Here is a 123,882-nt window from a genome sequence, read left to right on the forward strand (position 1 = left end):
TATGACAAGTGCCTTCTTTCCCTTCTTCACAAGCACCTTCCAAGATGATATTTTTATGCTTTCCAGAGTTCTTTCCCTGGACATGGCCATACACCTGGTTGGCTAACTTATCTTCTTCTTCTTCTGGCAAATCAAATTATTGTTCGACAGCCTTTAAGATATTTTTCACTGCCCACATTTTTCACACTAAAATGGAAAACCACATACAGGCATCGTTGTAGACAATGTTCAATCATCTGTCAGACAGCACATTGTCAACTACAAACGGATGTCTTGTGTCCAGTCAACCCAACCATCACCTCCATTCTTGCACATGCTCCACCTTGACAATGTGTTGGATTCCCTACCACTCACAAATTCTCAGGAGGAAGACATGCAAAGCTGTTACAAAAACACATTCATAGCAAGTGTCCTTTCCCTTGGCAAACTGCATACTGCCCAGTTTACACTGGCGGTCCCACATCCTGAGGAGGCAACTAACTGTCCGCTCTATCTGATGAGAATTTGCACCCCTCCAACACTTCTCACTGATTGTTTCCTCAACTTTGTGAAGATTCCAAAGATTTCATTTTTATGCATGACAGCACCCCCACTTCACTTTCACCTTGAAGTGAGACATTATACTAACACCACCATCCAACAACATTGAATTGGAAGAGGTGAACAGCAAGATCTTGTTCACTGTTTTTTTTTTGGCTCCCAGTTCGTCAGATCTCACACCTTGTAATTTTTTTCTGTAGGGGTGCACAAAAGACAGAATCATTTTCCCCACATATGACAGCTACATTTCTCAAAATCTGAGAAATCTAACTCTTGAAGCTGTCAATTCAATAAACAGGGACCTGTTGATTCATGTCTGGAACGAAATGGAACAGCGTTTCGATGTTTCTTGATCAACACATGTTGAGTGTATGGTATATGGCTGTGCAAACATAAAACTTTGAACCTTAACATGCTACTGGAAGGGTAATTTGTGTGTGGATATTTCACAATTGGTCAGTAATAAAGAAATGAAATCTGTTCTTTCTCTTTGATTCACCCTGAATGTAGGGGAAATTCCAGAAACATGACCATAATTTCATGTACAGAAGGGAACCATTGGGTTATATAATTACATAGAAATGGGGAATGTAGTTTGCAATACTGGTCATTAATGTAAAGTAACAACATTAAAGAGGGAGGAATTACAGCATACAACAGCGATGATATACCGGTAAAGTAAACATAAAATCATAAATTCTGCCAGGGATCATCCACATGAGAGAAGCTGAAGCTGGAGAGTGGGCAGAGGGGGGCAGACTGTGGGATCTGCCAGTAAGTTGACAAATGGGCAGATGTTTTAGATAGTAACATACGTACGTAGAATTCCACAAACAAGATCATGATTCCTTGTACAGAAAGTAGCCTTGTAAGATAAAGACCAATGGGTTAAATAATTACACAAGAATAGTATAACATTGGCTTCGTATACGTAGCTGGTTATTGTGATGGAAGGAGTGACAGTACACAATTGTAACAACATACTGGTCTTTATTCTATTAGGTTATTTTCAACACACGGAATTATGGTCACATTTCTGGAATTCTCCCCATATGTTACTATCTCTAGAATTTACATTAAATTTATCATTTGTCAGCTTTCTTTTCAACAGACCCCACTGTTCCCCTCTCCACCCTTAGCTTACTCACCTGAATGATCCTTGACTGATTAACAATTCTATGTTCATTATATGTCATTGCTTGAGAATGCTGTAATGCCTTCCATCCTAATGTTCTTTTACACTAACGACCAATGTCAACTATGATGCCAACATTGTTCTATAGTTATTTAACTGCTTAACCTAATAGTTTTTATACTATGGAGTTACTTTGTGGACATGAAAGTATGGTCAGACTATGGAATTATACATACACGTTACTATCTTTTCTTTATATATATATCTGTCATTTTTCAACTTCCTTTCCAACAGATCTCACTGCCTCCCCTCTGCCCACTGTCCAGCCTGTTTTCCTTGTCTGGATGGTCGCTGGCAGATTCATGATTACATCGTTGCCATTGTGTGGTTTAATTCCTTCCACTTAATGCTGTTAGTTTACGTTAATGACCAGTGTTACAAACTATATCTATATACTTATTTAACCTAACAGTTTTTTTTCCTGCAGGGCTACCTTCCGTACAGGAAATCGTAATTTCTGGAATTTTACTACATATATTACTAGCTTTGGGATTTATTTTGTATCTATTCTTTGTCAACTTCCTTCCCAACAACCCCCCCCCCTCCCCTCCTCCCTATCCAGCATCCGAGTGGTCTGGGTTTTTTTTACAGTTGTGTGTTGATTGATGTCATTGCTATTGTATGCTGTTATTCCTTCCATTTAACATTATTTTTGCACCAATGACTAGTTTAGTAATTAAAAGCTTATTCACTTGGCCAACCCATATATTGGCCACTCAAACCTTTACATGGCGATCTTATTGGCTTACCTTCCCTGCAACATGAAATTGATTTTGCATTTAATAGGTTTGTTATTTTATGGTTTTTAACCAATTAAGCACGGGGCCCCATCATATGATGGACCAAACAGAACATGCCCTTGCTACGAGGCCCGTCATATGATGTGCCAACGGCAATGTGTGTTGTCTACAAGGTTCGTCATAAGACGGATGAATGCCAGTGTGCCCCACTACGAGGCCAGTCACGTGACTCCCACCAACAGCAGTTGTTTGTAAACAGACGGTGTAGCGTTGTCTCATCACTTCCTGCTGTTCATGCTAACTGTCCATCCTGTGGATGACTTATAGACAATAACTGAGCATTTATCGATCTGTGCGAATACTCTGTGCGTTACGCACAATTAACAACATTCAACTGTTTAGGATGTCAAAACGACCTCGCATGTCCGAGCGGGAGTTGCTGAACATACTTACCAAAAGTGATACTGAGAATTTGTCACATCATTGTCAGATGAAGATGCTTGCTCTTAATGAAGACCCACATCACCTCAACTGTCAACCTCAACAGGTATTACACGCGAAACCCCAAGGCGTGTCATTTTGGAATCTTCCTTCAACGACGATGAAAGTAATAGTGAATGTGAACTTTCAACGAATATGGTGAAGCATCCATGCACTGAAAATTGGTCACAAAACAAATTCCACCCAGAAGTGCATCCTTTCAATGGCGCGAATACAGGACTGAGTTGTGATTCAGACGCAGGAGTTCAACCCTGAATTGTTTTCAGTTACTTCACCGTCATTTGTGGAATTTATTGTACGAGAAAGCAATAAGTTTTTCTATTACTTTATGGAAAAACCTCCCGTTCTTTCTCGTATGACTACGTGGGAAGATATAGATGTGATGAATTTTATTGTTTCCTTGTAAAGAAGCTGTCACAAGACTATTGGTCAAGAGATTCTTTGTTACCAATGCCTATTTTCGGAGAAGTGATGTCGAGAGACAGATTTCATTTGATTCTTAGTGTACTTCATTTTGCCAACAACACAACGGATACTGGTAATCAACTTTTCAAAGAAAGACCCCTTTGTTCAGAGGTTCCCAAACTGGTGGGGGGGGGGGGGGCATGATATTGCAAGGGGGACGCGGGTGGAGTTAGTGGTATAAACCTAATATTTCTTTTTAATATCGATATTTTAATAAAAGTGAATGTGCAGGTATTAATGATAGATTATGGTGCTAAATGCAATAGTTTGGCGTCCCACTTCCCGCAATCCTATCTCAATAACCTATCCTAGAACATACAGCTTTTGAAGACCACGTTTAGAATGTCACACACAGAAACTCTCAAAATTACGAAGGCGATATGCGTTAATTCTAAAATATCAGATTTGTAAACAACTTACTTCTGACAATTGGAAAACAGAAAAGTCAGGTATTAACTATTCCGTACATTTGTACACACGAACTGAACGTAATCATGTTATAACTTTTAGCCGTAGTAGGCTATGTTCATCAGAGTAATAATCACTTATACCGCGTAACTGCAAAAATGCCGTTTTATTACCCTGTCAGCCCGCGGATCCCCATGTGATGCGATTACAGTGACTTTAATAGACTGTATATGCTTCAAATGAACTGGCAGGTTCGTAATTTGGACGCCAGGGTTATGCCCTTTGTCATCAGAAAAATGTGCACGACGTGAATGCGAAACTAGTACAAGTGTTCGTTCTGAGCAGAGTACTTCATACAGAAGTACGCTGGCTCTCAAAAGGAAATATGCTAGGAAGATTATTTGAACTTCGAGACGAAGTGATGCAGTTTTTGGAAAATGACAAACAAACTGAATTGTATGTGGAATTTAGAAAGTCCGGTGTTCATGTTGCATCGGCATATCTGTCAGATATTTTCGAATCTTTAAACACATTGAATTTGAAATTACAAGGTGGAGAGTCAAACATAATTTTTCATCGAGATGCCATCAAAGTGTTTACTGATAAGTTGCAACTATGGAAACATAAAATTTTAGCCTGCAATTATTCCTGCTCTCCCAGATTGTTTGGAATCCCGGAAGAAGCCCGATTTCAAAACGATTTTTAGGATACTGATACTAAGAGTAAAATATCAAACCATTTGCAGCACCTCACTGATGAATTCGAACGATACTTCCCTAACAGTTGTGATGATAAAATTTATTACAGGTTAGCGACGGATCCATTTCACGTTGACGTGGATGTGTTGAAAGACAGACTACAAGAGGAAGTCTTAGAAATTAAAAACGATTCTGCAGTGAAGGATGACTTTGAGAAGATGGATAAGCCTTTATTTTGGGTGAAATACCTCACGGCGTATCCCAGCAGAGCAGCACAAGCACTGAAACTGTATTTACCATTTTGAAGCACTTATTTCTGCGAAAGAGCATTTTCAGCGGTGTTGTTGTTGTGGTCTTCAGTCCTGAGACTGGTTTGATGCAGCTCTCCATGCTACTCTATCCTGTGCAAGCCCCTTCATCTCCCAGTACCTACTGCAACCTACATCCTTCTGAATCTGCTTAGTGTATTCATCTCTTGGTCTCCCTCTACGATTTTTACCCTCCACTGCTAAATTTGTGATCCCTTGATGCCTTAAAACATGTCCTACCAACCGATCCCTTCTTCTAGTCAAGTTGTGCCACAAACTTCTCTTCTCCCCAATCCTATTCAATACCTCCTCATTAGTTACGTGATCTACCCACCTTATCTTCAGCATTCTTCTGTAGCACCACATTTCGAAAGCTTCTATTCTCTTCTTGTCCATATTAGTTATCGTCCATGTTTCACTTCCATACATGGCTACACTCCATACAAATACTTTCAGAAACGACTTCCTGACACTTAAATCTATACTCGATGTTAACAAATTTCTCTTCTTCAGAAACAATTTCCTTGCCATTGCCAGTCTACATTTTATATCCTCTCTACTTCGACCATCATCAGTTATTTTACTCCCTAAATAGCAAAACTCCTTTTGGCGATAAAAAATAAGCTTAGAAGCAAACTCAGTATTGCCAATGATTTACGTTGCGCAGTTTCTACTATTCAGCCAAGAATTCAAAATCTTGTAAAAAAATATGCAAGCTCATCCTTCACATTGATTAATTTGTTTGTTTCTTGCCACGTGTGTGGAAATAATATTTTTATAATAAATACGTCACATTATAAGATAACTTGTTATTTTCCTCGTAACTAACCTTACATGTAGGTAAAACTGTAAAATTATAAAAAACTATTTTGAAGAAACAAAATAAAATAAACATCGTGAATCTGATTTAAATATAAATACTGCGTGTGATCCTTATGGATTCTGATGTTACGTGTGGTATGCTATTTCAACTAATAATAGTATTTCTTCTGGATGAAGAGACAGTGAAAGTTTATCCTAGATATGGCAAGCGAAGAGTAGTCCTAAAATCGTATACGGGTGAAGAAATGGTGTGCAGCAAGGGAATGTATTCCTTAACAGCCCACCACGTTACATGACGTCACCATAGCAAATTTGTCAATAGTTTCTTGATAATTAATAAAAATCTATTTTTTTAGGGGGGGGGGGGCACGGAAGTTTCCTTTTCGGCAGAAGGGGGGCGTGACAAACAAAAGTTTGGGAACCTCTGCCTTTGTTGATAAAATATATCAGGCTATCGGAAGTGTGTTTTCCCCACATGAAAAATTATGTACACAAAAGTTTGCTTGTGTTCAAAGGAAGATTATTCAAGTAATACATTCCTTCCAAGAAAAGTAGATTTGTAATAAAGTTGTTTGTATTATGTGATTCCAACACAAGCTACGTTCTGGATTTCACTGCTTATACGGGAGCCACCATTGACATTAAAGAATACAGTCTGGGGAAATCAGGGGATGGGGAAATCAGGGGATATAGTGGCCATGCTTGTACAACTGTATCTTCAGAAAGGGCATACCATGTTGTGGATAATTGGTACTCTAGTCCTGCATTCTTTACGTGGTTGCATGACAGAGGTACAAATGCTTGTGGCACTGTCCGCAAGAACAGGCATGATATGCTGAAAATGGACGCACACTTGAAGAAAAGAGAGATGCAGTGCAGGTCATCTGACATTTTATTGGCAGTGAAGTGGTGTGATAAGAGCGAAGTGTGGATGCTAACCACCTGCAACACAGCAGAGTGAGTTGATAGCAAAAAAATGGACAACAAAACCAGGAACCAAGTCCAGAAACCGAAATGTATTCTCGACTACACTGAGTGAATGGGAGCTGTGGACAGAGCAGGTATGATACTAAGTTTGATAGAATCTATGTGAAAAACCATTAAATGGTACAAGTTTTTTTCTCATATTTTGGACGTCTGTCTTAAATGTGTACATAATACACAAAGTTAAAACTGCAACAAATTGTTCAATGGGTCAATTCCACCTTTGCCTCTTAAGAGAAATTTTGGAAATGTATTGCAAAGAAAAGACTAAACCTGCCATCAACAAACCATCAGTTAAGTGCGTCATCTCTTCGGTAACTGCAACACCGTTTCCCACGTTCAAACTTTAATCCTAAAAAGAGGGCAAAAACAACAATGCAGCTGCACTGTGTGCACAAAGCAAAAAAATATTAGGAAAGATACTAGTTTCATTGTGATGTGCGATTGTGTATTGAGTCCTGCTTCGAAATATACCACACGAAACAAAATTATTAGACTCTGAAGTACAATCAACCCCGCCAATCTACCTCATTTTCTTCAGTCTCGTATTTCATCTATTGAAATGCACAGTTTAGCTCATCTTCCATTAACTTTCTCTTCTGCTTCTACACAGTCGATGGATGATGAAACCATAGCTAGTTTAGATAAACCAACAGGGTAATACCATATAGATGACAAAACACAAGAACCACCCCCCCCCCCCCAAAAAAAATAGTATCTGAACCACCCATCACGTACTATGGAAAAAAAACAAAGAGATTAGTCAAATCAAAAAGTATTTTTATAGATGAGCATAGCTGGATGTTCGTTTTCAGAAATTATTAACTCTATATTTCACCTAAACCGTGATATGTAATAATTTACAATTAAACAATGGAACTGGGTATAAACAATGTGTGTTTCTAACTTAGCAGTGCCAGTCCAAAGCCTGGACCAAAAGGAGGGTGGGAAACATTTGTTTTTCCTGTCTACTCTCATTTCGCACGTCCATTCCGTGTACAGTGCAGCTCGCCCACGTGGACAACTCCGTACCACGCAAGGCCGTGCCATGCGGCTATCTTCGGGGTTAAAGGGTTAATTTGGTGAACATTTTGTTTTGTAATTATATGTAATCTCCAACTTTTATCTGTTTTTTTATGGGAATAGAATAATCGCATACAAGTATTAATACTCATCAGTACTTCTGCCAGGTGGCCAAGTTGTCTCCTTGAACAGTGCAACTGCCATTATGATTGTTTCACTTTGTCTTATGGATAAGATACAGGACTCCATAGTAGTTAATTACTATTACGCACTATGTATTATTTGTAGATCTTTACAGAATTTTTCAGATTAATTTAATGATGTATAAATCAAAATGAGCCATTAAAATAGTCATCACACAACCTACGACTTACATGTATTTTTTATTGTGTACGTTATAGGACATATGCAACTTTCAAAATGATCTGCTGAAGCCACTTCAATGAGTTCAGTTTAACACGCTGACTGCTGTATAAACCATTTGTAAATGACCTTGTAGGCTGACTAATAATTTTACAACAAAATTTTGGACACCCATTTTTTCACTTCCCAGCATTTAACACAAAACTTTATCAAGAACATCCATTCTAAATTATGCTTTGGCCATTAGTGAACTTTATCATTCCTACTCTATTAAGTCCGACAACAACGTCTGAATCTATATCTACACGCTGCAGAGGGCACATCCCATTGTACCAGTTATTAGCGTTTCTTCCTGTTCCATTCAAGTACGGAGCCCAGCAAGAATAATTGATTGAATGCCTCTGTTCATGCAATAATTATTCAAATCTTATAACATCCGAGATAGCAGTACATAGGGGGCTGTAGTATATCCCTAGAGTAACTCATTTAAAGCCAGCTCTTGAAACTTTAACAGACTTTCTCAGGATAGTTTACATCATCTTCAAGAATCTTCCAGTTAAGTTCATTCAGTATCTCTGACACATACTCATGGATTAAGCTAACCTGTGACCTGTGCCACGGTTCTCTGAATAAGTTCAATATCCCTTTAGTCCTATCTGATACACTTGAGCAATATTCCATGATGGGTCACATTGGACTTATAAGCTCTCTCTTTTGTAGACTGATTGCACTCCCCAGTATTCTACCAATAAGTCAAAGTCCCCCACGACTGATCCTACGTTATCGCTCCAATTCATATCCCCACAAAATGTTACACCCAGGTATTTGTATGAGTTGGCCGATTCCAACAGTGTCTCATTGATATTGTTATAGGATACTACATTTTTTCATTTTGTGAAGTGCACAATTTTACATTTCGAGCAAATTGCCAATAGCTATACCATGTTGAAAACTTATCAAGATCTAACAGAATTTTGATGTATATCTAAGGTAGTACATTGCAGATAGCTGCATCCACAGCAAAACAGCCTGATTTTACTATTAATAGTTTCTGCAAGGTCCTTAATAGACAACATGAACAGCAAGGGTCTCAACACACTTCCTTTGGGTACACCTGAAGTTACACTACTGTCCATTAAAATTGATACACCAAGAAGAAATGCAGATGAAAACGGGTATTCATTAGACAAATATATTATACTAGAACTGACATGTGATTACATTTTCACACAATTTGGGTGCATAGATCCTGAGAAATCAGTACCCAGAACAACCACCTCTGGCTGTATAATAGTCTTGATACACCTGGGCATTCACTCAAAGCTAGCTTGGATGGCGTGTACAGATACAGCTGCTCATGCAGCTTCAACACCATACCACAGTTCATCAAAAGTAGTGACGCGTATTGTTACGAGCCATTTGCTCGGCCACCATTGACCAGACATTTTCAATTGGTGAGAGATCTGGAGAATGTGCTGACCATGACAGCAGTCTAACATTTTCTGCATCCAGAAAAGCCCACACAGGACCTGCAACATGCAGTTGTGCATTATCCTACTGAAATGTAGGTTTTCGCAGGGATCGAATGAAGGTTAGAGCCATGGGTCGTAACACATCTGAAATGTAATGTCCACTGTTCAAAGTGCTGTCAATGCCAACAAGAGGTGACCGAGACGTGTAACCAATGGCACCACATACCATCACACCGGGTGATATGCCAGTATGGCGATGACGAATACACGCTTCCAATTTGCATTCACTGCGATGTCGCCAAACACTGATGCGACCATCATGATGCTGTAAACAGAACCTGGATTCATCCGAAAAAATGATGTTTTGCCATTCGTGCACCCAGGTTCGTCATCTAGTACACCCTCGCAAGCGCTCCTGTCTGTGATGCAGCATCAAGAGTAACCGCAGCCATGGTCTCCGAGCTAATAGTCCATACTGCTGCAAACGTAGTCTAACTGTTCGTACAGATGTTGGTTGTCTTGCAAAGGTCCCCATCTCAACTCAGGGGTCGAGACGTGGCTGCACGATCCATTACAGCCATGCGGATAAGACGCCTGTCATCTTGACTGCTAGTGATACGAGGCTGTTGGGATCCAGCACAGTGTTCCATATTACCCTCCTGAACCCACCGATGCCATACTCGGCTAACAGTCATTGGATCTCGACCAACGCGAGCAGGAATGTCACGATACGATAAACTGCAATCTTGATAGGCTACAATCCGACCTTTATCAAAGTCTGAAACGTGATGGTACACATTTCTCCTCCTTATACGAGGCATCACAACAACGTTTCACCAGGCAACGCCTGTCAACTGCTGTTTGTGTATGAGAAATTGGTTGGAAACTTTCCTCATGTTGGAACATTGTAGGTGTCGCCACTGGTGCCAACCTTGTGTGAATGCTCTGAAAAGCTTATTTGCATATCACACAGCATCTTCTTCCTGTTGGTTAAATTTCATGTCTGTAGCACATCAACTTCCTGGTGTAGCAATTTTAATGGCCAGTAGTGTACTTCAACATCTGACTATGATTATCCATCCAAGATAACATGCGGTGTCCTCCATACAAGTCCTCAATCTCGTCACAAATTTCACTTGATTCCCATGTGATCATGCTTTTAACGATGAGCACAGGTGCATTACTGCGTTGAATGTTTTTCAGAATTCAAGAAACACAGGATCTACCTGGTTGCCTTGATCCAAAGCTTTCAGGACATCATGTGAGAAAAGGGTGAGATTTCGAAAACCATGCTGGTTGGCATTGAGTGCATTTTGTTCAAGATACCTCCTAATGTTTAAACTCAGAATATGTTCTAAGATTCTACAACAAATCTATTTCAAGGATATTGGATGGTAGTTTTGTGGATCACTTCTACTACCATTCTTGTAGACGGGTGTGATGTGCCTTTTTCCAGGAACTGAGCATGGATTTTTTGTTAGAGAGATCTACGATAGATTGTAATGACAAGGTGCTAACTCTTGTCACAAATTCAGTATAGAATCTCTCAGGGATTCCATAGGGGCATGGAGCTTTGTTCAGTTTTTATGATTTCAGCTGTTTCTCAACACTATTGACACTAATACTAATTTCATTCATCTTTTCAGTGGTATGAGGATTACATTTGGGCAATTTCCTGGGTTTTACATCACAGATGGATTCTGTAACCTCACTTCCACTGTTCGGTACTGAAATCCCATTTAGACAACACACCATCATCTGACAGTGATTTCACGTACCATTCTGTTGACGTTTTGTGTGAATTGGCCTTTATGAAGTCTGACTCTAGCAACTTGTATCAGTGCCTTGCATGAAAAGCATGTTAGAACTCAAATTGACAAACAGCAATTGTTCATGTTTGTATTACACTTTTGTTGTTTATATTAGCTGTTGCCCCCCTCCAAAAAACTAATTTACTGGTTCTTGCCTCCCCGCCCCCCCGAACAACTAATGTAAACAGCAGCAATGATAACAACAAAAATAATAATAGTAAAATCTAATACAAATGGACAACCATCTGGACGAACTTTTTGCTTTGAAAGAGGTAACGGCACTATTTGTGTAAATAAATTTAATAATTTACACTGGTAGCTGATTTCTTCTTTGCACGAGCATGAATATTTTGTACATGGACACAGTTTAAAAAATCAGAAAAATACTGAGGTACTACATTTTATATAGAATAATACAAGTACAGAAATAACAGAAATACGGCACTGAGTTTTTAATTTGTAGAACTGAATTCAACAAAAACAAGTAGTATATTTTAAATTTTTGAACTCCAACAACGGGAAGGACAGCTTTGCACAAACGCCATGTCCCATCTACTAATTCATTTGAAAGACTCATGGTTTGGCGCCTGTACCAAATCTAGGGACATGGAACACAGTACTGCGAGCACAATGGCACTTGAAACGTGTTTTGTGAAAAAATGGCACTCAGAATATTTTCCATTTCCACTCTTCAAATGATCGCATTAGCTTTCGGAGGAAGTTCACATTACTTCAAAAAATACTGTCTGTGGTCCACATTACAATGTAAAAGATGTTTGTCAAATATTCTTATAAATGCCAACCATTCACCTGTAGCGGACTGATGTGTAAGGCACAGTCACAAGTAAAAGAAAACGGTATTCACAATAGCTTCCAAACTCTTACTTTTTATAAAACTCCCCATGTTCACACATCCACCCAAATCCACACACCCTGTTGCCGCTGTAGTAATTCTGCACAGGCTATAGATAGATTTTTGGGTACTGAAGGCATCCTACATATAACACTAGAATAAAGTTAACACTACTACCAAAACCTACCACTAGCACAGAACTGAGCAAATTAGTAATGACCCCAGTAAAAGAAAGGGTCCAATAATAGAAATGAAATATTTATGTCTCTCACATAAAATGTCAAAAGACATTTAATGTCAGCATTATGTAGTATCAGTAAAGTCTCCACTATAAATGTAATTAAGAGAATTTTTAACGTTAAATCATAAAAACCAGGCCACATTGGGTCAGTTGCAATCTTATTAATCATAAATAAGTTATGTTTAATGTGTTTATTTCAATCATATATTTTCATAATACAAATTTAGAACTGAAGCCTGTGTGGGTACTGGCTGCTTCGTAGGCCAAACATAGCAGACAGGTATGCGAACAGATGTCTCTTATCTGGATGTTTCCGAATAGCACCATTGACCAATTTATCAACCAACTTCTGGTCAGTCTTCCGCTGTTCCGATGGTTTGTATTGCTGAAACATAAAAAGGATGATGATTAGCTACTGGCATCTTTTAAACATTTATTGTCCTTTCAATGGTAGTGTACACTGAACACTTTGCTATTTTAACATGCAACATCTGTAGACAAACTCCTGTATTGCAAACTGATATTTTTGTAAGATACTTTACTTACATAATTTAAAATATGGCCAAACAGTCTTCACATTCTGATTAATGTATATTCGGATGTACCGAAACCGTGGTCAATGATTTCAATAAATCTTTATTCTGCAACTGTTTAGCTGTTATATACCGTGGAATTGTTTTTATCCCTTTAGTGACTGTCGTTTATCCTCAGGAGATTATGTATACAACAGAAACATTGTTCTAACATTCAACCAATATTGAGACACAAAATACTTAAAATTATCCCTTGTAATGCTCGCCAGTAAACAACAAGCTCAATATCACCACCTAGATATTATGGCCTGCGCATTCCCAGAGGAGAATTAAAACAGTATTAAATGCTTTGTTTCCAAACTGAAGGTATAGCTGGGATACATCAACTTAGTACAGAACCACTCTCACACCAACAATTTGGCCTCTAGGTATCCATTAAAGCAATAGTGCAACACCCCCCCCCCCCCCCCAAACAACTATGTGGTGTGTGAAGAAAGTGGGTAACAGAACACTTAAGTGGAACTTTATCACTGGTGTGCTAGAAAATTTTAACACAACAGTGTTGTTGTAGCCATGTACCAAGACATTAATCAGTAGTGAGGTATGTCAAGTTACGTTTCAGGCCAGTATTGTGTATGCATGTCTGACACATCCCGTAACTATAAATGGTACTGAGAGGTGTGCAGTATTGGCTTTGAGCTGCCAACCTAAGTTCAAGACATAATGCAACATTTTGGTAATGGGTTCACCTTTCAAGATAAAACAACTGTACATAGCATTCATTTCATAAACACATTCCTCCAAATGGTAGGAACTGACCAAAGGTATATGCTGACATTAACGCAACAAAAACTGCTCTAGACCTGTTAAAATTAGCAAACGCATCATCACAGAAACAATCTTCACACAATCTCATGAAGACGATCTAAGAGTAGGGCAGACTAGAGTGGCAAACATGTCTAACACCTTGTGGACACATGGCAGGTAGGAAGCAAATTCTTATAACGTAAAGAAATGAAAGTTTTCAGCAACCAATTTTAATCCCACTGATTTGCATTCCCGAACAGACTAATTATTTTGTCTGTTTTATTTTTTATTTGAAACTAGTTACTATTATGTTTCATAATGATTATTCTTTAATTCATCACTCTCCTTGTACCAGAGTTCTAACATGTCCAGAGAGACACAGGGATATACAGCTTTTTGAGCAGTTTACAAAGCACACCACACAGATTAAAACAGTGCATTTGGACGAAAGAATTTGGTGTTTGATCAAGTAATTAAGTAATTAATTTGGTAAATGTAATACTTTTGTGTCTGATCAGTTTAGAATAATAGAGAACAACATATGGAAGATTATTACCTGACACACAAAAATGCAAAAAAACTTGTTGAGAGAATAACAAATGCTAACTACATAGGAACTATGATACTCACAGGCTTCTTAGTAGCAAAAAGGTCACCTTCTTCTTTCTTTGCTCTTTTCTGTCGGTTACGCTTGAAGTATTCATCGTTTATATGTTCAGGCAACTGCACACCAGAAAAGTCAAGCTTTGTGCTGGTAGCAATAACATAGTTCTGGCTTACTCGTCTCAACGGACAGCCATTAATTTTAAAAGGCCCTGAAATTTTCACACATGTATCTTAAATGTTATTTGGCATAAAAATCTAATAAAAACAACAACTTTAAGTTAGAATGCCTATTATTACACAAGTTCAATAGTCACTTAAATATTTCAAAAACCACCAATAATTTGTTTCACTGGACATTGCAGTTCACAGCATCGTTAACATGGCTGCCCGTCTTTACCACACTTTTAAGTGGGCAAGATGTGAAGAACTGAAAACTTTTTGTAATTATGGGGTTCCACAAAACCTCAATTTTATCACAAACCAATATTTCAATGCTCAAATACTTTTAACATATAAAGGATGTTTAGTGGCATAATTTACCATTGACAAGCAGCAGGCCGCTCTTCAAGACCTTCAACAACACCACACGTTTTCCCTTGTGAGGCCCAGCCAAAAGAATGCAAATGGTCCCTGGTGTTAGGGATTTGCGTGTATAGCGCTTATGCTGCTTGAACAGTTTTTTGCTTGGTCGCTTCTTAATCCTGCAAATCGAGAGGATAAAAATCAATTAGAAAGGCCCTTTAAAACTAAAAGGTTTTTCCTACGTTTTTGTGGTCTCAGTGGTAGTGACGAACATATAATATCATGGAAATTCAAACGCAATGTATACATCATTGATTTACACTATCAACATAATTCAAAAGCATTTTAAGACATCTGTAAAAAATAAACAGTTACAGCAAATCATCACAATATTTTAATGTTACCTGTCTGCTGTTGGGTAGAAATTCCTCCTCTTCTTGATTAACACAATACGCTTACCACCATTCTTCTCACCACCTATCGGCTTCTCAACATGCGTTGGCTTCTTGGGTTTAACCTGAAATGCGAAGTAATCATGATAAAAGGAATGGAAGGAATGGAAGTTTAAGCCCATATGAAAAATGTGACTTATGACCTACAGATCATACTTACTACCCATCTCAATCATGTTTGTTTATTTTCTAGTAATAAAATACATATTTTGTTAAGTGTTTTGAATAAAGATCTGCAAATTAGTTTTAGGCCGTAAATTATTCTGTGGGATTTGTTGTTACCAAATTTATTCAGAAACAATTTGTGCTAAATATTCAAATAATATTTGGATGTTTGGTTAACAACCCTCATCTTCATTTATCCATATAAATATAATATTATTGGTGCACTATTAAAAAACTGAATTCCTTTTAGAGCACAAAAGTACCACTTTCGAATCTGAAGTCTGCATCCACACATTATGCATAAAACAGTTTTAAACAAAACAATCATGTATAGGCCTGGCTTGGTGATTTGAGTTGAATTTCTGCTGGAACATGCATCACTCTTCACACTACCCTCCCCCATTTCTGAATACTCCATTACAACAGCTGTGACCTGTGCTTTTATATCATTTCTTTACAAAACACTGCTAAACAAGTAAGCTTTCAGCTACACACACACACACACACACACACACACACACACACACACACACACACACACACACACACACACACCTCCCATACGACCACTGTCTGGCTGCCAAGGCCAGACTTCACATTATTCCTTCCTGGATTTTCCATAGTTTGATTCCTCTAGGAAAGAAAGAGAATTCACAGAGTCTGCAGTATTTTCTCTGGTGTAAACATAAAGACAATGTTTCGTCTGCAATAAATTGCACCAGTTCTTGAGAAATATCACAAAAAAGGAAAGAATGCTTTGGTCAGTAACATTTGGTCCTGAACTCGAGCCATCGAAGTAATAGTTTAATGGCTGGAAATTTGTTCTTTCCAGTCAAATGTGTCACTTAAGCGCACTCTTTTCCAAACCGTTACACTGTCACTTTCTGATTCCCCAGAGTCAGAGGAATTGCTGATTGTAATTCTGGCTCTGCCCTCTGATGTAAAGGGCCGAGGACTACAGCTTCGAGATTCTGTTGAAGACTCATCACTGCTAGCAACGTCAGATATTTCACACTCACTGTCGCTCTTAGGGAGCATATCCAGCATCTCTATCTGTGCAACCACGGTGATGTGACATTTCTCACGTAGAAAATAAGAAAACTGACGAACACACAGAAATCTGAGTCGAATTCTGCAAAGAGGGAAAACAGCAACAAACACATATGTACTCTCGAACTATACAGTCCGACCACTGAACATCTACTGGAACAGCAGGGCAGAAAAACCACTCCGCGTGTTTACACATCTGAAGCGCTCAGGCAGCGCTGACTCAGCGCGCCTAAACTCGTCCCTAGCAGTGGAAAGGGCGGTGGCACAGCTAGCGTCAATACGTCCTTAGCGCTGTATGGAAGACCCAAGGAGCCATGCTTATACATGTCAGGTGCATCAGAGGAATGGCGAGGCATGCTGTGTTAACAGGTCCCAGCACTCAATGGGTTAATTATTAGTATGTATGTGAAGCAGACCTTTCCAAAAGAAAACTGTTGCCATTCATTATGAAAAAAGAAAAACTAAAATTACAAGGAAGTGCCGAGAAAAGTATGTTTTACTTCTTCTGCAGACACACAGCATCACTAACATATTTGGACTGAAGAGAAAAACAAATGTATTTCACACTAACAAAATTAAATAAATGTGAAATAGTTTCACCTGGGCAACCAAACATATCACTTATGAATGAGATTTATTTGTAAGATGTCCCACGTGTGAGGACTTCCACACCGTCACCATGAGTTTAGTTCCGACCGCTTGTCTTAACACGACCGAACACATTCCCTACAGCCTGAAGGGATTCTATTTGCAGCTCTTACTGACTCACTACAATCATACACAAAACATTGATGTATGCTATACAAAAGTGTCTGTAGATAATTTTGACCCACCCCCTGGAGTTGTGCCAAATATAATTGTATGGTTTTCTGGATCCATAGTTTTCTCCAGATAAATCACACGACTACTGTCCCCTGTAACTCTTTACATGGCAATACAGCTTCACTCCACAGAAAATGAAAAATAAGAAAGTACATTACATAAGAGTTCTCACTATTAAATTTTCTACTGCCGTTGGGCAGTACATTCATACCTGTATGTAAAGCAGAATGAGTAGATGGAACAAAGCAAAAACAAACACACAGAAGTAGTAGATTGAGACGACAGACTAACCAGTACTTGACAGCAACACTGCAGGATGAGACTAAAGCAGCAACCTTGAGCAGTATCATTTGTGACGGCAACTTAAGTTCCATTACTTTTACCATAGGTTACCTACGGACACCAACTGGTTTTGTACCTTCTTTTATTGGACATCTAACATGAACAAGTGAAATGAGTTTTTTCTGACTGTTTTAGCTGATTGTGATTTCAATCACACACTTTGCAACAGCTTATATTTTTTATGAATCTTATCACGCTTGCTGCTGGTAACTAAGCTGACACAAATAATTGTTTCAAGCTGCTCTTTTGTAACAGGAACTGTCTGTTGCAACTTTCTCATAGGAAATTTTCTGTTGTGCCCTGAATCTTCAGAGATGATACACCAACTTTAGAAAAATGACCAAACTTCTGTAATTTCATTCTCAGGAGAGAAGATAGAATTCTGTTTCTCTTTGATTCTGAGGGATTTTGGTGTCATCTCACACACACAATGAGCATAAAGAATGTCCTCAGCTGTGTGCAACATGTTCCATTTCTAGGACAAAATCTAAAGGAAGTGTCCCAAAATATTTTCTTATCTTTGCTTCGTTTAACTGGTATGTATCTTAAATTCTTCCAAATACGAGGGGGGGGGGGTTGGTGGTTTGAAAAGTTCTAAATCACGAAAGGTCAGTGCTAGCGCAACGAGTTGCTCATGTGATATTCATTGGACTGTTGCCTGTGAATACGTGCCACGTCAGTGCTCTTGGAAGAGAGCTGTAGCGATGACGTGGCTCTGTTGTTGTCCCCGCGCAGTGATATGCGAAGATTTGGGGGGGGGAGGGGGGGGGGGGGGTTCGAGTAGTGATTAAGTACTTCGTAAAGAAAGGTATGAAAGCAAAGGACATTCATGGCGATTTCCGTAACACATCGGGGAACTCTCCTCCTTCATATTCAACTGTTGCCAAGTGGACAAATGAATTTAAATTTGGTCATGAGAGCTTAGATGATCTGCGCAGCAGTTGGCTAAGGTGTGTCACTATTCCAGAAATCATTTTTTAAGCGTGCAAAATGGTCATGGAGAATCGCCGATTGGAAGTGTATGACATTTCAAAAGATATGCGAAAAAAGGCCAGGTTTATCAAGGAAGAAAGTCATCTTCCATCAAGACAACGCACACACGCACACATGTGCCATCACCATCGCAAAATTACACGAACTAAGATATGAATTGTTCCCACACCAGCCTTGCTCACCTGATATGGCTCCGACAGACTTTCATACCTTCCCAAAACTGAAATGAAGGATTGATAGTCTGAGTTGACAACTGTTTTGCAGGCCTGGAGCAACTCATTTTCAAGATGGAATCAAGACACTGCAACATCGTTGGATCAAGTGCATTAAACTACAAGTAGACTACATTGGAAAATAAAAGTTTCAGTAATGTAAGAACTTTTTTCTATTCCATTCCGAGAACTTTTCAAACCACCTTTGTATATTGCAATACAAAGATTTATCACAATGCATTTCTTCTGTGGTTGATGGAAAATCCTGAACATATCGGCTTCTGTAATGTTTACATACAGAATAATCCATTAATTTGTCAAATAACTCATTTGACAACTCTTCATGCTACTATATCCTGTGCTACCTGTTTTATCTCTGCATAGCTTCTTAAATGCACCTCCATTTGAACATGCTCACCATATTCAAACCTTCGCCTTTCTCTCCAATTTTTAGTTGCCACACTGCCCTCCATTAACAAACTAATAATTCCCTGATGCCTAAGGCGTGTCCTACCAACCAATCCCTCCTTTAGTCAAGCTGTGCCATAAATTTCATTTCCCCAATCGTCTTTGTCCAACCCTTGATTACTAAACCCTTGTAATATTTACAATAGCAGTTGGTACCAATTCACAGATCCCGACAAACTTGTCTTGTCAGTATAGGGTTTAAAACAGGACACTTAGTACTTATTTTGTGTGTCATACTCTGGAGCTTATTATTGTAATTAACCAGTACACAAACTATAAATTATTACTTCTTTTCAAGAAAATATGTAGTAGTAAATTTACAATGGTTTAGTAACAATTTAACATTTCACCCCTTCAGTGTTCCAAGGTTAAAGAACATAGCACATATTCTTAAAGTATTTTGTTTCTTACCAACAGAAATTATTTTGTGCTTTAGTAAGCACTCTAACAAAATGTCCAGTTATGTATTTATATACATACAACAGTGCTTAGCCTTTCTTCCAGCTTTCAAACTTGAGCACTGCCAATGTTTTTTATAACCTGAGGAAATGGTTCAGATGCCTCCGAGCACTATGGGACTTAACACCTGAGGCCATCAGTCCCCTAGAAAATTGAACTACTTAAACCTAACTAACCTAAGGACAAAACACACACACACACACACACACACACACACACACACACACACACACACACACACACACACACACACACACAACTGATACACTGAATACAGTACAATGCCCTCAAATATAGCTACCAACTTCCCTTCATTTGAACCAATACCCAAGTTCAGTTTTCTGAATGTACTGGTTGTTAGTTCACGACTATCCAGATTAAGACACCAAAACAGTGAAAACCGAGTAATTTATTTGCATCTTTCTGAAAATTTTTTGAAGTTTTAAGTTCACGACTAGTCTGCGGTAGTAAACTCCATCATTACCATTCTACCATTTTGTGGCATGCTAGGTCAGTACATGGCAGCCGTTTGGTTGACAAACAGGAACCGATTTCAAACTCCATTTTATGTAACCACTGATATCAAGAAAATGAAAATGTTTCATCATGCTGGTTCTTTACACTATAGGCACTGCTTGCTTTGAGCATAACCATGTTGTAAATACAGCAGAGTAATTTCAATTGACACATTAAAAAGAGCACATGATGCACAGCTATGTAGCAAATCCTGATACGTATCTCTGAACGACTGTGGAATGTAAAATGGTAATGGAAGCCAGACAACCATCAACAGCCAAAATAATCTTTTACACGAAGCAGCCAGGGGCAACATATATATAAAACCTACACTGAAACCCCACTTTTACACTTTTCACGGGACTTTAAAAAAATGGTGAAAAATATCGAAAATGTGAGAAATGACGTTTAAAGCTGTGAAAATTATACATTTATTATTTGCTCCCTTGTATTTTTGCACTTTATGTATGTGCCCATAATAGGCATCAAAATACTCATGTCAGGGACTTGTTTATTATCTAGTAAAGGTTTATCATCTAATAAAAACTACTGATGTAATGGGAATTGATGAGTGGGAAGCAGAAACGTATGACTCAATTTCATACGTCAGTATCGATGTTTTTGGAATGCCTGCAACTCTCATTCATTATTTAAATAATAAAACACTGCAGCAGTTACATATTTTTCGTGCTTCGCACACTGCGTTTCGAGATTTTTTCTCAATATCAAATGAAAATATTTACATAAGTATTGTGTGTGTTGCACTCATGTTGTCCCGCGTCTCAAACTGTAGTCTGATTTTTGAAGTTATCAAGTACTGTGCTTCCTCATTTATTCAGAAAACTGCACACACACATGCGAGCACAAAATATCACACTTTTTTGTATCATCACAAAAAATACATACGTCAATATTGCACTTAATGACAAGAATAAATCCTTGAAACAAGTTTTGCTCAGCATGAGACTATACATAATTCATGCTGTGTTTAAACACAAAACATCTGAGCAACACAAACTGAATGAAGGTGTCAACTACCACAAAAAGTGGCCCAAAGACGAAACACGGTACGTTAGAAGTGTGATGATAATTACAACAATCACAAAACTGCACATGTGCTGTAGAGACAGTTCGGAAATGATTCTGATTGGTCATGATACCTTTATTCATACAAACCTAGTTACTTCTATCAGCCACCATGCAGAGCAGTTTGGCAGCAGCAGGAGATACAGCACAAATTGTTCCAACTTTTACACGTTTACTGGTTTGAATCCACTAACTAGAGCACCCTGGTGGCAAGAAACTTAGCCACAATGTTTGTAAACACTACTTGATGGCAAACATCATACCAGCATCATTTTACATCAGTTTCTTTCCACAAACATTTTTTCATAAAGCGTACATCATGGGAAAATTATAGATATGTCGACACAAAATCAGATATGAATTAACATTGTGGACGAAGAAATTTGACAGGGGTGATAAAAAAATGTTCTAAATAGCAGGAAAACATTAATTCTGGGAACGTTAAAGTGGGGTTATGCTGTAATTTCACCACCATCCGTTACGCACTGACTCTTCAACCAACTGTTCTCCAAAACATAACACTTTCAAATCTCCACAAACTACACCAAAATTCCTGCTAAATTACTGTTTTCATTACAAACTGAAACACTTAACTAGTTTATATGCCACAAAGCCACATCTGTGCTCTATATGTTTATGTTAAATGTGTTAATTGGCCATGTGGACTTCATCCTAGCTAAATCATCTTGGAGTTTCTCTCACAACTTACTACTTCTGTGTCTCCCTTTCACCCCATCTACTTTTCCAGTGAACAGTATTGTAGGTAGTTCATTCTCAGACCTTAGTGCTACGTGACTAGCACCGCTCAGCCCTATCTTCTTTAGTACTTTAACATTATTGTCGCTGTTTGTACAACTTCCGTATTTCTATTGTTTTCCTCTGCTGCTAGCTGGACATTTATTTCTATATCCATTCTGTTGTCTTTTTACTTAAGAATTAAGTCACATCCACATTGTCACTGGAAACATTGTTTCCTGCAGTGTTTTGCATCTGCTTCTGACAGACTGTTTCTATCCACACGGTCAGCAAACATATCTCAGTGTATTCACACTGTCCGCAACACTGTGTCTTGTACCATTTTTGTATTATCTGCCACACCACGTCTAGGGTAGGGACAAGGATACTTTAGTCTGTACTGTTGCATTATTAATACTCAAAGGTTCACACACACACACACACACACACAAAACGAAAGGTGACATCATTTGGTTCTTTGTTTATTTATCACGACTTTTGGCTTGAGGGCCATCACTCAGCGTTTTGGAGTTTTACAAAGAAGGTTGTGTTTATAAAAGAATTTCATAATTCATTTTAAAACTACATTATTATTTTGATAGAGGAGAGTTTGTATAATAGTTTCCAATGCTTGATAACATCAAATTAGTTGTATGAAATTGACTTTAGTCACTCCGTGCCATATCAACACAGGTGGCGAACTGATCCTCTTGATTTTTGTAACATTTGGTGTTTTCATTGCACATGACAAGAGAATGAAATCTACCCAATTACAGAATTTTAGCCCAAGTAAGACAAGAATAACGGCCACAAACTTCTAAAGGTAGGCGGAAAGTACGACAAACACTGCTGACAAAAATTGCTGTAGCTTCTGTTCTAACGAAGATAGAACAGTGAACCAGGTAATTTTGGGAAGGTCTGGAAAAATACTTTTCAATGATATGCAATTTTCCCATATTCAAAAAATGTATACAATTAAAGTCAGTGACCTTGACCTCTGACTGACGATATCTCAAAACACGTCACCTTAAAAAAAAAAAAAAAAGCCACACAGATTTGCTTCTTCAGGTCATACAATACAACATAGTACAAAATGAAGTTGGGATGACAATAGGATTAGGAGATATAAATTGATATGCACAGAATGTGTCACATTAATGCAAAATAAATTACATTCAGACTCCAACAATAAGACAGAAATCACTGAAAAATCTGTTTATTGTTAAACAAGTGGTTATAACAATGCACTATTTAGTAACCATTAAAGGAGACCAATATCAAGATATCAATTATCGGCTGGCAGTGTGGTTGCTACACGTAAACAGATAGTTGCTGCAAGACTTGTATGTTGAAATTATACAAATCTGCCTTGAAGATGGAGTTTAAGAAGACCATGTATTGGTTGGTTGGTTAATGCGGAGGAGGGTGACCAAACAGCACGGTCATCGGTCCCATCGGGTTAGGAAAGGATGGGGAAGGAAGTTGGCCAAGCCCTTTCAAAGGAACCATCCCAGCATTTACCTGAAACACTTTAGAGAAATCACGGAAAACCTATATCAGGATGGCCAGACACTGGTTTGAACAGACGTCCTCCCAAATGAGAGTCCAGTGTGTTAACCACTGTGTCACCTTGCTTGAAAAGATCATGTATTGCTGTAATAAATTCAGTGAAGATGAACACAAAAGATACACAAAAAGCAATGCAAAGTGTATATGTGGATGGTTGATAATGATTGATGTCAAAGACAGACTACAAAATATGTGATAAATGTAGGAAAAAACTAACTTAGGGACAAGGGTCTGTGGCTGACCCAACAACACAACACTGAAACCAGTGAAAACCACAAACCTGCATAGATTTGCAGATACCGTATTTACTCGAATCTAAGCCGCACTTTTTTCCGGTTTTTGTAATCCAAAAAACCGCCTGCGGCTTAGAATCGAATGCAAAGCAAGCGGAAGTTCTAAAAAATGTTGGTGGGTGCCGCCACAACTAACTTCTGCCATCGAATGTGTGTAGCGCTACACAGGCATGCTTTGTAGGCACAGAGATAAATACTGGCACCAAATCCTCTGCGTCAGTATATAATAAATAAATAAAAAAAAGGTGGAAGACGAGCTTTTTTCTCTGCCCAGAGTTTCGACCACTGCATTTTCATACATTATCCCACGAAGTAAATACAAATTGCGTATCTTTCATCTTTGAATGAAGCAGCATTTCAATGTACTACAAAAATCCGACTGGCAAGACTGTTTGGGATGTTTGTCAATACGGCCAACTCTACGTTCTGAATTTTTTCCTACCTGTGAGAAGAGATGGTTGCTAACAGGAACTTTTATGAATTGTGAATTACATGCAGTATTCTCTTCACCGTAAGAATAATACGAATATAAACATTTTGCCATGTATTGTTTCGCGTTTGCTGCTATCTCATTTAAATCCTGTCTGCCTAATAAACTACGAAACTAGAGTGAGACAACAGCAAACGCGGAAGAATATACATGTCATGTTTATATTCGTATTTTTCTTATGCCTAATAGTGATACAGTCAGAAATGAAGCACAGCAATTGACTAGATTTTTAAATCTAAGATGACTAATTTCTGTGCGGAATGTAATGTACTCAAGAGGCGCCTGCAAAGATTTTCAAACAGAGAAAATTTTTCGCTAAACTCTCGTTCAGAACATCATCTATCATACGCAGTCTGTTATTTGGTTCTTGTTGATCATTATCAAAGAAAGCTGTAGTGTAAGTAACAACAAATGGCAGTCTCTTGCCATTGTTTTGCTAATGAGACGATTCCTCTCTCTCTCTCTCTTTAAGCGGCCGTAGCGCGCACGAAAGCAAGCCATGCCACGAGCGACGACAGGCCGTAAACACGCACTATCAGAATGCGACAAACAATGCATGACAGTTCATTAATGAATTTTCAGCTTAGAGTGACGTAAACACCAATAACAAAGAAAACGGAACTTATCAGATCAAAGAAAAATAAGCAATGAATTCAAACCAGACGAAGCAAGTGAAAAAGGAAGGGTACCCGCATAAATACGGACGGAGCACCTGACACATAGCAATGGCTACCTGGTAAAGCTTAACTGCTAAGCTTACGACTCGAACCAAACTGCTGTACCGTCATTCATTCGACCTAAATTGTGTCTCGTATTACAATGGACCAACTTTGTTTCGATTTGGAGATGCGGCCTAAAACTTTTCTCTCCCCTTGAATTTTGAGTCTCAAATTTCAGGCGCAGCTTAGATTCGGGAAAATTTTTTTCCCTTGATTTCGAGTCTCATTTTTCATGTGCGGCTTAGGTTCAAGTGCGGCTTAGATTCGAGTAAATACGGTACAACTGGGTCTGTAGCCCCAATAATTGCTTTAGATGCATTAAATGATTGTTCCGTATCTCTTGGTGAGACCCCAATGAAAAAGAGGGGTTGGAGGGAAGCGGGCAGTGAGTGAGTGAGTGTGTGAAAGGGTGGGGGAGCACACATGCATGTGCAGCATTCACCAAAGCATTCACCAACATATGGAGCTCAAGTTGGAAGTTTCCAGATTGAAAGAGTTTACAAGTAATGCAGACTTAAATTAACACCTATAAACACTGTCTAGCTCAGGCAATTTGCAATCCTGCATAGTGAAAATGCTGGATGTCCATGTGTGAAAACTGCCCAGGCACACATTCTATCATGACAACTGCAAGAGTTGCTTTATGAAAATGGATTTGATGAAATAAGAAACTGTAAATGCGTACAGATATAGCAAATATCCAAACATGTGTATCCTCTGTGGATGACTTCTTGGAAAACACAAGTTAAAAAAGCTCCTGTTGCATTCCTTCGGTCACTCAACCACCTGAATTTCTATATCTGGAAGAGAGGCTTCATGACAATGAAGACACTGTAATATCCGATGCTGCAGAATTATGTATTTGCCCTGCAAGATGAGCCACAGGTGTTACTTTCGAACTATGCTCAGGTCACCATTCATCCATTCGTTGTTTATTATAGTCATTAAAAATACTACACAATTTATCACATTTCCTTTGTTATATCAGAATGCCTTAAACATGATACAGTGTGAGTGTTCATCTTTTTCAGTGTCACTTGGTTAGCTTCATGAGATCCCATTTCCATAGACCTCTCCATGTACTACTACTTAGATGGTGCTGCAGCCCAGCATAATAATCGCAAGAATTTTGCCAACATAACTTTTCATCAGGCTGATTTCAATGTCTCTGCAGAGCGGCATTTCTTTGCACCATTACATGGTGAAGGATCATGTGATGGTACTGCTGTTTTAATCAAAATACTTGGTGCCCATGTCAGTCTGCAATGCATCTACAGCTCTTCACATAAGAACAATTTGCACAAATTCACACATCGCAAATACCCCGAAGTCACATTGTGTTGTTTCCACTGGACATCACAATACCCTCATACCTTGGTGGTATCAGTGTTTGCTGCATGTACGTACGAAGGCCACTGGTGGTTTGGGAATGTTTTGAATGATAATGAAGATACCAATAATGATTCAATTAGCTTCCTAAATCCCCATGGGTCTTCACCTTCATATGTATGTGCTGAGAAACCTGACATCATCTAACTTTGGACAAGGACATTCTTACAAATGTTGACGTGAAAACTTTTTTTTTTTTAAATTAAGTTTTCCAGTGCTTTGTGCAACTGTTTGAATTTGAATACAATTTTCCATTAATGCAATACATCGCTGTACACATTAATTTGTGTGTCCTAATCCCATTGTAATCTCAACATTTTTTACTGTGTTGTATAGTGTAACATGAAGAAGCAAATAAATTGTTTTTCCATCAGTGCCGAAGGTAACATGTTTTAAGAGATCCAAGAGCAAAGGTGAAGTTGACAAAACTGCATTCATTAAAAACCCTGTCGAGATCTTTTCAAAGTAGCCTGGTTCACCATTATATCTTTATGAGAACAAAAGTCACAGACGTTTGTCAGCATTGTTTGTCAAATTTTCCACACATTTTTAGAACTTCAAGTGGCCATTACTCTTTTCTTATTTGTGCTAAAATTCTGCAATTTGGTAATTTTCATTCTCTTGTCATGAGCAATGAACACACTAAACTTTATGAAAATCAAACAGGGTCAAGTTAGCACCTGTGTTGATTTGACATGGAATGACTTGTCAATTTTAATATAGTCAATGTTTGAGAGTGAAAACATTACACAAGAACTGATGGGAAAAACTTGTTACATATGGGAATCTAGTACGAAAAAGCTTTAGTTTCTGTTATTTCACCACAATATCAACTAATGACACTGAATTTCTGGCAAATATGGTATCACAACTTCTTTAAAAACGACAAATGTTGTTAGTCTTAGTGTTTTGGTAGAGGGAGTCATTCCAGTGCCATGAGTATTTATCACATTTCAAATCAAACTACAACAAAGGACCTTATTTTCTTTTCTACACAGTCAGTATTCTACCAAATGTAGCAGCAGTTCTCTGCAGATAGACTTGTTTTATAGGTATTCTTGCACTTCTTGCTTCATGTATTCCTCTGAAGCAGCTTTTTTTGCCTGGAAAAACTACACACAGCAAGGAAAAACAAAAACCTAACAACTCTATACAACAGACAACATAATGCACTATATAAACATACACTCGTGTCAAGGAGTGGTGACATTAGTAGCTGACCCGGAACACTTTCCTTCAATCTGCACCAACACTACCACACAATTTCAACATTAAGGAGACAGGAACATGTTTAAGCTCAATGTGCACACGGCTTAAGTACTTTAAGTAGTCAACTGCCTTAAAAGCGATGCCCCTTTAAAATCAAAGGTATCATTACGGATTTTTTTCCACTTATAACGGTTTTTTGTGGATGGTGTGTGTGTTGGGTTTTCAATGTATTTTGTGGTTGTCATGTTTACATAATGACGTCATAGTGGATGGTTGTTTCTGCCACATTTGTGACGTCATGGGCCAAAGCAGACATGTGGAATCTGACGCTTCCATATTTTCCTATAGGTCAAACAAACAACCAATACCACACTATAAAGCTCAAAACTTTCACCATACCACACTTCACCCTTCCACCAAAAAGACTCTAAAAATCAAAACTGCAATTGAACATTTCCCTTGACCTGTTATCCTTATGACATCTCCACATATAGCCGTCCCATGCCAGAAACACCTGAACTTAAGCAAACCTTATTTCCTCATGACACACTGAACACTTCATGACTGCATCCAACAGGCCGAATAGCTGAAGAAATTTTATTAGAGACAACGCACTGTCTCCCATCATCGCCGATAACCGAAAACTGTTGACCTTGTCAGTCATACCCATGCCTACCAAGGAAATAAAGCAATTGACCAAAATTCAGACACGAACAGAAAAAAACTACAACAGACATAACAAAACCAAAACCGTTAACCCACTGAAAAATATTCTGCTGAAAGCAGTCACCACCGATACCACACACGTGCAATGCTACCATGCAAGTGAGCCCCATATGCCACATAACACGCTACCCACAACACGCCACCAGAGAGAACCACCGACCGCAACAATACGCCACCTATAAACACACCACACATGCAAACTAAACCAAAAACATCACCACTAACACAGAACACACCACCAGAGAGCACCATCGACCCCATCAAAATGACATCTACAAACACACCACTCTCACAAACTAAACTCTGCGCCATCACGACCCCACACGCCACAATAGCCTCGTCATGTGTCAAAGCCGACGGGTGGGACCGGACACTTCTGTCGACATAGTCTTTTCACCAATACATAACCCACTAAAAGCTATGTGGTGGATTCATTCTTTGTAGTTAATGTACAATTTGTGAACATTACATGTATTAAAATACTCACTAGATACGTGTCCACTATCTGATATACATTTTTCTGAACTTAGATTGCAGTTTCAGTTTCTATGAAGAAATGGCGTGAACACAAAATTATACTGCACTGCAAATCAATCTGATACCACAACTTTTACTTGCCATTCATGTTCACTGACTGTCACCTCGCAACCAAATTATAAGCTTTCAATGTAACCTCTGGCTATGCTACAGATCAGTGTCATCACAACAAAAACTAGAAGGGTGCACATAATCCTATTTTCTCAACCTTTTGTAAGTTTCGTATCATTCTAATTTTGTTCTGAAACAACTTAATAATGTAAATCATTACTGTATGAAAACTTCCTTCGGCAGCAAACCTCTCAAGGCACACACAATAGTGAACACTGATTGCATTACAACTAAAACTGAAATGTTACAAAAGTTAGTGAAAACACACAGATAAAGTCCATAAAACCATTTGGGTGGATGCTACAAACATTGATGTATATCACTGGCTTCCAAACATCGTTCAAAACTAATAATTCAAACTCTATGAAATACACAATTTTTTCCCTACACATCTGGACTCTCTGATACTCCTGTGATCTGTTAACATTGTGTAATATGTGCATGGGGGAGACGTAGTGTCAACAGGAATAAAACAGGTTTGGCACTGCACTAGAACACATTTACATATGTACACCCCACAAAAAAGCTACATACGTCCATACTGGTTAAACTAAAATTGTGGGCAACACGTCGGCAACAAACAGTACAAATCAACAATTACAGATCAACAACAGAATGACTTTATCCCAATCACTGCAATGAAAAACATTTTAAACTTGTTCCGCAACTGCCAGTTAAAACACGTGAACAACTTTCAGATTACATCAACCACATTCTATTTCGTTACCTTCTTCTCGTTCTTCTTTCCAACAAACTTGTAAAGAGCTTTCTTATGGTACATTCTCGCCCTGCTGAAGCGGTAAACGCCGTTTCCTAGGTCATAATTCCTGGGTTTCCCCCTCTTCTTCTCGTCTTTACTAGCAGTTGCAGCAGATTTCGCTGGTCGCGAAGGCTTCGCAGCCGACGATGGTGATTTGGGTTTGGTATCTGCCATTTGAACGGCGCTTCACTAAAACATGAAAATTGATATTCCTATGAATACTCAAACTTAATTTCCAATGTATGTATTCTACCATACCTAGTCTTTAACATAATACTGGCAAAGTCTTATAACCATAGCAAACACCAGCAGCGAGACAGCAGTTGCCTAGGTGACTCACGCAAACTACTCACTATATTCAAGGCAGTTACAGAAATCTCAGGCTGCGTACATATATTTAACAGAAACAGCTAGTTCAATTATTCACAAGGGGTATTCAAAATGGGCAACTACGGCTAATACACGGGCACCATGCTGCCTACGATCGGCTTTATAATATCTACTGATAGCAACCAATCACACGTAAAACTGCGGAATGCGTATAGTTTTACACATGTGGAACAATCACTTTCCCAAACAAAAATCTCTTAGACTACTTCAACTTCTGCTCACACCATAACCATGCTTGGAAGAAATATGGAGACGCTAATAAAAGTAGCGCGAAACTACTGCCAAGAAACCATAAATCACTCCTTGAGGATTACTGTTTAACACTTACAATAACTACCTGCACTCCAATAAACAAAGATTGCTTGGATTTCAATAACCTATTACTAATTGTAAGAAACTCACGCCGCAGCCACGAACAACAAGAACACTTGCGCCCTCTATCATCTACCTCCTGGCTACAAAGATCTTGTATGAAAGATATTACACATCTCGAATATTTTCGGCAATTACTTTAACACATTGATAAACCAAAAATATATGTTTTGAATTTTATCAGTTACGGATTACACTATTAACTAAACGGCTTTACAACAGCATAAAGATTTAATCAATTAAAATTATAGTACGAAAAGCGTTTTCGCTCGGATAGGTTGGTGACATGCAACACCACTCTTACCACTATAAATGGCTTCCGGTAAGGGTGTGAGTCCAACAGCTGATGGATATACAAAATTTGACAATGACAACGAAAATGTTCGGGATACGTACTCGACCGAAAACATCAGTAAGAAAATAATAATTGTTCTTTTTGAAGTATTCAACTTTATAGAGTGTATAACTGAATCTGCCGTAAAGGATGACAGAACTACTTGTCAATAGACATACAATTATAATATTTTCTTAATTTTTTGCTCCGTATCGTTGATTTACTCGTACTCTTCACGGCAAAAATTTTTTTGAAAGGAAATTGTAAGAGGCGAATACGAAATGAGATTAGGACCCAGGAAATGTTATATTGATATGTCTTAATTAATTTTCGCTCTATATTTGCAGAAAATGGATTTTCCCAAGCAATTGAAGATTTTCCCAACGAGATAGGAAGCACATCAAGCCTAAACAGGGACGTCTCGGAAAGCTCTGTTGAGATAAGCAACCGATCAGTTGAATCAGCATTAGGTATAGAACAGCACTGGGAAATGAATTTCCACGAAGCTGCAATATTTTTGGAGGTATCAAAAGGTCAATAGACTTACTTCACATCATTTTTTTACAGTGTAGTGTGTGATATCAATTCCTGTTACAGGAAGGTGAAAATAATGAAAAATTCGATTCTCATCCATGTAATCCTGAAGCTTTACCGGCATATCTTTTAGTTCACAACCGATGGTATTACGGACTTGATATGATAATGTCTCTAGTACTATTAGCTCTTGCATTTGTTGAAGAGCCAGCGGCATCAGTATTTAGGGTGAGCATCGACTGTCTCTCAGTTTGAGCTCCTTAGGAATAATCATGAATGCAATCTTTCCCAAAACTGTAATATTCTTATTAGCTTCCAGTTGGAGTTCATGGATCTATTGAGTTACTTGCTTTAATAATCATTGGGGTGGAGCTCCTGCTGAAACTCCGGTGGATTGGATGGAGAACAATACTTAAACACAAAAGAACCATGATAAAGGTAAATATTGTGGCCTTGTGAGAAGTGTCATTGACTTGTAACTGCATTCTTTGTTTCGCTACTCATCATATTAATTATTTGGTTCCTTGTGACAACATTTAAGGTAAACTGGGCACTTGATTACTAAGCCACGGCAGTAATATACTGGTATTAAGAAGGGAACATGCCCGTTAGCACTGGTCAAGAAATGGATGTTGTATTTGAGATTTCAACAACTTCTAAATTTTAAGTCTTGGCGTATTTTCTACTTTTTATGTTACATCAGTCCTTGGCATTTATAATTTATTTTCCAAGTTTTCAAATCGTATCCTTTGTTGCCACCTCCTTGGTTAATTTCCTTACCACTGATACAGAAAATTGTTTTTAAATGCAAACTGGATCACCGTTTTCCCCATAGAACTACTAATTTGACCTGTAGAAATAAATATCATTTAACTGTTACTTGAGGCTTTAAATCCATTAAATAACAGAAAAGAAATCATTTCTGCATCCTACTTGGTTTGTGAATGGTATAATTGTACAAATCAGTAACCCAAACTTGACTGTTCAAGGCATAAGCATTAGCTGAATGTGCCAGTAATTTGCACACAGCAAAGGGTTTGTGTCTTAAATTTGCAGAGAAGTACCAACAGGATGAATGCTGATGTACCGTTATCTTAAGCAATTGTACCAGAGGTTGAAAATACTGCTTGAGTTCTTAATTTATTTTATTATCACAAACTGTTTCCGAAGTTCTTCCTGTTCTGCACTCATAAGTAGCACACCGCGGCGCTCGGGGGGGCCCACAGCACAGTTGCGACACCTGAGGATGGGATTATGAGAGCCCGAAACCGGTCGTGATAATAAAAGAAATTAACAACTGAACCGGTATTTTCAACCTCTGGTATAATGCTCAGCTGTGGATGTTCTTCCAACAGGATTGTTTAAGCAATTGTATTTGGTGGTAATGGAACTATACCAAAGAAAGTATTTATTTACTGAAGATGGTGGACATCAGAATGTGACAAATTCCATGAAGATACACCAGGCATGGTTAAAGTTTCAAACACACAAAACTGAAGAAAATGCCATCAACCTAAAAAATGAAAGAAAAAATTCACACAAAATATTAGAAGAATGAAGAGAGGATTCAATAAAGATGATATAAACTCTATAGAAGGTAATTATCATAAAACCAACTCCAGGAACTACTATAAAACCTTTAGGAAACAGCAACAACAATATGAGGCCCCTACACTAATACTGAAAGATGAAGATGGAAGAATGACACACAGTAACAAGGAAAATGCAGAAATCATGGCAAAAGCATTTAACAAACTTCTGAATTGCGAGGAACCCAAAGAACCCTTACAAATCAACATAAATACCCCAATAAAAACCAAACCTAGCAAACTAGACCCCCCAACTTTCCAAGAAGTAGAAAAAGTTCTTAAAGAACAAAACAATTATAAGGCATGTGGAGAAGATCAGGTTTTTGTTGAAATGTGGAAATATGCAAGTGACACAGCCAAGACCTCCTTGCACACGGCTCTAACAAAAATTTGGGTAACAGAACGGTTCCCCAAACATTGGACCACAGCTATCATCCACCCACTACACAAAAAGGGAGATAAGAGCAACCCAGACAACTACAGAGGAATCTCTCTCCTAGATTGCACATACAAAATTCTATCCAAGATCCTATATGAATGAATCAAGGGGCAATTAGAACAGGAGTTAGGGGAATATCAGGGAGGTTTCAGACCATTGAGAAGCTGTGCAGAGCAGATAATTAGTTTAAAATTGATTATGGCATACTACAAGAAATGGAACAAACCTCTGGCAATAACATTTGTAGATCTTAAGAAAAAAAGTATCCAGACACTTCTGTGTTCTGTGGAATTTACTGATACGTGTCATGAGAGGTGAACCCATTAATATAAAAGGAAGCAGGGAATATTGTGTGGATACCAGGTTAACCCTCCTAAAGATGTCCAAGTTGGCTGTTGGCAGTGTGATTGTGAAATGGAAATCAGGGATCATCAAGTATTGCAGAGGGTGGTTGTAAAAAATTGCATGAAATTAGTCGAAGGAAGCACTCGAGAGTTTCAAAGCACTACCATCAGTTGATCTAACACCATGACTGTGTGCAAAGAATTAAAATGAATGGGGTGCTGTGGTCAAATATCTCCCAGTAAGCCACTCATTTGTGTTGTCGCTGTTAAGTGATGCTTGGGGCATTGTAAAGAGCAATGGCACCGGACAGTGGATGATTGTAAACAAGTGGTTTGGAGTGATGAATCGCACTATACCCCGTGACAATCTGACAAAAGGTTTTGGGTTTGATGAATACCTGTAGAATATTACATGCCATCATATGCAGTGCAAACAATAAAGTATGGAGGAGTTTGTGTTGTGGAATAGGGGTGTTATGTATGGTTAGGGTGTCATCTCCTTATTGCACTGAAGAAAATGCTCAACTTGGAAGGATGTGAACACATTTTATAGGTTTGTGTGATGCATACATTAGAGGAACAGTTGGGAGACAATGATAGTTTGTATCACCATGACAGTACATGCTGTCCAAAAGAAGCATCTGTGAGACAATGCTTTGGGGTCAGCAACATTCCTGAAATGGCTTGCCCTACTCAGAGTCCTGATGTAAACTGAATGGAACACCTTTGGGATGAGTTAGAACATTGACGTCACTCCAGATCCCAGCAATAAAAATCACTACCTTCCCTTGCTTCGGTGCTTGAGGAAGAATGGGCTGCTTTTCAGAGATCTTATTGAAAGTGTCCCCAGCAGAGTTGAAGCTATCTTGAAGGTGAAGGGTGGACACACCCCATATTAATGTTCACTAATAGGTGTCCGGATACTTTGATCACATAGTGTAGTCTTGGTCTCAATGAAAGAGGAACTTGCAACAGAGATAGGCCATGAGATCCATAAATCCATAACAATGCTCAACATCCACTTTGTGGACATCAGTAACTTACATAGTCTTCTAGCAACTACTGTAAGAAACAAAACAGCTCTGAAGGAACTAAAATGACATAATTTATGTCAAATTGTGATACTTTAACAAGAACGTTAATGCTGCTGACAATCTACTTACTCATGTTGATCAAAGCTGGACCACTTTTTGAGCTCTGGATTGCTAGCACACTAGTGTGGCCAGTACAAAAGTGCAGATCTGCAAGTAGTGTTTTTCGAAAGACACAGATATGTCTTGAATGTATGGTGAAGAAGAGACTGTACAGCAACTAACAAACTGTTCTGAATGTCCTCATGCATGTTCCTCAAGGGCATAAGGAGTGTCTTTACTGATGTAGGTCGTGGCCGAAAGCTTCATGTGAGTGTCTTTTAATCATGCCTGTCTGCAACTTGACACGTCTTCTTTACGATAAGTACCAATCTATCTTTTCCTTCATTGTTAATATTCCTACATGGATTTTCCATTGTTTGAGTCGTCAAAAACTCTTAAAAGAAGATTGAAGTAGTTGCTAGTATTTTTTTAAATGTCCTTCCTTGGAACTGATACACGAGAGAGAGAGAGAGAGAGAGAGAGAGAGAGAGAGCACTGTAGCGCTGGGACGATGTAGCCAGTTGGAAGGAAATTTACCATGTGGCAACAATTTCAGTGTCATTTATGTAGACAGTTAATTGTATTGCATCCAAGACTTTCCAGTATTATATTAACAATTTGATTGGTGGTGTTCTTGCTTTTTTATGTATTGTTTGCAGCTTAAATGTATTTGCATCAGTTTTTAATTGGTCTGCATCTTTTTCATAAATCATTGACAAAAATAAATAATATTTTCAAAATAAAAATTGACAGTGCAAACAAATATAACTTTATAGGAAATCTGTCAATTAGCAGCTTTGTGTACAAAAAGAGGGAAGTATGCAATATGAATTTTTTTTTTAACCTTGATCTGCCATGTAACAGCTCTGGTAAACATTAAAATGATTTTAATAATAATTAAAAATAATTCTCCTTGATTACATCTTCATTATTATAAATAAATTTTTGAATGAATTATACAAAGTTTCATGATTTTTCAAATGTGTTCGAAGTTAAGGCTCTCTATAGCACATCACAAGGTTGTATACGTACACCACATTTTTGTGTGGCTTTAAAGTGTGTGTGTTTGTATTTGTGTTAGAGAGGGAGAGAGAGAGAGAGAGAGAGAGAGGAGGGGGGGGGGGGGGGGGGCAGGCAGGTTTCAAAACTTAGTGAGATTATATTAAACATAAGTTCCTGAGCACAATCCATCATTCCTCTGACCAAGCAAAATGGTGCCTTGGTTAGCTATTTGGAGGACACCAGTTCAGAATCTTATCCAATCATCCAGATTCTTGTTTTCTCTGACTTCCCGGAGTTGCTCCAGGCAAATGTTGGGATGTTTCCCCTTGAAACAGCACAGCTGATTTCTTTCCCTATCCTTGAAACAATCTGAGCTTGTGATCTTTATCTGATGACATCGGTGTCTATGGAACACTAAACCCCAATCTTCCTTCCTTCCTTCCTTCCCTTAGTCCTTCATTCTTCTGCAGGTGAGTAATTGGATACACTTACTTTAGTATATTAACAAGTTCGTAACAGTCATTTCGCACTTGGTACACAAGCACTGACATGTATTTTCTTTTGTTTTCCAGTGTGTGACTTTGGGTATCATGTTTGTTGAAGCAGTGACAGTACTTGTACGCCAGTCATCACATTTTCGAGTCACGCGTGCCCTACGACCAATCTTTCTTGTTGATACTCGTCACTGTGGTGGTGTACGCCGATTCATACGTCAAATCCTGCAGTCACTGCCGCCAATCCTTGATATGCTTGGCCTACTATTGTTCTTTGTGACAACATATGCACTGCTTGGATATTTCTTGTTTTCTGATGATCCTCGTGATCAGCACTTTTCAACATTGCAGGACAGTTTTGTTAGCATGTTTGTCCTTCTGACAACAGCCAAGTAAGTAAATAATTTGTAAGACTTCATCTAAAATAGATTAAAACATTTTTTTAACTTTAATGAAAGTTATAAAACTAAGATTTTCCAATTCATTACCTCTGTTGCATTAAAGTCTCTGAAATAAATTTTTTGAGATTTTGTACTAAATTCCTATGAAACCAGTGACTACAAAATGATCATGTAAAACTGGACTGTAGTATACAATTCTGATATCTGTTACAAGGTTAATGAATATTAAGTAACCTAGCATTAATGTGTGCTACAACAATCATATTGTGCAAATCCTGCTTTTCAATGATTTTTTTGTTAATTGCCTTATTTGATTTAAAAAAGTACCCTTCATAAATTAGGCATAACTGGTGGCACGTAATCCCTATGAAGTCAGTCAAGATTATTTTTGTTTTGTAGACAATATCAATAGAGCTACTAGGTCAGATTTAGTGTGGAAGCTGATGGAAAGTCAGTGGGGGTCAGCTTTCTTTGTGTTTCATAGATTGCTGTGATATAATTTTCTTAAAAAAACAGATATTTGTTTCCATGATAGTATATTCCACTTCCTGTGCATAATTATTGAAAAGGAGCAGCTTATCTTCAAACTTCATGTTTACTTGGCAGGAAAAGAATGTCTGAGCAGTTAAGAAATGCAGATTTTAACAGTAAATTTAAAAATGTGTGGGATGCCTGTATTTTAGTCAAATGTGTACAGTTAGTCAAAAAGTGTAGATGTTGCAAATCTACAAGCTTTGGTCTTGTCATATCCCACAGGTGCTTTTTTTTGAGAAAGGAAGCTATACTGTGTAGACAACTCAGTGAGATGAGGTAGGGTGTTACAGTACAGGTAAAAAAAGAACACATCAAGGTTGGTACTTAGTGGCTTATAATCCAAAAGCATCCCTATAATAGATAGTTTTCTTTTGGAAGCGACTTCTAGACGTGGTTGATACCTCATTGGATAGTGAATGTCAGTGTACTCGGATTTACTAAAACTAGTGCAGAACTACTTCAATCATCTGGAATGCTCCTTGCTTATATCTTGTCTCATTCATCCATGTTTCATGGATATCGTGATTGAAGAGAATCTTTAACAGTATTGATTGAGTCAGGGCATAAATTTTCAGAAACCAATAGATGTTACTGTACTTCCTGACTGCAATAGCACATGATTATCCCTTTTCTGTGGGAACCGTTTCATTCCTTTAATATTAGATAGTGCTACTTTAAGTTCCAGATCTTTTATTCCACATTTTAGTTGATAATTAACAAATATTGAGTCATAACTGTTTAAAAAATTAATCTATTTTTATTATTTACTACTGGTCATGTGAAAAGAGATAAAAATATGACATAGGCTTGTGATATGCCATATTGTTAAATTTACCTTTATTAACAATTATGTTTCAGTATATTTTAATTAACATTGGTGTGCATTAATAAATATGGAATTTAAATAAATGTTATAAAGAGTGAGGTTCGAACCAGCAACTTAATGATTATAAGACTTTATGTTAGGCACTCGGACTCTGACAAATATGTTGCTATGTTACAAATGATGATTTATTTATTTTATGTAAGATCCCTTTGTGAGTGAAATTTTGCTTTACTTTGGGGGTAAGTAGTGAGAAAGTGATGCAGAATCCCGCATCAGGAGGACCTAAGGTGTAGAAAAGGAAAATCAAGAATGAAATGCTAACAGTTGATAACTGATCACTATCATCATGCAGCGGTGGTGCTCAGTCATTTTTGGAATGCTGGTTATTGTTCATGTTTTACTGTCCCTGTTAATACATATAGTTTAAATCACTGTCAAATGCATAGAGAACTTTTTCCCTGCTCTGTATATGGGCCATTGCCTATTAATGTGCAAGTGGAAACTGATTACAATATTATGAAAAGGAAAGTTGCTACTCACCATATAGCAGAGATGCTGAGTCGCAGATAGGCACAACAAAAAGCTTTTGGCCATTAAGGCCTTCATCAACAACAACAACAACAACAACACACACACACACACACACACACACACACAGGGCGAGTCAAAAGTCTTGGACACCTTCATAAGTTGGAAGATTAAAGGGAAAATTGAAATGTGATGATGGAAACATAGGTTTGATGTGGGGCTGCAACTTTTGCAGTGAATGTCATTCATAGCCACCATCTTGAAATCCGCCATTTTGGATTCAAGTCATTTTTTTAAATGGGAAGGGGGCTGTATGATACATCAAATAACACTCGCTTGAGCTCTGGAATTAAGTGATGTAATTTGTTTTTATCTATCTTGTACAGTTTAGAGGTTATTAATGCTCAAAGTTGGGGAAATTATCTTCATAACGACTGCTACAACACATGTTCTACGTGTTGTACATCCCATGCAATGCACAACTGTAGTCGCTGCAACAACTCTGACTGTACACGGAGGAAAGTGTCTCCTGCAATTTAGTCACAGGCATGTTGTATACGTTCCTTGAGGTGTCTCAAATCACAGATGCTTTCAGCATACACTATCTGCTTAAGATGTCCCCATAGATAAAAATCAAGGGACGTTAAGTCAGGGGATGTAGGCAACCACTCCATGGGACCATTTTGACCAATCCACTTCCCTGGCAGTTGTTCCTCCAACCATCCAAGGACACCAATGCCATAGTGTGGAGAGGCTCCATCATGCTGAAAATAAGATGGGAAAATGCCATCATCGTTCAGTGTGGAAGGGAACACAAGGCTCTGCAGCAGCATCAGATACTGTGGTGCAGTTGAGGTGTTGTAAATGAAAAATGGCCCAATGATGCTGGTGTTCCATATGCCACACCACACCATCACCTTCGCTGGACTATGTTCTCTAATTGGGGCAACCCAGTTCGGATTTACGTCACTCCAGTATCGACAATTACGTTGATTAACCTCCCCGTCAAAGTGAAATACGCCTCGTCACTCAACGGTATGCCCTAGGCAAATGAAGGATCCACTTCGTGTTGTTCAGTAGCCCATAGACAGAACTCCAACCGGCGATCAGGTTCATCCTCGTTAAGTCGATGTTGCATCTGCAGCTTGTAAGGATGCCACTTACACTTATTGGTGTGCAATATCCGGACAACAGAGGTTTGGCTTATTCCCCATGCTAGGGCCACACGACGGGTACTTCATTTAGGAATTTTCACAAATGACACAACAACCGTAGTTGTAGTTTGTGCATTGGTGGCAGTCCTTGGTCGCCCACTACATGTCCTATCATGAACAGAGCCTGTCTCCTGGAATTTGGTGATCACGTGAGCCACTGTGCTGTGCGATACCGGTTCTCTGTCTGTGTACCTTCTGTTGTAGTCAGCTGCTATTGTTCAGTAGCTGCCTTTTCCTGATATAAGGATGATTTCGATCTTCTGTTCATGTGTCAGACCCATTTTAGATCACCTGGAACAAAGAGAGACACGAGTTAGTATCAAGGTAACTTTGAACATTAATAACTTATAAACTGTACAAAATAGACAAAAACAAATTACACCACTCAATTTCAGAGTTCAAGCGAGTGTTATTTGATGTGTTATACACCCCCCGTCCCATTTAAAAGACTTGAATCCAAAATGGCGGATTTCAAGATGGCGGCGATGAATGACATTCGCCCCAAAAGTTGCGGCCCCACGTCAAACCTATGTTCCCATCATCACATTTCAATTTTCCCTTTAATCTTCCAATCTATGAAGGGGTCCAAGGACTTTTGACTTGCCCTGTGTGTGTGTGTGTGTGTGTGTGTGTGTGTGTGTGTGTGTGTGTGTGTGTGTACACACAAATGCAACTGAAACCACACTGCAAGCAGCAGTACCAGTACATGATGGGAGTGGCAACTGGGTGGGGGTAAGGAGGGGGGCAGTGTGGGGTGGAGGAGGGATAGTATGGAGAGGGTGGCGGACAGTAAAGGGCTGCAGGTTAGACGGAGGGCAGGGGAGAGTTGGGGGGCGGGGGGTGGAAGTAGTGGAAAAGGAGAAAAGATTTAGTACAATGGTGGAATTAGTGCTGTGTAGTGCTGGAATGAGAACAGGGATGGGGCGGGATGGGTGAGGACAGTGACTAACAAAGGTTGAAGCCAGGAGGCTTACGGGAACATAGGATGTATTGCAGGGAAACTTCCCACCTGCGCAATTCGGGAAAGTTGGTGTTGGTAGGTGGGATCCACATGGCACAGGCTATGAAGCAATCATGGAAATGAAGGCTGTCATGTCTGGCAGCGTGTTCAGCAGCAAGCTGGTCCATTTATTTCTTGGCAATGGTTTGTCGGTGGCCAATCATGTGGACAGACAGCTTGTTTGTTGACATGTCCACATAGAATCCAGCACAGTGGTTTTAGCTTAGCTTGTAGATCACATGACTTGTTTCAAAGGTAGCCCTGCCTTTGATGGGATAGATGATGTTCATGACCGGGCTGGAGTAGGTGGTGGTGGGAGGGTGTATGGGACAGGTCTTGTGTCTAGGTATACTACAGGGATATGAGCCATTAGGTAAAGGGTTGGGAGCAGAGGTTGTGTAAAGATGGATGAGTATATTGTGTAGATTCGGTGGATGACAGAATACCACTGTGTGGGGGAGGGGGGCGGGAAGGACAGTGGGCGGGACATTTCTCATTTCACGGCACAACGAGAAGTAGTCAAAACTATGGCGGAGAATGTAATTCAGTTGCTCCAGTCCTGGGTGGTACTGAGTTAAGAGGGGGACGTTCCTCTGTGGCCGGACAGTGGAACTTTGGGTGGTGGTGTGAGACTAGAAAGATAAGGCATGGGAGATTCAGTTTTGTACAAGTTTGGGAGGATAATTACGGTCTGTGAAGGTTTCATTGAGACCCTCGGAATATTTCGAGAGGGACCACTCGTCACTGCAGATGCGACGACCATGGGTGGCTAGGCTGCATGGAAGGAACTTCTTGGTATGGAACAGGTGGCAGCTGTCGAATTGGAGGAATTGCTCATGGTTAGTAGGTTTGATATGGACGAAGGTACTGATGTAGCCATCTTTGAATTGGAGGTCAATATCGAGGAAGGTGACTTGTTGGGTTGAGTAGGATCAGGTGAAGCAAATGGGGGCGAAGTTGTTGAGGTTTTGGAGGAATGTGGGTATGGTGTCCTCACACTTGATCCAGATCACAAAGATGTCATCAGTGAATCTGAACCAGGTGAGGGGTTTAGGATTTTGGGTTTTTAGGAAGGATTCCTCTAGATGGCCCCTGAATAGGTTGGCATAGGATGGTGTCATGCAGGTACCCATAGCCAATACCAGATTTGTTTGTAGGTAATTCTTTCTTAGGATAAGTAATTGTGGGTGAGGATATAATTGGTCATGGCGACTAGGAAGGAGGTTGTTAGTTTGAAAACCGTCGAGCGTTGGGAAAGGTGGTGTTCAATAGTGGTAAAGCAATGGGCATTAGGAATGTTAGTGTAAAGGGAGGTGGCATCAATAATGACGAGCAGGGCACCGTGTGGTAAAGGGACGGTACCTATTATATAGGAGGGTAGGTTCCAGGTAATATGTTGAAGGTTTTGGTCTACAAGAGCAGAGATTCTCTCAGTGGGGGCACAGTAACTGGCCACAATGGGGCATCTGGGGTGGCTAGGTTTATGGGCTTTAGCAAGCATGTAGAAGATAGGAATGTGGGGAGTGGTGGGGGTGAGCACAGGGATGGACTCCGGGGAGAGGTTCTGGGATGGGCCTAAGGATTTGAGCAGCGACTGGAGATGCTGTTGGATTTCTGGAATGGGGTCACTGTGGCAAGGTTTGTAGGGGGAAGTATCTGACAGCTAGTGGAGTCCTTCTGCCAGGCAAACCTTTCGGTTCAAAACAACAGTGGTGGAGCCTTTGTCCACAGGTAGGATTATAAGGTCAGGATCAGTTTCTAGATGGTGGACTGTGGTTCTTTGTGCAGATGTAAGGTTAGTTTGCATGTTGAGGGGTTTGGGGAATGATGGTGAGGTGACATAGGTGAAGTTTGAGGTTAAGAAATTCTGGAAAGTTAACAGGGGATGACTTGTGGGCAGTGTGTGTGGACCACAGTTGGATGGAGGATTGAACTGAATTAGGCAGGGTTCAGTATTTGTCTTTGGTTGAGTCAGGTTGGTAGGATTGGCGGTAGAAAAAAATTTTCCATTGTAGGGACTGGGAGAAGGAGAGAAGATCTTTAACAGCTCCTGCATGATTGAATTTTGGAGTGGGGTAAAAGGTGAGCCCTTTGGAAAGGAGTGATATTTCTGTGAGCTAAGGATTCTGGAGGAAAGTTTAATCACTGTGTTACAGGTCTGCTTAGGTTCTGGATTTTGTGTGGTGGTGGGAGGGAGTTTTGGAGGGTGGGGTAAGTGTAGTAGGTCTGCGAGACAGGGTTTGTCAGCTATGAGGGGCCATGGAGAAGGTTTGGAGGTTGTTGTAGATGTGGTGGACAGTGGTACTCCCAAAGCGGGAGTGGGAAGTGAGTTGGATTTAGAGCTTTTGGAAGTGGCATTATGCATGTCACTCAAGTTCCTGCAGGGCAAGAATTTCAATGTGTGTTATGGTTTCCAGAAATTTGGGATTGCATAGAAGGAGAATTTTGCGGATGGGGAGAAGGTACAGTAAGGAGGTTTGGGCTTGGTTGATATGGTTTTGCAGTAGTATGTTGGTGAGGGCTAAGGATTGACGGAATCTCAACAGGTGGAGGTCACTGTGGAAGGAGGGGTGGCAACTAGAGGTGGGTAATTTGATGCTAAGACCGTTTGGGGGTATGCTATGAACCAAGAAACAATGCAGGAACAGTAGGTGGGACTGAGATCTGGCTAGGGATATGGAAACTTTTCTGTATTGATGCAGATGGAAGGAGCAAGGATCCATGGTGGTGGGAAAAATATGAAAAATCACATTAATAACATCGAATTACAACCGAAAAATTTCGCAAAAATACACACAAATACGTGTGTAAATTCACGAAAAGGAAACGAAAGGGGGAAACAAGAAGAAATCTGGAGTCGACAATAGCAAAAGGCAAAAACTCGCTAAAATGGGCAAGTAGTCCCAAGGATCAAAGTAAAGAATAAATATAAGAAAATATGTACTACTGTGGGTAGTAGGTCTGAGGGTGGATAAGTGTGAAGAAGGGGGACGGCAGATGTGATTGGATGAGGTGGAATTATTGGGTGCGAACTGGGATAGACCAGAGAAAGAGTGAGGGGTGGGGAGGGGTTCATGGAATGAGATATAAGATGATGTGGCACTGGAAAGGTGCAGGAAATAGCACGCGAAAATACGGGTGATTGATGCAGGGAGAGTGATCAGTTGGAAATATCAGTCCTTTCCCCCAAAGGCCTCACCTTTTGCTCCACTCCCAAATTCAGTCGTGCAAGACCTGTTAAAGACCTTCCATCCTTCTCCTGGTCCCTACAGTGGAAACACTTTTTCGCCTCCAACCCTATCAATCTGACTCAACCAAAGACCAATATATAACCCTGCCTAAATCAGTTCAATCATCAATCCAACTGCGATCCACCCGCACTGCCCCAAATCACCCCCTGTTAACTTTCCAGAATTTCTTAACCTCGCCTCGGCATCATTCTAAGTCCATCATCTAAAAACTGATCCCGACCTGCGAACAAATGCTCCACTACTGTTGTTTTGAACCACAGGGATTACCTGGCAGAAGGACTCTGCCAGCTGTCAGATACTTCCACCTACAAACCTTGCCACAGTGACCCCATTCCAGAAATACAACAGGATCTCCAGTCGCTACTTAAATCCTTAAAGTCCATCCCTGGAGTCCATCTCTCTACTTAATCCTACCACTCCCTGCACTCCAAATTTCTACATGTTTCCATAAGTTCATAAACCTAACCATCCCAGATGCCCCATGGCCAGTTACTGTGCCCCCCACTGAGAGAATCCCCGCTCTCATAGACAAGCACCTTAAACCTATTACTCGGAACCTACCCTCCTATATAAAAGATACCAACCATTTCCTCCACCAATTGTCCACAGTGCCCATCCTTTTACCACATGGTGCCCTGCCCATCACTACTGATGGCACCACCCTGTGCACTAACATCTGTAATGCCCATGGCCTTACTGCTATTGAACACTACCTTTCCCAATGCCTGACTGATTCCAATCCAACAACCTTCATCCTAGTCACCATGACTGACTATATCCTCACCCACAATTACTTCTCCTTCGAAGGCATTACCTGCAAACAAATCTGAGGTATTGCTTTGGGCACCCGCATGGCACCATCCTATGCGAACCTATCATGGACCATCTAGAGGAATCCTTCCTAAAAACCCAAAATCCTAAACCCTCACCTGGTACAGATTCATTGATGACATCTTTTTGATCTGGATCAAGGGTGAGGACACCCTATTCACAATCCTCCAGAACCTCAACAACTTGTCCCCATTCGCTTTACCTGGTCCTACTCAACCCAAGAAGTCACCTTCCTAGATGTTGACCTCCACCTCAAAGATCACTGCATCAGTACCTCCATCCATATCAGACCTACTAACCTCGACCAATAACTCCAATTCGACAGCTGCCACCCATTCCATACCAAGAAGTCCCTTTCATACATCCTAGCCACCCTTGGTCGTCACAACTGCAGTGACAAGTGGTCCTTTCTGAAATATACCAAGTGTCTGACTGAAGTCTTCACGGACAGTAATTATCCTCCCAATCTTGTACAAAAACGAATCTCCTGTGCCTTATCTTTCCAGTCTCCCGTCACCTCCCAAAGTCCCATCATCTGGCCACAGAGGAGCATTTCCCTCATAACGCAGTACCACCCAGGACTGGAGCAACTGAATTAAATTCTCTGTCAGGTTTTGACTACCTCTCATCGTGCCCTGAAATGAGAAATGCCCTGCCCACTATCCTTCCCACCCCTCCCACAGTGGTATTCTGCTGTGCACCAAACATACACAATAGACTTAGATGCAATACGTATCCCATGCACCCTGCTATCACCACCTACTCCAGTCTGGCCATGAACATCACCTATCCCATCAAAGGCAGGGCTATCTGTGAAACCAGTCATGTGATCTACAAGCTAAGCTACAACCACTGTGCTGCATTCTATGTGGGCATGACAACCAACATGCTGTCTGTCTGCATGAATGGCCACTGACAAACCACAACCAAGAAACAAATGGCCCTGTCTGTTGCTGAACTTGCTGCCAAACACGACATCCTTCATTTCAATGTTGCTTCACAGTCTGTGCCATATGGATCCTTCCCGCCAACACCAGCTTTTCTGAATTTTGCAGGCGAGAACTTGCCCTGCAATACATCCTATGTTCTCGTAATCCTCGTGGCCTCAATCTTTGTTAGTCACTGTCCTCATCCATCCAGCCCCATCCCTGTTCCCATGCCAGCACTACACAGCCGGCATTCCACCACAACACCTAGTCTTTTTATCTATCTCCTTTTCTGCCACTTTCCCCCTGCCCCCCCTCCCCACCTCTCACCTGCCCTCTGTGTAACCTGCAGCACTTCACTGTATGCCACCCCCACCATACTATTCCTCCCCCTCCCCACCCCGCCTTCTCCTTACCCCCACCCAATCGCCACTTCCACCATGCACTGGTGCTGCTGCTTGCAGGTGCTGCTGCTCGCAGAGTGGTTTCAGTTGCCTGAGACTGCAGTCTGTGTGTGTGTGTGTGTGTGTGTGTGTGTGTGTGTGTGTGTGTGTGTGTGTGTGTGTGAATTGTTGTTGAAGGCCTTAATGGCAAAAAGCTTTTTGTTGTGCCTATCTGTGACTCGGCATCTCCACTGTATGGTGAGTAGCAACTTTCCTTTTCATAATATCATTCCATTCCATTTTGGATTTTCCATAGTTGGAAACTGATTACTGTAGACAGTAGTATGTTCCAACTAGTAAGGCTTTTTGTTATGCAACTGAGCTCTGTTGCAATTTTATCCTCATTTTTCTGTGTTAACTATCTATATTTGGTGCAGAAATTAATACTCATATTCTAGACCACCACCTGTCGGAAAGTGATAGTGCTTGTGCATTAGAAGTTAATATGTGATCTAATGAAGTACCTAAAGATAGTTATCTTGTAGAAATATGTGTAGGAAGCTACCATATACTAACATAAGAACAGTGGAGATTTTGAAATCTTCAGCATAGACAAAAGTAGTCATAATTTCACTAATATATCAAAGTTTGTACAGTTAAATCTTTGTATTAGTTTTCCAGATGTGATGATGCCAGCATACTCCAGATCCATGATGTTCTGCATTTTCTTCATCTCATACCTATGCATAGTGCTCTATGTGTTGATGAATTTGGTTAGTATGCCATTAGTTGTGATACATACATCCATAATTATCTTGCCCGATTCTCTTTTGGAATGAACACCATTTATTCTCACTTATCTTTAATTCAAAAGATTGTGTGTGTGTGTGTGTGTGTGTGTGTGTGTTTCTGTTTTAAGGCTTCTTTTCAGATAGGCCCACAGCATGCATTAGGTCAATGAGTAAAATATTCAGTATTTTCCTGTTTTATGCAGCACAATGATTTTATTAGCTTGTTATTTACATATGGTGAGTCTCATTTTGTCAGTTTGCAGTTTTCAGTTAATCGTATTTATTTTGCATAATATTGTGTCATGGAGTGCCTGGTGAGGTTGTTTCTCAGTTTCTGTGCTGTTGAGGCTTGTCAGAGCCTTCTGTATTGTGTGCACTTTTTTATTTGCACTTACGTTTGTTTGACAGCTCAGTCCACTCCACTCCAGTGTACATGTATCAGTGGAATGGACCGTACTGTCAAACGAGAATAAGTGAAAATGAACATGAGCACACAATATATTAAGTTCTGACAAGCCTCAGCAGCATGGAAGCTGAGGAACAATGTCAAAAGACACTCTAAGAACTAAGTTGCACCCCGCAAAAACAATTACTTGAAAACAACAAACTGCTGGAATGACACTTGTATGTAAATAAAGTGCTAATAAAATCATTGTGCAGTAGAAAACAGAAAAATATTTAATATGTTTTTGTTAAAGCATGAGTGTTTAGCACACATTTTGCAGGCCCTTTCTTTTCATACATTGTGGACAATTTACTGTGCAACTCTGGTTACTATAAATGTTTCCACTGAGCTTAAATACACTGTACACCATTACAAAGAGGAGATACATTCTTTATTCTTTTGTTGAATTTTTTTGGCATGCAAATGAGAATAAGTTAAAGCTAAATTTAACAAGTTTAAAGAATTTGTGTATTTCACTCTTTATTGATGAATTATAATGTCCAATGACTTGATCCTTTTTGTTATGTAGCCTGTTTTGACTTTTATCTTTCGTGATAAGTCATTGAAATTAGTATGGCAATTGGAGTTAATGTTATGTAATAAGCTCCTTACTTCTAAATAAAGACACATGTTCAATGCCATACACAGATGCTTGCTGTGGTTTACGAAACATTTACTCGTGTTGAACGGGAGAAGTTCCGCAAGTTGCTGTTACACAAGCGCAAGGCTTGCCAGCATGCATTCCGCCTGCTGGTCGCTAAGCAGAACCCTCATCGCATGAGATTCAGACAATTTGAGGGACTCATGCGCTACTACGCTCCCAAAAAGAGTGAGAAATTACTCCATTTTAGGTCTTTCTGTAATTCTGCTGCACGTGCAAGATGCATGAGTGTGTTATCCCTAATGCTTTTGCCACCATTTGTTGTAACATTTCTGTGTATTGCTGTAGTTTGGGAAAACATTTAAAGCACTGCTTTGGGGTGCTAAAGGCAACATGTTAAGAAATCTAATGCACTTGTACATTAACTTAACAGCATGCTAACAAAAATACGTTTGTAATCGTACATATAGTTCTTCATGTTCCTTTGCTCTGGGCTTTCATAATTTTCTTTGTTATTTTTCACTGTGTGCACTTACTTCCTGCTTTTCCAAACCCCACAGAGGCTTTGCCATGCAGGTAACATAACTGGCATCTTTGAGAAAAAGATGAGGTGGTGTATGATGGAGAATAGTTTGATCGTAATTTGGCAAAATAAAATATGGGCACTAACAAGTGGACGTTTTAAGTTGTTCTGCAAGCCTTGCTTGTATGGCTTTGAAAGTAGTGTTCACCAAAATAGCTAATATGAAGGCAAGTCAAAAGACACAGCCATAATTGAAAGCCTTGCACCAAGCTGTTGAGCCATACAGAATTATTATTATTATTATTATTATTATTATTATTATTATTACTGTTGTTTGTGAATGACGACGTTCTTTTTCATGTGTTAGTACACATTACATAATAATGTTTAAGTCAAACATGAATGTGATCTGCAGTGTACTTTTGTTTGAAAGACCATTTTAAAGTAGTTAGATTATAATTTGTTCAGATGGATAAACTGGTGTACTGTGTGTACATTCATAAAATTGTTTGTTTCGGCTGGTTTATTGCCTATAGAAATTCATCAGAAGTTGTTGAAGGCTTATGATGTAGCTACCCCTTTTATTTTCAATAGTTAAAAGAATGGATTGATGGCTTCAAAAGTTGACCATACTTCTCATGAAATGATACATATGAAACACATCACAAAACTCTTATGAAAACATGGATAAACTGCTCAATAAGGTGGTGGGTGATTCACAGTTAAAACTCTATGAGCTAACTGACATCATAAGTGTTTCACAAAAAAGGAATATGGTACATTTTATGTGGTTAATTAGTTCTGTACAGAATGTATATCAAGTGCAAATGCAAAAACTAAGTTCACAGCAACATTTGGGCCATTGTCAAAATAATTCATTTTATTTTGTATACCAGTTTATTACTGTAGATGAAATATGAATCCACCACTTCATGTCGAAAATGTAACGGCAATCAAAGCAATGGGTAGAAACAAATGGTCCTCCACTTCAGAAGGTTGAGTTAGTATCATTGGCTGGAAAGCTTATGCCATTTATTTGTGAGATGCAACAGGAATTCTTTTTATTGATTACTTTGTCTAGGATAAAATAATAACCGGAAAGTACTATATACGTCTTGTGGATGAACTGGATGAAAAGAAATATGCAAGAAGCATCTAGGATTACTGTGCAACAGGGAAAACATAGTTTTCAGGAAAATGCTTTTGGTCACTAAAGTGCTTTGTTAATGAGAGTACTAAGAGATTTGGAAAATGAAGTTTTGTTATATCCACTATGTTTGCCTGATGTGCCTTCGACTGACTTCCTTAGTTTTTACATCTAAAGAAATTTGTATTTGGAAAATGTTTTGATTCCCATTAAAAGGGTTGTGGCTGCTGTAGACAGATATTTCACTATACTAGAGAATCGCATTTCAGGCATGGAATACACTTATTGTAAAAATGCTCTGATCTAAAAATGGGTCTGTATTTAAAAATGTGTTTTATACCTGAAACACTGTGTCTTCCACCACCAGATTGAGAAATTTTCACCTTGCCATCTTCCACGAGCTCCAGTCCCTGCTCAGCTAACACTTTTAATATTTATAAGAAGACTATTTGGCCAGAGTAGAGGAGATATAAAATACATGTCCGTCATAGAAATAAAAAATAAAAAAATTGCAACTGTAATTCAAATTTAAGTGTTTAGAAGTGTTTCATGGATGATAAGCACTATAGACAAGAAAAGAGGCTTCTGAAATGTGGTGCTAAAGAAGAATGCCATATATTAGATGGATGGATTGAATAACAAGTAGTAGGCACTGAATCAGATTGGAAAGAAAAACTGCATTGTAGCACGACTTGATAGGATACATCCTGAGGCTTCAAAGTATAATCAGTTTGGTAATGGAGGGAAGTGCAGCATAAATTTTTTAGAGGGAGATCAAGACTCAACTATTGTAAAAAAATGTTCATGCAGATGTAGGTCGCAGTAATTAAGCGGAGATGATGAGGCTTGGGCAGATCGATCAGCATGGAGTGGAGTGCTGTATCAAACCAGTCTTTAGACTGAAGACCACAACAACAATGTTCATTAGAGGGAATGCTTACCTGTAAAACTTAATTCCAGTGCAACCGTTGATCTTTATTCTACAATTGCCATTGCCGACTTTCGCCCATAAAAACAGGTACTCATCAGCATTTAACTTCTTCTTCCTTCTCGTAGTCAAAACAAACGGCATGCTTGGAACAAGGGTACCATAAGGCTGTTTAGCCAAGAGTCCTGTACTCTCAGCTATACTCCATGTCTTCCAAGCCAAAATGTTAGCATCTGGAAATGCTTCAAGGCCACCATAATCTGCTTGTGGTGGTATAAGGTAAGCTTTGAGCAGTATAGAGACATGTAAACAACAAGAATTAGAACCTCATATCCCAGCTTTTTGTAACACACACACACACACACACACACACACGTACGTGTCAAATTTGCTGTGGAATGGGATGTTCACAGCTAACCAACTTTGTGTTTTCCTCTCAGCCCCACACTCTCACCGTTCTATTCTTTGTTTGTGTATTTTTTTCACTGCATGCCTGGTATTACTTGTGCTTTATATCAAATTATGCACCAAACATTAAAGTACTGGATGACTTTTGGCATATTTGTTGTAAATAAAGTGGAGAAAGAATAAGAATTTAGTAGAAGGTTACTGTAAGCAGAATGCCCAGTTGTACATATCTGTATGATCTGATTGATGTGAAGCTCTTGTTTTACTATTGAATGAAATGGTGATTTGAAATGCAGAGAGGTGAGGCTATAATATGTGTAAGTAATATATATATATATAGAAGTGTACTTATTACATAAATGCATGCTGGCATTTGTTTCATAACTGAAAGAGTGAGATGAAGGTGGTCCCACACAAGAATTTAATAGTTCATTTCTTATCCATATTTTGCAGTCTTTTCAGTTCAAGCTGAAGATGTCATGCCCATTCTGTTTCAGTGAATATTTTTTAGTTTCAATGTAAAATACTGTATTAGAGGAAACTTAATTTTTTCTTCTCCAGAGTGCACTGAATTTTTGTTGCATTGTAACATTTTTCACAATTTTATACATTTTCTCTTGAATTGCATTGTTTGTTTCCCAGTTCTTCATTTTCTTTCAAATTATTTTGCTTACAAAAGAAACTTGTTGCTGTATTGAACTGTTCTTATATCTGTTCTAAATAACTAAATTCGCTTTGCATAGAGAAGGGTACTTATTTCTGCTCAGATTCAAAGGTATAAGGCTTGTATGTGAATACACATTTCTTTCCATATGATCAATAATTAGGATGTTGAATGGTTTGTATTTTATGTATCTATGAAAATCTTTTAATTGTTTCAGCGGTTCGAGATGTAGTTCTCATGTTTAAGTACCTGAACTCCTCAGGGAGTGGCACACTGTCTCTAGAAGAGTTCTACTCAGTGTATGATGCTGTTCTATTGTGTTGGGAGCCACAATTTTCGCAGGCTCCTTGGTTTCACACAAGCTGGGCACCGTTACAGAACTTATGTCAACTCATACACGACTTAGTTCTGTGGAAATATTTTGAACATATTATCTGTGAGTTTTATTTAACAGATCTGTACTCATATTTCTTTGCTCTTGGTAATGTATTGAAAATAGCTTTGCCATCTTTTGTGTAAAATGATATTGTTTGTTCACCTTTTGTTGCAAATTACATTTATAGTTTGCTCCTTGCTTTGATTAGGCAGTATAATAGTGTACATGTTACAGTTTGAGTAGATTAGTACTAGCTATATTTGTTACTAGTATACTTTATAGAACTAGGCAACAGTGGTTGCTTCTGACTTTTATTGTGTAACTTGACTCGTTCCACATTCCTGAGGGCTCTCCTTCATGACAGGAGTTATGGAAGATGCATTGCTGCCTTTTTTGGGATTCCGTACCTCAGTTGGTTAAAAATGAAACCCTTGTAGAATAACTTAGTTGTTCATCTGTCTACTGACTGTGAATATCCCCTTTGCTCAGGAATGGGTGGATGTATCAAGCTCAAACTTATGTTGGCTACTAAGGTCTACAGTTTCTTTGTGGTGTAAAAAAGTTTAAGCTTCTAAGTCAATGCAATCAAAAGATACAGCCATATTTTGATATGATAAAGCCACTCATCAAAGCCTATGGAACAATGGTCGTCAAACTGCAGCCCATGGGCCGCATGTGGCCTGACTCGAGCATTCATGCGGCCAGTGGTTCTCAGCCATATTTTACAATGTTATGCATCTAGCAACTAAAAGCCCTATCCGTAAACATCATTTAATGTTAAGAGCTTCTTAAGAGTGTAGATTTCCTGCTCAGTAATGAACAAAAATAAGTACAGAGATAGTAATATTTTAAGATGCGCTTAGTTTAAACTGTTGTTAATGAATTTGGCCTTGAGCAACATAGACTGCTTACCTCGGGGGCAGAGGGGTAAAGCAGCACGGCCACTGAGGGGTTAGAGGATGTGAGAGGGGGAAGTTTACTCATTTGTCTTCCAACGTTCACAACTCATGGATGTATGTGTACCAATCATGATTTATCATTTCTTATTTTGTTACCAGTAGGGTTTTTATAGTATGCTACCACTGTCCTATTTTCATCTTGTTTACTTATTTTCGTAGACTCGGACTGTAACTCTTGTTTTATGTCGAATCAGTCATTTGTTAATCCTGTATTACATCATACCAGGGCACGACTTAAAATAATGTCTACCATGAACTGTCAAAACAAACTGTGTTGAGATGGCTGTATAGGCACATTCCGAAAGCCAGAAAATATAAAAAAAGGAATCCTTATGAGCTTGTGTGTCTTCTACCGATCAGCTGCTATGATATTAATTTCAAAGTGAAGTAACATGAATCATGGAGGTGCATTGTACAGATGGTCATCTTCAAATGTGTTACATATATTAATAAGGAATATGAAATTAAATTAACACTGTTATAATATTAGGTTGGTGCATAAGTTTTTAGCATTTTTGTTTTGCGTGTTTATATTCCAGTTGTTATGAATATGTTTATTGATCACAATTTTTCACTTGTAGTTCACTGTTACTATTCAAGTTTCCATAATGACATTTTGTCATTTGAAGATAGTAAGTTGAGCCATAGGTGCTAGAAAAAGGAGTACCAAATAGAGAAATCTGAACATCTCTCACATACTCTAGTATTTGAGTTCAGCTGAGTGTTGTCACCAGATGAGGCAGCTAGAAATACACTCCTGGAAATGGAAAAAAGAACACATTGACACCGGTGTGTCAGACCCACCATACTTGCTCCGGACACTGCGAGAGGGCTGTACAAGCAATGATCACACGCACGGCACAGCGGACACACCAGGAACCGCGGTGTTGGCCGTCGAATGGCGCTAGCTGTGCAGCATTTGTGCACCGCCGCCGTCAGTGTCAGCCAGTTTGCCGTGGCATACGGAGCTCCATCGCAGTCTTTAACACTGGTAGCATGCCACGACAGCGTGGACGTGAACCGTATGTGCAGTTGACGGACTTTGAGCGAGGGCGTATAGTGGGCATGCGGGAGGCCGGGTGGACGTACCGCCGATTTGCTCAACACGTGGGGCGTGAGGTCTCCACAGTACATCGATGTTGTCGCCAGTGGTCGGCGGAAGGTGCACGTGCCCGTCGACCTGGGACCGGACCGCATCGACGCACGGATGCACGCCAAGACCGTAGGATCCTACGCAGTGCCGTAGGGGACCGCACCGCCATTTCCCAGCAAATTAGGGGCACTGTTGCTCCTGGGGTATCGGCGAGGACCATTCGCAACCGTCTCCATGAAGCTGGGCTACGGTCCCGCACACCGTTAGGCCGTCTTCCGCTCACGCCCCAACATCGTGCAGCCCGCCTCCAGTGGTGTCGCGACAGGCGTGAATGGAGGGACGAATGGAGATGTGTCGTCTTCAGCGATGAGAGTCGCTTCTGCCTTGGTGCCAATGATGGTCGTATGCGTGTTTGGCGCCGTGCAGGTGAGCGCCACAATCAGGACTGCATACGACCGAGGCACACAGGGCCAACACCCGGCATCATGGTGTGGGAAGCGATCTCCAACACTGGCCGAACACCACTGGTGATCGTCGAGGGGACACTGAATAGTGCACGGTACATCCAAACCGTCATCGAACCCATCGTTCTACCATTCCTAGACCGGCAAGGGAACTTGCTGTTCCAACAGGACAATGCACGTCCGCATGTATCCCGTGCCACCCAACGTGCTCTAGAAGGTGTAAGTCAACTACCCTGGCCAGCAAGATCTCCGGATCTGTCCCCCATTGAGCATGTTTGGGACTGGATGAAGCGTCGTCTCACGCGATCTGCACGTCCAGCACGAACGCTGGTCCAACTGAGGCGCCAGGTGGAAATGGCATGGCAAGCCGTTCCACAGGACTACATCCAGCATCTCTACGATCGTCTCCATGGGAGAATAGCAGCCTGCATTGCTGCGAAAGGTGGATATACACTGTACTAGTGCCGACATTGTGCATGCTCTGTTGCCTGTGTCTATGTGCCTGTGGTTCTGTCAGTGTGATCATGTGATGTATCTGACCCCAGGAATGTGTCAATAAAGTTTCCCCTTCCTGGGACGATGAATTCACGGTGTTCTTATTTCAATTTCCAGGAGTGTATTTGTTCCATGTATGGGGATAATTCCATTAGACACAGCACAGCAAGAAAATGGTTTTCTCATTTTAAGGGGGACCATTTTGACATTAGTGACTCTTCACATTCAGGAAGACCTTCAGGGTTTGATGAAGACCGTTTATACACATTAATACACAATGACCCAAATCATTGTACTAGAGAACTGGCAAATGTGATGAGCTGTGATTGTTCCACCACCGTGTGACATTTGCATGTGATGTGGAAGGTCCAAAAATAAGATGTATGTATTCCATATGCTCTAAACCAAAAACACAAAAATTAGTGGGTGGCAATACGTGCATCTCTGCCTGGTCATCTTTAGGTGGCTCATGAACAGCACTGACTATTTCTATCCTGTATCATTACTGGTGACAATAAATGATGTCTTTATGTTAACACAAGGAAAAGAAAGGAATGACTGGCCCCAAGAAAAGCAGCAACTCCCCATAAAAAGAAATGTGCACATCCACAAAAGATAATTTTATGCATCTGATGGAACAGCAATGGTTTGGTGAACTACGAATTGCTTCCCTGAAGTGTTATAATCAATGCTGACATTTATTGTAAACTGTTGAGATGTCTTGCAGGCACAATTTAAGAACAGTGACCAGGAAGACTGCGTGAAGTGATGCTATTCCATATAATGCCCACCCACATTCTGCTAGACTGACAGCAAAAGCTATACCGTTCTTTGGTTGGGAAGTCATTCTTCACCCACCTTTTCCACTTGATCTTATGCCCTCAGAGTTTCAACTTTTCTGCTCTCTGTTGAACAGCCTCTAAGGAAGCTATTTTCCAGATAAAAAAGCACTCCAAACAAAGCTGTGGTTTCTTTGCCTCGAAGCCACATGATTCCTAAAATTGTGGAATCAAAAAGTTAACCCCAGCATCGGCAAACTTTTTTAAATAGTGAAGAAGAATGTACTATTGATGACTAAAGTATCTGTTATGTGTATCTGTTCTGTTTATTAAACTTACTGAAAAACAGCACAAATGCATGCACCAGCCAAATAGAAAGCAATCATTAGTAGAAAAATAACATTCAAAACATTTGTGATCATGTGTCATATTGCATAATGCATTTATACATAAATGCAGTTACTGCTACTAATTAATCACTTATTTATTCATGCATATAGACAACACAAGAAAACTTCACCATGAAATTAATGTCACAACTGTGGGCTCACTGAATGTGGCAGCAGTCTGAAACAGAAAACAGTCTACAAGAAGTGTTTCGAAAAGTGGCAGTTTTAAAAATCAGTACCTGGGTGTCAGCAGCCAGCTTATAGCACATGTACTATAACTAGTGTATTGGGGACTCATAATATACTGATTTAATAATGAAATTGGTACATATGTGGCCCGAGGTGCCGCCCCACAATGTCAGTATTACGTTTTGAGCAAGAAAGTTTGACCACTACTGCTATACACAAATGATCCATGAATAAGTAGATGTTGGGCTTGGTGGTCTAATGGCTAAGTGCATCCCTGGAAAGTTAGGTCATTGGATCAAATCTCAGTTGGACCATGGATATTTCAGTCTTGTTTTAACCTAGCCTTCACTTCTCAGTGTGTGGTTCAGGTTCGCCAGTTGTATAACTGTGGTTGGTTAGGGACACACAAGTGACTGAAGTGGCATCCAGTGGAAAGACTTGCACCATGCCATTCAGCCACATGAAAATTATCATCTATGTACATAATTAAGCACAAGTCTTACTCAGACTTGTCTGATTTTTATATGTAATAGTAGGTATTTATGTACATAAATTGCAGTTTGCCACAATTTTAAAGAGCACAAACATGAACTTCATTTCCTGTAACTCTCAGTTGCAATGAAATCCATCACTAATTCCGCGTATCAGGGATCCGACAGTTTGTAGGTAGGTTTGTGGAGGTATGTGGCTTTAGACATCTATGCAGAGGTCATGTAATTCACATCAACAATGGGCTGCTGATTTCTGTACGTGAGGATGGTGCCTGATAGCGACAGAGATAGGTTCCATAGGGCTTACGTTAGGCAAATTTGGTCACTGAGACATCAACGTGAGTTCACTGTAGCATAGTTCTGGCTCCAAGACATCATTGTCGGACAAGACATCAAGTGTGAAGGGATGCAGATGGTCTGCAGCTGTCAGCCTGTCTTTGATAACTACCACAGGTCCTATGCAAGCACAGGAGAATGTCTCTCGTAGCATAATACTGCTCTCATCAGCCTGTGTCTGTGGTGAGCTGCGCGTTTCGAGCCGCCATTCGTCTTGATGATGGTGTTTGTGTACCGAGCGAGGTGGCGCAGTGGTTAAACACTGGACTCGCATTCGGGAGGACGACGGTTCAACCCCTCGTCCGGCCATCCTGATTTAGGTTTTCCGTGATTTCCCTAAATCGCTCCAGGCAAATGCCAGGATGGTTCCTTTCAAAGGGCACGACCGACTTCCTTCCCCGTCCTTCCCTAATCCGATGAGACCGATGACCTTGCTGTCTGGTCTCCTTCCCCAAAACAACCCAGATGGTGTTTGTGGAGATGATCATCAACCTAGTGTGGCAAAAATGTGTTTCATCTGAAGAGCTGACACATTTCCGTTGACGGATGGTTGAATCTCGAAGATCCCACACCCAATGCAATTGTAATAGATGGCATTGCTGGGTCATCATGTAAACACTTAGGGGTGGTCTGCTGTGGAGCTCCATGTTCGAGAAAGTACAATGAAGGGGATGCCTATCGAACTTCATAGAGCAGGCAAGCCTCTGAACCCTACATTCTGTGAAGAGATGTGGATGTCCAACCATTTAGTGCGTAATGGTATATTCACTGTCCTTCCACCTCTTTGCCTAGATGCTCATGACAGTAGCACATAAACATTCGACCAGCTTTACTGTTTGTGATAATCATTCACAGGCTCTGCGCAATAATAATCTGCCCTTTGTCAAAGTTGCTTATCTAATGGATTTCCTCATTTGCAGTCCATATCTTTGCTAGGGTGATCCCTTGTTCATGCCTGCTCCACTTATGTACTTCTGTTACAGCATCACATTCCCACGATGCTGACAGGCAGCATCCATGACACGGTGGGCAGTGGTCATAATGTTTTGGGTGATCAGTGTACAGTAAACACATAATCAATACTGCCATTTTTACCTAATTCATTTGTGTGATACACAATTCCTTTATCTCAGGTAACCATTCAAAATATATTTTTCATTGGTCTTTTCTAAATATCACCAAACAGCAACCAATTGTCTTTCCTCTTGATCCAAACATTGAACCACCTTTGCATTTCCTTGCCATTCAATTTTTCTTCTTTAACATTTTCGATGATGGTAGATGCCAAGTAGTTTAGTGCTCTTCCATGTCAGAACACTGCAGCCCAAGGAGCTTCTATAGCAACACAACAAGCAGTATGACTGCCACGCCCTCCTGGTAGATGCAATATCCACTAAGTGTAGAAGACATGCAATATCCACTAAGTATAGAAGACGCCATTGTCCTTAGGTGCCCTCAGAGTACATACTTACCAGAGTTAACAGATAATTCATTCCCTTCAATAACTGAGAGTTGATTTTATGATTTCTCTGTTAGATCCACATTGACTATTGTTTGGCAGTAAGGAATTGTAAGACACACACACCTCCATTGTTGTGGGAGGCATGGATCACAACAAATACAATGTGTGAATGAACGAATTAATTAAGTGATTAATGAACTGCTATGACCATTGTGAATTCTCAGGTGGTTATGTCTCATGCAATTTATTTCTTGTCTCATTGTAGCAAATATGCATTTTTAGATTCTTAAATCTATACCTACATCAAAAATACACCTTTTTAATAATCTTTGTGTTCAATAGGGCCTTGCATTTAATCATTTTTTTCCTTAAATGAAGAATATCTGCATTTGATTTTTCTCTGTACCTTTCTCAACTTCAGCAGTTTTTCTGCATAATATTTTCCGCTGTTATGCCTCTCAACATGTTAAATAATTTATTTCTTCCGTGCTGTCACTTTCTTAGAAACACTTTTGAAATAAAATATTGGTCATAAAATCAGACTGAAAAGCAGCATTCAGGCATTTTCGCAACAGTGGCCCCTGTCCTATGTCTCTGCTTTCATCTACAAGAGGTACCATATTGTTTCTTTATATTTACATAACATTGATCTACAATCCTCTCTGCTTATGTTTGCAGTACACACCACATTATTTCTTTATACAGGGTTATTCTAAATGTTGGACCCATTTTCAAAACTTCGTATTTATTCAAGTACCAATTAAAAATGAACAAGCTTTATACCAATGAAAATAGGAAGTTTGAAAGTCTTTTTTTTCATAATGTTTGATATCAATTTAATAAATTTAATAATTTGTAATTAATTATTTTTAATAATTATTTAATAATTAGAAATATGATAAATGTTATAAATGTTCAGTGTGGCCACCGTTGGCTGCATGGCAAACATTGATACAGTAGCCGAAGTCATCTCACACACGCGAAAACGTATCTGCTGTTACTGAGTATACGACACCAGTTATCTGATTCTGCAGATCATTCAGAGTGACTGGTAGAGGTGGGACATAAATAGCTTCCCTCACATAACCCCATAAGAAATAGTGCGAGCGATCCAGCGCTCAGGAAGGGAGTCATTCAAAAAGCCTCATACATCACAGTGTCAATGGGGTGGAGCTCCATCCTGTTGGAAAATGAAGTTTGTGGTTGAACACCTAATTTGGTACAAAATGCCTGCTGGACTGCAGTTTGTGACTCACTTTTTATGAACTCAAGAACACAGTTCCACAGCTGCCATCTCACTCACAACTGACAGTGAAACAGAGTGACAGCCCTTTTGCCATGTGAACTCTACCGGCCACTTCTGAAACCATCACCACCCTCCCACCCGCCACTGCCGACAAACAACTTTGAAAGTTCTTCTTTTCATTGGTATAAAGCTTGTTCATTTTGAATTTGTACTTGAATACATATGAATTTTTGAAAATGATTCCATCATTTAGAACAACCATGTATTTGCACAGAATCAATCTATCATGCTTCATTTGCTGCCTGACAACAGCTCATTATTGAAAATATCTCCCAGTCTGAACCTTGTTATTTTCTAATATACAGAATCTTTCTATACCCCATTCTTATTCAAATTTTAGGTAATTCTAAAATCTAGAAATTGTTCCATGTTATTAAGTGTGTGGTTATATCCCTATAATTAGTCTTTGAACTGATTACCACCACCACCACCACCACCACCACCACCACCACCACCACCACCGACATCAACAACAACAACAACAACAACAACATATCCCTGTTTGAAATGTACTGTTTTTGGTAGCTGATGATAAACTCTTCTGCCACAAGAATTATTAAAATACGAATACATGAATGTTACAAATTTATGAATGAGGACACTGTATTCACTGTATGTTATCCAACCATCATTATTTGATTTGAAGTTCAAACTTTGTGATCACATTGCTGGTATTAATTTCTGTTACTATTTTATAATGATTTCAAAGTTCATCTGATTCTTATCTTTTACTAACTGTCTAAACAGCCGAAGTTCCTTTCCAGATGGCTTGATTATTTGTAACGGTATTTCCATGGCAATACGTATTACTGAGCTAACTACTGATTTGGAAGAATCGGCATGTGCCTTTGCTGCTTCCTGGGATACGATACTGTTTGTAAGCCGTAAGTTTGTTTTAAAACATCAACTACTAATTCATTTTTTCTGGAAGAATTTCGTGTGTTAGTATGTTAATTCTTGTTTCCGTTTGATTATTTTTCAGTCAGACTTTATAAGTGTAAAGTGTTCATAAATAAATGTGAGACAGATGCATATTTAAAAATATTACATGCCAAAGAAAAAACTGAAAGTTTTGTATCAAAAGGAAAATACACTCAAGGAAACTAAATAAATTATAAGTCAGAGTTCCTGCCTATTATCTTCAGGAAGGAAATATCAAATACTGTCAATATGCACACATAAAAGTACACATAATGTCCAAGGTTTCTGAACTATTAGTTACATCCTAAGGGAGGAGAGAGGACTCCTCTGTGGAGGAACTAACTGTTCTGAAAGCAAGAGTAGTACATGTACTTCCTTGAGTGTCTATTGACAGTGTAAAATATTCACCCCACTATGTTCTAACTGACAGTCTTGTCTCATAATTTTTTTAACATCTTGAAGTTTAAATGACATTCATTGTTGCCATTCATTTAGTGACCAAAAGTATTTCAAGTTTGTTAACTAAACAATTTGTAACATTGTTTTGCGCCAAAGAAATGAATATTGATATTTATTTATTTTTTCCAGTGGGATTAATAGAGGCGCTGTTAAAGATCCTGGGGCTAGGTGTATCCCAATATTTCAGCTCTGGGTGGAATTCATTTGATTTTTCTGTTACTCTGGCAACACTATGCGCAGTTACACTTCTGACCATGTTCCCCTGGATGGTAGTTTTGATTTTCATTCGCCCATTACGATTGCTGCGACTTTTTAAACTGAAGAAACGTTATCGTGACGTTTTTGGCACGCTCGTACTTCTAACGCCGCTGATGTGTTCTACTGCCATAGTCATGCTTGTCCTGTATTACTTCTTTGCCATAATTGGAATGGAGCTCTTCGCTGGATATGATATGCGGAATTGCTGTGTGTAAGTTGAAAAGTTTGCAATAAGTGAGGCACTGTCGTGCACCTCATCAGCAAAATTATAGCTTAAGCATCTGTATTTAATTTCACAGAGGGTTAGTCACTGAAATACAGCATGATATTCTTACAGGAATACTACAGTGGAAGACTTCTACAAGTACAGTGCCAATGGAAGCACTGCACTGGGGTACTATTACCTCAACACATTTGAAAACCTGATGAAAAGTTCAGTCACGCTTTTTGAGTTGACTGTGGTTAATAATTGGTTTATTTTAATGAATGGATATGCATCAGTTGCATCGCCATGGAGCCGCATCTACTTCATGCTGTTTTACCTGTCAACAATGATTGTCCTCACAATAGTTGTGGCATCTGTTCTCGAAGCATTCCGTTTCCGTATACAGTACAAGCGACAAACAACAAAACGTGAAGGTATAAAACTGCACATGATTCTCATATTTGCAATTAGCTTTTAATTTCACGAAAGTCAATACAAGAATAAAAATACCATGCACACCATTACTTTTTGAAGTAAGAGCCATGAACCAGTAGACAGACATGTAAAAAAGGTGAAAACAGTGTATTTAATAATATGCAGTGCAATTTACTAAATGACATCAGATATTTGACTTAAATATAGTGTTTGCCAGAAAAAATTACTGATATTTATGTACACTCTAGCCATTCCCCCGCGCCTTTGCCCGTGCATGTGTTCGACACGTATATCGGACATACCTCCTCCTCCTCCTCCTCCTCCTCCTCCTCCTCTTCTGTGTCCATCTCTTCCTTCCTCTGTCTGTCTTCCTCATCCTTTCACCTTTATCTGTCTCTCTCCTCCTCCCCACTTTCTGTGTCTTCATCTCCTCCTCCTCTTTTCTTTGTCCATTTTCTCCACCCCCTTCCTCTGACCGTATCCTCCTGTCTCTCTCACATTCCACCTCCACCTCCCCGTCTTCCTTTTCCACCTACCCATCACTGCTCTACACCTTCCACCTGCTACATGCATCTTCCCCTCCTCCCCTCTGTCAATTTCCCCCTCCCCTTGCTCTGTGCATCCCTTCCTTTATCTACCTTGACCTGTCACTAGTCATACTGATCAGTGCATGTAGCCTGTGCATACAGTTTAATAAAGCAGCCTGTTGTATTCCCACAACATGCCTGTCATGCAGAGGAAGCTACATGTTGGAGCCTAGAAACAGATTCTTTCCCCTGACACGTAGGCTGCCCTGCATGGAAGGTTGATGTAGCAGGCTGACGCTGTTCCCACACAACATGCCTATCATGCAGGGCAGCATATATGCCAGGGGCCAGTAAAAACAAAGTTTTGCTCATATCTCTGCTCCTATTGGAAATTGGATGCTATAAAACACCACAGTGCAGTTACTTATGCGGCCTGCTGTTTCTGTGGCAAATTTGATTGAAAATGATCAAACAGTTAGGGAGATGATTCGAACATACACACATACACTCTGCTTTATACAGGGTGATCAGTTGTTAACGCAACCCTCTCTGTGGCAAGCGGCTGGCTGGCAAGAGCAGCATTTATGATACCTGCTTGGGAAGTTGCTCATTACACATTGCAGTTCCCTCAGAAAAATGGCTGCAATTTCTTGACAAATTTTAGTTTTAAGTTTATTTAAAGAGTGTGGATTTGATTTGTACATTTCCTCTTTTAATGCTCCCTCCCCCTCCTCCTCCCCCTCTCGAGATAAAAATTGAAAATTGCTGGGGGTTAAATTGGGGGATCAGGAGGCCATAAGTTGTTAGTGTTAACCGTATCTTGAAACACGTCATGAATTTTCTGTAATGAGAAGCTGAATTGCGTGCGCTGACGTGGAGTCCTACTGGAAGGTCACAGAAGCATGTTATGTCTCAGTTAACTGGCTAAAAGAGCCGCAAAATGTTTTCCAAATATCTCTCACCACTAATTGTTTCCTAATAGTGCACCACATTCCTATATTTGATCATGCAGGGGTGCCTTGTGCATTGTGTTAGACTTTTCAAAACTCCAGTAATGTTTACTTAGCAAATTAACATAGCCACTGAAGTGGAACTATGATTTGTCCAAAAAGTTAAGTGAGGGTCTATTTCTTCGTCATGAACCCTGTCCAAAATCCATTCACAAAATCACAACTTTTTTGCAGGGTCACTTTGTTTAAGTGCATGCATGGCAGTTATTTTACAGGTCTGTAACTTCAATAACTTTGTAGCTATTTGAATACAACCATAAGAAATTCCCATTTGCTGAGAAAAATGTCAAACTGATTTTCTAGACATTTCTAGAGCATGCTCGATGTTACTGAGAGTTTTTTATGTTGATATTGTACATGGTTGTCCGTGTTTCACATCAAGAACACTTCCTGTTCATTATTATTTATTTATAAACTGATGAATTGTGCTCCAATTAAGAACTTGAACATCAGGAAATTCCTCTTGAAAGGATCTCCTTACAGCATATGCTGATTCTGTACACGTGTACGAATCATACATGAATAGTCTTTGATTAATAGAATACTTGTGTTTGTCATTTCACTTGAAACACTTTCACTCAATACACTGTATTCTGTCGCCTAGCAAACATGTGCCACTTGTGCTAAAATTCTACCCATACATGGGGAAATATACTCTGCACCAGCACCGCCACTGGCTGGCTGCCAGGGGGGCAAAGAAATGCCCACCAGGCAGTTTCATTACAGATTTGATAACACTGTGTGTGTGTGTGTGTGTGTGTGTGTGTGTGTGTGTGTGTGTGCAGTCATCAGTCATCACCTGTACAGTGCTGACTTAACCCTATCCAGTTTCCATCTGTTTCCAGAATTTAAAGAACATATTTGTGGACTTCACTTTGATAGTGATAAAGTGGTACAAGCAGAGGTGAGGTTGTGGTTCCATCAAAAAAGTCAAACATTCTATGCTGATGGTATCAACAAACTGATCTGCTGTTGGGAGAAATGTGTTCATTGCCAGGGTGACTATGTTAAGAAATAAATAAGTAGAAATGAAGAATAAAGGTGCAAGATGTTAATAATGTTAGTTTTATTGAAAAATCTTGAAGAGTTTCACTTTCACATAAGACAGGAATACTGTTTGTCTAACTCGTATTTTCTTGCTTAAATCAAAAAGAGCTGGGCCCACATGTGCAGTCATACTCAGCATAAAATTAGCATTATCTCCTTATTCAGTAACATAAGTTTATTGTGAGTCAACACACTGGTAGTGCTATATGTTCTTTGCGAGGTGCTCAGTTGCTGATGTGTACTTGATTCTTATTTTATTGTTTTTTTGCTTTGAAGATTAATTATTGTGCCTTGTATTGTATGGTGACTGAAAATCCTGGTTAGAAGATAAATAATAGACCACTATTCATTGTTCACCATTGTCACTCACTGAGCGTGTGCAAATTCTAGCAACCAAACGAGGTGGCACAGTGCTTAGCACACTGGACTCACATTCGGGAGGACGACGGTTCAATCCCGCATCCGGCCATCCTGATTTAGGTTTTCCGTGATTTCCCTAAATCGCTCCAAGCAAATGCCGGGATGGTTCCTTTGAAAGGGCACGGCCGACTTTCTTCCCTCAGCCGGTGAGATCGATGACCTCGCTGTTTGGTCTCCTTCCCCCCAAAACAATCCAAAATCCGTTGTCACTCAGATACATGCTGATTGTTAATGTTGCACCTCCAGACTTTTATTTATTAGAAAATGTTTGCATATGTGCTCTCCCCCCCCCCCCACATCCCTCCCCCTTTTCCCCCCTCCCTCCCCCTCCCCCTCCCCCCCTCTTCCTCTCCTGTGTGTGCGTGGGGGGGAGGGGGGGGATCTTGGTTGACAAAAGAAATGCTTCATCATAATCCCAATTTTTTTTGCGAGCATCATGTTACTGGAATTGGGCTACGTTTTTACAGTTAAGTGACAAAAGTCATAGGATACCTCCTAATTTCTTGTTGGACCTCCTTTTGCACGATGTAGTGCAGCAACTCGACGTGGCCTGGACTCAACAAGTAATTAGAAGTCTCCTGAATAAATATTGACCCATGCTGCGTCAATAGCCATCCATAATTGCAAAAGTGTTGCTGGTGCAGGATTTTGTGCATGATCACACTTCTCAATTATGTCCCAAAAATGTTCTATGGGATGTCAGGTGATCTGGGTGACTAAATCATTCTCTTAAACTGTCCAGAATGTGCCTCAAACCAATTGTGAACAATTGTGGCCCGGTGACATGGTGACTTGTCATCCGTAAAAATCCATTGTTTTTTGGGAACATGAAGTCCATAAATGGCAGCAAATGGTCTCCAAGGAGCTAAACATAACCATTTTCAGTCAGTGATTTGTTCAGTTTGACCAGAGGACCCTGTCTATTCCATGGAAACACAGCCTACACCATTATGGAGCCACCACCAGCTTTTACATGCCTTCTTAATAACCGGGGTCCATGGCTTCATGGGGTCTGCACCACACTCAAACCTTACCATCAGCTCTTACTAACTGAAACTGGGACTCATCTGACCAGGCCACAGTTTTGCAATCATCTAGGGTTCAACTGCTATGGTCATGAGCCCAGAGGAGGTGACATCATGCTGTTAGGAAAGATATTCGCATCAGGTATCTACTGTCCTAGCCCATTAATGCCAGATATTGCTGCACTGTTGTAATGGATACATTTGTCATACATCCTACATTGCTTTCTGCGATTATTTAACACAGTGTTGTTTGTCTGCTAGCACTGACATCCATATGCAAACCCCACTGTTCCACGATGTTAAGTGAAGGCCCACAGCTACTGCATTGTAGTGGCTGAAAGTTGGTATTCTCGGCACACTGTTGACTCTGTGGATCTTGGAATACAGAATACCATAACGATTTTCAAAATGAAATATTCCATGCGTCCAGCTACACTTACTATTCCATGCCAAGAGCCCATCTATTCCCATGGAATTCATGCCGGAAACCTTGTCACATGAATCATCTGAGTACAAATGACAGCTCTTTCAGTGCACTGCCCTTTAATACCTTGTGTATGTGATAATGCCCCCATCTGTTGTACATGTGCAAATCACTGTCCCATGACTTTTGACATCTCAGTATATGACCATCATTTATGGTTTCAAAGATGGAGGATGATAACTAAACACAAAATAATCATGTAACTATGGAGTATAATAACATATTTAAAAATTATTTCGTTTGTTAACTTGCTAGTTAATGATTAGGGTTTATGTTTAATACTTCATTGATTGTGAAAATGTTAGAGATGAATGTATGTTATTCTATAGTAGGAAATTGTTGTTTCTTAATTGGAATTGTTAAATCTTTCAGAGGAGAAAATGCTACATGAAGAGGTTGATGTGAAATGGGAAGAACTTCAGATGTGGGTTCAAGATTTCCAGCTACTAGAAAAGTTGCGTGCAGATCTAGTCGTAGATGTAAGTAAAATGAATTTGTTAAGTATTGTTAAGGTTACACATTGATGATCTTAACCAACAAAATATGAAATAACTACGTACTGAAATCCATTTTTATTTTCTTCTGCAATTTCTAAATTTTTTGTTCCTCAATTTTGATAATTCTTAAGAAAAGGTTTTGTTCTTAATAAATCAGCTCCAGTGATTGATACATGCCAGATTATCAGTACAGAAGCGTAAGGTTCGATCTCTATGGATCTTAGGGTTGTTTTGCCACTTATTGCTTCTTCCACCTCTGGTGGTGATTGTCGTACATGAAAAGTGTTGAAATGCGCCATGATTCAGAGTGCCTATTAAATTAAATATTTCCCTGTAACTGGCTGGATAAGTCAGTTCAAATTTCAAAAGAAGGCAAGGATATGCCACCTCCAATAATGTTATACCTTACAAAACACCTTGGTGTCCTGGTTGCGGGCAGCTTTATTGTTTCATATACCAGCACAATATGATGCAAATAATGTATTTACCGAGCGAGGTGGCGCAGTGGTTAGCACACTGGACTCGCATTCGGGAGGACGGCGGTTCAATCCCGTCTCCGGCCATCCTGATTTAGGTTTTCCGTGATTTCCCTAAATCGTTTCAGGCAAATGCCGGGGTGGTTCCTTTGAAAGGGCACGGCCGATTTCCTTCCCAATCCTTCCCTAACCTGAGCTTGCGCTCCGTCTCTAATGACCTCGTTGTCGACGGGACGTTAAACACTAACCACCACCACCACCAAATAATGTATTTACCCGACTATAAGACAAGGTTTTTTCCCAAATTTATGATTTGAAAAATATGGGGTCATCCTACATTCATAAATAAAGTTTTTCTTGCTCAGGTCAACATTTTTATGTTGCCTAATGTAGAGGTTACCTTACATTCATAGCTGAAGTTCTGGTAGTTGAGGTCACACACAGATTTAATTTGACAATTTCAGAAAGGTGGGTTAGGATAAGTGGCATTAACACAGAACACCAAAATTATGAGAAGTGCGAGGCCTGTGTTATGATATGGAAGCAGAGAATGACAGAGCACTCCAAATGACCTGGCACAGAATTTCAACTCTGGGGAAAATAGGGCATGTAAAGCCATATTCTTGCCTTTCAAAATAACGTATTAGATTACAGTATTTTTCATTTATATTTTATGGGTGGGCTTCATAGTCTAGTGGTAAAACACATTCCTGGTAACCGAAATGTTTCTGTAATTTTGCAGTGAACTTCAAATATAGAAAAATGCATATTATTGCTTTTTGAACTATGTGTATTAGGTGAAAATATATTTCATTTACATTTCATGGGCAGGCCTTGTAATATAGGGGTAAAGTGCATGCCAGGAAATTGAAAGTTTTTTGAGTCCTTGCAAAGAAATATATTCAAAAAATCTCATTTTAAAACTAAGAAAAACATTTTATATTGTGAGATAGTTACGTGCTCTAATGTCAACTATAATTAGGATCTGTGAATTTCTAATAATTGGTATGTATGTATATTCACTCACATGAAATCCGCGCAGTCATACTCAAGAAAATTAAATTTACTCAACTTTCAAAATGTAATTTCTTTATTCTGACTGAAGAATAAATTGAGAGCAAAGGAAATACACATTACATGAAAATAGCCCATAATTTTTGTTAACACTTGGAGTGCTGGTCTCGTAGGTGGCTGCCAATACCCGTGACTGCCTTTTTTTTTTTTTTGGAAGTTATAACACTGTGTACAAGTATGTAGATGGAAGCAAAATTTAACATTCATAGTGGAGTACTGTGTGATCCAAATTGAAATGAGAAGATATACACAGTTCAACATTACATTCACTGGACTTATAAACTCAGTTTCATTTTCTGATGTACATTCAGGAGAATCCTTCATAACAAAACAATCAGTGAAAACAATACGATAAATGTATGCAACAACTTGTCTTCAAAAAAAGTCTACAATTATTACTCTTTTCAGATGGTGTAATCTGAATCATCATCAGATACTTTGTTTTCATCACCTGTAGCTTATCAAGTACTTTTTAACAATTTTTTCCAAAAATTGCTCCACTTCACTGCACATTTTAAATGCAAAAGCACACCAAACAGAGAGAACTCAAACATCACATAACACCACCACCAAAGCAAGAGAAAATAACAAAGGTTTCAAAAAACGACAAATGATACAGTTACTGCCATCTGGCAGTCACAGTAGTAAGTACAAAGCCTGCAGATTTCACAAATGTTTCGAAGAGCCATAAAAACGGACACCATGGAAAATCATTGTAACTGGCATGATGTAATATTCCATCCATCACATTCTTATTTCCCATAAGCACCATATATTACGTCAGCTGTACACAAAGAGCTAATGACATTACAGATGTGTGCCTTTCTCTGTTGGGTGCAGCTTGGCACCAACCTATGTCTTCATACTGGCAGCAGCCACCTCTGTAGGTTACATAAGCCTACTCATAAGGTGCTGAGTAGCACCAGCAGTCAGCTGAGGCTAGGGTACCAGTCCTTCAGATCATAGCATCTGTGCTTGATGGAGCATGCAGTGTGTAAGCGAAGAGTGAGGTGGGGCAGCAGCATATTTGTGAGTGGTTGTGATACACTGTGCTGAAACGGCGGTAGTGCTGAGACAGTGACAGTGGTAGTGCTGAGGCAGTGGCTTGCGGCGACACCCCACATCGCTTGGGTACTGCTATTTGGTGTTGTCTGCAGCACTGGGCAAAAGACCAGACATGGGACGGCAAGGAATCTGAAACTCCAGATTTTGGTGCATGAGTGATGGGCTGATGATGATGATGATGATGATGATGATGATGATGATGATGACGACAGCTGTCCAGCAGATGCTTGAGCCTCCAGCAGCATGGAAACCATCAAGTTATGGAATCTGACTGCAAACTACCTAACGGCACGAATGGGACATATAAATAATGTCCTAGTGTCAGTTTGTTAGGCTGTCTGGTGGCAAAAGCATGCACTGCCAGTTGGCACAATGCTGTATCAACAAGTCATTATGAGAACCTTGCCACATGTAGACATAACGTGTGGCATGGTTTGCAGGTTGGCTTTGTCATCAGCTGCATGCCTCCAGAACACTGTGACCAAATGCCCTTGGCAGCATGGTATTCTGTCCATACCGCAAAAGTTCATATTTTGCAAAAGGATATATCATCCTGTAAACAGAAAAAATATTTCAGTGGAAAGATAGACGCTTATCAGCCAGAACATACGACCACTGACCTACTATCAATATAAACCCATCCAGGTGATAATAGCCTGCTGCTAGTCAGACACAAGCTCGGTGCATGTAGTGTCAGTGAGTGTGCGTCCGTGTGTAGAATGAGGGAGGCACACAAACTATCTGAGTTTGATCAAGGACAGATTGTGATGGCCCAGAGGCTCAGCACGAGTAATTTGGAAACTGTACGACTTGTTGCGTGTTTGAGGAGTGCAATTGTGAGTGTCTTCAACATGTGGTGAAACCAAAGTGAAACCATGTCCAGATGTCTTGGGGTTATGTGGCCAGCCCTCATTAGAGATGTCATATGTCATAGGTTGGTCAGACTGGTAAAACAAGACAGGCAGTGAACTGTTGTGAAACTATCATCAAACTAATGCTGGGCAGAGTAAAAGTGAGTGTAAACACGCAGTGCACCAAACACTCCTAATGATGAGTGTCTGCAGCTGATGACCCATACATGTGCAATTGTTAACACCATGACATTGGCAACTAAGACTGAAATGAGCACATGACAATTGGCACTGGACGTTGGCACAGTGGCAGAGTGTTGCATGCTCTGATGAATCATAATACCTTCTTCATTATGTTGATGGGATGGCGCAAATCTGTCGTCTTCCAGGGCAACCGTTCCTTGACACCAGTACTGTGGGATGGAAACGACCTGCCAGCAGCTACCTTACGCTCTGGGAAACATTCACAATGATATCCATGGATCCAGTGGAGCTCGTGCAAGGTACCATGATGGGCAAGGGGTACGGTTGCAGACCATGTACACCCCTTCAAGACGATCATGGTTCCCAACGGCAGTGGAATTTTTCAGCAAGATAATGCATCATGTCATAAAGCCAGAAGTGGTTCGAGGAACACAGTGGCAAGTTTAAATTGATGTGCTGGGCCTCCAAGTCACCAGATCTGAACCCGATGGGACACGTCTGGGAAGGGATTGATTGTGGTGTCAGAGCTCATTGCCTCTCCCCCCACCCTCCATCCTGCCCCTCCCCAAAATTTATGGAATTGGGTGACTTTTGTGTGCAGATGTGGTGCCAGCTACCTCCATCAACCTAACAAGGCCTCATTGCATCCATGCCACGACATTTTGTCACTGCTATCTGTGGCAAACGTGGGTAGGATAATGTTCTGGCTGATCAGTTAGTACTTGTGTGAAATTAAGGACTGGAGCACTCTTTTTTTTTTGGGGGGGGGGGGGGGGTTATGGAAATGAAGACTGTAACATGTTTTAAAGTGTCAAATGTTAGTAGCAATGGAGCAGAGTAAAGGACAGGTAACAGAAAACTGGTTCTGTGTTCATTTAATGTTACGACATCTCAGCACTGAAAGGATGTGCAGCTCACCATTACTGGTAGATGTTGATTATTATGTAGTAAGGAAAGTCTTGGCAGAATGTAACAAGTTTAGGAGTAAAGGAGACAATGCACGAAATAGTAGAACACTGAGTCGTCAACAGGCACAAACAAAAGAGAAAGTGTACTTACTAACTTTCGGCATAAATCCTTTGTTGAGCTAGAATATAACTAGATGCATGTGCCTCCCACCACACAAACAAACTACAGGTACTGTTGATGGTTAATGGGTTTATTATGGACAGAAGTGGGGATGGTGCCATCAGAGAAGTGAAGGTTAATGTTCAGGAAGGTGGCATGTTGGGTTGAGGAGAACCAGGTGAAACAGTTGGGAGAGGTGTTGAAGTTGTAGAGGAATTAAGATAGGATGTCTCAGCACCTTGACCAGGTAATTACAGTATCAAAATGAACCTGTACCAGACAAGAGGTTTGGGCTTTTTGGAGGCTAGGAAGCTCTCCTCAAGATGGCCCGTGAAAAGTTTGGCGTAGGATGATGCCCTGTGTGTGCCAATCACTGTGCCACAAATTTGTTTGTCTACCTTCTACTCAAATGAGAAGTTGTTGTGTGAGGACATAATTGGTACTGTGTGTGAGGAATGAGGTACTGGGCTTGGAGTCTGAAGTACATAGGGAGATGTAGTGTTTGATAGTAGCAGGCATGAGGGATGTTGGAGTGTAGGGAGGTGGCATCAACAGTAACTAGTATAAATCCAGGGAGTAAAGGAGTGGGGACGACAAAGAGTCGATGAAGAAAGGGAGTATCTTCGGTGTGAGAGGCTAGGATTCAGCCAACTGGTTGCAGGTGGTGGTTGACCTGATGTGGTACACACATGGATTCATAAGCTAGAACAAGTGTACGAGGGTGCACAGAACATCAAGCGACGAAACTAGATTCTGTTTTATACATAACAAACATGAATATTGTAATCATTTACATCACTAAATATTATGGATTCGAGAAAAATAAATCAGAATATGAGCAACATACTTACAGTGCAATTTAAATAATGCTGTGCACAACACAAAATAGTAAGTAGGAACACATTTAGCTGAGTCTGTAGAACATCAGATTCCATTTTCTGCAAAATAAAAATGGAAGATTTTTTATCTCAGTCAATAATAAAGTAATATAATAAAACTGGAAGTGCTCCAAGTGGCCTGGCAGTGAACCAGGTTCATGTTACCAGAAGTCCCGATTCAACTTTCATGCTTCTGGTCATCAGGGCAGCCAAATACGGGTGGTGAATGAGTAGCAAATTTGGTCTTGCTGCCAAGCATGGGATTGCATCCTGCATGCCTTTGTTATTATGAGCATGTACCATGCTTGAGTTTAAATGTAGTCGGAACTGAAATGACTTTAAAAATGGGTAAATACTTTGTAATAGTATACATTTCTACAGGAAAAAAATTAATTCTAACATAGGTATGTTCACACAGAACAAATGTGATGTAATAAATGGAACACAAGATTCAACAATGCCACTAAAGCAGCTACTTCTCAACAGCATTGTTTATTTTTGAGGTTGACAACAAGTTATGAATGCACTCTTATCCTGAAGTGGTCAAATTTCTGCCCGTTCAGCTCTAAGGAGGTGAGAGGATAACATATTATTGTAACTCAGTTTGCCTAGTGCTATAGGAACAGTATATTGTAGCAAATGATAATGAATGCAAATAACAGCCGTGACTATGTTGAAAAATGTGAATATAAGTGTTTGCAGTTTGGAATTGGGTCACACAGATTGAAACTAATTTTAAGCTAGTGGTTATTTATGACACAGCAGGGCCAGTTTAAGGCTCAAGCGACACAAGTGGGCACCAAATTGATATGTCAAAGGCACCCAGTTGCAAAATTACTATACAGTATGAATCATAACTAACAAAAACTGATACACACAAAAATACACAATAATAGAAGCAAAAAAGTTCCAACAAACTTGCATCCGCCAGCAAACCATTTATGAGATAACTGCGACTATGTGATTGGCTACAAGCCACCGCCGACTTTATCATTAAAATTGTTATGGCCATTGTGGCCACTTGTTGACAAACTGCCTGTGGCTTTTGTCTTGTGTTCTTCTGCCAACGTTTGTTTCATGATTTTTCTGATGTTATACCAGGACAAATGGCTGACATTGTCAAAGGTTCACCCCCTCCATTGCTGGTGGTGGACTGGAGTCGGGCTTCTGGCCACAGATTATATGTACCTGCCATCAACATGAAAGGGCTATTCAGTGGTCATTTCCACTGCAGTTCCCCCCTTGCTGCATGCAATAGATGTTTGCTGCAGCATGGCAAGCTGGTTCTTGAAACTTTGCAAGTAAGCTTTCTCAGGGTAATGTCTATCTTCAAGAGTCTGCCAATTCAGTTTCTTCAACATTTCTGTGACTCCCTGTGGTCAGACAAACCTGTGATCATTCATGCTGCCCTTCTCTGTATATATTTAATATCCCTTGCTAGTCCTGTTTGGTATGGGTCTAACACACTTGAGCAATATTCTGTAATGGGTCATACAAGTGATTTGTAAGCTTTCTCTTTTGTATACTGATTGCATTTACCCAGTATTCTACCAATAAACCAAAGTCTACCACGTGCTGTATCCACAACAGAGCCTATGCGATATTCCATTTCATATGCCTACAAAGTGTTACATCCAAGTATTTGAAGCTGACTGATTTCAACTATGATTCGTAGATATTATAGTCATAGGCTACTACATTTTTTCGTTTTGTGAAGTGCTCAATTTTACATTTGTGAACATTTAAGCAAGTCGTCAATCTATGCACCTCTTTGAAATCTTTGCTAGATCTCATATTTGCTCAGTATTTATGCAGTGTCTTTCAGATATTTCATAAGGTAACTCCAAATCGACCAAAAATAAATAGAAAATATATCCGTTTAGAAAAATCAGATAAAAATTTGTGTGATGCCTCCCCAAGAGACAGTCCCCACTCCTTCCAAACTAACTACATAAGTGTGGACCAGATGTGGCTTATATTCAAAGAAATATTATTGGCAGCAATTGAGAGACTGGTACCAAATAAATTAATAAAAGATGGTACTGATTCCCCATGGTACACAAAACAGGTTAGAACACTGTTGCAAACGCATTGAAAAAAGCATGCCAAATTTAAAAGAATGCAAGGCCTCCACGATCGGCAATATTTTACTGAATCTCAAAACTTAGCATGGACTTCGAATGGGAGCTGCTTTTAAAAGGTTCCACAACAAAACTCTGTCTTGAAATCTGGCAGAAAATCCAAGAAAATTCTGGTCATATGAAAATTACACCAGTACAAGGCACAACAATACCTTCACTGTGCAGTAGTAATGGTAATATTTCCGGTGACACTGCCAAAAAAGCAGGGTTACTAAGCGCAGTTTTCCAAAATTCCTTCATAAAGAAGGTGAAGTAAATATTACAGAATTTGAATCAAGAACAACTGTCAACATTAGTAACTTAAAAGAAGATATCCTCAGTGTATCACTTAATAAAGTCAAGTCTTTCAGTCCAATTGTATGCCAAATAGGTTCTTTCCAGAGTATGCTGATGCTATAGCTCCATACACAGCAACATATACAACTGTTTGGTTGAGGAAAAATCCATACCTAAAGACTGGAAGGTTTTACAGGTCACACCACTACTCAAGAAAGGAAATAGGAGTAATCTGATGAATTACAGATTGGTATCACTGATATCAGTTTTCAGTAGAATGGTACTGTGTTCAGACATTATGAACTACCCCAAAGAAAATGGTCTATTGACGCATAGTCAGCACAGATTCAGAAAACATAGTACTTGTGAAAAACAACTAGCTCTTTTATTCACAAAAAGTAACGAGTGCTATTGACAGAGAATCTCAAATTGATTCAATATTTAGAGATTTCTTGAAGGCGTCTAAAACTGTTATTCACAAGAGATTTCTAATAAAATTTTGTACCTATGGAGTATTATCTCAGTTGTGCAACTAGATTTGTGATTTTCTGTCAGAAAGATCATAATTCATGGAAACCAACAGAAAGTCACTGAGTAAAATGGTATTGATATCTAGCGTTCTCCAAGGAAGTGTTGTAGGTTCTCTGCTGTGCCTAATTTATATGAACAACTTTGAAGACAGTCTGAGCAGTCCCCTTAGATTGTTTTGAGATTGTTCTGTCATTTACCATCAGAAGATCAAAACTAACTGTGCCCGCATCTCGTGGTCGTGCGGTAGCGTTCTCGCTTCCCACGCCCGGGTTCCCGGGTTCGATTCCCGGCGGGGTCAGGGATTTTCTCTGCCTCGTGATGGCTGGGTGTTGTGTGATGTCCTTAGGTTAGTTAGGTTTAAGTAGTTCTAAGTTCTAGGGGACTGATGACCATAGATGTTAAGTCCCATAGTGCTCAGAGCTATTTGAACCAAAACTAACTGCAAAATGATGTAGCCATGATATCTATGTGGAATGAAAAGTGAGAGTTGACTCTTAAATAAGGAAAAGTGTAAGGTTATCCATACAAGTACTAAAGGAAAGCTATTACATTTTGGTTATACGATAAAGCACACAAATCTAAAGGCTGGCAGTTCAACTAAATACCTAGGAATTACAATTATGAACAACTTAAACTGGAATGATCACATAGATAATGTTGTGGGGAAGGCAAACCAAAGCCTGTGTTTTATTGGCAGAATAGTCGAGATTGACCGCACTATGCTTATCAAAAGATTAGGCATTCATTTTTCCCATGGGTTGGTAGAGGGTGGAACAGTAGAGAAGTAGTCTGAAGGTGGTTCAATGAAATCTCTGCTAGGCATTTAAGTGTGAATTGCAGACAGTCGTGAAGGTGTAGATGTAGATGTAGACAGTAGCCCATAGGTGAATTTTGAACGCAATTAGATAGGGACTTTGTAAAGTTTACATTTGTATAAAATAGGATAGATATTTAATACTGATGTCTGTTGTGGCTCGTAACCACACATTCACAAGCACCTCACAAATAGCTTGTTCGCACACCCATATTTACTGTAACATTTTTGCTTCTGCTATCGTATACTTTCACATGTCTTTTTTTAGTATTAATTGTGACTCACTCTGAACATTTAATAATAAAAAATTTTATATAATATGTGTAGATAAATAAATTATAAATCTCATGGTGCTCACAGCTTCGCACATCTGTATCTGACATCTTTTCAGTGATTTTGGGGGGGGGGGGGGGGGGGTGTGTTAGTTTAAGTTGGTGCTATCACCAGTAATTGAACTCAGGGCTATGGCATGAAAAGCACAAACTCTACCAGTCAGCTGCAGAGGTATATTATTAGATTTGACAAGAACAATATAAGTAAAAGACCATGGAAGGGAATCTAATGTTTCAGGGGGAGGGGGGACGAATGATGGGTTGGTTGTGGGGCAAAATCTTCTCAAACGAGCTGTGGATGCAGAGCTCACAAACAGCTATGCAGCATGAAGGAAGTTTGATGTCTCAGAACAGAATGCTTGTAAGTGGTGTCACATGAATAAATTATAAATCACCAGTTCTACACAGCAAACTTTCAGTCGAGAACATCCGAGAGGTTTCATGAATTGGAGCAGTGGGTTTTTCTGTATGTGTGAAAGAAATGCAATTATGACTTTTCGATTATTTGAGAAATCATCCGAATGAGGTCACTGAAGGTAAAGAGGAGTTTTCTAACTGCATGTGTTGCAGAATTAAACGCAAGTACGAGCTGGTGGATGACAATGGTGATGAGGGTGGGACTTATGTTATAATGCAGAACAACACTAGCTTGATCACTTCTTGTGGCTTTCAACAAAAAAACTACTTGCATACCAGAAACATAAAATCTATCTAAGAAAACATGATGACTTTACAGCAGATAGTGTTAACATTTTTAGGCAGATGCTAAGATATTTTTTCAAGGAGCCTCTTCAAAAAACAGGGAGAGAAATGTGTGTGTGTGTGTGTGTGTGTGTGTGTGGGGGGGGGGGTCTTATATTCAGGGTCGTCTTGTTGTCTAGTAAATGCAGTATTTTCTGTATCACATTCAGATTTCATCAGGCAAGTGGAAAGGATTTGGATAATTTCCTTGTATTTAATGTGCATCGTGATCACATAGTTGGACTTATGTAACTTGTGACTCTATTTCTGCATCCACTGTTACTCATACAAATGCCTGTTGTACATAACCATTTGACTGCTCATTATATGGGCAATATACTAATAAAATTGTACAGAATTCATTTCCCAGCTAATCATAAGTTTTTAGTAATTAATGGGAATTTCATCTGTGGCAGTGCTGAATGTATATCAACAACACCAAGTTTATACTATTCATTTTTTAAATATAGGTCCCCTTATCAGCAGGAGAATTTCTAGTAAATCACTACGGTGTTCAAATCATCTTCAGATTGATAACAACATTACTACAGGGTGTATACGACCTGGGACAACCAGGAGATCCGGGAAAAACCCGGGAATTTTTCATTGTTTCAGTGTTCAGTTAATTTTTTGTAATTTTGACTGGTAAGAACTGATTCTCCAACAAAGGATATTACTGTATCCCACTACTGCAGAATAATACTGCAGCAATGAAACATGAACTAGAGAAAAAAAAAAGAAAATAAAACTTAAATTGCAAAGGAAATATGCCATATACAACAACAAAACACAGTACCCATACAAGTGTCTACCAACAGCGAAATGTGTCGTAGTCTTTAGAGAGACCATGCAATGCTTCATAACAACAAATTGCGTCCGATGAGTGTGATGTCACAACTGTTTGCATTTAGATTTGTTTTAGCTATTACAAGTGGGCTCGTGCACATGCACAGTTGAGTCGCGGATGAGTAGTACCTTCTCCCGCTTCTGGCTACAGAAATGTGGTTCCTGGCTGTGTAAGCAGCCGAGATTCACACATGCACATCAGGCCCGGATCTATGGGGGGGGGGGGGGGGTCAGTTTATATTCTTGAGGGAAAAAACATTGTTTCACGAAGTGCTTAGCATCCAGCGCACGTTGGTCTGTCGATTACTCATATGATTTTGAAATGCGTCCCTGTTGGTTGAACACATTCTAAGCCAATTTCTGAATGAATCATAAGTTGAGTTCTGAATGTGTGCATAGTGTACGTGGTGTCTACGTTGGGAATCCTCATCGTATCTAGAAATAAACTTTCCAGCAGCCAGAAGGGGATGGAGTAAAGCCGAACGGGTGAATGCCGATCGCTGTCTGATTATGTGGTTGATTGGGTTTGTGAATGACCAGTGTTGTTATAATTACAAGCAAAATCCATAGATTCAGACTACCAGAGTGGAAATAAACGACCAACTGAAATAACAGGTAAGAAAGATTACATATTATCTCCTCGGTGTATCCAAGAAAATGAAATTTTGACAGAAAATTTGTGGTCTGATCGCTACGCTAGTAAGGGCCAGTTGCACAGTCCCCAGTTAGCAGTCGCTAAGTTCTATTCTGGAAGTAGCATGGAAGACGCATTCTACAAATATGTAAGAATGCCTAACTCGAGAATAATCACGCTATAACTAAACTGGTGATTCTGGCAGGGTTAGTGAAGTTAACTGGTGAATAAGTTTTGACAGGGGCAAGAATAGTTTGGAATTAGTGATGACAAGATTGTTTGTTAGAATGAAGAAGGAGAAGAAACAGGGACATCACACAAATTATGGAAGAACATGATGATTCCAAATTTATATAAAAATTTCGTACTACTATGTTTCGATCTCATGCTTCAAAAACCGGAGTGCGTGAATGAAATGTGAAACTAACAAAGCTTTTTGCCTATAGTAGGTCTAATAGGCATTTGATATTGGTACTTCATGAATTATATTCTGCCGTGTTATAAAAATGACCATTTGTGCCAAAACAGCCTGGTTTATTTGATATTTGTTACTATTGCTGCAATATTACAAAGCCTATTTTGTTTTATGTAGCAGACAGTGACAAAATAAACGTAAACAGTTCAAGAAACCACACCAGTCTTAGCTACTATATGTATTAACAGATTTTACAGTATTAGACAATGACATTTCGATTTTTCATCTTGCAAAATGTTTGATGAATTTTGTTGAGGTAATAGATTCTTTCACAGAAAGGAAAGCACACCATGTAAAACTGTAGCAAGATAGAGAGAAAAAAATGCTAGGAGCTAAGGATTGAAAAAAAGTGTACTGTCTTGCTTGTCTCTTGTCTTTACTGGTTTTATGTATCCTATATTTAGTTTTATGTCAGGCAAGAGAGAGAGTTATTGCCTAATAGTCAATAAAGAGTGTAAATTTTCTGAGCTCTTGTTCTCCCAATTACAAATAATCCCATCAACTATTAATTGCGAGGTTTTTCTTTTTAAGAGGTGCAGGAGGTCAAACTGGCAGACTGGGAGCAGGAGACGCACCACAAGACATTTTAATTTCCGTCCTGAATACAGTTTGATGGCATCCATTACAAAATATACGTGTTTCAATTCCACAGAGTGAAATACAGGGAAGTGTGATAGAAGAATGCTGTGTGAAGAGGTGTGGCACTGCATTTTGGCTGCCTTTCAAGTTCACGTTTTCATTTTCTAACACGTATGGCATTATGCCATAATAAAGAATCAGACATGAGACAATAAAGTGCTGGTACTCAAAGAAAATTTCCATCCCAAAAACCAAACTGAAAAACTTAATATCGAGTCGAGGCCTATTTCATTCGGAATCTGGACATATGAATGTGCACTTTAAGTATGCAAATTGAACGTGTACATTTTAGTATGGTTCATGGAATTCCGATGCTTTTGGAGTATCCTCTGATGTCTTGTTTCTTTTATCACATAATGTGAGATCTTTTAATGTTTTACACTTACAAACATACGGGCTTCCTGTGTCATCATAGCTCTGCAAGTATGGTGGCGCCTGTTATTTGGCACTCTCTGGCAACTACTGGAACGAATCTGTTTCTAACATGTCGTGGGAAAATATTGCAAATGGTGGTTTCAAAAGCGTTACTTTAAAAGTAAATTTATTTTTATGCAAGTTGGTCTATGTGCTAGAATATAGATGAAATTCTTAAATCTCAGAGCATTTGACTCTCATTTGAAAATCAGCTCTTTGGTGATAAGCCATTTAGAGGAATTTAGAGCGCAGATCAGTTATTATGAGCAAATTTATATGTGGAAAACTTCGAGGACAAGTCACTAGACTCAGCTAAAAATTTTGCTGCCACATTTGTGTTATCCCCCTGCGGGTCCGGGGTAAGAATAGGCCCGAGGTATTCCTGCCTGTTGTAAGAGGCGTCTAAAAGGAGTGCCTCCCCCTCAAGGGGGTAGTTTGCGCCTGCATCTGGAGGCAGATGGTTCAACGACTTATATTTGTGGTCATTTTGGTTTTTCGCTTATTCTGGTTTCTTCCTTCCTTTGTTTGTTTCCTTCTCCCTCTCTCACTGTCTTCCTTACATTTTACCTTGCCTCCTCCTCCCTGCCTCCTCCTCCCTGCCTCCCCCTCCCTGCCTCCCCCTCCCTGCCTCCCCCTCCCTGCCTCCCCCTCCCTGCCTCCCCCTCCCTGCCTCCCCCTCCCTGCCTCCCCCTCCCTGCCTCCCCCTCCCTGCCTCCCCCTCCCTGCCTCCCCCTCCCTGCCTCCCCCTCCCTGCCTCCCCCTCCCTGCCTCCCCCTCCCTGCCTCCCCCTCACTGCCTCCTCCTCCCTATGGTCTCCACCTCGGCGTTTGAGACAGTCTGTCCTTTCTCTCCCTCTCTCCCTTTTTTTCCTGTTTTTCTTTCCTCCCTGTACGTGCCTGAAGGCCGACCAATGCATTCGCACGCACGCACCCCCTGGTAAAGGCCAGGCCCAGGGAGGGGTGATTGCCTGAGCTGACACCTTCCGATGATGCCGATTGGTCCCTCCATCCGTTTCTCCGGAGGTGTGACCAGAGGTGTAAACATTCACCTAAGGCGAAAGCGCCCTCTGAGAGGGTCCCCACAAGGAAGGAGTGCGCCATCGGAGACGTTGGAAATCATGGGGGATTCCTCCGCAGTGGATTTCTCTTCTTCTTCTTCTTCTTCTTCTTCTTCTTCTTCTTCTCTCTCGACTTCTGCCCAAAAACGGAAACTTGACCAGCCACCAGTGACAAAAGTACTACCGCCTGCCCCAAAGTTCCTTGTAGTTTCTAGATCTGAGGACGGAAATTATTTTTCATCTGTCAACCCTTTCGTTATTCAGAAGGGCGTAGATGCCATAGCCGGACATGTCAAGTCTTGTACCAGGATGCGTAACGGTACCTTGTTGTTGGAAACTGAGAGCGCCTTTCCGGCACAAAAACTCCTTCGGGCCACACTTCTGTACACGTTCCCTGTCCGAGTGGAGGCTCACCGCACTTTGAATTCGTTGCGTGGTGTGGTATATACTAGATCACACAACGGATTGACTGACGAGGAGATTCAGTCTTTCCTCGCTGAGCAGGACATAATGGCTGTCCATAGGGTCATGAAAAAGGTCGACAATGACCTTGTACCATCCCGGACACTTTTCTTGACCTTTGATAGTGTTCAGCTGCTGTCGCGCATCAAAGCGGGCTATGAGGTTATTTCTGTTCGCCCCTATGTCCCGACAACTACGCGCTGCTACCAGTGTCAGCATTTTAATCACATCCACCAGTCTTGTTCTAATGCGGCTAAATGCGTCACTTGTGGCAGGGACACCCATGAGGGTGACTGCACACCTCCATCTCGTTGCGTGAACTGAAGACTTCCTACGTACCCCGGACTCCCAGCCATCAACCAGTACTTCAACTTAACGACCTTCCAAGAAGTTTCACAGGAAGCAAAGTTCTCCTTCTCCACCATGGCGCGTTTCTTTTCCTGCGCCACCCAGTGGTTGCCGCCCCAGGCCGTAATCCGTTTCGCCTGGCCGCACTGCTGGTAGCCAAACATCTGGCCGTTCACCAGCGGAGGAAGCTCCCCCTCCCGGCCATCTTAACATGGTGGCCGACAAACCTATTGAAAAAATGGACGATGACTCTCCATGTATTGATAGCGGCAGCAGTGCTCGCTCGAAGCCAGGCCCTCAGCGGCCTTCAAGGTGACCCCTTCTTGCTTCTCCTTTTTCTTTTTCTTCTCACGATGACATTTCTTCATTGGAATATTCGCAGCATTCACTCCAACCAAGAGGACTTAAAGTTGTTGCTACGCTTGCACTGTCCGCTCGTAGTAGCTCTCCAGGAAATGAAGCTACGCCCATGCGATCGAATTGACTTGACACACTATGCCTCTGTGCGTTTTGACATACCCCTGTGGCAGATATTCTGGCTCATGGAGGGGTTATGTTGCTGGTCCGGGATGATATCTACTACGACCCCATCACATTGCACACCGATCTTCAGGCATTTGCCGTCCGAATTACTCTCCCCACTTTCACATTTTCCATTTGTACCGTTTACACTCCATCATCGTCTGCCGTTATTAGGGCAGACATGATGCAAATTATTGCTCAGCTACCTGCACCATTTTTGTTGACTGGAGACTTCAAAGCCCACCATCCCCTTTGGGGCTCTCCAGCATCCTGCCTGAGAGGCTCCCAGTTAGCGGACCTTTTCATCCACCTTAATCCTGTCTGCCTCAATACTGGCGCCCCTACTTTCCTTTCGGACACAACTTGCACCTATTCCCATTTAGACCTCTCTATATGTACTACCCAACTTGCAGGTCGGTTTGAGTGGTACGCTCTTTCTGATATGTATTCGAGCAACCACTTCCCTTGTGTTATCCATCTCCTGCATCATACCCCATCTCCATGCTCAGCTAGTTGGAACATCTCCAAAGCAGACTGGGGGCTCTTCTCTTCCAGGGCGACATTTCAGGATCAAAACTTCGCAAGCTGCGATAGTCAGGTCGCACACCTCACGGAAGTCCTTCTCACTGCTGCTGACTATTCCATCCCTCATACTACTTCTTCTCCACGTCATGTACCAGTCCGCTGGTGGACCGCAGCATGTAGAGACGCTTTACATGCTCGTCGACGTGCTTTACGCACCTTTAAATGCCACCCTACGTTGGCAAATTATATTAATTATAAACGATTACGTGCGCGGTGTCGTCGTGTTATTAAAGAAAGCAAGAAAGCCAGCTGGGCTGGTTTCACAAGCTCTGTCAACAGTTTTACTCCTTATTCTGTTGTCTGGGGTAACTTGCGCCGGCTATCTGGCACTAAGGTCCACTCTCCAGTTTCTGGCTTGACGGTTGCGAATGACGTCCTTGTGGCCCCTGAGGATGTCTCCAATGCCTTCGGCCGATTTTTCGCAGAGGTTTCGAGCTCTGCTCCTTACCACCCTGCCTTCCTCCCCCAAAAACAGGCAGAGGAGGCAAGGCCACCTAACTTCCGCTCCTCGAATCATGAAAGTTATAATGCCCCATTCACAATGCGGGAACTCGAAAGTGCACTTACCTGGTCACGGTCCTCCACTCCGGGGCCTGATTCTATTCATATTGAGATGCTGAAGAACCTTTCTCCTGTGGGTAAAGGTTTTCTTCTTCGTACTTATAATCACATCTGGATTGAGTGTCATGTTCCCACATGCTGGCACGAATGTATTGTTGTCCCGATTCCTAAGCCGGGGAAGGACAAGCACTTGCCTTTCAGTTATCGACCCACTTCCCTTACCAGCTGTGTCTGTAAGGTGATGGAACGAATGGTTAACTCTCGTTTGGTTTGGCTGCTCCAATCTCAATGCCTACTTACCAATGTACAATGTGGATTTCGTAGGCACCGGTCTGTTCTTGACCATCTGGTTACCTTGTCGACCTTCATTATGAATAACTTTTCGCGGAAGCGCCGGACAGTGGCTGTGTTATTTGATTTGGAGAAGGCTTACGACACCTGTTGGAGGGCAGGCGTTCTCCACACCATGCATACATGGGGCCTTTGCGGTCACCTCCCTCTTTTTATTTGTGCATTTTTAATGGATCGACAGTTCAGGGTACGTGTGGGTTCTGTCCTGTCCGACGCCTTTTCGCCAGGAGAATGGGGTGCCACAGGGCTCAGTTTTGAGCGTCGCTCTCTTCGCCATAGTGATCAATCCAATAATGGATTGCCTCCCAGCTGATGTATCAGGCTCCCTTTTCATGGACGATTTTACCATCTACTGCAGCGCGCAGCGTACATGTTTCCTGAAGCGCTGTCTTCAACATTGTCTTGACCATCTTTACTCCTGGAGTGTCGCCAATGGCTTCAGTTTTTCTGCCGAGAAGACAATCTGTATTAACTTATGGCACTACAAAGAGTTTCTCCTACTGTCCTCACATCTCGGTCCCGTTGCTCTCCCATTCGTGGAGACAACAAAATTTTTAGGCCCTTCATTTGACAGGAAACTTAGCCGGTCTCCACATGTCATATTTGGCTGCCCATTGTACCCGTTCCCTAAATGTCCTTCGTGTTCTCAGCGGTACGTCATGGGGAGCGGATCGAACCATCATACTTCGCCTATATCGGTCGATCGTCCGCTCAAAACTGGATTATGGGAGCTTTGTATACTCCTCTGCACGGCCGTCCATCTTACGCCGCCTCAATTCTATACAACATTGGGGTTACGTCTGCGATCAGAGCGTTCTATACTAGTCCTGTCGAGAGTCTTCATGCTGAAGCCGGTGAATTGCCACTAACCTACCGGCGCGATATACTGCTTTGTTGGTATGCCTGTCAGCTATTGTCAATGCCCGACCACCCGTCTTATCATTCCTTTTTTGATGACTCTCTCCACCGTCAATATGGGTTGTATGTATCTGCCCTGCTACCCCCTGGAGTTCGCTTTCGTTGCCTCCTTAAGCACCTTGATTTTTCACTCCCTGCAACCTTTAGAGTGGGCGAGAGCCAAACACCACCTTGGCTCCAGGCTAAGGTTCGCATTCACCTTGACCTCAGCTCGCTCCTCAAGGAGGTTACCTCAGCTTCGGTATACCGCTCGCGGTTTGTCGAACTTTGTTCGAAGTTCATTACTACGATCTTCATTTATACAGATGGCTCTAAGACCAATGACGGTGTCGGGTGTTCTTTTAGTGTCGGGGCACACAGTTTCAAATACCGGCTCCATGGCCATTGTTCGGTCTTCACAGCTGAGCTATTTGCCCTCTATCAGGCTCTTCTTTACATCCGCCACCACCGACATTCTCCGTATGTCATCTGCTCTGATTCCCTGAGCGCCATCCAGAGCCTCAGTGATCTGTATCCGGTTCACCCTTTCGTGCACCGGATCCAACGCTCTCTTCAGCAGCTGGCGGACGATGGTTCTCCAGTTACCTTTATGTGGGTTCCTGGCCTTGTTGGTATCCCTGGGAACGAAGCTGCAGATGCTGCGGCCAAGGCTGCTGTCCTCCAGCCTCGGACAGCTTCTTGTTGTGTGCCTTCATCTGATTTTAGCAGGGTCATTTGTTAGCGCATTTTATCGCTGTGGCATGTTGATTGGTCTACACTTACTGAAAACTAGCTTCGGGCCTTGAAACCTCTCCCCATGGCTTGGACGACCTCTTCACGCCCTTTCTTGGCGGGAGGAGGTCGTTTTGGCCTGGTTACGGATTGGACACTGCCGGTTCAGCCACCACCATCTGCTGACGGCTGCGCCAGCGCCGTTCTGCCCATGTGGACAATTGCTGACGGTCCGCCACATTTTAACGTCCTGTCCGAATGTAATACACTACGCATTGATCTTGGCCTGCCATGTATCCACTTGACAAACCTGTCTAAGGACATCTGATTATGCTGTTTTCTTTTAATTCCTTGCCTGTTAATGTGCCTTTTATCGTGTTGTCCTTTTTAGTTGCTATTTTAACATTCTGCCTCACAGTGCATTCATAATTTAGTGTGGGTGCTAATGCCCACTGCAGTTGTGCGCCCTAAAAAAAAAAAAAAAAAAAAAAATCATTTGTGTGACATATTCTAAAGTGTAACACGCGCAAAAAAGATCCACATTATATATGAAAGCTTAGCTTCTCTTGCAGTATATGAAAGCTTTGCTTTTCTAGTAACAACTCTACGTATATTAATTTAAAACATTAAATTTTCCTGTTTGTGTATTCGCGCTACTTAACAGCGATGTTGCTATTGGCTGAGTACATCTCGTGTCCTATGGTCTGCAATCCGTTGTCATCAGCTGGCGAGCTCACATGACATTAGCTATGACTGGCATACAAAAGTGCATCGCAATCTTGATTTCAATGGTTCGGAAGGTAACATGCGGTGTTTGGTGGAATTTGAATTTATAGTTTCATAATATGAAAATATGTAGCATACAGTTGCCGCCCATCAAAGATCTTTCCAAAACATTATTTTTTTCCCCCCTGAGTTTCGTTTTTTAAAGTACCGGGAAATTCTGTGACCATGTATAAAAATATAACCATTCAAGGGATTGATAAGTTTTGGATTCCGAGGGAAAGTCTACTGTCATTTCACATGGAAAAAGTGTGTTTTCAGCCAGGAGAAACTGTATTTTTAACCAGGAAGTCCGGGAATTTTTTTTCCTTGTCTGTGTATACACCCTGTACTACTACTACTACTACTACTACTAGTAGTTGTAGTAGTAGTAGTTTATTGTTAGTTTTATTATTCAGCCAGTGATTTCATCAGCTCCAGCCTGATCATTTATTTTTGAATTTTATGCTGTAATAATATTTGTTGGAGCTCATAATGTGTTGCTTTTTGTAAGACAAACTTACATCAGTAATACTCATTTATAAAAGGGGATACAATCAAGTGATATCTATTTCTAGACCCCTCTCCTTCTACTGAACAAGAAATGTTTCCATGTTGGCATTTTGTCTGATCTTGCCACAGACTGCTTAGGTCTCTACTAGTGAAACTGAAATGTTATGCTGTTCAAAGCATTTCCCTTGCATGGGTGTAGTCACATATTTAAAGTAAAATACAAAGTACCTCATTAAGAAATGATACCACAGAAATACAACTAAATTTGAAGTGGGGAAACGATGAATATGATGTCTTGCTAGGTTCAGTATGCTCCAGTTCTTGACCTACATAGATATAAATTTTGGAGCAGTAAAAAAAGACGGGGCATCTAGGGACAAACAAAGATTATAATATATAATTTAACATACATTGCTGGGGAAATTTGCTGTAGTAGATATGTATTAAAAAGATCAACTCCAATTCAGAGAATTATATGACACAACCAAACCAATCGTAATACAGAATTATAAAAGAAGTAAGATTACTGCTGTTAAAATGACTGAAATGTACTAGAAAGAAAGATACTAATAGCAAGAATACAAATATTCATGGCAAATACAAAAGAATTATGTTTGTACAATTAAAAGAAAAGAAAATTATTGTTGTTGTTGTTATTATTAATGGGAAACGTAGGTGATTTTGTCAGTGATGTATTGGTATGTTATACAAAATATTTCAGTCTAGGAATAAAGTCTTTATTATAATGTGTGGCAAGACTCGTAAATGAATATTAAAGTTACATATCTATGTTCCCAGCTTACTGTTGTTTTTACTGTCTGATAACAACTGTGTTCTATTTATTATCTTCTGTTCATAGATGTAAATTAAGCATTCTTAAACTCTTTCTTCTCTTGTCCTCCTCCCAACAGGTCATCTCTCTCAACCTGGGATGTGAGTCACCTTACCCCCTTTTCCAACCTTCCCAAATTTATCCCTCATTTCTTCTTGGGATAGGAAATAATAATTCCTATAGCTTCACTTTTAGATATCTGTGTTGGCAGTACTGTAAATTTGCCTCCAGGAAATAAGAACTGGCGAGTTGTGTCTTTTTGAAAGTTTACAGTTTTCTCAGTGAGTTTTCCTTTTGATATAAACTTAAACTAGAAGCAGTTTATATCAGTCATGTGTTACAGATTTCGAAATGGATGATCATTCATATCACTAATCTCTGCTTCAGGGGACAGCAACTTACATAGGATGTCGTCCCCGTAACCGGGAAGTTTTGCAACGCCGAATGTACCGTGCGGAAATTGAAGATTGGATGCATGAAGCTGAAATGGTAGAACAGGCCCCAACTCCAGTGGATGGCCGAAGTAATGATCATGCTGAAGTTGTCATGGGAGGCTATCAGCAGAACGTGTCAATCAACTCCTAAGTTATGGAGAAAATATTTATATTGTGTTTCATAAGGCTATTTTCTATGTATCTGTCATTTCAGTATTTAAACACTATCTGAAACAGAAGTATTGTGTCAACTGTCAAAATATAAATAACTAGAACAGAGCTCTGCTCCTACTGTTCCAACAGTGACAGTTGGTAACATCTATCCCTCTAGCTCACATAGTGTTTCTTTAATTTTTAACTATAACAAACAGTATTTTTGTGGCTTTTAGTTCCTCTGTAGCTTTTGTGTGTAATCTTTTGTTATAAGCTATGCATTCCTGTTATTGTCAAAATAGTAGCAACAGTCAATATTCAGAAGTGTTTATTATTTTATTTGTGACTGGTGGCCCCAAAAAGTGAAGTCACAGAAAATTTTTATGTAACTCAGTAAAATATGAAAATGACATAGACTGAAAACTGTAAAGCTAACTTGTTAGTAAGACTAAACGATAGCTGTACCAACACGTAGACTAATAGACAATGCAAACTCATAGAAACATTTCAGTAAAAGGCAAAATGAATTAGCAAGAAACGTAAATAAAAAATATTAAGAAGATAAGAAAGATCTGTATAAATGTGTTAGAGGAATGTTAAGTTTTTTGGAAACATTGTTGAAGGTACATGTTGAATTAATGCACAGTAACACAGATTTTCCTGTGATGGGCAGTGAGTTGAATATGTCTTTTTGGACAATTTAGTAGAAAGACGTGCTGGTCTGAAATGCAAGACTCTCCTGTAACAATCAGATTATATGCCTTTATCTGATAATTGTTTTATTATGTTGATAAAGTCTATATGGTTTCCCTGATGGTCTTTCTAATTCTATTTTGATGCTTATTAATGTCAAAGCTTTAATACTCTATTTGCATAGAAATGATACCAAATGCTCATATTTAAAATATTTATAATTATAAACTTAAAGTTGTTTCTTTTCATTAAGTATTAAATACTTTGAATGAGATTATTATTGTATAGGAAAGGTGTATGTCAAGTTTTCCAAGACAGTACATATGTAATATTGCTGTCAAAACAGAATTGTTTGTGGTAACACAACATATCTTCCTGATTAAATATTATTTCCTCTTTTTCCCAATTTTTAAATGAGCTCAAATTTTCCTATTTTTTTAAATGAGCTCAAATAATTATTTAAATGGAGCATTCACCCTGATAGTTCCAATTATTTCCCTTGTCCTCTCCAAACAAAACAAAAAATTTTAACATGTTTCTTCCATTGCACTTCTGTTAACTGTTCTTTCATCCAAAGATGAGTAACATCCCCGTGTAAGTGTCGTATCAGTGTGCAGTTTTATGGTAAACCTATTTTATATTTTTATTGTCAATGCTAGTTTCAAAAATTCCCTTGGAAGGAAGGTGGGAACAAACTGTCCTTTAAAATTGGGTACCGTCATTCATATTTTTCTCATAATCATTGTTCTGTCATTTATTTTCACATTATTGTCAGACTGCTTCCTGTTGGCAGCTGGAAGTGTCGCAGAAGTAAATAGTAGTTTATTTTTAATCTGAATTTGTTGTTCTTGTGCTACAAATACACTTACATTTTTGTATTTAATCATTAATCTGCTTCCTGCTGGCAGCTAGCAATGTTACTGAATGTTATTTTATTAAGAATTTATTGTTCTTATGTTACAAATATTGTGTTTTTCATACATATATTATGCACAGTTTTATAATACTGTATAATACTCTTAGTTACCATTGTCATATTGTGATATCGTGGCTATCAAATCAATATTTATTTAATTACATGTTTTAGAGAAATTTTTGTTATGGGACTTAATAATTATAACATTTTTGTTGATGAGGAACTAATATTAGCTCCAAACTTTTAAATAATAATGAAATTTTATATAAACCTTAATATTTTTGTGTACTTTAATAGCAATATTTCTTGTGATAGTAACAGTAAACTGTTCATGTGTAATGAACACCTTAACTGGCTGTGTAGCTTATTTGAATGTGCAAGTTACGTCTTCTGAAAATCTATAACATTCCAGTTTGTAATATGAATATAGTGTTAACTGATCATCTCTTATGTCTTTAGCCTTATATGTTCAAGTGTTAATCTGAAATGGATAAACATTTTTTTATTTTAGAGACTGTCCTAATGCAATAATTTTGCAAATATTGTTACTAGATCTCTCTTAGTTATGGCTTGGTGGACTGTTTGGTCTGAAAACTGTAATGGCCTCCAGTTGCGAGTATACTTTGCACTCGCTTATAAGTTTCATTATTTGCACCTTTGTTTAGCTTGTTCAAAGTACCATGTCAGACAGTATTATGACAGTTATCTCTAGAACATTACCGAGCGAGGTGGCGCAGTGGTTAGCACACTGGACTCGCATTCGGGAGGACGACGGTTCAGTCCCGTCTCCGGCCATCCTGATTTAGGTTTTCCGTGATTTCCCTAAATCGCTTCAGGCAAATGCCGGGATGGTTCCTTTGAAAGGGCACGGCCGCTTTCCTTCACCATCCTTCCCTCACCCGAGCTTGCGCTCCGTCTCTAATGACCTTGTTGTCAACGGGACGTTAAACACTAATCTCCTCCTCCTCCTCCTCCTCTAGAACATTATATGAATTAAGAGACATGTCTGTCTCATTTCTATTTTGAACACCTATTATGAGCTTCAACTGTGTAAAGAAATACAGATATTAGTATCGATGTGACGGACTGTATAGCAGCAATATTATAACTGGCTTTAGGGATACATCTAAAAAATTCTGGGTAAAAGTGTGTGTGTGTGTGTGTGTGTGTGTGTGTGTGTGTGTGTGTGTGTGTGTGTGTCGAACACACATGCACATTTGTTTGTAGGGAGTCAGAGACAGCTATTTGCATATTTACAAATTTCATAGCATAACTTGAAGCAATTTCTTTCAGCTAAATACTATGAGAAAGACTTGTAACAATTATACATGGTGCTGACATATCTGGATTTATTCACTATAATAAGATTTACTGTTATTTTCATGGTATTAGACTGATTAAGAAATTGATAAACTTAACTGAAAAAAATAAATATTTCTGCATAAATGTGTGGTTTTTTATTTAATGTATTAATCATTGATCTCTACTCTCCTTCAGTCAGCAGCTTGACCAACAAGAATAAATTTTTCTCCTTTTTGTAGCTTAGTTTTAATTATTATTGGACACTACACTAGTTCCTAACCACCATTTAGTTCCAAAACTTGTCAATGGATGTTGTTTTGAATGAACTGATTGCAGAAACGCCATCAGTGGCTCACGTTTTGTATGATCTCTCAAAAATTATTTTCTCTTTCAAAGTAATCCCAACCCACTTTACGTGTAATGCAAAATGCACTAAACTTTGTAAGGTCATCACTTTTAGTGTTACAGTGTTTCATGATCATCTGTTGTGCAACAAACTGATACATGTTGGCCTTATGGAACACAAGTGACAGATAGAGCTATATGTAAAATAATGGCAGAAATGAGTGTTATACACCAATTTACTCAGAGAACACAAAACAAATAATTTTTGTCTTGATTTACCTTCAAGCATTTATCTTTTGTGTGGCTATTTCAGTCACATGGTGCAGTTTGTCATTGTAGTCCTCTTTTTGTAGTGGAGGTAAGACACCATTCATGTAAGGGAGATGCCATTAATGCTACATCATTTTATTTTACCAAGTAAATTTTAGTTTTACCCAGTATAGCCATAGTTACATATGAATGTGTAATGTGAATTTAAAATGAGCCGTTCCACATCATTACAATTAATCGCGCAAATGGTCCATGGAACATGAAACTAACAAACACATCAGAGACTTTGTCAAAATCAGATATTTTTGTTGTTTAGCTACAATAGTAATTTATTTGTAACCTTATAAATGGATTTGTCTGTAGAGAAATAACTGGAAAGAGTAAAATGTATTTGTAATTTGAGGTGATTTGTTGTTTTCATTTTTGTATATGGGTGTGAATTCTGTATATTTCAGTCTGTCTAGGGAAATGTCCTTTGAATCACTGACTAATGACAGAGATATTTCAAGAGTGACCCTATCAAATAAGCAAAGGATGTTAATACTTTCCAAAAATCACTATCATAGACAGTATAATTATCATTTTTAGTGACATAAAGATTTTTATAATCTCCTTATAAAATATATTTTAAGTCTAATGGTTTCACATGATACAAAATGTGTTCTGATAATAAATCTGATGTATCTGTACGTGGATGTTCATTAACATCTGTAATTACAAGGAAGTAATCATTGAATTTGGTGCCCATTGATTTCAATGTGTCATTTCTGTTACAGTAGTTCTCTTAGAATTCCGGTCTATTTGCCGTACTATATTTTTAACTCACATGTTTATGACATTTGACTATAGACTGAGAGATTTTACAAGGTTCTTCCTTCCTAATGCAAGATACTTTAATCTTGTAGATTATCGCTCCGTTATCCATTCTTCTCTTTAATTATTACCCTTGTTTGGTTTAAAAGAAAACAGCACTAATGCCGAAGGAACATGTTTAGAAATAGTTAATTTTTTTACCAGAAAGATCTGCTTTGTAGATCTGCTTCCATGATTTTTCTTGTAAGCTGTTTCTTTATGACTTTTAGAGCTGGTGTATAAGTTCATCACATTTCTCCATGAGTTTAATAAACCCAACAAATGCACACACCAGAGATTTTAGTCATCAATAAGATATTCTCCTAACAGTCTGCGATGCTGGGATAATTTTTCAATTCGGTTATTGTAGAAATCACGTAGTTTTGAGGCGAAGAACTCATTGAACCATGCTAGGAGCACACTTTCATCCATAAAGGAAGTTTCTTGAAGTTTGTTCGATAGAGAGCGGGAAAGGTGAAAATCTGAGGGCACAAGGTCAGGTGGGCGCATAATGACTTCCCAACCCAACTCTTGTATAGTGGTTTTAATGAGTCTAGCAGAATGCAGGTGGGCATTATTGTGGAGTAGCTTCACTTAACACAGTCCTTCTGGTTGTTGTTCTTGGATTCTTCTGGTTGTTGTTCTTGGATTGCATCTGCAAGACATCTCATTTGTTGACAATAAATATCAGCAGTGATGGTTACACCTCAGAGAAGCAATGCATAGCACATCTCTCCATTGCTGTTCCACCAGGCGCATAACATTATCTTTTATTGATATGTGTAGGTCTTTTTACAGGGAGTTGCTGCATTGTTTGGGGTCAAACATTCTTTTCTTTTCCTTATGTCAGTGTAAAGACAGCATTCCTCATCACCAGTATCAATACAGGATAGTAATGGTCAGTGTTGTTTGCAAGTTAATTGATGACGAGCAGGCAGAGATGCTGATTTTTGTGATTTTGGCTTAGAGCATGCAGTACCCATACACCTGATTTTGCACTGCATGGCACATTTGGACACAGTGTGTATTGCAGACTGACACACACTGACTTATGCCTGCAAGCCAACAGCTGCCAACATCCGGCACAGAAGAACGGAGTGCTCAAAACTCTAGTCCACAGAGCACATACTCTGTCAGACCCTGACAGTCTGGCAATGGAAATAGAACACTTACAGTCAGTGTTCAGCAAGAATAGATTCTCATCTAGAGACATCCAGAAGGCACTTCAACTTGCCAGTCAGTCACAGGATCCAGTACAAGAACCAGAAGAGGCGAAGAGGGTGGTATACTTGCCATATCCAGGACAGATCTCTGCTAAGATCAGCAGAATTCTCATGAAACATGACATCAAGAGCGTATTTTGCCCACCCACTAAGATTGGGACAATGTTGGGGGATGTAAAGGATGACCTGGGGTTACGGAAGCCAGGCACTTAGAACATACCATGCGAGTGTGGGATGTCACACTTCGGCCAGACCACCAGGACTGTGAACATCACATGTAAAGAACACCAGAGGCACACCAGACTCAGACAGGCAACCAAATCAGCCATAGCAGAACACTGTCTAGAGCTCGGTCAATCGATGAACTACAATGACGCCAAGATTGTCAAACAAACCCCTAGATATTGGGACAGTGTCATAAAAGAGTCCATCAAGATCATGCAGAATCTCATCAACTGTGACACTGGATACCAGCTCAGCACTGTCTGGGATCTGGCTCTTGAACTTCTGAAAGCTCAACGCAAATCATATCAAGATTTCACCAGAAACACGAGTGGGAACCGAGAAAACAGCCATGAGACAGAGCACCAGACACTACAGATTTGTCCTGACACTCCCCAGATGATGACCACAACCTTAGAGGAACACCAGCGACAGAGGAGACTATTGGAGATGGGCCTAGTAGGTGCGGACTGCAAACGAGACACTCGACGTTGTGCAGACCAGTTGCGAAGCTCCCAGCAAGAAATACAAGTGGAGACCAAGGAAACAGCCAGGATACATAGCATCAGACCCTACAGATGACAATGGTGACCTCAAAGAGCGGCCGAGGTGGGCGTGGATGGCAGTGGGAACACCAGTGACCAGAGAGGGCCATGGGAGCCGTGTGTGGTGGGCGCGGACCGCAGAGGGAACACCTATTCGCACAGACCAACTAGTGAGTGCCCACCACCTTACAGGCATAAATACTGGACTCGATCCGCCCAAGGACCATTCTCGGGTAGCACCTGAAGAAGACAGCAAGCTATGCCATCGAAATATCCTGTGAGAACGACATGAACATCTGGCAGAATCCCATTTTTTCAAAAGGTCAAAACAGCACACTGCTTGGTATTTTCCACAACCTATCTAAGGCATTTGATTATGTGAACCACAGTATTCTTCTACATAAATTGAGGTTTTATGGAATTGATGGTACAGACAAGTTACAGATAATGTTGTATCTAGCAAAAGAATGCAGAAAGTTATACTTATAAGAAGAGCTCCCCAGCAGTGGGACTGACTTTTTGAAACCATTTAAATGGTAATGTAGGTTAAGGTACAAGGTAACATACCCTACAGCCATTCAGTCTGGGACCCTCGTCTGCAAATAATGGATGAAAAAAAAGTTTGGAATTTTGTGGTGATGCTCTATAGCTTTTTAATTAACATGTTTCAGAAAGCTGACACAGCAGGACAGTGATCGTGCAGTCCTCATATGTCAAAGGTTGTGGGTTTGATTGTCATCAGGAGCTTCGGTATTTTTTTATTTTTCAATCTCTTTCAAAATGGCTTTGATCGTTATTTTTATTCAATTGACAGTTTAAATGTATTTTTTTTTAATTATGTTCCTTTGTTATGTCACTTTAATAAATATAATTTCTCTCTTTTTTTCCTTCCTCCCACTCTTTTCCCATTTGGAATAGTTATGCATATGAAGTTAATTATTGTTATTTATTGATTTCTTTTTTATTTCTTCCCTTTTATCATCTCATATTTTCGTCCATGTTATTTCATTCATTAAGTTTATTCCTCAGTTTGCTAGAATTTTGTTTTACTTATAGTCCCTTCTTTTGTTTAATTTTTTATTTGCGTTGTCATGTGCACAGTGCAATAAGAATTTACATTTTACTTGTTTATATGACGATTGGAATCCAAAACACTGCACATCTTGTAATGAAAAATACGTTTTTGACACCATCATACAGTCAATATGTATATATTATTTCATCTTTTGTTTTTAACTGATGAATCAGCATTTTCAAATGTTTAAATATTGTAATAGATAAATAAAAATAATGAAATTTCCAATTGGAAAAAGTGATAGGAAGAAGGAATGAGAGCAACTAAAGCATTATTAATATGCTAATGAAAATGATGTGACACAGGAACAGAAATTTAAAAAAATATGTTTAAACCAATTAACTGAATAAAAATAGTGACCAAAATCATTCTGAAAAAAAAATTTAAAAAAAAGAAGACATTCTAAGCACCTGGCGACATTCGAACCCTTAACCTTTCGCATGTGAGGACAGCACAATAACCATTATACTACGGCAACAAACTGATTAAATGTATTAATTTTAATGCTGTGGCGGATCACACAAATTCCTGAAATTTTTTTGTTGGTTACTCGTAAATATTGGGCCATTGGGGTGAGTGGCTTGTTTGTGATACCTTGGATCTTAACCTACATGACCATATAAACAGTTTCAAAAAGTCAGTCCCACCACTGGGGACCCCTCCTTGTTAGTAACTCAGCCAGTGTAGTTCAGAGACATTATTTTGACAGGGGAGAGATTACATAAGGGGCTCCACAAGACTCAATCTTAGGTCTGCTAATTTTCTTCATTTATGTAAACAATCTTCCATCCAATTAAGTTCATCTAATTAGTCCTTTTTTCAATTCTACCATACATATGGCAATGGAAGAAATGGTAAACAATGTTCTTAAAAATATCATTGACTGGTTTTCTGCAGATAGTCTCATGCTCAATTTAAAAAAGAAGCAAAATATTGAGTTCTGCACGCCTGGAGTTGCTACACCAATTATAAGCATAACACGTGATGAGGAAATAATAAATACAGTGGAAACTTCAAAAATCTTAGATGTCCATATTGATGAGAATTTAAACTGGAAAAAGCACAGTTTGGAACTCCTGAAACAACTTAGTTCAGCCTCATTTTCACTTAGAATCATTGTCTATTCTGAGGAGAGAGAAGTCAGTAAGCTGACAGTGTTTGCATATTTTCATTCAGTGACTGATGACCTCAGAAGTTAAGTCCCATAGTGCTCAGAGTCATTTTCATTCAGTAATGTCATATGGAATAATGTTCTTGGGTACTCATCCTTATGAAACAAAGTCTCAATAGCTTAAAAACGTGCTGTAAGAATAATATGTTGTGCTACACTACAGTCATCTTGGAGACATCTGATTAAGGAATTTTGACTATTTCAGTTCAAAAGAAACAATGATGTGCTTAGTTACAAGACCAGAAGAAAAAAATGACATTCATCATGCCACATTAAGGTTGTATTTAGAACAAACAGGAGATGCAAAATGCTGCAACCAAAATTTTTGATCATTTACCCACTGACAGAAAATGTAAAATTTGAAAATAAACTGAAAAGTTTCTCCTTGACAACTCTTTTTATTCCATAGAGGAATTTCTGTTATTGTAATGTGTAAAAGGTGGTGCGTAGGGATTATTATCTCTCATCTGTATGTGTAGCGAGATTTTCTTTTATGATCTGATACTAATTGTGCAACATGTTTTAGGTGTTCCCTTTTGAGTATCTTGACCAATGATTAACTATCTCTTTGTCCGCCCCTCAATTGAGTGGTCACCATGTCTGATGGGTCCAGATTCAATTCCCAGCTGGGTTAGAGATTTTAGCTGCTCGGGAAGAGAGTGTTGTGTAGTCCTCATCACCATTGACACGCAAGTCGCCCAGTGTGGCGTCAGCTGAAGAGACTTGCAGTTCAGTGGCCGAACTTCCACAGAGGAAGACTCCTGGCTGTTGCTGCCACAACATCATTGCATACTATGTCTTTTAGATCTAATTCAACCAAAATAGTTTTGTCTAAAAAGAGATAGCTATTACATTGAAACCTTCATTCATCAATGGCAACTTTATTGTGAGAAACAAACAAAATTTGCACATAATTAACTCTTGCTATACTCTATCAGACAGAAAGTGTTTAGAGTTACCAAAGCTAGTGAGAGTCTAGTTAAGTCAGTGTAGCCTGTTGACATTTTCTTTAAATGCTTGATGAGATGTAAGATAGTTCCTGCTGGTGGCTTGTAAACTGCAAGCACTACTAGCATCTGTATTTGCAGATTGTTTGATTTGCCACAGCCTTTGAAGAGCTATTTTAACACACTATTTCCTAGCGTCTATGGTCCAGTACTTAACACTGCTTTTCACACACAATGCCACTGATTACATTCTTGTTTTACTAGTTGTCCAGTAGTTCTATATTACACTACATAGATCAGTTAAATTTTAGCAATCCCCAATTATGTTTCAACTAGCATAACACATCTGCTGATATTCCATTTGTCATTTCATACCTCTTTTGTAATTTCAGAAGCTCACACTTTTTATTTGTAAACCTTCTTATATTTTGGTGTAAGATGTGAAATGAGCATTCTTTCAGATGTACTGATTTGTCCACACTTTAATATTTTGCTATGTTTTCAGCTGCCTCAAGTATAATTATGTTTATTCTGCACCTATTTCTTCTAGAATAATTTGCCTTAAAATGACTGAGTGATAACAATAGTCCATTCAGTATTATTTTAAGATTGACAGCTACAAAGGAAGTAGCACAGTGAGGTTCACAAAGAAAGCACAACATGCTTTCTGACAATACCGTGATACTTGTAATTGCAGCTACCACCCATGGTTGCCAGACCTTCACTCTCATCAGTACAATATTGCAGCTTGGACTATGCTCAGGCTGCTTGCTGTCCTGTGGAACTGTTTGCTCCATGCTGAGATTTTATTTGTTTTCATAATTGCTGGTTTAATATTTTATCTAATTTTACTATTATTTGTTGTGTGATACTGAATATGTCAGAAGCTACTTAGTAAACCTTTACTCAGTGAAACGTTAGCCGTACGAAGTCAGTCAAGAGAAATGGTTTGCACTTTACATGTCTGCACCATCAAGAATTGGTCTAGGGAATATTGCCAACCATTCTGTTGTTGTTGTTGTTAAGGTACCTAACATGCCAAACTGAGAGGAGGAGATGATTGTCCTCAGCATTAAAATATTAAAATAACAGATAAGTTTTAAAATGTGGAGCTTATGGATATAATATCTCTCCAAACACCACAGTTTTCCAGACACAAAACTGAAACTGAAGAGCTGGGAAAAGCATATGGGCATGGGGAAAGGGAGACAGAGAAGGGAGGGGGTGGGACTAGACTCTAGAGTACCCATTTTCTATATACCTGAGTTGGTCACTTTCAAAATATGTCATGCCACAAGAACTAAATTTTATAGGTGATACAAAAGGTCTGCATCTGCATCGAGTTTAGGGTCATTATAAAAATGGTTCTGTGACAAAAGACATGGCATAATTTTCGATAAACATTGTGAAAAGCAAACAAATGCAAGTGATACACCAATTGCTAAGAGCAGAGGTTGTCACACTACAATCAATGATTTAATGCTACAATCACCTAAACAAGAGGCACAGCAGAATCACTTTCAGAAGTGTGTGAAAATTCCATTGTTGTGGTCTTCAGGCCGAAGACTGGTTTGATGCAGCGCTCTGTGCTAGTCTATCATGTGAAAGCCTCTTCATCTCTACATGGCTGCTGTAACCTATGTCTGTTTGAACCTGCTTGCTGTAATCAAGTCTTTGCCTCCCTTCAGAACTTTCATCCCCTCCTTCCCCTACCCACATTGGCTTCCATTACCAAACTGACAATTCTTTGTTGCCTTATGATGTCTCATATCAACTGATCACTTCACATTGTCTCATAAATTTCTATTTCCTCGATTCCATTCAGTACCACCTCATTTGTTTTTCAATTTCCCAGATATCTCTAACATTCTTCTATAGCCAAACATTTCAAATGCTGGTTGTCTGAACTACTTATTGCCACATTTTGCTTTCGTATAAAGGTACGCTACAGACAAATACCTTCAAGAAATACTTCATAACATTTAAATTTATGCTGGATGTTAACAAATTCCCTTTTTTTCATAAATGCTTTTCTTAGTGTGGCCAGTCTGCATTTTATACCCTTTCTACTTTGGCCATCATTGGTTACTTTGTTGCTCAGATTGCAAAACTCTATTACTTTTAGTGTCTCATTTCCTAACCTGTTGGGAGCACAAAAAAGATGAATGTATGCCTATTTAAAAAAAAGAGGGGTACCAGCTGCCTTCCTTAGCACCTTTAAATATCTTCCCAAGAATTTTGGCATATGAACATATTCACACTCTAATATGCAACTCAGCTGTCACTCCGACAAGCTCTCCTAACTGTAACCCACTCAGACCTGCTAGCTCATTGCTGAGAGTCATTCATACCATCAACTCCCATTAGCCCATTCTCACTCATTTATTCTGCCCAACTCAGTGTTATCTCTTTGTGTCTCTCTGTCAGTGTCTCACAGTCAGTCTCCTATGTTCTGTCCTACTACTACTGTCTCCTGTCACTGTCACTATTTCCCCCTTCCCCTCTCTCTTATTACTGGTATCTCATTCATTCCTGCCCACTGCTTCTATCTCTTCTGATTGTCACTATCTCTCTCTTCCTCAGGGCCATTGTCACAGACACATTCTTTCATTATCACTGGCTCTCACCCACTTGCACTTTCTTCTTCTTATTATTCCTCTCCCACTGGCACTGTATCCTTCACTCTTTTCTTGTCATTGTTCTGTCACTAACAACTATGTTCCACTGCCAATGTGCCCCTCTCTTTCTCTCACACTGCCATTGTGTCCTTCACTCTTTCTATACTATAACCACTATCTACTATTGTTCATTACTTTTCCATCTCTTTTCCACTGCAATTGTCTCCTCTTTCAACATAAAATAGCGCAAATATGCTTCCATGCTAAAATTTCTGAGAATTTTTTTTTTTAAGTGCTGCTACTTTTCAGCCAGTGTCTTTTAAACAGGATCATATTTGTATCTTTTGTGCTCTGATAGGACCATTTTTCTCATTGTTCCCTTCTTTTCCTTGTTGCAACAGGGCATGTCACTCATATGAAAAAGAAATTTGTGGATTAATTAAATGTTGATAGTTTACTTATGTGAAATCAAAACAACACAAAACTAATTTTATACCTCAGATCAAATTTTATGGACACGAAAAATTTTGCATGTGCTTCAGTACTACAACATAGAGTTTGCAGAACCCTTCTGAGAATAACAAACACACCTAACAGCACATTTCTCTGTGCTACATCGCTTTATAAACTGCATTTTCACATTTCACCAGATTTTACATGTGCAAGTAGGGTAATTTGAACCTTTGTTTCTCAGAAATGAGTAAAAATATCAGCAAAATATCCAAAGTTGTTCGATATAAGGATCTTAGGAACATATGGTAAAAACTTCAGCCATTTTCTGTACGTAACTTTCTTGGAACCCACAGCTCAGTTTCAGTACCCAAAAAACCAGCTTTTGGGGTGTTTCTTGGTAATGGATAAAGATGTTTGAAAATAAGTAGACGGCACTTCTAGATAAATGCCTAGAGAGTATACTGTTCAAATTCAATCGATTTGCTGCAGTTAGTTATTTAGATATCCGTTGCTGATGGTGAAAAATACTTTCCTCAGGTTTCCTCAGGAAATGGCCATGAATTAAACTGGGTCTCCACAAGCCTCTTAAAGCACACCATAAACCACATCTAATGCAAAAAGAACCAACCAATTTGCTCCATTTGTCCAAGCTGGAGGAAGTGTGTAATATTCAGACTTTGACCCTTTACTGTAGGATAGTTGCAAAAAGACAATCCTTCTGACAGGTATACAAATGGTCCTTAGCCCAAGAGGTATCCAAAAAAACTTGACCCAACCTTTCTGGCTCTAACAGAACACGAGGAAAAAACCCCTGAAAAATCCCATTTTACATGCTGTGTTTTGGAACATATTGGTAGTGCATGTTGTGATGTGCGTACCATCTACCCTTGTTTTATTTTTACTGGTGGTCACTGTATAAGCTCTTTTCAAGGCTCTATCTATTCCACTGAACTGCTTTTCCAGTCCTTGGCTGTCTCTGACAGAATTACAATGTCATACACAAATCACAAACTTTTTATTTCTTCTCCCTGAATTTTTATTTCTTTTTCAAATTTCTCCATTGTTGTACTCTGTCTCAACTACAGCTTTCCTTTCATATCCTTCCTTATAATTGCAGTCTGGTTTCTGTACAACGTATAGTTAATTAGTAAATAACCTTTTGCTCCCTGTGTTTTATCACTGTTCCCTTCAAAATTTCAGAGAGTGTCCTGTTCCCATAGATTTTTCATGCAGGTGGCAGCTCAACTGTAGCTCCACTCAGCTCTGTGGAGTGTTTATAAAAATGAGTCGAAAAATGCAATCACAGCATTGCGAAATGCACTGGAAAGAATCTCGCCAAGAAAAACAATCGTCGTTAGCATCCCACATAGACATGACCTAATAAACAGTTCATGTGTAAATAATGAAATCAAATTCACAAACAGAATGTTTAAAAGGCATGCAAAGCATTCAAGGACGTGAAGTTTTTGGACAGTAATTCCGAAGAGAGAAACCATTTTACTCGACATGGAATGCACAGGAACCGGCTAGGAAAACGTGTACTTGCTAAAGCACTATTAGCAGAAACATTCAAACTATTTGTAAACACCACTCCTCCAATCATTCTAAAAGCACCTGTGCCCATTGAAACTGTACCATTGGAAGAAATACAGACAGTGTCATCAAAATACTCCTTCAAACCTAATGGAACAGCTGAAGGGAAGACTTCATATGCAGCAGCACCTGTATGTGAATCAACACAAACAGGTCTTTTATACAAAAGCAAGACAGCACCAGCAGTTACAACTCAAGTGGGAAACGTTAGTCCACTGCCAACTTGTGAAGCAGCAGCATTTAAGGAGGAAGAACAGTCATCAATAGCAGAAACAGCAACACCAACCCCCACAGGATCAAGTGTACAAGCTGACAGTGTAGAAACCTCACCAACAGGAGATCCACCCTCTATGGCAAAAAGGAGCACAGTAGTGACTGCGGCTGCTCCACATAGGATGTGCCTGAGATCAAGAAAGTCCTCAGCTGCAAATGGGGATTTTTTATGGTACTGGGGCAGAAGGGGGAAGGTTCCAATCAGAATGTAAGTAATGTAGTTAATAACAACAAATGTGGGTGTTACCAGCACAACAGCTCCCTCTTCCCTGCAGAAAACTGTTCCTGTAATACTGGTATGTCAAAAGAAATAAAACTCAGTCCCAACAGTGGCAGCACCACAACCAATCATGTAATTAAAAATAAGCTCAAAATTTTTCACCAAAATATTCAAAGCCTGCTCTGTAAGTTAGACCAGTTTATTGTAAATATTGATGAACCAACAGGCGCAAATTGTGCTCATATTCTCTGTCTGACAGAACACCATGTCACTTTTGGCATCGAAATGCTCAATATACCAAACTATGTTTTAGCTACCTCATTTTGTAGAAAGCATATGTGCAAAGGTGGGGCAGCTATTTATGTGAAAAACAGCCTGTCCTTTAATACAATAGATGTAGAGAAATATTGTGTAGAGAAAGACTTTGAGGCATGTGTCACAGAAATAGTAGAAGCTAACATGAAACTGGTAATCGTAGCAGTATACAGGGCTCCATCTGGTAATTTTAAAGTATTCATGAGACAATTAGATTCTGTGCTATTGTATCTCTCAAGAAAAAATAGGGACATTACAGTGACTGGAGATTTTAATATAGATTTCCCAGAAAGCTCATCTTCTAAGACAGAGTTTGCAAATTTAATGCATACCTACAACCTTGTCTCCACTGTCAGTTTTCCCACAAGAACTACTGCCACTTCCAGCACTCTAATAGACAATATCTTTGTAGATATGAGAAAAACTAATCACATCAAAGTTGAAAAAGTCATAAATGGTCTCTCTGATCATGATGGGCAAATACTCACAATTGACAACTTTAATACAAATCAGAACAAAGCTAGTGCACAGTGGAAAACCATTAGAAACATGAATGAGGAAAATATCCAAAAATTCAAATTATGCATTCAGGAGATTGACTGGAGGTATGTTTATCTTGCAAATGATGTTAATACAAAATACACTCCTGGAAATGGAAAGAAGAACACATTGACACCGATGTGTCAGACCCACCATACTTGCTCCGGACACTGCGGGAGGGCTGTACAAGCAATGATCACACGCACGGCACAGCGGACACACCAGGAACCGCGGTGTTGGCCGTCGAATGGCGCTAGCTGCGCAGCATTTGTGCACCGCCGCCGTCAGTGTCAGCCAGTTTGCCATGGCTTACGGAGCTCCATCGCAGTCTTTAACACTGGTAGCATGCCGCGACAGCGTGGACGTGAACCGTTGTGCAGTTGACGGACTTTGAGCGAGGGCGTATAGTGGGCATGCGGGAGGCCGGGCGGACGTACCGCCGAATTGCTCAACACGTGGGGCGTGAGGTCTCCACAGTACATCGATGTTGTCGCCAGTGGTCGGCGGAAGGTGCACGTGCCCGTCGACCTGGGACCGGACCGCAGCGACGCACGGATGCACGCCAAGACCGTAGGATCCTACGCAGTGCCGTAGGGGACCGCACCGCCACTTCCCAGCAAATTAGGGACACTGTTGCTCCTGAGGTATCGGCGAGGACCATTCGCAACCGTCTCCATGAAGCTGGGCTACGGTCCCGCACACCGTTAGGCCGTCTTCCGCTCACGCCCCAACATCGTGCAGCCCGCCTCCAGTGGTGTCACGACAGGCGTGAATGGAGGGACGAATGGAGACGTGTCGTCTTCAGCGATGAGAGTCGCTTCTGCCTTGGTGCCAATGATGGTCGTATGTGTGTTTGGCGCCGTGCAGGTGAGCGCCACAATCAGGACTGCATACGACCGAGGCACACAGGGCCAACACCCAGCATCATGGTGTGGGGAGCGATCTCCTACACTGGCCATACACCACTGGTGATCGTCGAGGGGACACTGAATAGTGCACGGTACATCCAAACCGTCATTGAACCCATCGTTCTACCATTCCTAGACCGGCAAGGGAACTTGCTGTTCCAACAGGACAATGCACGTCCGCATGTATCCCGTGCCACCCAACGTGCTCTAGAAGGTGTAAGTCAACTACCCTGGCCAGCAAGATCTCCGGATCTGTCCCCCATCGAGCATGTTTGGGACTGGATGAAGCGTCGTCTCACGCGGTCTGCACGTCCAGCACGAACGCTGGTCCAACTGAGGCGCCAGGTGGAAATGGCATGGCAAGCCGTTCCACAGGACTACATCCAGCATCTCTACGATCGTCTCCATGGGAGAATAGCAGCCTGCATTGCTGCGAAAGGTGGATATACACTGTACTAGTGCCGACATTGTGCATGCTCTGTTGCCTGTGTCTAGGTGGCTGTGGTTCTGTCAGTGTGATCATGTGATGTATCTGACCCCAGGAATGTGTCAATAAAGTTTCCCCTTCCTGGGACAATGAATTCACGGTGTTCTTATTTCAATTTCCAGGAGTGTATAATTTATTTACTGGCAAATTATCAGGTATATTTGAAAATGTCTTTCCAAAAAAGGTCTGCAGACTACAGAACAGCCAATCAAGCAAAAAACCATGGCTTACCAAGGTCATAAAAATATCATGCCAGAGAAAAAGAGAACTGTATATAATATCTAGACAATCCAATAATCCCCTCCAGATGAAATATTATAGGACATACTGTAAAATCTTAACTAAAGTCATTAAAAAATCTAAAAGTATGTGCATGCAATCTGAAATTAACCGTTCAAACAATAAAATCAGAACGATTTGGAATGTAATAAAGAGGGAAACAGGTACTACACCATCTGACAATGAAAAAATTGCTGTCCTAAAAATTAACGATTTGGAAATAACTGATAGTAAACAGATAGCAGACACATTTAACAACCACTTTCTAAGTGTCACCTCTCAAATAGGTTGCAGTGGTTACCTAAGGGAAGCTTTAGATATTCTGAAACTTAACCTCCCACAATGTTTTAGTGATATAAATGTAACACCCATAACTGTTAATGAAATAAAAAAAATAATTCACTCATTGAAAAGTAAAGGATCTTCAGGTATAGATAACATCTCTAATAAACTGTTGAAAGCCTGCAGTAATGATGTAAGTGTAGTACTTGCTCACATTTGCAACATGTCTCTTTATGAGGGAGTTGTTCCAGAGAGAATGAAATATGCCATTGTGAGACCTCTTTTCAAGTCTGGCGATGCTACAGATGTAAAAAATTATCGTCCTGTCTCTCTCTTAACAACATTTTCAAAGGTTCTTGAAAAGGCAGGGTATAACAGGAGTGTGGCACATCTTGATAAACTTAATATTATTAACCACACACAGTTTGGTTTTCAAAAAGGGGTTTCCACAGAGCTTGCCATATATTCACTCACAAATGATGTCTTGGAGTCTATTAATAGTAAGAAGTCACCAGTTGGTGTCTTCTGTGATACTTACAAGGTCTTTGATTATGTAAACCACAAGATACTCTTGGAGAAGGCCTATCATTATGGAATCAAAGGGCCTATAGGTAACTGGCTAAAATCATATCTTGAAGACAGGAAACAAAAGATGGTTCTAAATAGCTGCAACAAAGGATCTTCTAATCTAGTGGCTTCTGAATGGGGCAAAATTCAGCTTGGAGTTCCCCAGGGATCTGTCCTTGGACCCTTGCTGTTTTTAATATATGTTAATGATTTACCCCTGTCCATTAGTAAAAATTGTGAATTCACAATGTTTGCTGATGATACAAGCATTGTCATAGATGGTAAGTCTACTGCTGATCTGGAGACTGATGTTAATGATATACTCAGAGAAGTTACAGCTTGGTTTTCAATTAATTCTCTTTCAGTTAATATTAAAAAACTAATTTTATACAGTTCCACACAAAAAATAAAACTCTAGAAAATATAGTAGGCCTAATTGCTCATGACAACCAGAAACTAGAACAGGTGCAATCCACTAAATTCCTGGGGGTTCACATTGACAGTAGGCTCAACTGGGAACAGCATGTGTCCCTTACTCTAAAAAGGCTTTCATCAGCAACTTTTGCTCTAAGAATAATTACTCATTCTGGGGACATCAACATTTTAAAATCATCTTACTTTGGGTACTTTCACTCATTAATGAGTTACAGAATAATATTCTGGGGTAATTCACCAGCCTCAAAAAAAATCTTAACTGCTCAGAAGAGAGCAGTCAGAATCATGTGTGGGGTTCCTCCACGAACCTCATGTAGAAAACTTTTTACACAGTTAGGTATTCTGACCACAACATGTCAGTACATATACTCTCTGATGAATGTAGTTAATAAAGACTATGCTCAGTATGAAACAAATTGTTCATACCATAACTACAATACTAGAGGTAAAGATGATCTACATGTTGAACTAAAAAATTTAACACTTGTACAGAAGGGAGTAAAGTATGCTGCTATAAAGACTTTTAATGCATTGCCTAATTATATTAAATGTACAAGAGAAAATGAAACGCTGTTCAAAGGTATGTTAAAAAAATACCTGCTCGACCATCCACTGTACTCGTTACATGAATTCCTTTCCAGAAGTAATGCCCTCCCTTAATAATAGATATATTTAGTCTCTTAGTTATTAGGTGGACAATACAATATTATCTTAATGTTATAGTTATAAGGTTATATTGAGAACTACTATACTAGTTAAATGACAGCTCATAAATGAGAAAAAGTGATACTTATAATATCTGTATCATTGTATTATATTACTATACTGTAGCATTAATTGTATTTGTACAATTGTATTGACACGTTCCACATCTAGGCGAATCACTCGCATGTACGGATCTATGGAATACGCATACCAAATAAATAAATAAATAAAATAAAAATGGTTGCCTGTCACGCCAGGGCCTACGAATCAACGATTGGCTGTCTCTGTACAGGTACATTTTTAAAGTGCTCAACAAAAGTGCACAGGTGGTGCTGAGATTGTTGCCAAACTAGTGAAATGGGAGGGCAATCTTAGAGAGACCCTTTGCTGTTTTATTCATGCGTATGTTAATATTGCATTGCCTATGATCACACCACAGGCAGTTGTGAGACAGGAGGGCTGAAAATGCATAAACACCCATTGCAGCTACAGATCATATTACAATGGTTTTGAACAGACCCTAGTGGTTGCACCCTGTACACTAGAGCAAAATTTGCGGTTTTGCTACACTCCAAAAGGGTGCAGTCTTGCTCAGTGACATTGCAGGCCAATGACAATGTCCTTAGAAAAGGGTTGAATTGTCCAGGAGAGGGGAGCCAACAGTATCAAAGGTCATCAAGAATGTTGTCCTGCTGCTTTCTGCACTGGAAACTGTTGTTTTAGTCTGCGAAAAGTGTGGAGAATCAATACCCTAAGGTGGTTTCATTGATGCCCTTTCTACCACCCCGTGAGCCCTGTTCATTTTGATACCGAGTGGTGGCATGTCTGAAATGTTTCCTTGGCCACCCATAAGAAAACTGTGTGATTTCAACAATGTTGGGCTTGCAATTCTAACCTCCATCACAGAGGTTGCAAAAGAAGGATTATGTGATTACTCTCCCATTGTGTGATATGCCCACAGTGGTATCAGGCAGAATTGTGTTGAAATTTGGTGCCAATGTGGCATCATTAACCCAACTTACACCTTGTAGAAACATCTGAGCTCTGGCCTTTCTTTTTCACATGTTGACACCTTGCTGTCTGAAACATTGCAGAGCCTGAGGGTGACATTGCAAGGCACCAGGCTTTTGCACCACTACAGAGAAAGGTTGTAGGCACCTTTGAGTCAAATTTCGAACTTCTGAGTCACAGTGGCATAGAATTATAGGGTTTTGGAAAAGTGACTCTTTGTGTTGCACAGTGTCTTTTTTCTGTGTTACAAGTAGAAAGTTTGATCAGAAAATGTAGTATCAGGTTAATTATAAACTTAGTCCTCTGTTTTCTGTAAGGAAACTAAACAGGTGGCTGCTGAGGTTTCCATGCACAAGTGCAGCTTCATACATCACACTTAATCCAAATTATGTATTTCTGAAAACTATCCTTATATCATCTTAAAAATTTGCTGCAAATAAAACTGAAATGAGAACATACTGCAGCTCTTCCATAAGAAACTGATGCCAGTTTTGTCTCTGTACATCAAATAGTTTGACTGAGGGATGAAATGTAGATTGCACATTTGTTGTGATCAGAACATGGCAACTCTTCTCCGCACATCCACGTGTTCCTGTTGAAATGTTGATCCTAAAGTATGGTACTTTTGAACAGACTATGGTATAGAACAGATATTACTTTGACCAGACTGGATGCTTCCAGTAATCAGCAGTCCAAGTAGCTTCCTACCACAAGCATTCAGATGTAAAGTACATTGTGTAGGATGCAATTCAGTGGCATCCATGCGGGAATGCTCCTCTCTTCTTTAGTGACTCTTGCATGTCTGGATTACCAAATTTCACAGCATATTACCTCTCATTTCTGATCAATTCCCTACCAACTACTACTATACAGCAGTAAGACTTATTTTTTAGTGTTTAAAACCCATCGTTTCTACACTTAGTTGTACATTCTTTCATGAACTGAGGAACTACTTCTGAACTTGTTACGGTTATCTGAGTGCTTTTGTCCAGTTTACAAATAGTTGCAGCTATTGGAGATATCTAGTCTGAAGCTCTCAGTCTTGCAGCATCTCCAGGGACTTTCTGCTAGTTTAATATGTTTCTTGGCATGCTGAATTCTTAATTGTATGTCTCATTTGGAGTCACACTGTTGATCTAAAATGGTGCCTATGCATTTGAAGACGGGCACCAGACTTCTGATCTATCTCAAACATTACTGCTGCCACCTGAAGGTGACCGCATAACAATTAACTGCCAATTTGTTAAGAAGTTTCAAGATTAACTGCTCTTTCTTGTAAAGCAATACTGAAATCACTTCATTGCCAAAAATGACAAGAAACACTAGGTTACAGCACTCCACATGAAAACAATTCTGACATTGGTATCACTGATTTTAATTCCTTATTATTTTGCATTAGTTATCACACAATAAAAAACTGGTTGAGGTAAGTGATTAATGATAACTGTTCTGTCATCAATAAGAATTTTGCGATTCTTAACACCAGTATATTGCCTAAATAGTTAAAAAAAATTAGAGTTGTCATTGTTTTGTTGTTGTCTTCCGGTTAGTCTGTTAACGTCTCTTTTCATCTCTGCATAACTACTACAACCTACACCCATTTGAACTTGCTTATTACATTTGAGCCTTGGTCTCCACAATTTTTACACCCCACACTTCCTTTTATCACCCATTAATCCATTGGTTGCCATATTGTACAATGGAAAAGACAATTCATAGTGAAATGTGTGTTATTATAACTGTATTATTCAAAATAATTCAATCAGTGAGACCTCAGTTATCACTGTTAATTAACTGATTCATGCTATCCTGCACTTCACCTCAAAGTAGTCATCATTCAATGATTTAACTGTCCAAAATGAGGTCCATATTTTGCACTTCTATCAGATCTAACTCCATTCACCAGCTAGTTATCAACTGTTATGAAAGATAAAATTGCTTTCAAAGATGAAATCGTTCTCCTTTCTCTCCACGAGATGCCGTCTCTTCGTGAAAGTTGGTGGTCCACAGAACTTGCTCTGATCTTAACAGTGCAGCATGAAAAGCTTCTTCTGTTGGTCTACTATACCATATTTGAATGTCTTTCAGCCACATATTTCTCAGTCTTCAATGGTCTTTTGCCCTGTATCATTCCTTCAGTAGTAAATTGTAATAATTTTTGTCTCACCTCTCATATGTCACAAGTGTTGTGTCTTTCTTCCTTTTACAAGGTGCAAATGTTATTTTTGCTTTTTTTCCAGTGAGGGACCTCAACGTTTTAAATATCCCTGCATTCAGGTGACATTGATAAAAATACCTTTCAAGGGCTCCAGCTTGTTTTTCAGTACTTAGGTCCAAGGTCCAACTCGTGTATCCATCAAGCAGAACACAGAAAATGTTGCACAGAACATTCTTGTTCTCAGTTCTGACCTCATGAGGAATTTTCTCATGTTGAATTGCTTCTTCACCTGTTGAATTCTTAATTTTATGTCTCATTTGGAGTCACACTGTTGATCTAAAATGCTGTCTCTGCATTTGAAGGAGGGCACTTGTTCAACTGTATTAACTTTTACTGAAAGATCTGTTTGGATCTTACTTTTAGAGAAAACCATAATTTTTGTTTTGAATGGGTTAACAGAATATCTGAAATCTTCGGTTCTTGATATAAAGTAGAATGGATTAAATACTATCAAAATATCCAGATAGAGTTGTCCGAAAATTCTTCGAACATGACAACTGGATAATGTACTGAACACACAGGAAGATTTTACGGCATTTTATTATTATTATCAATTGTTTTAACATTTTATACTGAATTCTCATATAGTTCCTGTCTCAAATTAAAATTCAGCACCTTTTAGCTTATGAGTCTACTCAAAAACATTTTTCTCAAAGGTAGTAGTAATCTGGAATGACACGCCTTATAAAAGCTAGAGAAAGATATCCAATGTACTTGTAAAATGCCTCAATAATATCTGTCTCTTGCTCTTCTGCAGCCACAGTCCACATCACCTTCTGTTTTGATATGCCCTACACGTCAAGACATTATTTCTTTATTTTTCTTGTCTTTTGTGTAATAAAAACATTAAGTGCATTGCACGTAAACCAGATATCACACTATGTTGCATTTACATACTGTCATATGTCTACTGTAGGAAACTAAACAAACCTTGTGTGAATGTTATGGCTTATATATATTTTGATTTTGTAATTAATGTCTTATTAGTCAATCATGATATAATTGCACATGGGAGTGAGGGCACTTCAGTCAGCTTATTGCGAGTTTTTATGATGATATTTCAGGAGGACACACTGAAAAACTTGACAGTATATGTACAACTGTCTGGAAATCATTCACAGTGCCATACATTTTCTTTAGTCTTCACAGTAATTGTTTCTTGTAAAATCACCACGAGTTTCTGACAATGGCCTTGGGATGCCAAGTGCAATAATATCGTTGTGGGGTAGTGCCTGACCATTAGAACATTTTTGTTTACCCTGATATTTAATTTTAAATATATTAATGTCAAAACTCTTACTAAATCTATTAATATGGTTGTAAGTGGATAGATAAAAAACATGTACTCACCAAGCAGTGGCAGGGGAACACACACACACACACACACACAAAAAAGGGTTTAACTTTTACAAACTTTCGGAGCCGGTGGCTCCTTCTTCTGGCAGAAGAGTTGAAGGGGGAGGAAGAGGGGTGAAGAAAAAGGACTGGAGAGGTTTAGGGAAAGGGGTACAGTTCAGAAAAGTCACTCAGAACCCTGAGTCATGGCAAATTTACTGTACGGCATGAGAAGGAAAGATTGATCATTGGGGACTGCACCAGATGAAATTTGAAAACCAGAGAGCTTAAAGGTGGAAGACAGGGTAACATGCAAGACAGAGACTACTACTAAAACATCATGCAAAAATTGATAAGAATGAAAAGCTAAGTGCATTATATGTAACAGAGGTGGGAGGGGGGGGGGGGGGTGAAAAATAGGTAGGTCAGAAAATGAAAGATGTAGAAAACTAAAATGGAGTAAAGAAAGGAGTAGTTACTGTGGAGAAATACTGAAACAGAAGGAATTAAGGCAGGTGGGTGGTGAGAACCAAGGACATGTTATAGTGCTAGTTTCCACCTGCCAAGTTATGAGAAACTGGTGTCTGGGCGAAGAATCCAGATGGCACTTGTGCTGAAACAGGCACCGAGGTCATGACTGTCATGTTGTATGCTGTGCTCATCAACAGGATATTGTGTGTTGCTCGTACACAGCCTGTGCTTATGCCCATTCATACTGATTAATAACTGGGTGGTAGTCATGCCAGTGTAAAAGGCTGAGCAGTGTTTACGTAACTGCTAAATCATGCCCTGAAATGAGATACATTCTGTCTGAGTTTTGCCCACCACATCTCGAATAGCTTTTCATCGCCCTCCCAATCTCTGCAATATACTTATCAGACCCAATGCTCCTTCTGCACCCATCTCCCTGCCCTATAGTTCCTACCCCTGTGATCATCCCCACTGCAAGACTTGCCCTATGCAGCCTCCTACCACCACCTATTCCAGCCCTGTGACTGGCAAATATACTATCAAACGGAGAGCCATCTGTGAAACGACAAGTCATTTACCAGCTGTTATGTAAACACTGTTCAGCCTTTAACATCGGCATGACTACCACCCACTTATTAATCAGGGTGAATGGGCATAGACGGAGGATGTATACAGGCAAACCGCAATATCCTGTTGCAGAGCATGGTGTACAACATGACAGTCATGTCCTCGGTGCCTGTTTCACCTCACGCACCATCTGGATTCTTCCCCACGACGCCAGTTTCCAGAACTCCAGAGGTGGCAACCAGCACTAAAACACGTGCTTGGTTCTCGCCACCCACCTGGCCTTAATATACGTCATTTTCGTCTGTCTCAGCATTTCTTCACAGTAACTACTCCTTTCTTCACTGCATTTTAGTTTCCTACATCTTTGAATTTTGCCATCCCCCCTCCCACTTCTGTTACATACCAGGCACTTATCTTTTCACTCTTATTAACCTGTGCATGATGTTTTAGCAGTAATCTCAGTCTTTCATATTATACTGTCTTCCACCTTTAAGCTCTCAGGTTTTCAAATCTTGTCTGGTACAGTCTCCAACAATCAGTCTTTCCTTTTCGTCCCATTCAGTAAGTCTCCCCTTGACCCAGGATTCTGGATGGCTTTTCTGAACTGTACCCCTTTCCCTAAACATCTCCAGTCCTTTTCCTTCGCCTCTCTTCCTTCCCTTCAACTCCTCTGTCAGAAAAAGAAGCCACTGGTTCCAAAAGCTTGTCAAAGTTAAACCTTTTGTGCCTGTATTCCCCTGCTGCCACTTGATAAGCAGATTTTTTATCTATCCATTCACATTATATTGTCACTAATTGATTAGCTTTCGCTGTTATATTAATATGGTTGATAAGATATGACAACTATGGCCAAGACTAACTTTGGCAGACAAGTTGACTCGTTTGTCATTGTGTCAGAAGAGTAATACTACAACAGTTAAGTGTGCCTGCAGGTGCTACACAACATTATATGGCAAATCATACAATGCTACTTTGTCACTGCAGGTAAAGATAAAATGACAGCAACTCAGTACAGCATACAGAAAAGTGGAAAATTATTAAACAAGAATGTATTTCAGTTACAGAATCATAGACTTTGCACTCACAGCATACATTATTTAACAAATATTGTAACTCCTAAATCATTGTGCTTGCTGGTTTTCTTTATTATTGTTACTTCTGAAAAAGAAATCATAACAAGTTTTTTTCATAACAGTAGGCTCAGACAACAACTTCACCACCTGTGAAATAATTCATCAAGAAGTCTAGTATTCTTTCTTAACCTACAACTACCAGCACGTGTCTCACCCACTCTCAATCCCTCTCTCACCCAGTCCCAATCACAATTACATCTAAGCACCTTCTAATCCCAGTCCCAATTTAATTGTGAGCCTCTCATCTAATCTCCCTACTCCGAAGACGTCCATTCTGTTGACCTCTAACTTTCAGTCCAACACTTGAATTCAGTCACATTGTTCTAACACAAAATCTCCCTCAACTGGAAATTCTACTTCACCACCCACTCCTACCACACTGACAAAAAAAGGTGCATTGAACCCTGCCTCAAAGAGATCAAATCCAAATCCAATAGGGATCTCCTTATTCCTCCAAAACTGAACTGTCCAAACATTCCAAAATTTCTTACTTCCGGCATTACCTCCAAAATCTTGAACCTTGGTCCTCCAGTTTAGTCTCTTGGCAACTGTGAACTGCAGGTCATTTCCTTGCAACAGTTTTCTAAGTGGCAACTGAATGCATATTACTCGGTCCAGTCACATTAATGTGACTACAACCTTTGTTCGATGTCAATGTGCAATAATCACTCACAGATGGCAGGTGGCAGTGCAGATGTCTTCGTAATGCAGAAACGCAGCAATTTACCTGACTCCCAGATAGGCATAATCATTGGCTTTTGGACCAAGGATGAAAGTATTTCCAAAATGGCTAAGTTTGTAAACAGTCCATGTGCTACTGTGGTTAAAGTATACTGTGCATGGCAAAATGGCACTATCCAAAACCAGCTCCGAGCCAAGTGTGGTGCACCATGGGCCATGTAGAACAGACGTTAACAATGGTTGCAAAGATATGCAAGAGTGAATAGACATGCAACTGATGGGAAATTGACCATGCAGATGAACCAGGGGGCTACCAACAATGTCTCCCCAATGACTATTCGGCGAACATTGTTGCATATCGGCCTCCAGAGCAGGTGTCTGGTTCACGCACCCAAGCTGACTGCTGTTCATCATTGACGGAGGCTAGAATATGCACACCAGTACTGCAACTTGACATCTGCTGAGTGGTGACAGGCGGCCTTTTCAGATGAATCATGTTTTACATTTTGTTGGACAGATGGTCGGTGGGGTGTACGGTAGGAAACGTCTGCTAGCAAACTCCCTGCAACAATCAGCGGAAGGGCTCAGGTCAGAGTAGGGAGCATTATGGTCTGGGGAATGTTTTCTTGGCATTCCGTGGGTGATATCATCCTTGGCATGATCACATTCACCAGCAGCACAATGCTACATCTTACAGTGTTTGTGGTTCTAAGAGCATCAGGATGAGTTTACCACACTCCCCTGGCCACCAAACTTCTCAGATTTAAACCCAATTGAAAATCTGTGGTTCCACCTATATCAGTCTATAAAAGCCATAGATCTTCAGCTGAAAAATGTCACCGGCATGGCTCCATATTCCTATCGGTACCTTCCAGAACCTCACAGACGCTCTTCCTCCATGCCTCACATTGATCTGCACTGCAAAAGGTGGTTATTCAGACTTTTGACAGGTGATTGCATCAGGGTGATGAGAGAGTGTAGTTGTGATAGACTACCAATCACCCGCAACTTCCCATCCTTCATAAATATTAATAACCACTTTCTTGAAGGGCTTTCTTGTTTTATGCCATTCTCATGGGTCACATTTCCTTTTCCTCACAAAAAAAACAGGTGATGTTATAACACTATCAAAATATGCCATGATTCTGTGTACCATCATAGGGCACACGTACAAGTAAGTAAAGTAGCCATGACTGTGTTGTAGTTAACCTGATTTCAAGCAGCCATTGGAAATAAGTCAGGTAGGAAATAAAAGAGCAAAGCAATAATGTCACTTTGGAAATGAACACATTTTTATATCATACTTGTGAGCGGGATTTGCAGCATTTTGGAAACAAAACGTTGTTAACGCAATAAAAGAGACATATGAGAATGCGAGACAGGTAACTCAATTTTTTTTTTTCAAAAAGTGGTTATAAGTCACTCTGCAATTCTTTTCAATTCCGTCTCACAATTTGTTATTTTCTCAATTGCATTTATTTATTTACGTTTTTAAACTATTTTTCATGTTAGGTTCACCACCTGTCACGCTATTTATGATACGTTATCTGGTAGGTTTTTGCATCTACCATTTTATTTTTTTTCCTTGCTCTTGTTAAGTTATCACTTTATCAGCCCCTACTACCATCTCTAAACAGAAACATGTACAGTGTAATCTGAATAAATGTGTTCCAGCTATGTATGGAATATACTCCCACACTGTTAACACAACCACCTCTGGCCTGGATTACCCCTACACAGTCTGCGCGTTGAACACCTCGCTGGACCATCAGTGAAAAATCTCACACATAATTTGAAAATTGTGACTAATCAGACTATACTGCATGCCTCCAGTCAGCTACTGTCCAGTTTGTGTGTTGTTAAGTTTAATGTAGTGTTATGTGCCGCTGTGAGCAATGGCCTTACGCAAGGTATCAAATATCAAGTGATCACTGTAAGCAGTTCCCTCCACAATGTTCACTCAGAAATTGATTGTGATGGTCCTACATTCACTGACAACACTACTGGGTTTCAAACCAGTTGTCACTGAAAAATGTAACTCTTGTCTCCAGGCCCTGTTGGTTATGATCTTTTCCTCTGATATGTTAAACGGCTGCCAGTGATACACCATTCCTTGAAAATACATTACAAATGGTTCAAATGGCTCTGCGCACTATGGGACTCAATTACTAAGGTCATCAGTCCCCTACAACTTAGAACTACTTAAACCTAATTAACCTAAGAACATCACATACATCCATGCCCAAGGCAGGATTCGAACCTGCGACCGTAGCGGTCGCACGGTTCCAGACTGTAGTGCCTAGAACCGCTCAGCCACCCCGGCTGGCAAAATACATTACAGTCCACATTCATACAGCAAATAATTGAGAAGGTCCCCTCCTGGTGTGGTCATGAGCACCAGGGTAGTATAGAATGGCCTGCTGCGCAGCACTCTTGAGCTCGCAGGATTCTCTGGCCCGACCTGCAGCATCTGAAGTGCCAGCTCATGGCTCTGTGCTGCCTCAGCCTGCCGCAGCCCACCACAGTGGGCAAGCTGCATCACGAGGAACTCTAGGTAGACATCCCGACTACTGAGCCCACGGGAGCAACACGTCAAACTTTACTATGCGGCATGCGTGTCCCACCATCACCTGCTCTCACAAAAAGATTTTTTTGTTCACAGTTGCCTTGCATTTGTTAGATATTTTAAATGGCCACTGAGTGTGTGATGACGACTCCCTTGTTACTTTCCATTACTGGCCCTGCTGCTCAGTAATCTGACGTAAATCAAACATACATAACAAAATGTGCAATAAACAAAAACTTTTTCACCACTACAAACAATGGAGAATGAAACTTAATGTCCAAAAATAGTTTTAGTATGTTTTTCACTTATTCTACTCTGATAGAATTATCATTAATAAAAAAGAGGCTGCAAAAGTGACCATCTTGCACTGAGAACGAAACCAGCAGAACTAAAATTTCTTTCAGATGCAGAGCTAGATGCTTGTATACAAAACCTTTTCCTCATGAGCTTCTGAAGAGTTGGAAAATTTTGCCCACTCGTTTTCCAGTAAGAAGCCACATTTTTTTCCATTTTGCAGTTTTGATTGAAATATCTTTCCAGTTTGTCTATCAGAGTAAGACTGCATTTGACATCTGCCCACAAAGCACACTTCTTTACTTTCGCTGGTAATGTTTTTGTGGAAGTTGATGAAAGAACTCTCTCTTCATGGCTCATACATGCCTCTTTCACCAAAATGTCTTTTACATGACTGGAAAAATACAAAAATCTTCTAATATACCATTTTGCAAATCCGCAATGATGTGAGCCCTATTCTGAATATGGAAGTTTATTGAAAATAAAACCCAATGTCCTGTTGAAGCTATTTGAAGTATTTCATTGAATTTCAGAGCTCCACTCAGGTTCACAAATTCGATCGGGTGATCTGATGACATTTTCTCACATATTCGGCTGTTCTGTAGACAAGGGAATATCGAATCTGAGGCTATTAGGCCTATACTCGATTCTGTGAATGACCTTTGGTTTTGATTGAGAGTCTGCAGTGCCCTTGAGAAAAGGCCACTGGGGAGCTAATGACGTAGCAATAAATGGACTGTATGTCTCACCTCTGCCATGACTTCATGTCTCGTCCTCAAATATCATTTTTAAATAATGGTTAGCGAAAAGTTGCTACTTCTTGGCACTTCTGTTCAATTATCTTTACCTCTGAGTAGAATTTGAGATGTCTACACAAAGCTCCTATTTCAGAGGCTCATCTGTCCTGAGGTGCCTAAGCCAAATAATGTAATAGTGTCATCTTTCATGGCAACACAAGGTGCAGTGTATGTGAATTTTCCAGTTCTTATTTCTCGGATGCCTCCCTGAAGGGCTGCAAAAATCCTAATCTTTTAAAAGACTTGCTATAAATTAAATGATAACGTATAAAAATTACAGTACAGCAAGAAGAGAAATTAGTTTGTTCATCAGCGTAATATATATTCCTTCAATTCAAGCCTTTCATAAGCTTTTCACACACAGTCAAATACTGACTTTCCTCCTATTCTAACATTATCAGCCAGATATTCCAGAGAGTATCACAGGACTATTCCCATGATCTACCAACAATATTGAGAAGGCCACTTTTCTTTGCATAAATGACAAGTTCTTCTCCCAAAGTCAAAATACAATGATCTTGTGGACAATTGATGCATATATATGCTGGGTTAAAAGCATTTCATACCTCTGTATTTAGCATATGGCAACAATAATTCAACTACGAATAATTACGCAGGGCAAAAACAATGTTGGAACCTTGATCAGTCATAAAAGGCTTCTTGTCTTCCAAGCAGTGCCATGAATACCAAGTGGCATAAATACTCTTGACAATCCTCTTCAAATTGTATCATATTTTCAGTTCATCTGTGAACTGGGTAGTAAACAAAACACGATATCAGAGTTCAGTCAGCAAAATAGGAGACATGTCAGATAACGATTTCTTCTTGTGCTACATCTCCGCATGTCTGTAGTGGCTGAGCATCCATCTTTTAATATACAAGGAATTACCTCATGCATAATAACATCTCCTAGGCTTAGCACTATCTGCAATGTGTTGTGACACAGTCAAGGGATACTTTTCCATTAGTTGCACGTGTTGACTAATGTCTGAATAGTTCCATATGACCTTACGTCTTGTGCACATACATCCATGCATTTATTGACAATTATCTTTTGAGCAGGTTTAGAAAGCATTCGTCATCCTCACAAGACCTTTGTTTATGTCTCTCTCTCTCTCTTTCTCTCTCTCTCTCTCTCTCTCACACACACACACACGCACATCACAAGAAATGTGCAAAGTGACACTTGGCCATTCTGCACGAGTGTAAATTTCACTGAACAGTGAACAGCACATGAAGTTTAACGTTTTTCAGATTGCCGTGCTCTATAGGCTTAAATACTGTCCAAATTGAACTTCTGAGATTTATTTCAGGATGTGAAGTTTGCACTCTGGATTGATTAATTTTTCTTTTACTTCCCTTTTTCTCAACATGCTCTCCTTCCTCCACAAACAATGTTTAGTTCCTGTGCTCATTTTCTGTGTTAAGGAACAAATGGAGAAGTTTCATCACTCCACTAAGCACTGCTGTACTCATCACTCATAGACCAAAGCTCACAGCAGCATCAAAGCTAACATTAGCCCATAGTCTGCAGCATACCAGTGCTTGCACACAGCACTACTCGGCCCACGTGGTAACATAATGGGCTTACTCAGTGCAGAGCTGTGCAGCCACAGTCTAAGGGCTACGTCTCTGTGTGTGAATACTGAACCCATAGCACACTGTTGCTTACGTGCCAGACTGCTCAGCTCATGCAGTGATGTCATGGGCTCGCCTCATCAGAAAAGATTTTAGTCAAGTGCGCCTGCAGCTCACAGGCCAGGCCTCTGTGCACTACTCTGATGAGGACATCAATCCATGACAGCTCCCATCTATTATATTCATGTCACTTGAGAACTTATGGTTGAGTATGTTTTCTAGATATACACTCCTTGGTTAGACACCTCTACGAACAAATCACATCCAAATTAGTGGTAAAATAACAATTACTCAAATATACGAGGTATGTCCACAAAGTAAGTTCTGTCTGGTTATATACAACAAACGTGTACAGATACAGAAAAAATATTTATACTACAAAAATCTACAACTGTTGAACTACGTTTCTACATCGCTTTCGAAATTTTGTAGGCACTTGTCATAGTGTGGCACAAATTTTTGTATGCCTTCTTCATAGAAAGTTGCCACCTGTTCATTAATCCATGTGGTAACATGTTATTTCAGCTCATCATTGTTGAAGTGGTAACCACCAAGGACAGATTTTAGGTGTAAGAAGAGATGAAAGTCGTTAGGAGCGAAGTCCAGGCTGTACAAAGTATGATCAAACATGTCCCAGTGAACCAGTTCATCAGTAACCACAGACAGGCGTCCACTTCGTTCTTTGTTATGCACTTGATCATGTCCTTCATTGAATAGTCTGACCCATCTTCTAACCACTGAATCACTCATAGCATTTTGTCCGTAAACCTCGCAGATTTGCTGGTGAATTTCCTTTAGTTTAACTTTCTTTGCATTTAGAAAACAAATCACAGATCTGATTTCACATGCGGCGGCATTTTCAATTACAGCTGACATTATAAAGAAGCACTACAAAGCACATATCAGCAGCAGCAATCTGAAAATGGATTACATGTCTTCTCCTTGAGTCAGAGTAACTGCCGCATATGCTCAGAACTGCGATCGTAGTGCTGACGCGGATAGAAATAGAAACGGAGCTTACTTTGTGGATGACCCTCTTAATTGCTCAAAATTAAATCAGCTTCTGTTACACAGTCCTACTTACTACCATGAACAAAGCCTACAGCTGGAACTGCAACACAGATAAAAATGATGGTGTCTGAATTCCCATCACTATAGTACTTATCAGACAGATTAATGGGAAATACACAAAGAATGTAATGGAAAGGTAGTGGTATCATCGTGGTCCAAGATATCAGCCCAAAGGGTTGTGTGCAATTAGTGCAGTTTGTGGAATGATTCATAAGATGCGAATAATTATTGTAATATTAAATTTTTAAATTAATCAGGCCTATAAGTAATTATGCAGCCAACTGCATGTTTGTAAACTTTTAATTATAAGTCAGGCCACAGCGGCCAGGACCAGAGACAGTGGCCATGTGGTGGGAGTTGTAAGTATGTGAGTTTATTTCCGCAGGCCTTTTGACCGAAAGCTAAAATGTTGATGTCTTTTCAGTATGTCTATCTATGACTCAGTGCCTCCTCTATGTGGTGAATAGCAATCTATCCTTTTCATAATATTGTTTTTAATAAGAATTATTGTGATATTAAGCTGACATGCCTATTACTGTCCAAAGATCTGTGGACAAATAAACAGCTAAGTATAAAATTACTATGAGAGACAATGGCTGGGTCACATTACTGAGAACCAATCTTGGCTTTCGGAACCTTTAATTCATTCCTTAAGACAGAGGACAAATTTTGGAAAGTTGGGAAGAAGTGCCAATTGCTCAGACCATGGATCAGATTATCTAGCTAAATTTTGTATTAAAATTAGTAACACAACGCACAACTGAATAATGAAAGTTTCATAGGTTTCACGCCACAATGATATTGATAGTGTTCTTTGAGTTGAACAATAAATGGAGCAATTTGAAAATATAAAAGTTTTATGAAATGAGCAATAAATTGCTCCATTAAGTTTCGCAAGCCTCTGCTAGATATCAAGATGGATTGGAAGTGGGAAGGACATCTATCGCATACACACTAATATAATTAAGATGATGGGAAGAATATTTACCACAACAGGGGAGAGAGTTCCAAGAGACTAATGATGTGACTGACCATTACCTACTTGCACATAATCAAAGGGGTAGGGATACGTATGCACTCAAAACTGAAAGTTGAATTTTATTCTGTACACTCAGACTCTAGTTTCAATTTAAACATCTGCTTTGATAATAAAATTGTTTGCTACCTCCCTCAATGACTCCATGAATGTAAGCAATCTTATTGAATACCACTTCATTAGTTACCTAATCTGCCCATCTCATCTTCAACATTCAGAAGCTTCTATTCTCTTCTTGTCTGTCCTGTTTATTGGTAAAATTTATACACAGCACAAATAAAATTTTGTACTTCACTTTGTGTCATTTATTTTAATCGTGTCAGTTAAATTTATAATTTGCCTTGAATAATGAAATGGAAACATTTGATAGAAGGGATTCTTGCTTCAAGCATTTTATGCTACTACAAGAAACTTCAATTCTTCTATTTAATATAGTGAAATACTGCTAGATTTCTAATGCCATCCTGTGAATGCTATTAATCATATAATATTACATTAAAAAAACT

General features: G+C 39.7%; 3 protein-coding genes across 5 annotated transcripts; 2 read left to right on the plus strand and 1 right to left on the minus strand.

Moving 5' to 3' along the window:
• The first annotated feature begins 3,447 nt into the window (after positions 1-3,447).
• On the plus strand, positions 3,448-5,683 carry LOC124545714 (SCAN domain-containing protein 3-like). The gene is made up of 4 exons (XM_047124658.1): positions 3,448-3,564; positions 4,142-4,441; positions 4,556-4,786; positions 5,537-5,683. Exons 1-4 carry the CDS (start codon positions 3,448-3,450, stop codon positions 5,681-5,683), a joined length of 795 nt encoding a protein of 264 aa, XP_046980614.1.
• A 6,917-nt stretch (positions 5,684-12,600) lies between these two features.
• Positions 12,601-30,876, minus strand: LOC124545192 (60S ribosomal protein L6). Of its 3 annotated transcripts, none has more exons than XM_047124056.1 (6): positions 30,788-30,876; positions 29,963-30,184; positions 15,297-15,409; positions 14,911-15,071; positions 14,395-14,579; positions 12,601-12,809 (listed from the first exon to the last, which is right to left on the minus strand). In XM_047124056.1, exons 2-6 carry the CDS (start codon positions 30,167-30,169, stop codon positions 12,648-12,650), a joined length of 828 nt encoding a protein of 275 aa, XP_046980012.1. In that variant the 5' UTR covers positions 30,170-30,184; positions 30,788-30,876; the 3' UTR covers positions 12,601-12,647. The 3 variants fall into 3 exon arrangements, with proteins under 3 accessions (XP_046980012.1, XP_046980011.1, XP_046980013.1); XM_047124055.1 differs by having other exon boundaries at positions 30,714-30,856; XM_047124057.1 differs by having other exon boundaries at positions 30,723-30,824.
• Positions 30,877-31,069: 193 nt separating this feature from the next.
• Positions 31,070-91,770, plus strand: LOC124545027 (two pore channel protein 1-like). The gene is made up of 13 exons (XM_047123808.1): positions 31,070-31,169; positions 31,439-31,614; positions 31,689-31,853; positions 31,938-32,063; positions 36,705-37,018; positions 47,194-47,293; positions 48,405-48,585; positions 52,245-52,463; positions 61,131-61,250; positions 61,876-62,215; positions 62,342-62,643; positions 67,530-67,636; positions 89,123-91,770. Exons 1-13 carry the CDS (start codon positions 31,070-31,072, stop codon positions 89,318-89,320), a joined length of 2,448 nt encoding a protein of 815 aa, XP_046979764.1. The 3' UTR covers positions 89,321-91,770.
• Positions 91,771-123,882: the final 32,112 nt, after the last annotated feature.

This window comes from Schistocerca americana, chromosome 8 (assembly GCF_021461395.2).
Source record: "Schistocerca americana isolate TAMUIC-IGC-003095 chromosome 8, iqSchAmer2.1, whole genome shotgun sequence".
Taxonomy (NCBI): Eukaryota; Metazoa; Arthropoda; class Insecta; order Orthoptera; family Acrididae; genus Schistocerca; species Schistocerca americana.

Coding starts and splice junctions, on each gene's coding strand:
- LOC124545027 (XM_047123808.1), top strand. CDS start 31,070: ATGGCTTCCGGTAAGGGTGTGAGTCCAACAGCTGATGGATATACAAAA. Junction 31,854..31,937: donor CAGCGGCATCAGTATTTAGG/GTGAGCATCGAC, acceptor TATTCTTATTAG/CTTCCAGTTGGAGTTCATGG. Junction 62,216..62,341: donor GATATGCGGAATTGCTGTGT/GTAAGTTGAAAA, acceptor ATATTCTTACAG/GAATACTACAGTGGAAGACT.
- LOC124545192 (XM_047124056.1), bottom strand. CDS start 30,169: ATGGCAGATACCAAACCCAAATCACCATCGTCGGCTGCGAAGCCTTCG. Junction 15,410..29,962: donor GAAAGAAGAACGAGAAGAAG/GTAACGAAATAG, acceptor TTCGCATTTCAG/GTTAAACCCAAGAAGCCAAC. Junction 12,810..14,394: donor TTTTTGCTACTAAGAAGCCT/GTGAGTATCATA, acceptor TTTATGTTTCAG/CAATACAAACCATCGGAACA.
- LOC124545714 (XM_047124658.1), top strand. CDS start 3,448: ATGTCGAGAGACAGATTTCATTTGATTCTTAGTGTACTTCATTTTGCC. Junction 3,565..4,141: donor GTTCAGAGGTTCCCAAACTG/GTGGGGGGGGGG, acceptor CTTTGTCATCAG/AAAAATGTGCACGACGTGAA. Junction 4,787..5,536: donor TGGATAAGCCTTTATTTTGG/GTGAAATACCTC, acceptor TCTACTATTCAG/CCAAGAATTCAAAATCTTGT.